The 124,254-nt window shown below is 44.4% G+C and overlaps 2 protein-coding genes across 13 annotated transcripts; one reads left to right on the top strand and one right to left on the bottom strand.

Moving 5' to 3' along the window:
* Window positions 1-17,764: 17,764 nt before the first annotated feature.
* LOC147629781 (C18orf8) lies at window positions 17,765-84,665 on the top strand. Of its 10 annotated transcripts, none has more exons than XM_086811294.1 (16): window positions 17,765-17,910; window positions 48,925-49,021; window positions 49,208-49,309; window positions 68,811-68,884; window positions 69,003-69,169; window positions 69,646-69,905; window positions 69,993-70,146; window positions 70,288-70,397; window positions 70,606-70,693; window positions 71,275-71,661; window positions 71,775-71,849; window positions 82,643-83,023; window positions 83,187-83,380; window positions 83,716-83,824; window positions 83,917-84,096; window positions 84,233-84,665. In XM_086811294.1, exons 5-16 carry the CDS (start codon window positions 69,041-69,043, stop codon window positions 84,407-84,409), a joined length of 2,244 nt encoding a protein of 747 aa, XP_086667420.1. In that variant the 5' UTR covers window positions 17,765-17,910; window positions 48,925-49,021; window positions 49,208-49,309; window positions 68,811-68,884; window positions 69,003-69,040; the 3' UTR covers window positions 84,410-84,665. The 10 variants fall into 10 exon arrangements, with proteins under 10 accessions (XP_086667420.1, XP_086667424.1, XP_086667423.1 ...); XM_086811298.1 differs by having other exon boundaries at window positions 17,769-17,910; window positions 68,811-68,839; window positions 68,978-69,169; XM_086811297.1 differs by having other exon boundaries at window positions 17,774-17,910; window positions 68,978-69,169.
* A 21,746-nt stretch (window positions 84,666-106,411) lies between these two features.
* Window positions 106,412-108,893, bottom strand: LOC147629782 (eukaryotic initiation factor 4A-10-like). Of its 3 annotated transcripts, none has more exons than XM_086811305.1 (5): window positions 108,772-108,893; window positions 108,425-108,507; window positions 108,215-108,321; window positions 107,349-107,779; window positions 106,412-107,247 (listed from the first exon to the last, which is right to left on the bottom strand). In XM_086811305.1, exons 1-5 carry the CDS (start codon window positions 108,775-108,777, stop codon window positions 106,630-106,632), a joined length of 1,245 nt encoding a protein of 414 aa, XP_086667431.1. In that variant the 5' UTR covers window positions 108,778-108,893; the 3' UTR covers window positions 106,412-106,629. The 3 variants fall into 3 exon arrangements, with proteins under 3 accessions (XP_086667431.1, XP_086667430.1, XP_086667432.1); XM_086811304.1 differs by having other exon boundaries at window positions 106,412-107,265; window positions 108,772-108,892; XM_086811306.1 differs by lacking the exon at window positions 108,772-108,893 and adding an exon at window positions 108,608-108,665 and having other exon boundaries at window positions 106,412-107,265.
* Between the last annotated feature and the right edge of the window lie 15,361 nt (window positions 108,894-124,254).

Below are 124,254 nucleotides of genomic sequence, written 5' to 3' on the forward strand. Positions count from 1 at the left end.
TATTTCACGGCATATTGATGCATCAAATTTTGCTACTGGTTGCATACTAGCCCAGCCTGGTGAGTTCAATTTGGACTTCCAGTCTGCTTTGCTAGTCGTCAGCTAAATGATCCAGAGGTGAACTACACCACCACAGAGAGGGAAGGATTGGCCATGGTTTACATTGTCAAGAAATATCGACATTACATCTTGGCCAACAAATTCGTATTCTTCGTGGACCATCAAGCCTTATTATATTTAGTGAATAAGCCTTGCACCACGAGGAGAATCACATGATGGTTGCTATTATTATTGGAATTTGACTTTATAGTCACGGTAAGAAAAGGAACACAAATCATATGTCAAGAATTCCAAATGGGGAACCAGAAACTGGTGTTGATGATGGTCTTCCTGATGCTTGTTTGTTCAAGTTGGACATGGTACCCGAATAGAGTGAGGAAATCTCATATTATCTAGCTTATGGTTTTTCGTAGGAAATACCTTTGAACAAAGATAAAATGTGGTGGCTTATCAAGCTTTACTGCACCTTATCAACTGATTGCGAGAGAACTATATAAGCTAGGAAAAGATAATATGCTAAGAAGATGCATTAGAGAAGATAAGTTCGTCACCATATTGGATGAAGCTCATTCAGGGATAGCAGGCGGGCATTTTGCTGGAGAAATCACAACTCGAAAAGTGCTTCAAGCATGACTATGGTGGCCTACGTTATTCGGAGATGCCATAAAATTTGTCAAAAGATGCAAAGAATGTCAATGTTTTGCTATCCGACAACAAAAGGACAAACCCCTATTATTGTAACACAACCATTCGAGAAATGGAGAATAGATTTTGTTGGACCTATTAGTCCAACGGCACATCCATCCCAAGCCTATATAAGTGATCGTAACCAATGGACTATTTCACAAAATGGGTAGAAGCCAGAGCCTCAAAGAGAGCTGATGCACGAACAACATCAAACTTTTTATACAAGCAAATTATCTCGAGATTCGGCTACCCATTAGAATTAGTTAGTGATTGCGGCTCACATTTTATTAATGAGGTGATTGATCATTTACTTGTGGGATTCTTAGTTGTCCATCGAAAATCATCACCTTATTATCCACAAGCCAATGGTCAAATAGAGAGTACAAACAAAATTTTGTATACTATCTTGACAAAAACCTTGGAAGCAAGTCGAACAGACAAGGAACATAAGCTGACAGTAGCCCTATGGGCGTATCGAACATCTTGACAAAAACCTTGGAAGAAAGTCGAATAGACTAGGAACATAAGCTGACAGTAGCCCTATGGGCGTATCGACGAACATCATATAAGGTAGCGATGGGGTACACTCTCTTCCGTCTAACTTATGGTGTTGAAGCAGTTATGCTCGTGGAATACTTAGTCCCAAGCTTAAGGATTGCCATACAAGAATTTCTGAGAATGCATTAGCTGAAAGGCTAATTGACTTAGAGAAGCTTGATGAGACCAGGCTGATAGCATCACATGGACTCATGGTTGAAAAACTACGCAGGAAACATTGGTTTGACAAAAATCTAAAGCAAAAAGAACTAGAAACAGAGGACCTTGTCGTCATGTATGGTGTTGGAAGCACCAAGAAAAAGAAACTCAAATATCGAGGCCTGGGACCATTCCGAGTATCAGAGATCACACCTCAAGGGTCTATTCGAATTGAGACAATTGACGGCATACAGATGGAGGGTTACGTCAATGGAAGTAAATTAAAAAAAAATTGGACCATTAACCCAAGAGATGCTTCTGCAAGAACATCTCTTAAAACAACAGAAACAACTTGCAAATGAAAAAATCCAGCAGGCTCAAGAAGAAGCTAAGGCTAGGGAGGCCAAAGCCAAACAATTACTGCACAATAGACTGATACATGTCAACATGACTTTTGTGACTCTCTTGATGAAGAGGAACTAATCATTGAGCCAACATGACTCAAGGTGGGACTTACTACAACTAAAGGCTACGCAACAAGAATTGCATTAGTAGATACAGGGTCAAGTCATAACTTGATCGCGTAAGAAACCTGGGTAGCATTAGATAGACCACACCTCGAACCCATTGATGCACAAGTATGTAGTGTTCACTTGATAACTACGAGAGCTGAGGGATTTTTAAATGTTAGCATTTCCATCAGAAATAATTCCTTGGTCGGGAAGGTGTTTGTCATGCTGCCAGTAGGTTCCATGGAAGAGGAAATAATTCTAGGGCGATCCTGGATCTGTGCAAGTAAATGTAATATCCAATGGGACGAAAGGACAACGTTGTTAAGCACGGGTGATAAGGTCATGTCCATACCATTATGGAGCTTGCAAATAGAGGGAAACACATTATAACTGATGAACAAACAACACCGAGTGCAGTGGCAACACCTCATAAAACAGAACAGGCACATTAGGCCCACGAAGCTTGCACACACAATACCCAACATCTAAGGGTACACAGAAGTGGGTGCCCAAGATTCAACTTAAAAGTCAACCGGACAAAAGGACACCATGAATGATATGGGGACCATAAGCAGAATTTGCAAAAAATTCAAAAGTCAGACCTTGGTGACACAAACAGATTAGCAGGACTCCAAGCATCCCAATAAACCTCAAAGGTTCCATAAGCAATGGGTCCGAAGCAATGGGTCCAAAAGGACTTACTGTGTGAACACAAGGATACTACCAAGGCAATACGGCAATATGGGTACCCAAACCCCACTCAGTGGCCAACACCACAAGCATTTCAAGTCATAAAAAAGAGAGTAGTAAGAGCATACAACATCAACTCCCAACTCAAGCAAGAACCTCGCCAACCCTTGTGTGGAGGAAAAAGACAACTCAGCCAAATGGGTTGGGAATTCTCGAAGCAACGAAAGTACCCACTCCGGTTATAGAACTGAAGAAGGAACCTAAGGTAGAAACAAAGAAGCTCAGCAAAGAGACACAGATAGAAGCTCTCCACCACCACAAGGCACGTGTGACAACATTGTTCAGTTGGGTGGAAGGAACAATTAAAAACTCCCACATAAAGCTAAAACGACTGCATCAACAAAATGCCCAAAAGTGCCCAGGTGACCCCTTGATTCTCGTGGCAATAAAAAAAAGGGGTGTCCAATGGTTGCTCAATGGCTACAAGATGTCGGCCCCTTAGAGTCAGAAGCTCTCAAGACCCCAACTACGACTCAAGCCAGCACCACTGGATCCCCAGCAAGTCAGCGAAAGAGGTTAGCGTGGGTGCCCAAGCCTTCCATGGGGCCATCATCAGCAAACAAGATCTCATGGCCCATGGAAAGGTAGCCATCCATTACCACAGCCCATGGAAAGGTAGCCATCCATTACCACAGCCCAGAATGCCTCCAAATTCTAGAGGAGGCCTAAAGCTGGACAAGGTTGGTTTGGGGAAGATGGCACATATACTCCCAAGAAGTATCGACACAGAACACTACGCAGAATACCTCAAAACCTACGACAAGGGCACCAAAAGGGGAACCATCACCAAAGTTGATGGCACAACTCCTCATCACAGAAGATCTCATATGGGATGCTCTGCAACTAATCGAGGCGGACGTCCCAAATTTGGGGACCTCGCCCCAAAATTTGGACCATACACACTTACCAGGGTGCCCGTATGGTCGCACAAGAACCAAAGGATAGCCACCCATTGTGTGGTCCACACGTACAGCTATGTGGACACCCATACTGCCCCAGACCAGATAAGGTACATGCGTACCACTCCTTTCCCTGACAACCGACACCGTACCTTTCCCCTAGACTCATACCCCACAGCTATATAAACCCTCGGGGTGCTCCACAGGCAACATGCATTTTTGCACAGCGTATGCCCTGTTGTATCGCCGTCTGTACCATTGTCTGTCCCTGTCCAGTGTACTTGCTGTAGTACAGTTGCCCCTTGCAGCCACCCCTCATTTGCCGCTTTTCAGATAGGGCAATTTTCCTCCATCCTCTTGCTAGGAGGTAGTGTCCTTAACTCTTCTCCCCTCCCATGTGAAGAGACTTACAGCAGCCCTCAGCCCTTCTCCCCTTTAGCAAAACATTTTTGTCTTAAGGACATCTCACCATCCCCCCCCCCATTTGCGTAGACTTTAATAAGAGGTTTTTGCCTTAACAAAGGGTTTATGCGCTATAGTCTTTTGCTCATACGGTGAGCAAACGATCTCAGAATTGAGATCCGACTGAAGCGTTTCGACCGCGGCAGCGAGCCTTACAAGTCGACGTCCAAGATGGCCCCATCCCGAAAACGTCAGAATATTGCCTCGAGAGGAGCGCGTAACAACGAGATTAGGGAAGATGCTCCCGATGCGGCTCCAACCCTCCCTTTTCAAGCTCCTCAAGGAAATGGTGGCTAGGTTAGCTTGGTTATATTTTAAAGAAGAGTTTTTTTTATATATTAGTGCTAATAAATGTGTATCTTTTCCTTTGAAAAATAATGACATAAAATTGTATGAAGTTACGAATTGTGTGATGCTGTATTCAATAAATTGCATTGAAATTGTTATCTTTAAAGAGTGCAAGTTTTTCCTGGCTTCAATGCTAACTCCATTCCGTGCTTGTGTAGCCGAGCGGCGTCGTTAGCAAAGCCCGGGAATGGCCCAAGGTATCCCTCATACCATTGGGAGAAAAAGGTTCGCCGATTGAGGCGAGAGGTTATGATGCTGCCTAGTTCTGAGGGCCCAGGCTAGTGCGGTAAATAAGCCCACCCTAGTGTGCAGACATCCCTCTGAGGGGCGGGAGGATCGAGCGATGGAGCCTGAGAGGGCGACAGGCCGGCTTGAGTCGTCGCCAATGGCCGACGATAAGGTGTATGGTCCCGTAGGGTTTTGCCCAGCATGTAGAGGCTGGAAGGCCGAATTCTAGATCATCGGCAGAATAAAGGAAAAGAATAAGAGAGCCGGTTTGGCTTGTATGGAATTGATTCATGTATAAACTTTATATATATATATATCTTGTCTTTGGCATGATTGTATTGTGTAAAAAGGCTGTTTTAACAAACCTTGTGAAAAGGACCTTAATTAAGGAACATGTTTATTTATGTCAAACAGTGTGGTAGGATTAATTATAAACAAATTGACGTGTGGAAAGTGGGAGGATGGAATGCCCCAATGGCACCATTCTACGGACGGGTGGACCCGATTAGTCGGGTAGCTTTCCAACACATTAAGTGAAAGCCCTACGCTAGATAATTAGCTTCTTGGGCAACTCTATAAAAGAAGACTAGGTCAGCGGGCTGTGCCTTGCATGGATGAGGAAAAAAGCGTTGCCTCTAGAAATCAAGTCTAGTAGTTGCCCAATTTATGATAAATTATCCTATGGGTGATTCGACTTTTAGAAGATCACGCTTCCCTTGCGGGATAGGACTAGGTCTTACCTATGAATCGTATCCTTGAATCTCTACATGGTCAAGGTGTCGATAAATAGGAAATTTTCTCCAAGTTAAGACTTAGTGGACTATCTTAAGTGTTTCTCCTATTTTAGAAGGGGGGAACCTTACAATTGGTATCAGAGCCGATCTTAGCTCCTAAGAATTGCCATTTAAGGATTGTTTTGCAATGAATGTTTTACCTAACATAATGCTAATTAATAAAAACATCCTACTAAAACAAACAAGTTGAATTGACGTTTGAATGATTGTAGGAAGAGGAAGATGCCTACTCGAAGTTTCTAGTTTTCCAATGCATCTTCGAGACTGCTAGTCACTCCTCAAATTTCGAGTTCCGTGACACCATGGTGCAGATACTAGAGAAATGTCCCTCCCTCATTTCTCTCGTATTGAAAGAGGATGGGGTAGAGATTTCTGGAGTCGTGGGCCGAGATATTTCTTCATCCGAGCAGATCAAATTGGGAACCTTACCACCGACCTAAAGCGGATTTGTTGGATTGAAAAGTTGAAGATGATCCGTTTATTTTGGTTCGTCGGTACCCCCAGGGCCGACATCTCTGTGACTATAGATGGGATTCGCATACCTCAGGATCGCTAAGTGTATGACCAAGTGATGCAGATCTTACTTGCTACTACTGATAGAGTAGCTGTGTTGGGACCTACCCCAATCCAGAGTCTACCACCCTTAGAGTCTTAGAAACTACAGCGGAACCCCCATATTTCACCCCCCCATGTGGACCGCTCTACCCTTATGTCATAGTCAAGCTTAGGAATTTCCCTTGATGGCAAATAAGACTAATTATATTAGTCTCAGATCTTTGTAATAAAACTCGTCCTTGTAAATATTTGGAAATAATACGATTTCAATGTTTTACTCTCCAAAAATAAGCATTGTGCAAATATGAATCTTGTAATCTTAAAATTGTTTTTACAATGATGGCCAGGACGATCACCCTCCACTTCCCAATGCGCTTTACACTGATACCCAGGAGAAGAAGCTCCTGCTCAAGCAAATGCAACCTCCCTCCTTTAAAGGAGAAGGTTCAAAGGTTGAGAAGGATGTTGAAGTCTGGATTGAGGCGATGGACGATTATTTCTCTGCCCGCCGGTACTGAATAGCAAATCAGTCTATGCTTGCACGGTTTCGCCTCATCGGAGATGCTAAACTCTGGTGGAAACAGTGGTGCCGTGACAAGGAAGTCACCGAGCATTCTCAAACGTGGGAAGACATCAAGCAGGTAGTGAAGGAAAGATATCTTCCCCCATCCCATGAATCCATAAAGATGAATGAGTTTTTTAGTCTTAGGCAGTGCAGCTTAACTCTTGAGGACTACTATTCCAAATTTATCACTCTTTGGAAGTATGTCCCAGCTATGACTACTTCCCAGCAAGTGGCTCGTTTCTGCCAAGGGTTAAATGAACCCTTAGATTCCCGCCTTGAAGCAATGAGGCCAAGCACATTACAGAATGCTCTCATACGAGCAAAGCCCCTTGTGAAAGAAATGAAGATTGACAAACCTAAGCATCAAAAGAGATCTTACCTTGAGGCAAATCCTGATCAACCCTACAAGAAACCCCAACAAAATTTTCCCTACTACAATAGAGGGCGACAAGGCAACTCTTTTGTCCCCCGCTCGTATGCTGCTTCTTCCAGAGAAGGCCCTCTGTGTTTTGAGTGCAATGAGCGGGGACACTTTAGAGCCAATTGTCCCAAGATGGTAACATCATTTCCCCAAGGTAGCAGAGGAAATCAAGGCCGTGGAACCCCTATCCACCAAGGTGCAAGAGGCGATGGGCGTGGTAGAGGCCGCAGAGGAGCAGTTGCTAGGACCACCTGTATTATAAGTGAAGAACCGACCTTGGAAATGGCTGAAGAAGAGCGCGCCACCGTCCATGCGGCAGTAGAACACCAAGGTGCGAATAAACAATTTGGTGTAATCCAAACCCTAGCCACTCATCACGGTAAGCCATTTCAGCTTTTGATTGATTGTGGCAGTACCCATTCATTTCTTTCTCCTAGATGTTTGCAAAAATTAAACTTGAGTCAAAAAACAGCTAGAAGAATGACTGTAGAGTTAGCCAGTGGGAAAGAAGTAGTATCTCGCCACTCTATAGGAAACCTTGATTTTGAGCTGGGTAATGAGCAAACTCATGGCCACTTTAGAGTCTTGCCATTAGGAATTTATGATGGAATCCTTGGGATGGATTGGTTAATTGCAAACAAAGCTAGTATTCATTGTAACCAGGGGAGTATCACTTTTGAAAATGAGCATGGCCAAGTAATATCTGTTCAGGGGATAACAGGAAAACCTAAATCTAGGGTAGTCAAGGCAAAACATCTTCTTAAGGGAACACGTAAGGGTCAGCAAGTTTTCTTAGTCAAGCTCAACAAAGCCATTGAACCTAGTATGGAGACAGAACCCTCTTGGCTCCAAGAATTCTCTGACATCTTCCCTGACGAGCTTACAAGGCTACTGCCTGTCGAGAAGTCGATCATGAAATCGAGGTGATCCCTAGAGCTCAACCCGTCTCAAAAACGCCCTATAAAATGTCCCTTCCTGAAGCCATTGAACTTAAAGAGCAACTTTCCCAGCTCATTGAGCAAGGATTCGTATGCCCCAGTAGCTCTCCTTGGGGGGCACCTGTTCTTTTCCAAAAAAAGAAGGACGGAACTCTCCGCCTCTGCATAGATTATCGAGGGCTAAATCAAGTCACTGTCAAGAATAAGTATCCTATCCCTTGCATCGACGAACTTCTTGACAGGCTTCATGGGGCCAAAGTCTTCTCAAAAATAGATTTGAGGTCTGGTTACTATCAGATCAAAGTCAAGGAAGCAAATATACCCAAGATAGCCTTCAATACCCGTTATGGCCACTATGAGTTTACTGTAATGTTATTCGGGTTAACCAATGCTCCTGCAACCTTCAACCGCCTAATGCAAGATATATTCCGTCCTTACTTAGATGAATTTGTGCTTGTTTTCTTTGATGACATCTTAATCTACTCCAAATCAATGGAAGAGCATGAAGAGCATGTGCGTAGAGTTCTGCAATTGTTGTGCAAACACAAACTCTATGCCAAGAAGAGCAAATGTACCTTCTTCACTCATCAAATTGAGTATCTTGGATTCATTGTCTCCAAAGATGGCATTTCAGTAGACCCCGCCAAGGTCAAGGATATTATGGAGTGGCCACCCCCTAAATCAGTTCGTGAAGTTCGTGGGTTTTTGGGAATCACGGGATGGTATAGGATTTTTATCAAAGATTATGCCTTGGTAGCTGCACCTTTGACGGATCTTCTTAAGAAGGATTGCAAAATAGTGTGGCTACCAATCCATCAAAACAGTTTTGATCAGCTCAAGGTCATTATTACTTCTGCCCCAGTCCTGAAACTTCCTGATTTCGCCAAGGAATTTGAAGTGGTTACTAATGCTAGTAGTCTAGCACTTGGTGGTGTCTTAGGCCAAGAAGGAAGACCAGTCGCTTATACTTCCTGCAAGCTGAAGCAATATGAAGCAAATTATGCCACCCATGATTTGGAGCTCTTAGCAGTTGTTCATTGCCTCAAATTATGGAGACATTATCTCTTGGGGGGCAAATTCCAGCTTGTAACTGACCACAAAAGTCTAAAGTGGATCTTCACCCAACCTAACCTCAACATGCGGCAAAGGAGATGGATTGAAATTCTACAAGAATATGACTTCGACATCAAATTCTTCCCTGGGAAAGATAATGTGGTAGCAGATGCACTTAGCCGCAAATCTTTCTTGAGTGCAATTTCAATGCCAAATAATCCCATACTAGTCAAGGTGGAAGAAGTCTCATCTCATGATCCAGATTATAAGAGGATGATGAAGTTAGTAGAAGAAGGGAGAAATTCAGAGAAAGAGAAGAATCTAATCAGGGGATACTCCACTCATGAAGGAAGCCTCTACTTCAATCACAGGCTATGTATCCCTAAGGATCCTGCTTTAAAGAAACTAATCCTCCATGATAGTCCTGCTCTGCAGGACACCCAGGCTATGCAAAAATATTAAATGCCGTAAGAAGGAGCTTTCCTTGGGCAGGCTTGAAAAATGATGTCCTTCATTACTTGAAGCAATGTCTCTCATGCCAAAGGATCAAAGCTGAAAGGGTCAAGATGCCTGGAAAACTTTAACCCTTGGATATTTCCCAAATGAAGTGGGAGTGCATTAGTATGGATTTTGTCACAAGTCTCCCCACTGTTCAAGGAGGATATGACTCCATTCTGGTAGTAGTGGACTTACTTACCAAAATAGCTCACCTTATACCATTGAAGAAGACCTTCAAAGCTTCTGATGTTGCTCGAATATTCATTAAAGGAAGTCCTCAAACTTCATGGTCTCCCAAGAAGGATAGTAAGTGACCGGGATTCTGACTTCACTTCAAAGTTCTGGCATTTCTTATTTCAAGCCCTGGGAACTCAACTTTGCTTTAGCACAGCTTATCATCCAGAGACCGATGGCCAAACTGAGAGAGTCAATCAATTAATTGAAGACATTCTCAGAGCATATTGTGGACGGGAACCAAGAAGGTGGATTCAATACCTTCCTCTGGTAGAATTTGCCTACAATGCATCTTATCATCAGAGCATAGGAATGTCACCATTCAAAGCACTCTATGGGCAAGAATGCTTGTCTCCTCTAAATTTCTCTGATCCGACCATAAGAGTTGAGGCATCCAGGAAAATGCTCGAAGAGATGGAGGAACAAACCAAGATTAAAGCTGCCCAAGATCGACAAAAGCATTATGCTGACACCAAGAGGTCTAAAAGGATCTTCAAGGAAGGAGACAGAGTTCTTCTATGTTGAGTGCGACCCAAACGAAGTTCTCTATCACTTGAGAAATATAAGAAGCTCAGCCCTAGGTATTGTGGTCCTTATACAGCTATCAAATGTGTAGGTAAAAGTGCCTATAAACTCCAACTCCCAGCCCATATCAAAGTCCACAATGTATTTCATGTAAATTTGTTAAAACCATATGTACCCAGCCTCGATCATATTCTTGATGATGAACAAGTTGTAATCCCTACTCAAGGAGTCCTTGAATTACAGCCCAGTAGCATCATAGATTCTAGGGAAAGGCAACTCCGAAATAGAACTCTTGTAGAACATCTAGTATAGTGGAAAGATTACCCTGAAGAGGATGCAACTTGGGAAGATGAAGCTACACTCTTAAAGGATTATCCCCAATTCATGACGAGATGAGGACATCTCGATTTCTTGAAGGGGGGAAGGATGTAACATACCCATCTTCACTAATAAAGAAATGTCCATGTAATAGATAAATTTATGAGTTTTTATGGTATAAAAATCAATGATTTTATTATTTGAGTCATTTCTACTTAGAATCTTCAAATTCTGAGCCCAAATTTGAAATCTGCGTGCGATTTTACCCTGATGTAGGATTTTACAGCATCCAAAACGGACATCGGATCAAGCTTATACGTAAATTTCAGTCATTTTAGTTAAAAAGCGACGACCTTTAAACCTTAATAAATGCACGACTGGGTGTCCGATTGACGAATGGTCTGAAACCCAACGACTAGGAGAACCTCCCGATGAATAAAAAATTTTTTTGCCCCCTGAGGCAGTTCGGCACGCAAATCGAGGCGACGAGCGCCCCAAATTTGGGGACCTTGTCCCAAAATTTGGACCGTACACACTTACTAGGGTGCCCGTACGATGGCCGCACAAGAACCAAAAGGACGGTCGCCCACTGTGTGGTCCACACGTATAACTACGTGGACACCCATGCTGCCCCAGACCAGATAAGGTACATGTGTATCACTCTTTTCCCTGACAACCGACATCGTACCTTTTCCCTAGACCCATGCAGGCCACTGATCCATTGCCTTTGATGGTACACCGTCCTTTCATCCTTCCTTTGCGCAGCGCCCGTACCCATACCCCATAGCTATATAAACCCCGGGGGTGCTCCACAAGCAACACACATTTGCCAAATATGGAAGTCGCTAACTTCTTATACTTGCTTTTAACTATTGCTAGTGGCTTGGGACTACTTTTTAGTTTTGTTTGGCCTCGTGTGAAAGCTAGTCAGTTGTATTGTTGACATTGAGCAATATATATTCATTCCCTTGCAATAGAATACTCTTGATCTCTTCTCTTCTATACTCTTGCTTGCTTGTGCTCTATTGAGTCTTACATACATGCTTAATGGATGCTTGCTAAATAGGTCTGATGGTAGGTTTCTGTTAGAACCTTTGTACCACTTAAGAAAATCACCTCATGCACATATCAACAAACATAAGCATAGACATAGGCCATGAGCAAATCAAACACAGAAACCATAGCATAAATAATTTTAAAAAAATAAACATCACCATCTACTCAAGATTGGGTGGAATCTCCCTCACGTGTGTAGCTCCCTTCACAACATGAGTATTTGGATATGTATTCAAAAATTAGCCCTTGGAGCTAAAAATATTATCTCATACAAAATTGGGCTTACACTTTTCAAAAATAGATTTGTTCACACATAAAGCGTGTAAAACTAATAAACATAGTTCACATGCGCTAATAGAAATAGCGTCACCCAAGTGTAGATAAAATAATATGTACAAATGATGGCACACATGGCTAACAAAATAATCATGGCGATCACACTACATCAAAAGTACCATCAGACATCCAATAATTGTCCCACATATACTGTCGATGAGCGGACATCCAATAAGTGTCCCACACATACTGTTGACGATCACATCATAGTGCACAAGCACACAAGCGCTCAGCATCACCTATGCCTCTCTTCATGTACTCACAAAGATGATTCACGTTAGGGTCACATAAAGCTATGAATAGGTAAAATCAGACAGCAAGATGGTGCCACACAAAGCTGTAAATATAAATCAAACACTAATAATGATTTAGGCCCAATCGTACACCTAAAGATTGTGGTGTTTCACATAGTATCACCTGCAACATTTAGTCCGGGACACTATGCAAGCACAAATTAATAAATATAAGCATAGACATAGGCATTGAGCCAATCAAACACAAAAATCTTAATATAAACAATAATAAAAAAATTAAACATCACCCTATACTCAAGATTGTTGGGTTGAATCTCCGCCTCATGCATGTTTGCTCCCTTCATGACATGAGTATTTAGATATGTATTTAAAAATTAGTCCTTGGGGCTAAAAATATTATCTCATACAAAATTGGCCTTGCACTTTTCAAAAATAGAATTGTTCACATGTAAGATGTGCACAAAGCGTGAAATTAATAAACCTAGGCCACATGTGCTAATACACATAGTACACATAACATTGCTTAAGTGCACATATGGATAAAATACTATGTACAAATAATGGCGCATGGCAAACAAAATAATCATGGCGGTCACACCACCATTAAAAATACCTCGGCGGACATCTTATAAGTGTCCCACGTATACTATCAACCATGATCACAATGCACATGCGCTCAGCATCACCTATGCCTTTCTTTCACGTATGCACATGCATTAGCATCACCTTTGCCTTTCTTTTGCCTACTCACAAAGATAATCATGTCAGGGCCACATAAAGCTGCGAATAAGTCAAATTACACACTAAGATAGTGCTGCACAAAGCTATCGACCATCATCACAATGCACATGCACTCAGCATCGCCTATGCCTCTCTTTCACCTACTTACAAAAGATAATCACGTTCGGGCACACTAAGATAGTGTCGCACAAACCACACACTAACAATGATTTACACTCAAATGTACACTTGACAATTGTGGTGTTTCACATGGTATCACTTGCAATGCTTACTACACCTGTGCTTTTGCGTATGCCATGCATTCAAAAAATAACAAAATCACCCATGAGCAATACATGATACAATGACTTCTCGGATGTCCCCAATGGTCATGAAGGGTAGTGTGCTAATAGCTTCTCTCTTTCATTAGCCTCTTCCCCATTCCACCTTCTAAACCACTACGAATGACATTCTCTTCTTGCCTCCATCTAGGCATAGAGAGTTCTACTTCCACCCTCATAGCCACAAAGCATTCTAGTGTATGGAGCGAGGATGCGACAGTGGACGCACTAATGCATCCACATTAGTGGGGGGAGTTGCATTATAGTCAAAGGCAAAGACCCAATGACACATGATTCGACGAGAGGCTATTTGAGAGGCTAAGGTAAGCTGTTGACTTTAACAAACTTCCACATGCACCCTTCAAGAAGTCATAGGGGTAATTTTGTAGAATTGTACTAGTCAGATCAAGAAGCAGGAAGGACATTCATGAAAAAAAAGCCACGACGATGATGTAAAGCTTGATGCAGTTTACTGGTAGGAAGCAATGTAGCTAAAGTCAAATCCAACATATGAGGTAGAATAATTGGATATTTCCAATCAAAAGTAGCGATCGAATCTAGCATATGAGGTAGAGTGACTGTGGATATTTCTAGTCATAATTAGTGGGGGAAGCAATCATAGGGTCGACTAATTCTTCATTGGGATAGATATGATTCAATAGATTATAGTGAAGTTGAGTCAAATTGTTTGTTATAATAATTCCAGGTAAATATAATGGACAAGTGTTAGTTGTAGGTGGGAAGATTCTAGGATCTGAAGTTCTTGATAACTGTAAATAGGGGTCATTTCTCAATAGTTGTAAATAGGGGTCATTTCTCAAATGTGTGTGCACAAAAGAGTAAGAAATAATCTTGTAATATCCTCCACACTTCAGATAAAAAACTTGTGATACTCTTAATGAATGAAATGTGAGTAATTTAAGTTACCTTTCATATCCTTATCATTTCGTACAATATTATCATTGTCTAGTGTGGTGTATGTTTTCCTATAAGAAGCTACAATTACTAGTACTTCATGAGTATGACTAGGTAGGCATTGCTCTGTTAGATATTTAATCCATTCATAATCAACAGTTTCCCTTTTTTTTTAGTAGCCACTCCCTAGTGAAATGTTGACTGATGATCTCACAACCGACATCATGATGATTACTAGTACGCCATGATTATGACTAGGCAGGCACTACTCTGTTAGATATTTGATTTAGTCTTATTCCCTTTTTTTACAGTAGTCACTCCATAGTGAAATGACGTCAAGTGATCTTGCACTTGACATGTTGCCCTTTTCACTTAGTCTGAAAGGATGAGAGTGATAGGAAGGTCAAAGTATAGTCACCACTTCACATGTTGGCTAAAGGCCTCTTCACATGACACAATATTATTATTATTTTTCTACCTTGCAGTGAAATTGTCATCTTGACATTTTGGTCAAGTTTTGGGAGAAATTCATAAATGTATCCAAATCGGACCTATTAATTAATTTTTTTGGAGGTGTATATTCACTCGAACCTATTAATTAATTTTTTTAAAGGTTTATATTCACTCGAACCTTACACTTCCTAAGGTTACAAACGTTAGAGAGTCTAAGGTTAAAAAGGTTACAAAGGGTTTTTCGAAAAGCTTATAAAGTGTAAGGTTTGAAACTTGATATTTTATAATGTTCTTTAAAAAAATTACAAATGATAGGAAAATGACGTAGACAAATTCGAAAAAAGAGAATTGTATATAAAGTGAGAAACGTGATTTTTCTTAAGGTTACAACCACTAGCGAAGTAATTACATGTGGAAATGAAAACGTAGCACATAACACTACACAAAACAAGCTTCTTTCCTTAGTGAGGCCAACAAACCTACAAAATTCAGGGGAGAGCGGCATAAATTCATCTCCATCCACGATGGCTTTTTGAGCTTATATGCCCTCTCCCATACAGATAAATAAGATGTGCTATAGTCATGCGGCGATTGGGCTTCTTGATCATCATTAATGACTATGGGATTTGCTTGAGTTCTCGGTTTTGTACTGTCGTTGCCATGCACATTTTGCTGTCCATTACCATCCTCACTTCATTCTCTTCATCTTCTCTATTTGCTCTTGCATTCACGGGGTTGAAATATCTAGCACGAGGAGGATCAACGAAGAAAATATCTAATATGTTTATGCAGCAGGTGAGGTGAGGGAGCTTCATAACTTTCCACACAGTAGCAGATCTTTTCGTGTTCATACCTGAACCAGCCTTTGGAATTATCCATGAGGCTTCCAGTGTGTACCATTTTTAGGAGAGTGCTTTGCAAAGAAGCACCAAGCTTATTTGCTATGTAATTATCCATGTATACATACGCTCTCTCAAAAAGATTGACATGTGACAAGCACACTTTATTCTTTAAGACTGCCTGGCCATATAAAGTGTATAGCTGATGTCCTCTTGTTATCTCATCACCATATATATTGTGCGAGAAGATAAAGTGTGGTTTGTGCAAGTCTTTCATACGTTAACCTACCGTGCCTTCAAAGGTGTGCATTTTAATCAGTCTAAGATCTCTACACATAACCAAACCTTCTCAGGCTTAAAAAAATCCCATCCTTAATATCTTTTTATAGGTTTAATTATACTTATGAGGGATGGGGCCATCAAACTGACAACCATTTGAAAATGCAAGTGGTTCAAGGTGCCACCTTTTTCTAGTGCAAAGAGACCTTTAAAGCACTCCATTATGACAAATTCTTCTAGGAGTTCCCAACATGATAGTTTTATATCCTCATTTCCGATAGCAACTGTCATCGACACTTCGAAAAGCTTCATTTTTTTCTATGCCCACAAACCCCAACACCGAGGTTGAAGCAAATAATAAATTAATTCCCAATGAACTGGTTTTTTTTAAAATGGGAACTACAAAAAAAATGCATGTTCTTCATCTTTTCATGCTTTAAAAAAAAAAACGAACTACAGGGAAAAAAAAACAGTATGCACGATCTTAAACTTTTCTACAAACATTATGGGTGCATATATTCCATATTAACATTGTGGACCTGCTTTTTTTATTATCAAGAAGCCAATGCTAGCTAGTAGACTTTTGGTGAAACTCTCTATATGACATGCGATGAGTTACTAGATGTCAGCTTATATCAAATTTCTGTGCTGAATTAGCCTGAATCATGTTATATTTCAATAGTTTGCGGATACTAGACTACTAGTGATGCAGACATGCAACTACCATATTTTGGTGTATCTCAATTACTCAATGCTGCGGGACAATACAAAAAATAGGAGTCCGGGCATTACTGCAAGCATGTGATCTTATTTGAAAAAAAAGCACGTACTTGGACATTATACACGTAGTATGCACCCAAATAATAACGTTGCTGGATACAAATAAAAGAAAATACATTTCCTTATTATGAAGAAAATACATTTATATATTATCAGAAATCGCGCTTACACAGACCAGAAGATCAAGCTTTTTGCTTGATAACATGTAAGTTACAAATAGCATAAGAGCCTTCAGGAGGAGTGATAATACGATTTTGCACAGAAGGAGCATGTTGGACGGGCAAGTGTAGATGTTCTGGAAGACTAGGAAACTGTTGCAGGTCGTTGAAGATTATAGGTAGATGGAGTACCTTCAGCATAAGGGAAAGATGAAGGGCACCGATCAACTTGCATAATATTGCTAATATCATGCATGGGTTTTCTTCTGGGAGGCATGACGATGAACAAGGAGGAAGCAATGAAAAAAAAACGAGACGAAAAAGAAAACGCACACTATCATTAAATAGGACATCAGACTATAACTTGCCATGAAATAGAAATACTACAGAAAATCTGAGTGTGTACCATATGGCTCTAGAAGCCCAAGTCTCAGCTAGATATTCTAACCAAAAAAGGCTCGAAGCATCGCGATGAAGAGAAGCCGAGCCAACCAACAAAGAACAAACAAGGCAACAACACGAGATTGTGGTTCGTGCGCTTCCAGAAGCCAAGCAATCGACAAGGCTCGAAGCATCGTGAGACGAAGAGAAGCCGAGCCAACCACCAGCAATGAACAAACCGGCAACAGCACAAGACTGCGCTTTTGGTTTGTGCGCTTCCAGAAGCCAAGCAACCGACCATCCAGCAGCACAATCCAACTGAAGAAGCAGCAAGCCGAGCCAACCACCAGCAATGAACAAACCGGCAACAGCACAAGACTGCGCTTTTGGTTTGTGCGCTTCCAGAAGCCAAGCAACCGACCATCCAGCAGCACAATCCAACTGAAGAAGCAGCAAGCCATGGCACTATAACCATGGCCAAAGTGCGCTTCATGCGCTTCCAGAAAAAGACGACAACACCATGCAAACACACGCGAGCAATGATCGTTGTAGAAGCAGATAAAACCACCAACGCGACATGTGTTTAAAATAACCTTAATGCATGTGCCCACCGTGGGGTGAAAAATAAATTAATATCCCACCAAAAAATGTTGTGGGTGCATATTTCGGCACAATTGACCAAGTACTAGTCCCTCTTGGTGACAGGACCTTTTAATTTCTACAACACGGGCGCCCCAAATTCAACTCCACTGACCGTCGTATCTGAAAGGGCCCCCGGAGCAAACACGAAGCGTACCTGCAGAAAAACGGAGCTCAGGTCTTCATGGCGAATCACCATCAGCTATCAACCATAAGGTGGGGATTCATCTCTCTTGCAAAATTTTCCGTTTCTGGGAACTTGAAGGTCTTTTATTTCGTGTACATGTACAGTAACAGATCTAGCTCATAATTCTAAGACACCTTAATCTTCGATTTTCATATGTTTGTTATTAGGGAATTAATTATGTCTGCAGTGCCTGCTCCATCCCCTAATCTCTTCACCCATTGCATCTCAATAACTAATGACTTAGTATGAAGTAAAATCTTGCTTTCCAAGGTATTTTCATAAGGTTAACTTTAAGCGTAAATATGGCAATTATGGTCTCTCATCGGAGTGGTTATCATACCACATAGATTGTGACTTCGAATCGCTCACCTCCTGAACAAACTATAAAAACATTAAGGAAATTCATGCGTATGGCACTGCTTATGTATGTGAACTTTTCTGTTCTGCAATAAGAGAAACAAAGAAAGAAAGAGGATTGTCACATGCACATGAGCAATATATGAAGGATAGAAAAAAAGCAAGAAATGTCACGTGAACATGTAGCCGAGGATGGGATGCCAGCGGGATTTGAAGCGAGGTTATTTTATGACTTGTCACTGTTTAGGGCACCACCAGGCGATGTGTGTGGGGAAGTCATGTAGATCAATGCAAGCCGATGAGCTGAATGCAAAACGGCCATTATTTAGCTGCAACTCAAAACTCAATAAGAGGGGATTGTTCATATAGCAGGAGGATTTCTCAACGAAGGGGACCGGACATCTTTTGGTTACATAAATGGGCACAAGGTGATTGTGCTTATGGATTGAGGCAATCTAAAAGACTTGATATTGCCCAGAGGTTGGTCTTCTAACTTATTATTAAGATGGGATTACAGGGTTTTATCTAGAATGAACTGATCGTGTTTTGGAGCTCATACATTGCCGTCCTATCTCATCTCTAGATCTAGTTTCAAGGAGTTGAACCATTTCACTGGCTTGCCTCCCTTGGGAGTGTTGATGTCATTACTAGGGACACTACGTGACATTGCCTTTACCAATAGGAGACACTGTGCTCACTGCTGATAAATGTCTACTCCGGGGAGTTCAGATTGGATTTAATGCTTCTCATCTTGCAAGTCCAGATAAAGATGTCTAGAAGGGGCAAATAATTACAATGCTTTGCAAGATGGGAAATTTGTGTTTGTGCATGTGTGCACCGTGGTTGGGTCATGCATGATAATGGTCCAAGTGTGAGCACGTAAATTTGTGTGGGTACTTTTCGTGGCAATACTTCCTTTCTCTTACGAGAATATCAGCCCCTCCCTCACGCCATACACACATGTTTTTTCTAGCCATCATGCCTACCAACAACAAAAGAACAAACTCAAGACTTAAAAGCTAGTACGGGCAAGGTTATGGCTGTTACGCACCAGGGACAATATAGCCTGCACTTGTAGTGCTTTTCTTCCTTCCCTCACTAAGCTTTCATGGCTTTCTTGCCAAAACCAACCGGCAAAGGCACTTTCTTGTGCACTTCTCACATCAACCCTTCAATCCCCACATCGTTTTTGAAGAACTTCGTAAGCATAAACTCTTCATAAATGCAAAGAAGAGTGAGTTCTTCTTATCAGAGATACACTATCTTCGGCATATTGTATCCAAAGATGGAGTTCGGATGGATCTTGTAAAGATTGATGTAATTTGGAATTGGCGTGAATTGAGATTGGTGCATGAGATTCGTAGTTTTCTTGGATTATGCTCTTACTACCGTAGATTCATTCGGCACTTAGCATGGATTGCTTCTCCTTTGCATGGCTTGACAAAGAAGAAGGCTATATTCAAATGGATTGATGTGGAGAGAGATGCATTCCTTAAATTGAAAGATGCAACTACACATGGTCCAATGTTTATTATTACGGATTTGCAAAAGCCATTCAGTGTGGAATGTGATGCATCCGGAAATTGCATAGGACCTGTCCTAAATCAAGAGGGATCTACTGTGGCTTATGAGAGCCGTAGATTGCATGATGCAAAGCTCTCTCTTGGCATTTATGAGAAAGAGCTCTTGGTTGTAATTCTTGTACTAACCATGTGGAAACATTACCTTCTTGGGGCTGATTTCACTGTGAAGACAAATCACCAAAGTTGAGGTATTTTCTTACCCAAACTAAATTGTCAGAGAAGCATATGAGGATGGCCAATTTCCTCTCTATGTTTTATCTTCAGATCTTGTATACCCGAGGAAAGAAGAATGTAGTGGCAGATGCATTGTTATGAAAGCCGTATGTAGCAGCTATCTCGGTTGCCTCTTATGGAGACTTGTCTGCCATGTGTGATTTGTATCATATGGATGCTGATTTTGCCACTATTTGGGTTGATTTGATGGCTGGTCAAGCACATGCCTCATATATGATCAAAGAGGGCTATCTTATGAAAGATAATTGCTTATGTGTAGTGTTTGACATGAAGTAAAAGATTTTGGATGATTGCTATGCTCCTCCGTATGTTGGTCATAGAGGCGTAATGCCTACTACGCACATGACTAAGCGGTATTTCTTTTGGGGAGGTATGTAGAAGGACATAGACACATGTACATGCATGTATCACCTGTCAAAAGGTGAAATTTGATAGGCAAAAGTCACCAAGGTTGCTTCAGCCATTGCCTATGTCCATGCATGTCACCACTTCTCTGGCAGACGTTTGGAATGATGTCATGATTGAATACATGTGGAAGGGCTCCATAGAAGGATTGGTATCCTAGTGTGAGTTCCTGGCATGATTTATGAACTCATGGAAGGGTGGTAACCTTGGTGAGTGACTCTGGATGCATGGAAGGGTGGTTACCCTGGTGAGTACTTTTTGGTCCTGTGTGGACGGCGCCTGTGAACGGGCTAGTTAGATGTACAAGATGTAAGTTGGGAGATTTCATCCACCACTGACACAGGACGGGGTTACACTTCAGCGCGCTACGGACCTCTGAGCCAGACGGAGACCGAGAGCACCAGGCTACCAGACTCCCAGACTACATCAGAGGGAGATCACAGAGATACGGGCTCAACATCAGCACCATATCCAGGAGCGGCTAGCTCACTTACACTCACACCCGGAGATCATGCTCCGAGGTATTTTTGCCTCGTCATCGCCTATGTATCACATATTACACCCTCATTATGGTACTGGTTGGAGCTAGACAGATTTGCATTGCATTTTTGTATACCCTACGCATATAGGTTGCATACTGAGCCTCTAGCAGTAGTGCTCCATCCATCACACCCCCCCACTAGCTCAGTACTTTCATAGTTTATTTCATGTTCATTTTGTCCTTTTTTTTTTCTGGACATCCAGAAGACATTGAGAGTTGTACATTGATTTGTCTCATAGGTCGAGTTTGGCCTCTAGTAGACGTTAATACAGCTTTCTTTCTTTCTTTCTCTCTCTCTACAAGGCTAGCCGACTGCATCTACAGGGCTGCAGGCTGTTAAATTTGTTTCCAGAAGCTAGGAGCTAGCACATGGCTGTTGGGACTGTTTTTGTGCTACTCTGTTGAGAACAGGGCTTGGACGGAGTGAACAGAGCCTCAACAGGAGCTGGCCGACTGTTATAAGGGCCATTATTGGCTGTTTCTACAGGTTTGCAGGAGGTTTCTCGTGACGAAACTTGAGCAAACATGTCCCTAGACAAGTACCAAGCTTGGGGATGTGATCTGGTGGAACCTGTGGGTGGCTAGTGAGCCAAAACCATGGCTGGTTACTGCTTTGCAGGTTTGGGCGCAGCACTTTGTTAGAGGGTTGGTGACCGCTCTATCAAAGTATAGGAGTGGTTGGTGATCGCTCATTTTTGGTTGGTGACCGAGGGTATTTCTACAAGACCTGTTGGTGATCGCTCAACCTTGGTTGGTGACCGAGGGTGTTGCAACAGGAGTGGTTGGTCATCACTCAACCTTGGTTGGTGATCGAGGAGTTGCAGGTAGTGTGTTTACCTATGTTTTTCATAGTTGGATAAATTTGGTGTCGGCTGGATGAGTGTGTACTCTCCGGGCACCCGCATCTTGTACATATAAATACTTCTGTTGGTAATAAAGATACCTCAGGGGGGGCCGGGCCCAACTTCCGCCCCTAGTGCTGTGCAAGTTGGTTAATGTTTGCAGGATGTATATGGTCATGTAATGTTTCACAATGATGGTAATTATGTATATGCCAGGAATGGTTGATGTATGTATGTTGTTTTGGTAGTGAATTGGTTCCGTATACACGTGCCCGACTGTGACAATGCAGCCATGGGATAGAGATCCTAGGACTATGACTCTCTTTTGGTGGGCCTTATTTGATAATATGGGCACCAAATTGGAGTTCTCATTAGCTTATCACCCTCAAACGGATGGGCAAAGTGAGGCTGCAAATTCAGCCGTTTTGGACCTCTTGAAATGTTATGTGGCAGACCAAAGTCTTCTTGGGAGAAGTACTTACTGCATGTGGAATTCGCATACAACACGGTGCATGCATCTATGGGAAAGGCCTCGTTTGAGATTGTTTATGGTAAGGTGGTTTTGCCACCCATGCTTCATGAAATATTTGCAGTTGATGACTATGTAAGAGACCTGGATATTGCCTTTGCTCAGGCGCGGACAGCCATTGCAAGGTCAGACATAAAAAGGTTGCTGATAAGCATAGAAGACAATTTGATGTTAAAGAGAATGATTGGGTATTGTTGAAATTCGAGAAAGCAAGACTTAGCAAGAGGCCTAGCAAAGAGGGTGCAACCAGATACTATGGGCCTTTTTGAGTGATCAAGAAGATCAATGACGTGGCTTTCAGGGTGGCATTGCCTAGTCATTGGTATATACACAATGCTCTTCATGTGAGTCTCCTTCGCAAGTATATAGGGCCGGAGTCCAATGAACCGATCATTGAGGATCCATGAGAAGTGGATGAGCTTGAGAAGATTTTGCAACTAGAACAGATTGTGCATCACAAGGAATGCAAGCTTGTTGCATGCAAAGTTCTTAGGCGTTATCTTGTGAAGTTCAAGAGCTATCTTTCCATTCATGCTAAATGGGTTGATGAAGAGTTCTTTAGAGATTGCTAGCACTTGCCTCAGACGTACTTGGATGCTTTTCAGTTGTGGACAATTGTGTAGAAGTCGGGGAGGATGTCGCCATTTGGCCACCCAACCGGTTCACTTGTGCTCTCATTATGTATATACATTGGACTGGATGCCGGGGATTGATGCCACTCATGTGATATTGTGGACTTGGCTTTCCATTGGGACTTGCGCCTGTGTGTACATGCCTGGAAATGCTTGGAGGATTGGTGTCCCATTGGGTCTGGTACCTCGTGTACTTGCTTGGAGCATGTCGACTTTGGTGTACTCTCATGAACGAGGATTTCCCATACCAATGTTGCATTGCATAGCATCTTTATGTGCTTGCCTGCAAATTGAATTTGCATGCTGTTTTCATGCTTGCTTGACCAATGTGTAGTTCTGGATAAGAGGACACCCACCCGTGAACTGTGCGTGTGAAATTGTTTGCTGACATGGTTATGTGGCAAGTGACATGTGGTAAGTATTGGTCAAAACCGAGTCTTGAAAACTAGCATTAATTTATAAGTGAGTGTGTACAGTCTTTAGTAAGTTTTGGGTGACCAAAACTCACTTATAAATTATGACCAGCCTTGTGTTCGCACACATTGATATCCCGAGGTGGACAAAGCTCAATGTTCACTGCTGAGACCTTATCCCCTTTGTTCAAAGAGAGTAACCAGCAATGTGTCCATCCTAGCTTGCACCCCAACTCACTTCTCTCTCTGCTTGACACCCAGGGTGGACATCTCATCATCTCTTTCTTCCTTCTCTCTCTAGAAGTTGGCGTCCTCCCTCGTGAGGCCTCTTGGCTGTATTTTCTGCACTTTCTCCTTACCAACACCATATCCAAGCTTGCTAGTGTGTTTTCCAAGCTTCCAAGAGTGTTTCTAGGTCGTATTCACTCTCCTACACACTCCCAATGACTGAAATTCAGCAACACAACCCTTTTATTTGCTGTAATTTCTGGTTTTTTGGCTGAAAACCCTAATTTCAGCCTTTCTTTCTCATGCTGAACCATTTCCCAAGGTTTCATGTGTAACATGCGGAAGCTTCGTGGTCGAATCGGTAACTTCAATGCCCAGAATTCAGCGATGAATATAACGCACAAAATTGAAGTAGATGTGCAGAAAAGAGAGAGAGAGAGAGAGAGAGAGAGAGGGAGAAGAGGACACAGTATTGGGAGAAGAGGACACAGTATTGGGTCCCAAATACCCTCTATAGGGCCCCCCACGAATGGTGTATTTGCTTTATTAGAATGATGTAAATTAGAAAATAAAGACGGAATCTTGACCTGCACTTTGACCTTGGTTGGAGCTTTCCCCTTGGCTGTCCTCGCCCTTGGAATGCAGCAACCCGTTGTGAATAATGAGATCCTGAACATGAATTATGGCTGGGCTTTAAATACCCCTTCATGCTTCAGGTCGGCCAGCTTACAGAAGTCAGCCTGCTGAATAAAACCTCACGACTTGCTAAAATAGCATTAAATGCTAGTTAAACCAATCGTTTCACACCTATGCAAGGGCTGGCCAATATGCACACCATCTGGACTACTGGACAGCCCCTGTGCATGCTGTGTGGGCTTCCCCACACCTAGCCGACAGGCTGTCTTGGGCGTGGGGCCCTGTCGACTGCCTGGGCAGAGCCCCTAGGGCTGGCCGACAGCCCTCCCAGCCCAAGCCAAGGCTGGTGGGCACAGCCTGGGGCCCTCCTGGCCCCTTGGGAGTGGTTCTACACCTCCCCCATGCCATAGCAAGAGCCTCCTCAGGCTCCGCTCTGGGGTAGCCCTATGGGCTGGCCCCTTCTCTACATGCAAACCTACATGCATCTGCCGATGTCCGGCACCCGCCGGTCGCAGACCAGATACTCAGATCACCTAACATTATTCTAGAGGGAGAATCACATTACGGATTGGCACTCCATGTGCAGGACAATGCATACATGACCTCGGATGTAGAACCCCGGCTGACTCGTCTTGGATAGGGCTCACATGGGACCAGTTCCACTCCAGGTCTTGCACCTTCTTGTTCAGATATGTCTACATGGCATCCAAGTGCGGGATGCACGAGACACCATGCATCCACTTGAAGACTTTTGTCGCGAAGGATCGTGGCAGATTGAAGATTTCAACACTCCAGACACTTCCATCGTGAAGACTAACGTTGTCATCAACTCTACTTGGCATGTTCTTGGATTCATCTAGGTATAGCTTTAATGCTCAATTATGGAAGCAGGTAGCAAGATGGAGGAGTAGGACTCCATGTTCACATACCCTATGTAGTGTTCTCTTGTCCTATATGCTCTCTTTCAGATTGTTTCTACCATGTGTTGGTGAAACAATATAGAGCAGATGGTAGGGAATATGGGCACTTGAGAGAGTAGTGTGAGTGAAGCAAAAGATCATGAGGATCTATGTGCGAAACATTTTGCCCACGGGCACCACGTATTGGCTCCCATTCTTGCCAGTCTTTTTAACAGAGCACTCTATGAAGGCTTCCCACCCTCCTGGACTACCAACACTATTGTCCCCATCCACAAAGCAGGAGATGCAGGGAGAGAGACCTTACGATCAATTTGGGCAAAACCAAGGTTATGGTCTTCAACACATCTTATGCAGTCGCCTCACGATTTTCTTTCATATACAAAGATGCCCCAATGGAGATTGTGCAGAAGTATGTGTATCTAGGAGTCACTTTTATAGGCCCTTTGTTTTGCATGACCACAACTGCCACTGACCAACTTGCGAGGGGCACGCCTCCCTAGCCCGTTGTCATGTGCATCACAGATGCCATGGACATTTGCAGGGCTAGATCCAGAAGAGGCAAACAGATAAAGACCATGAACCAGTAGAAGATGGACATGGAGCAGGACTTGGAGCAAAGCATGGATAAGAGGGCTGTCGGCTGCAAGAAAGAGGATGCTGGCTGCCAGAAGAGCTGTCGGCTGACGTCAGCAAAGTGTGGGCAGCAGGCGCATCAAGAACATCTAGTCGGCTGCATTAAATGGATTTTTATGAGCTTGTAACTGGCCGACCAGCAGTCGGCCAGTTCCCCATGTAGTCCAAGGGGCTATAAATAGCCCCCCTTGCTCTATGTTTTATTCATTCAGCCCACTAGGGGTTTGAGTCATTAGGAGTCCTAGTCTAGGGCAGAATTTTGGGTGTTTTACCACCTTTTCAAGAAGGCAGCCAAGGGCTGCAGATATGTACCCTTTTTGTACCATAGATTATACTGAATTTCCAGCACTTCTCTCTCTCTCTCTCTCTCTCTCTCTCTCTCTCTCTACTCTCTCTCTACCTGCGTTTTTGCAGCAGATGGTGCGTTTTTGCATCAGAAGGTTTCCAAGAGTGTTTAGGGCTGAAAGAAGACTCCCCACAGCTTCCGCATGTTACATTGGTATCAGAGCATCAAGCTCAGCAAAGCTAAACACTGATTCAGTCCCAGATGATGGTGTACAGGTCCAAGGTACAGGAAAGTACACGGATTCGAAGCCCAAGTCGGGAACACAGATCGGGAAGAACTCCCAGGAGGTTTGTTGGTGGTGTTCCACAGTGCCAGATGGGGATGGCAGTTCTGTGAGCCAGATAGGTTCTTAGGTAACGGTCCCAAGGGAGGTTGGTCCTCCAAGGGTGATGTGAGAGTGCCAGACTCAGTTCCAGGAATGAAGACCAAGACGGTGTTCAGAGTCAGGGCAGGAATGGATTGTGGACTAGAGGAAGACCAGATGCATAGATCTTCATCAGAGACAGAGTGGTTTGGAGAACAGACCGGATTTTCAGAGAAAAAGGTTTGCCAGGGATGGATGATGACAGAGGGACTTCGGGACAGGATTGGGATGATGACAGTCATCCAAGAGCAGGTTGGATTCCCGTCATCAAGTTTAGCAGAGGGGGATGTCATGTGCATCACAGATGCCATGGACATTTGCAGGGCTAGATCCAGAAGAGGCAAACAGATAAAGACCATGAACCAGTAGAAGATGGACATGGAGCAGGACTTGGAGCAAAGCATGGATCAGAGGGCTGTCGGCTGCAAGAAAGAGGATGTTGGCTGCCAGAAGAGCTGTCGGCTGACGTCAGCAAAGTGTGGGCAGCAGGCGCATCAAGAACATCTAGTCGGCTGCATTAAATGGATTTTTATGAGCTTGTAACTGGCCGACCAGCAGTTGGCCAGTTCCCCATGTAGTCCAAGGGGCTATAAATAGCCCCCTTGCTCTATGTTTTATTCATTCAGCCCACTAGGGGTTTGAGTCATTAGGAGTCCTAGTCTAGGGCAGAATTTTGGGTGTTTTACCACCTTTTCAAGAAGGCAGCCAAGGGCTGCAGATATGTACCCTTTTTGTACCATAGATTATACTGAATTTCCAGCACTTCTCTCTCTCTCTCTCTCTCTCTCTACTCTCTCTCTACCTGCGTTTTTGCATCAGATGGTGCGTTTTTGCATCAGAAGGTTTCCAAGAGTGTTTAGGGCTGAAAGAAGACTCCCCACAGCTTTCGCATGTTACACCCGTATGGAGAGACTGTGTTTCCAGGCACATTTCCAAGAACCCCGCACTAAGTGCTGGCTCTCTGATACTCTAGTACAACTAGCGGCTATGTATGGTGTGATGGCACTATATGAGGCAGTACTCGGCCGAGTACGTGCACCCAGTGGGACCTCGGGAGATATATGTAGCACTGTTGGGGTTAAGCAGGGCTGCCCACTCTGACCCACACTCTTTGCCCTACACATTGATGAGATCGCAGTATTTGTGGATAGTTTCGGAGGTAGAGGTTCACCATTGGCTCAGACAGCAGTGCCCATATTGCTATATGCTGACGACATTGTCTTGATCTCAGATTCAGCCGACGGTTACAGTTATATGCATTGGACATATTTTGCAGGGAGAGAGACCTTACGATCAATTTGGGCAAAACCAAGGTTATGGTCTTCAACACATCTTATGCAGTCGCCTCACGATTTTCTTTCATATACAGAGATGCCCCAGTGGAGATTGTGCAGAAGTATGTGTATCTAGGAGTCACTTTTATAGGCCCTTTGTTTTGCATGACCACAGCTGCCACTGACTGACTTGCGAGGGGCATGCCTCTCTAGCCCGTATGGAGAGACTGTGTTTCCAGGCACATTTCCAAGAACCCCGCACTAAGTGCTGGCTCTCTGATACTCTAGTACGACCAGCGGCTATGTATGGTGTGATGGCACTATATGAGGCAGTACTTGGCCGAGTACGTGCACCCAGTGGGACCTCGGGGGAGATATATGTAGCACTATTGGGGTTAAGCAGGGCTGCCCACTCTCACCTACACTCTTTGGCCTATACATTGATGAGATCGCAGTATTTGTGGATCGTTTTGGAGGTAGAGGTTCACCATTAGCTGAGACAGCAGTGCCCATATTGTTGTATGGTGATGACATTGTCTTGATCTCAGATTCAACCAACGGTTTACAGAAACACTTATATGCATTGGACAGATTTTGCATGGAGAGAGACCTTACGATCAATTTCGGCAAAACCAAGGTTATGGTCTTCAACATATATTATGCAGTCGCCTCACGATTTTCTTTCATATACAAAGATGCCCCAGTGGAGATTGTGCAGAAGTATGTGTATCTAGGAGTCACTTTTACAAGCCCTTTGTTTTGCATGACCATAGCTGCCACTAACCGACTTGCGAGGGGCACGCCTCCCTAGCCTGTATGGAGAGACTGTTTCCAGGCACATTTCCAAGAACCCCGCACTAAGTGCTGGTTCTTTGATACTCTAGTACGACCAGCGGCTATGTATGGTGCAGCCCTTTGGGGGCCAAGCCTAGGGGAAGGATCACTGGAGGAGCATAGAGAGGCTACAGGTGACGATTTTGCCACGCATGATTAGGAGTAAGCCATCTTTACCACATGACATTCTACATGCAGAGGTTGGGGTGGCCCCATTGGTTACAGATGCCCTTTTTCAGACTGTCACTTATATTCAGCATGTATACACGCTTGACAGAGATCGCCTCCCACGACTAGCACTAGAGTCCCCCCTCATCCCCCAGGCTATATAGTGTGTGGCCTGCTGTCCACACTAGCCTGGCCGCCCATGACTCCGCATGGGCGTCCTCTCCCACTGAACCCCGGATGGCCACGTCCTTGGCCATCCGGTCTGCCGTCGATCACAAGCGTTACAGCCTACGTGACATTACCCCCCCTTAAGAAGAGTTTTCGTCCTCGAAAACAAACTGGGGAAACCTTTTGGAAATTGCACTACGGCGTTCCTAGGTAGCTACCTCCTCATCCCTTACTAACATAAGAACGCAACATATCCTCTAGAATTTGGTTAACTCTTTCAGTTTGACCATCAGACTCCGGATGATCTGCCGTACTCATACTCAGAGTAGTATCCAACTTTTTGAAGACTTCCCTCCAAAAATGACTGTTGAACTTTCTATCTCTATCCGACACTATATCTGCAGGCAGGCCATATAGCTTGTAGAGATGTTCAATAAAGAGTTTTGCCAACTCTGGCATTTTAACAGTTTTCTTCGTGGCGATAAACTTTGCCATTTTAGTTAACGTGTCTACTACCACCCACACCGAGTCATTCCCTCGACTCGTCTTGGGTAAACCGGTAATGAAATCCATGGAAATGCTTTCCCATTTCCCTTGAGGAATCTCTAGCGGATGGAGTAGTCCTCCAACCTTAAGACGTTCGTGTTTATTGACCTGGCACTTACTGCATTTTAGCACATAAGTTTGGACGTCCTTAAACAAACTAGGCCAATAAAACTGTCTTTTTACTAGTGCATAGGTCTTTTGAATCCCGGGATGACCCGCACTTGGACTATCATGACTTTCTTTAAGAATTTGGGCCCGAAAGTCACCAATAGTTGGTACACATACTCTACCCTTGTAGAGTAAGTACCCGTCGTCAATGGAGTAATTAGCATATTTCTCCCCCCGACGAAGTTTATCACTCCCCTTTGAAGCCGTGGCAGTCAAAGGTGATGAAGGGCCTACGTCAGAGCTCTTCGGCTCCAAACTATACCCAGAAGACACGGCTAATCTCTCCGGACTAACTCTCGCTTCCCTTCTCGTTGCACCTTCGGCCAGTCTCTCCGAACTAGCAATCCGTGCCAACGACGGAGGTGGTCGCGTCTGTGAAGAAGTGCGTACGCGTACAGCGCGCCAGACCTCTGTAAAAGATGGATCATGCTCACATAAACCACGTAGTGACTCCAAGAAATCATTCTTGAAGACTGTGAAACTAAGTTCATTAATCTGTGGCATGCGACTAAGTGCATCTGCCACCACGTTATACTTACCTTTCTGGTAACGTATCTGAAGGTCAAACTCCTGTAGAATCTCCGCCCACTGAGCTTTTCTACCCTTCAGTTCATTTTGACTTGAAAGCCATTTCAGACTTTCATGGTCCGTCCGGACCTCAAAAGTAGCACCATATAAATAGTGTCTCCACTTTTTCAGAGCATGAACTATCGCTAGTAACTCTCGCTCGTAAGCCGAGTAGTTACGCTGCGCACGATCTAACTTCTTACTCTCAAATGCAATTGGGCGTCCCCTTTGTATAAGTACGGTCCCAATGGCCTCATTACTAGCGTTTGTTTCCAAGACAAACGGCTCATTTGGATCGACAATAGTCAAAACAGGTGCAGCTGCTACGGTCACCTTGAGCTTATCAAAGCTCGTTTGTTGGGCTTCCCCCCAACTAATGTTTTTAGTTTTTGACCGTAACTGGTCAGTCAACGGGGCTGCGATCGTCGCGTAGTCCTTCACATACTGTCGGTAGAACCCCGACATGCCAAGAAAAATCTGCAGTTCCTCAAGATTCTTCGGCGCTGGCCATTTAAGAATAGCCTTTACTTTTTCTGGCTCCATCCGCGTACCATCGGCGGATATAATATGGCCAAGGTAGTGAATTTCTGTTTCAAAAAATTCACATTTGCTCTTCTTTGCAAATAGTTTGTGCTCTCGCAACAACTCGAACACTAGACGCAAATGCTCTATGTGTTCTTTCTGTGTCTTACTGTACACAAGAATATTATCTAGGAAAACTACTACGAATTTTCCCAGATATGGACGTAAAATGCTGTCCATCAGCGTCATAAACGTCGCTGGAGCATTGGTTAGCCCAAATGGCATAACCAAAAACTCAAAATGCCCGAAACGGGTCCTAAATGCTGTCTTCGCAACATCTTCTTGTTTAATTCTAACCTGATGATATCTTGATCTCAGGTCTATTTTTGTGAAGTATCTTGATCCATAGAGTTGATCAAACAACTCATCCATGCGTGGCATCGGATACTTGTTCTTAATCGTTATCTGATTAAGAGCCCTATAGTCTATGCACATCCGCATAGATCCGTCTTTCTTCTTTACCAGAAGAATAGGCGATGCCCACGGACTTGAACTAGGCCGAATGAAGCCTTTGTTCAAATATTCCATCAATTGATTTTCCACCTCCTGTGCCTCGGAGTGGCTTAATCTATAAGCAGGTTTGCTTATAGGTTTTGATCCTGGCATAACTTCGATACCATGGTCTACTTCTCTAGATGGTGGTAAGCCATCTGGCAAATCATCAGGAAAAACATCCTGAAATTCCTCTAATAAATTCATTAAAGTATCTATGTACTTTTTCTTTAATGTCTCTTTCACCTTGGATTTTTTCTTGTTTGAATCGCATGCATGCCAAATAGGGTTTTCAAATAGTGGGTCTCGTCCAAGGCTATTTTGTTTTCCTTGTTTGTCTACGCAAACATCATTTACAGTTTTATCTACGGAAACAGAATTTAAAAGAGGGTAACAAGCATATACCTCTGCTATCTAGTCTCTGCGGACCGCTGTGCACAGCTCCATGGAGGAAATAAGTGGTGTGGCGGGGACAGTACGGTCGCCCTGCAGGGTAATGACTCTACCTCCATGCTCAAAACATAGCGTATTATATGTAAGTAATTCCGAGCTAGACTAGGGCCCAAGCCATACAGCCACTCCCTGCCTAGATATACGTCTGCTTTGGCTAAGTGCATGACCTGAAAGTCAAGCGGAGCCTCGTAGTCTTGCATAGATAATGGGACCCCCAATACTACGGTATTCCATACCGTTTTGTCATATCCGTTGGCTAGGCCAACAGTATACTCATGATCACTCCAAGTCTCAGTCAACCCCAACTTCTTGACTAACGAGTAGTTCAAGAAGTTGTGGCTAGCTCCATCATCAATAAAAATTGTGACTCTACGGCCACCTATGGTGCCATACATGCGCACCATGTCATGCGGACCTACAGTAGGCTGCCACATCGCTGGTGTCACTGAACAAGCATGATGCTCATCATAATGACACACTGTCACCTCTCTGAACTCTGCGGAACTGAGAGGGAGTCTCTGCACTGTATGCAACTGCCTAGAGGATTTACCATCTTTTTTGGGCTCGTTGCCACTCGTGCTGGCTTTAGGCTTTGGACACTCAGCCTTCGTGTGCCCTACATCGTTGCAATTAAAGCAGCGATTTTCCTTTCGTGCTTTAATATATTGCTCTTTCTTTTGGATTTCGGTGTCTCTTTTCTTTTTGGATGGTCGCGGTTTTTTAGACCAATGACCACCCTGTCCTTCTTGGTCCGTCCTATCCCCTTGTTTATCACTGCGGAACCCTTTTCTTTTAAGGCCTGACCTCCTCTTTTCACTACCCTCGGCCCTGCTCGAACCACCACGCGCACTACGGCGCTTGATGTCATCGAATATCTGCGCATACTTAATTGCCTTTGCTAAGTCTTTAGGCTGTAAGGGCTCTACGTACTCAAGGTAATCATCTTTGAGGCCTCTTTTAAAGCCTCGCAATGTCTGGAATGCATCGATCCCCTTTAGCTTGAGTACTATCTTCCTATAGTCTGAGATGTATTGAGTTAGGGATTTGTTCTCTATCGAGCACTTGTCCCATAACTCCCAGCTTCTCTCCGCCTCATTAACAGGCAAAAACTCTTTTCGAAACATCGTTTCAAACTCCATCCAAGTGGCAGGACGAGTTGTCAAACTCATCCACCACTTGTACGCTTTGCCGGTTAATGAGAGGCTAGCCTTTACGGGCTGTAACCGGCTAGGCTGCTGTCGCAGCGCATGCAAGTCTGACCATTTCGCTAGAAACATATTGACCGAGTCCTTGTTTCTCTCCTTCTCCTCGCCACCAAAACTAGGCGGCTTTAAGTCTTTTAATAACGACGAAGCTGTCTCTACGGACGGCCCCACAGGCGCATCGACCTGTACTCTTGCAACCACTGGCGAGACTACGCTCACCCGTGCCGCAGGAGTTCGTCTATCACGAGGAGTCGGAGTACTAGCCGAGGCGGCTGTCAGTGCATCTAACGGTGTGGAGATGCTTTGTAGCATCGTGACTAAGTCAGCCTGGACTTTACCCATATTGTTCAGTTTGGCATTAAGATATTTAAAAAGTCCACTAGAGAACTCCGTCTCTGTCAGGACATCAGCAGGGTCCAATAGGTTATAATCGTCGTCGTCATATTCCAAGAGGTCCTCCTCAGTCCCCTCGGCGACGTCGGTGTTCATGTCATCTGGCTCATCGGCCAAAAAGGGGTCATCTGCTACTGCGGCCGCTGCGGGCTCGCTGGGTCCTAAGGCGGGGTCAACAGACGAGGAGGGCGCTGGCAGATCACGAGTGATCGACGAGCACACTCCGGACCGGACAACGGTCGGGCGTATACGGCCTGACAATTCGGTCGGGGTCCTTTACTTTTCCCTTGTTGAGGCACATTATTATCTCTGGGTTGCAGTGGGGAATGTCATGGAGTGTTCTTACCTGCCACTCCAGATCCCTAATCTTGGGGAAACTCTTGCTCTCTTTTTCTTCGCAAAGATTCTTCCCCTCGAGTTGGAGCCACATGCACAAGAGATGTGTCGGACGGGTCTCGGTGCTCTTTTGAAAAGATGCAGGGAAGAAGAGAGCTTGAGCTCTTGTAAGCACACACACACTCACACAAACCCTAGAAGAGAACACACAAGGTGAGAGGTTGAAAATTCTTCTTCTTCTTCACACAACAAAAGAGGTCTACAAAAAGGATAAAGTGACTAACACACATAATAGAGTATATACAAGCGGTGCCTGAAACACCGTGGATTATCCCTCATCACCGCCGGGATTATCCCTCCACTGCCGGGAGAAAGGTGTTCATTTGATTTTTATTTTTTTTAATAAAATAAAAATGAAAAATATAAAAAAAATGGCTGGCCGCCTGTGGTTGGCCGCCGGCTGCTGGCTTTGGTGGCCGCCTGTGGGTTGGCCGCCGCCTATGGGCTGGCCGCCGCCTATGGGGCAGGCCGGCCGCCTGCTGTGGCCAGGCCGGCCGCCTGTCAGGGCTGGCCGCCGACTGTGCCGGTCGTGGCTGCGCCTGGCCGCTTGGTCTTCGCCCCCTTCACAAGTGGACAGCAGCTCTTTACACGTCCTGGGGCTGGTCTTCGCACCCCCCACACAGAAGACATCAAAGACAACAATTCAGCTCTTCTTTTCGTGGCTGGTCTTCGCCCCCTTCACAAGTGGACAGCAGCTCTTTACACGTCCTGGGGTTGGTCTTCGCCCCCTTCACAAGTGGACAGCAGCTCTTTACACGTCCTGGGGCTGGTCTTCGCACCCCCCACACAGAAGACATCAAAGACAGCAATTCAGCTCTTCTTTTCGTGGCTGGCCGTCTGGTCGTGTGGCTGGCTGGCCACTTGTGTTCGCCCCGTTAAGAGGTCGTGGGGCTGGTCTTCGCCCCCCCCCCCCCCCCCCCACACAGTGGACAGCCGCTTCTTCACAGCCAGCCGTTCTGTCTTTCATGGCTGGCCGCCGGCAGCACAAGGTGCCCGCTTCAATCGACTGTGTGTGGGGGCATAGTTGACACTGCTCTCTTCTTTCGACACTGCTCTCTTCGCAGTCGACACCCTCTAATTTAGGCGAAAAGCTTCTCTTTCGCATACAAGCTCCAAAGTAAAAAACAAGGACATTGCTTACCTGCAACGGAGCGATTTGGTGTGTGCGACGGAGAGAGAGAGAGAGAGAGAGAGAGAGAGAGAGAGAGAGAGAGAATTCTTCCTTTCAATTCTGGCCGCCTCCCTCCACACAGTCCATTGTGGAGATAAGGATAAAATTTTGAATGGTTGAAAACCATTGAGTGGGCTCCGGTCCCCCGGTCACGCACGGACCCTGACCCAATCGAAACTCACGCTCTGATACCAGTGTTAGATACCCGTAACATTAGATACCCGTAATACCACTACGGGCGTTACCACAGGAGGGGACGGCCTCTTGCTCACCACCCAGCCATAGAGGAAGAATGAGGATTGCCCCTCATCCCCCAGGCTATATAGTGTGTGGCCTGCCGTCCACACTAGCCTGGCTGCCCATGACTCTGCATGGGCGTCCTCTCCCACTGAACCCCGGATGGCCACGTCCTTGGCCATCCGGTCTGCCGTCGGTCACAAGCGTTACAGCCTACGTGACAATATGTATGCCATTGTGGACACTTTGACAGATTTGCATCATCGTGCAGTACACTTGCAGATTTGGGACATGCATATGTATTTCTCATGGTGAAGGAGTTCCCTTTCAGTCCATTGATTATCTTGCTATTTATCTCCCGCATTCTTACGGTTTTGTTGGGCATTGCCTACTCGTGGTGACTTGTGACAGATTTGTTGTGCTATCATGGCCAACAGTAACAATGACCTCTTTGGAATGCTATCTCAAGAGGACAAGCTCAATGGGGATAACTACCCTATGTGGGCTTATATGATGCGTCATGTATTGGTTGCCAAGAATGTATGGCTATATGTGGATGGCACCGAGGAGCGTCCTCTTGCACCTGCTCCAGCGGAAGGTGAAGTGATTCCCGCTCATCCTCCTGTAGGTCCACCTCCTACTCAGCAGCAGCAGCAGCAGCAGCAGCAGCATACTTGGGATGCTAGGGATGCTCAAGCCCATGCATGGATTGCTCTCTCGTGCCACAGGCATATCATTCCGCACATTCATTCTTGCACCACTGCAAAGGGTGCTTGGGATACCTTGGCGGCGTTGTATTCAAGTCGCAATGAGGCTCGTGTAGCTTACCTTTGGGGCAAGCTTGAGACTAACCGCATGCTTGTAGGTGACTCTATCGATCAGTGCCTTACGCATGTGAAAGACCTACGAGAGCAACTAATTAACATTGATGAGGTCTTGACTGATAGCTATCTTATTCAGACAGTTTTGCGTAATTTGCCCGACTCTTATCAAACATTTGGCACCACTTTGCGGTTGTTGGCTGGCAATGCACCTAATACGGTCACTTTTGACAACCTTGTGACTCTCTTGCTCAGTGAAGAGCAATCTCGTTCCAACAGGAACAACATGATGTCTGCTGAGTCAGCAATGGTTGCTCCCTTTCGTGGGAATAGATCTGGGCCCAAACCTAGCCCATCGGATCCTCCCAAGATAGAGGACAAACCTGAAAAGAAAAAGCGCTGTAATTATTGCAGGAAAACATGGCACACCATAGAGAAATGCAGGAAGCGTATTGAGAGTGAAAAAAAAGAAGAAGCTGGCATCTTCTTCCACAGGTGTAGATCAGGCCAATTTGGCTACATGTGGCAGCCTTGACCCTTACATCTTCATTGCCTGCACAAATGTCTTCTGATGCCGTTACTTTTGATGACTATGCTCTATAGTCTATACTTCATGGTATGCATTGTTTGGCAGATGCATTTCAGGGGGGGATTTTACTTGCCCACATGCAGTTGGTGATGCCTCATGGTCACTAATGCTTGTTGACCCTTATGCTGGTCTATGCTAGACACTTTCTCTGATGTGAACTCTAGCATTGGCTGATGCCCGCCTCGACCCCCCACTTTTTCTCCACATTTTCAGCTTTTCCCATTGCTGAATTTTTACTTTTATCAGCCCTACCATTGCTGATTTTTTCCTCATCGGATCCTCCATTGATGAGTTTCACTTTTGCAGCTTACATTGCATGTCTTATAGGCACGACTTCTGGATCCTGTTGCCTTTACACATGCGTATATCTGCTACCTCTTCTTATGCTTATCATGGGTGCAGTTACAGAGCATTGATGTGGATTACATGCAGTTCAGCTTGGCATTTGGATGCTTGCCTTCAGGGGGTATTATGCGATGCCTCTTGATTTGATGCAGTTGATGAAAACATGATCTTTGCCATGCATTTCTAGTGATGCATTTATGTACTACTGTGCTCTAGCATTAGCACTATGACATTGGGGATTCTCCTTTTCCCCGTCATATAGTGCTTGCTTTTTCCATTAGCACTGTAGTTCACTCTTACTGTGGAGCATAGTGTAGGGCAGCATTCACAACTTTATCACCCTGCTGGTACCCGTTCACACCATTCACTTGAGGGGGGTTTGTTGGTCATGTTCACTCCCGGCTAGTTCAGATGTGAACCCAGCTTACTCACGGTCACTTTTTCCCTGTGACTGGACAGATTTTTTCCCTGTGTGAACACACTTATGTGTGTTGGGCACTTAGCCCTAGGCCTTTTAGTACTCACTTGTACTTTCATTTCATATCATTATTGAGTACATCTTTTCTAGCACTCACGTTTCTCTGTGCTTGAGGTTGTGTGTGTGTGTGTGTGTGTGTGCAGGCTAGCTTCCCTCCTACCCAACAGAGAGGACATGCACAATATGCATCACAGGAGCAGTAGAGGATGAGGCCCATTATATGCTCAGTTGCCCGGCTTACTATGAGATAGGTGGGAGGTTCCATTGCCTCTTCTGAAAGGGATTTGGACCACTCACACGGGTGATACAGTTTGAGGATCAGAGGTGCTTGGGCATGTACTTGATGGAGCTCAGAGGACACAGGGATGTAGTGTTGAGGCAGCATGCTGAGAGACAGCCCCGGCTCCAACAGGACACCTCACATAGAGCCATCACAGATTTCTTTGTGGTACATACATCCATATCGGAATCTACTGCCCACAACAATTCCTCTACTATGACATCAGAGCCCACCACCCGTACCCACGCTCCAGCTTGTCATGTGCATGTTGGCCCATGGACATATCCTGATGCTAGTCCAGAAGGGGCAGCCAGAAAAAGATGATAAGAACCAGAAGTTGGAGCATAAAGTGCTGTTTTGGCTAGTGTGGACTAGGAGAAGGGGACAGGGATGATCTATCGGCTGCAAGGAGGGTACTGTCGGCTGCAAGAAGGTCTGTCAGCTGAACTAGATGAGAGGCAGCTGCAGGCGCATCAACATTTATGGAGAAAACTGCCAGTCGGCCAGCTTTCCTATTGTCGAAGAGCCTATATAAAGGCATAGATGCTCATTATGTTGGTCAATTCACTCCCCCTTTGGGTGTGGGTCTAGACTAGGATTAGAGTAGGGTATTTCACTACCTTTTCAAGGCAGCCTATGGCTGTAGAACTGGGTACCTTTTTGTACCATATTAATATACTGAATTTCCATCTCTCTCTCTCTCTCTCTCTCTCTCTAGACGCCCGAGGGTTCGCGGATCCTCACATCGGAGATGGTGCCTACACCGGAGGATTCAGAGCATCATTGCGAGGCATCGGGCTCGTCCGACCAGGCATCTCACTATGGCAGATATCCAGGCCATCCGGCAGAGACCCATGCTAGAGCTCCTAGGATGATTACCACTCCAGCCATATACTGTTGTACTCACTGTCACTTTTGTACTCCCCCATATTCATGTATTCATGTATCCATGTACTCATGTACCCCATTTTGACTAGTAGCATTAGCTTCCTAGTTGCTGCTTCCGAATGCCCCCTACTGATGTATTGTGGGGCTAGATACTTACCTTTAGTTCTTTCTTTTCTTTTCCAGAGAGTGTATCAGATGTCACATGGTTGTAACTTTGGTCTCATAGGTCACTTTGGCCTTTTGAAGACGTTAATATAACATTTCATTTCATTTCTCTCTCTCTCTCTCTCTTTACTGTTCGCCCTTGTGGCCCGTCGCTTCACTGTTCGCCCCTGCTCGCTGCCGCTTCACTGTTCGCGCCTCTCCCGCCCGTCGCTTCCCTGTTCGCCCTTGCTCGCCGCCGCTTCACTGTTCGCCCTTGTCGCTCGTCGCTTCACTGTTCGCCTCTCTCCCGCCCGTCGCTATGCTGGCCCGTCTGCATTTCCAGTAGGCCGTCCGGCTCCCTTTTTCCACCCACCCTTCCTCAGGCCCCCAAGGCAGCAATATAACTCTCTCTCTCTCCTCCCTGCCTGTGGGAAGTGCTGCAGAGTAAGCTCGAGGAATGGCTCCGAGCCTCCAAGAGAGGCTCGAGGCCCTCGAGACGGCAATGAAGGCACTAATCAAGGAGAACAAGAAGACGTCCGATTCCAACCTCAATGAGGTGGAGAACAAACTACACCGGCACATCATGGCCCTTGAAGCACGGGTCTCGGACCTTGAACAAGAGAACACTGCACTCAAGGAGGAGGTGAGTGCATTGAAAGTGGAACTGGTAGCCGTCAAGAACATCGAGAAGGAAGAAGGGGAGATCAATGACAACACTCTCACGGCCATCAAAGAAGAGATCTCCAAGGAGATCACAAAGGACATGGAGGGAAAACTCGAAGCCAAGCAGTCAGGATGGGTTGAGGTGGTGAAGAAGAACATCCGTAAGTGAGGGAGGAGACTCAAAGGGAAGAACACCAAATCATTCACACCACCATTGAGGAGGAGAAGATGAGGCATGCCCGCCGCCTCAACATTCGAGTCACAGGTATAGCCGAGACACCCGATTCCACTCCCGAGAAAGATGGACAGCTTCTATGCATGAAGCTTGGCTATAGGGAAGAGGACCCTCTCCCCTTCACCAAAGCATGGAGAGTCGGGAAAGACTCAACACGCAAGCAAGCCCTCATCCTACAGATTGCAGGAGAGACGGAGAGCGTCACCTTCATGAGAAAGAGGGTGATTCTAAGAGGATTACAGGGAGATCCCATCTATTTGGATGACGACCTTACAAGGATGCAGATAGAACACAGGAAAACATGCATGCTGAGAGTCCTACAGGCCCGGAAAGAGGGCAAGAGGGCATTCTATCGCGATGGCCGTGTCATCATCGATGGCAAGGCCACCGATTAGCGCCAGGCGGCCTATGGGACATCGGCTATGGAGGATCCAGATTCACAGATACACATAGCAGTTTGGAATTGCAATGGAGCACTTTGGACACATCCTGGGAGGATGGAGGAGGTCATGGAGGGATGGGACATCATACTACTTACAGAGACGCACCAGAGCCCAGAGAGGGGGCTACCCAAAGTAGAGGGCTATCAGTGGGAGTTTACATACAGGGGGACCACACGGCAGAGCACATTGAGAGGATCTGGAGGTATAGCGGTACTCTTCAAGCGAGAGCTAAAGGAGCGCCTACAGGTGGTAGCACGTGACCAGGAGGCTAGATACATGTGGATTAGACTGCAGCTCTCAGCAAACAGGGTGTTATACATTGCTCTATGCTACTTCTCTCCCAGAGGATCGAGATATGCCATGACATGCAGAGGATGAGAGTAGAGGCGAGGAGGAGGACACAGGGCCATTGGGAGAGTCACCATATGCAGCCTTTTCAGATGAGATCATACACTACTCCAACCTGGGGGAAGTCCTCCTTATGGGGGACTTCAATGCACGGACACAGAGCCGACAGTGTGACATTCATGATTTCGAGCACCTCGAGGTGATCCACACACTAGAGGTGGAGGACACGGGAGCCTGCAGGGTGTCAGAGGACATGGGGCCGGATAACACCAGATATGGTCATCACTTACTTGAGCTGGGAACGCGACACCATCTCGTTATTTATAACGGGATGAGACAGTGGCAGGATTCAGGAGCACTGACATGCTTTCCACGATCGGGGGGGGTAGCACAGTGGACTACATCATGGGGTCCATGGAGACCACACAGGCAGTGACATCTTTCACCATCCCCCCCTGTCCTACTGGTGCGGATCACACGTACCTCTTACTGTCACTGGCGAGCTCCACACCAGCACCCACACAGCCCACACAGGCATCACATACAACCTTCTACTTCACCCATGACTTGGCAGACATATATGAGCATCATGTATATGACGGGCTATTCCAGATGGATCCCGTGTCACCTCTAGACACACTCACCACCCAGCTGTCATCTCTACTACATACGGCTGCCACCCACAGCTTCCCCCATCATACACACATTGCACATACAGATAGATCTGGGAGCATGCCCCAGAATCGGTGGTATGATGATGAGTGCAGAGAGCTATATAAACACCTCCGTGCCGAGAGAGCACTGGGGACCATTACACAGAGACAGGCGAGCCGACAGATGAGGATCCTCACACGCCGTAAGAGGCGTGCATATGAGGAGGTACAGTACTGGCATATATACCACCTTCTCATGAGCAGAGATGCAGCCACTGCATGGCGCAGGATGAGAGAGCCTCACCCTCGTACCCCGATTGAGGATCCACACACATGGCGCACATATGCAAAGAGCCTCTACCATATCCCTCAGCAGCCGCCCATACCATAGCCACAGGAATCCCGCCCTACCACCTCTACTCTCTTTACCGCCTCGATGGTAGAGAGAGCTATCCACCGGTTACAGCATGGGAGATCGGCTGACCACACAGGTATACAGAGTGAGCATCTTATTTATGCAGCTGACACACTCGGACCCTTTGTTGCTCACCTCTTTAATAGGGCACTAGTGGAGGGCCTACCAGCTGAGTGGACTTTGCACACCATCGTGCCTCTCCACAAAGCGGGAGACATGCTAGACCCCAGCAACTACAGGACTATCATGATTGGTCATACATTGGCCAAACTTTATGGCGCAGTGCTCGAGGTAGAGTTGAGCTCATATGCAGAGAAGGAGGGACTGCGAGCACCAGGGCAGGCTGGATTGTGACGAGCTTTCTCCACTATTGACCATATATTCACTCTGAGATGTCTGATTGACCAGGCTAGGGCGCGGGAGAAGAGATTATACTGCTGCTTTGTGGATTTCCGCAAAGCATTTGACACGGTGCCACGAGAGAGACTCTTCCAGCACCTACAGTCATTGGGGATCTCATCAGAGATGGTTTGGGGCATCTATGCTTTATATGAGCAGGTCTTCGGGCGCATACGATGCCCCGGGGGGCTATCTGATGTTATTGCTAGCACCATAGGTGTGAACCAAGGATGCCCACTCTCTCCTACACTATTTGGGCTATACATCGATGAGGTGGCTTACTTCATTGGTCACGGTGGTGGGGACGGGGTAGACATCTCAGGTACCACAGTCCACATTATGCTATATGCAGATGATATTATCCTGGTCTTTGAGTCGCAGGTGGGACTACAGCACCATCTCCATGCACTCGATGACTTCTGCACACAGAGGGGGCTTACAGTGAACCTTGGGAAAACCAAGGCCATGATTTTCCGCACCTTAGGGCCAGTTCGACGACAGGCCATCTTCACACTAGCAGGAGGATAGGTAGAGGTGGTAGACTCAGAAGTGTACCTGGGGATTACATTTACGACTCCGACAAGAAGATTTACTATGGCACAAGCAGCTAGGGATAGACTCACATGAGGGTATGCAGCTCTGGCCATGCTAGAGAGACAGTGTCACCAGGCACACTTCCAGGAGCCCCGCACGAAGGGGTGGTTGTTTGACACACTAGTCACCCCTACTTTGATGTATGTTGCAGCAGTATGGGCACATGGGCTCGCCACCTCCACATGGTCTTAGATAGAGAGGCCTCAGATTCTCATGTTCTCACGGATGATCCGCAGCAAACCCTCCGTCCCACATGACATTGTCCGGACGGAGTTTGCTGCACCTCCTATGCTAGTAGAGGCCCTCTTCCAGACGATCTGCTTCATACAGAGGATCAAAGATATGCCATCAGATCGACTCTCACATAGAGCTTTTGAGGCGTCCAGGCAGCTTGCAGAGAGTGGAGATAGGAGATCATGGTATTCACAGATGATACAGTGGCTCACTCAGCATGGTCTTGACATAGATCACCTGCCACCTTTCCAGTATGATATACATGCACCACACATCCAGCTCTTTCACAGTGAGAGGAACAGAGTCCTTCGGCAGGATTTATGGCAGCGATACACTCAAGAGACTTGGATTACACCCAGTCAGGTGCTACCGCCGAAGATGCTATGCTACAGAGATCAGTTTATGCGTATCTCAGTGGATGGGTTCATACAGAGACCTGGATACATGGATGTGTACATGGCTCACGGTGCCTGAGTGGTGATTGGCCAGCTCAGAGTGTCATCACACCAGCTTGAGATTGAGGCAGGTAGGGCAGCACGGATCCCCAGAGCAAAGAGGATATGCAGACTATGCTAGGAGGAGGTTGAGAGTGAGGAACATGATGTATGCAGATGCAGAGCATATAGTGTCATTAGAGAGAGATACACCATCTTCAGTAGACATCCCTCACTCCGCCAGATCATGGAGTCTGCGGACCAGCGCAGATTTGGCCTGGAGATTGCCCCTGGGGTGCTGCATAATGAGATGTGCTGGGTAGAAAGTAACATATAGCAATGTATAGCTAGATGCCTCAAAATCTCTGTATGACAATCTGTCCTGTGGCATCTCTCTGAATCTGTCTAGCAGGCATATAGTCTGGAGTGTGGCCTCTACCATCATAGGAGGGCAAACTCTGCTCGGATAATGTCATGAGGTACTGACGGTTCGTTGCGTATCATGTGTGCCATCATGAGGGCCTGTGGTCTCTCTATCTGTGTCCACCAATGGGTAGCAAGGCCTGGTGCGCATATCGCTGCTCCATACATCAGTGCCGGTGTGACTAATGTGTCAAATAGCCACCCCTTCGTCCGGGGCTCCTGAAAATGCGCTTGGTGGCACTGTGTCTCTAGCATAGCCAATGCTGCATATCCCCGTGTCAATCTAGCTCTGGCTGCTGAACCCATGGTGAAGCGCGTGGCTGCTGCAGAGAAGGTAACCCCTAGGTACACGTATGATGTCACCACCTCCACTTGGTGTCCTGCGAGAGTGAATGTCAGCTGACTCCTGCCCTGTCTCGATGTATGAAAGACCATAACCTTGGTTTTCCCAAGGTTCACAGTAAGACCCCTCTGTGTGCAGAAATCATCGAGTGCATGTAGATGCTACTGTAGACCTCGTGGAGACTCAGACACTAATACAATATCATTAGCATAAAGCATAATATGTACTGAGGTACATGCTAGATCAACTCCATTTCCGCCTCCCCGTGTAATGAAGTCACCCACCTCATCAATGTATAACCCAAATAGCGTGGGGGAAAGTGGGCATCCTTGCTTCACACCAATGGTGCTAGCAATAGTCTCGGACATACCCCCTGGGCATCTGACTCGCCCAAAAACCTGCTCATATAATGTATAGATGCCCCATGTCATGTCTGCTGGTATGCCAAGAGACTGCAAGCGTTGAAAGAGCCTCTTTCGTGGTACTGTGTCAAATGCCTTGCGGAAATCCACAAAGCAGCAATAGAGCTTTCTCTTCCTCACTCTGGCCTGATCAATCATACGTCTCAAAGTGAATACATGGTCAGTGGTATAGATGCCCCATGTCATGTCTGCTGGTATGCCAATAGATTGCAGGCGCTGAAAGAGCCTCTTTCGTGGTACTGTGTCAAATGCCTTGCGGAAATCCACAAAGCAGCAATAGAGCTTTCTCTTCCTCACTCTGGCCTGATCAATCATACATCTCAAAGTGAATACATGGTCAGTGGTAGAGAAAGCTCTCCTGAAGCCTGCCTGCCCTGATGAGCGTAAACCTGCTCGCTCAGCATATAAGCTAAGCTCTTGCTCCAACACTGCACCATAGAGTTTGGCCAACACGTGGCCAACCATAACCGTCCTGTAGTTGCTTGGATCGAGCATATCCCCTGTCTTGTGGATCGGCACAATGGTGTGCATCGTCCACTCCACTCCGCAGGCAAACCCTCTGCTAGTGCCCTGTTAAACAGGTGTGCAAGAAAAGGAGCCAAAGAATCTACTGCATATATGAGATGCTCACCCTGTAGGTCCATATGGTCGGCGGCCCGTCCATGCTATAGGCGGTGGATAGCTTCCTGTACCATCGAGTGGGTAAAGAAGCTAGCTGTGGTAGGTCGAGGCTCCTGTGGCTGAGGTATAGGTGGCTGCTGTGGGGCGTGGTATAGGCCCTCTGCATATGTGTGCCATGCTGTGGGTCTGCAATGGGTGTCAGAGAGAGAGCATTAGCAGGCGGGGCAGTAGGCAGGAGAGGGAGGCGACACAGGTTCGGAGAGAGAGAGAGAGGGCAGCAGGCGGGAGAGGGAGGCGACACAGGTTCGAAGAGAGAGAGACGGCAGCAGGCGGGAGAGGGAGGTGACATAGGTTCGAAGAGAGAAAATGATGAAATGAAATGATATATTAACATCCTCAAAAGGCCAAAATGACCTATGAGACCAAAAAGGTTACAACAATTGGTGGATCTGATACAATGTCTATGTAAGAAAAGCTAAAACAACTAACTGAAACTGAAACAACAACTATGAGGAAAAGTAAGGTACTAGGAGCTCCTAATGGATAGCATGTGGAAAGGAAAACTCCAGCAACAAAGGTAAGCATCATATACATCACTATCCAAAGATGTCTCTCATCGGTCGATGGCGGATATCCTCAATGTCCTCCATGGTGAGTACTCTGACTGGACGTCTCCCATGCCGTGCTAGTATGGTCCTGATCCTCTGTTGTAGTCTCCGCCGGTGTCGAAGAGAGACTAGAGTGTGTATGTAGCAGGTTCGAAGAGAGAGGGCAGTAGGCGGGAGAGGGAGGCGACATAGGTTCGAAGAGAGAGAGACTAGAGTGTGTATGTAGCAGGTTTGAAGAGAGAGGACAGCAGGCGGGGCAGCAGGCGGGAGAGGGAGGCGACACAGGTTCAAAGAGAGAGAGGGCAGCAGGCGGGGCAGCAGGCGGGAGAGGGAGGCGACAGGTTCGAAGAGAGAAAGAAAGAAAGAAAGAAAGATTTTATTAACGTCTTCCAAAAGACCGAACTCGGCCTATGAGACAAATCGGAGTACCTGTATGGGGTATCCTCTGTCATCCCAACAAAATGAAAAAGTACTGAATAAAAAAGCTGAATCTGGGTGTGCAGGGGATGGAGCTCTATTACTAGGAGAATGCAAAGCTATATGCATGGAGTATACAATCATGATATGCAACCTAGCTAGCTCTATCCTGTACCATATTGGGGGTATAAAATGGTATACATCAGTGAAGGGGGTGTCCACAGCTCCCTGAAGAACATGCCTGGGTGTGCTCTGAAGCGAGCCAGTCGCTCCGCACCCTCTCTCTGAAACTGAGCTCTGATCTCTGTCATCTCTCTCTGGTATAGGCGTGGTGTCCGAAAGCCAGGTGTCCTCTGTGTCCTGCGGGCTCTAAGTGTCTCTGCTCTCTGGAGAGTAATTCCCTGCCGTGTAGGGGCTGGGAGGGGTATGGATCTCTGAAAAAATGTAGTAATCTGTGTCTGTCGCCCCCCCTCTGGAGCTGTCTGAGCCTGTAATAATGTCTCTCTGTGGCGCTGTATGTCTAGAATGTATCTCCCCAGTATGCGCTGGTCTGCTGTCTCAAAGATCTGGCGTAGGGAATGTGGCTCTCTGAATAAAATGGGATATCTCTCTCTGATGGCTGAATATGCTCTGCATCTGCATACATAATGCTCCTCACTCTCCACCTCCTCTTTGCACAATCTGCATACCCTCTCCTCTCAGGGGATCCGTGCTGCTCTGCCAGTCTCGATCTCCAATCAATGTGATGAGACTCTAAGCTGACCAATAGCTACTTGGGAGCCGTGTGGTAAAAAGCCCTCCTTGTATCTAGGCCTCTCTATAAATCCATCATCAGTGATACTCATGAAGTGATCTCTGTAGTACAGCATCTTCGGTGGAAGAGGCTGTGTAGGCGATATCCATGTCTCTCGTGTATAGAGCTGCCATAGGTCCTGTCTCAATACTCTGTTCCTCTCACTATGAGAGACAGATATGTGGTGCATCCCTGTCATACTGGAATGGTGGTAGATGATCCATGTCTAGGCCATGCTGTGAGAACCAATGTGTGACCTGTGCATACCATGATCCTCTGTCTCCTGCCTCAGCCAACTGTCTAGATGCCTGAAAAGCTCTGTATGATAATCTGTCCTGTGGCATCTCTCTGAATCTGTCTAGCAGGCATATAGTCTGAAATATGGCCTCTACCATCATAGGAGGCGCAGCAAACTCTGCTCGGATAATGTCATGAGGTACTGACGGTTTGTTGCGTATCATGCGTGCCATCATGAGGGCCTGTGGTCTCTCTATCTGTGTCCACCAATGGGTAGCAAGGCCTGGCGCCCATACTGCTGCTCCATACATCAATGCCGGTGTGACTAATGTGTCAAATAGCCACCCCTTCGTCCGGGGCTCCTGAAAATGCGCCTGGTGGCACTGTCTCTCTAGCAAAGCCAATGCTGCATATCCTCGTGTCAATCTAGCTCTGGCTGCTGAACCCATGGTAAAGCGTGTGGCTGCTGCAGAGAAGGTAACCCCTAGGTACACGTATGATGTCACCACCTCCACCTGGCATCCGGTGAGAGTGAATGTCAGCTGACTCCTGCCCTGTCTCGATGTATGAAAGACCATAACCTTGGTTTTCCCAAGGTTCACAGTAAGACCCCTCTGTGTGCAGAAATCATGGAGTGCATGTAGATGCTGCTGTAGACCACCTGGGGACTCAGACACTAATACAATATCATCAGCATAGAGCATAATATGTACTGAGGTACCTGCTAAATCAACTCCATCTCCGCCTCCCCGTGTAATGAAGTCAGCCACCTCATCAATGTATAACCCAAATAGCGTGGGGGAAAGTGGGCATCCTTGCTTCACACCAATGGTGCTAGCAATAGTCTCGGACATACCTCCTGGACATCTGACTCGCCCAAAAACCTGCTCATATAATGCATAGATGCCCCATGTCATATCTGCTGGTATGCCAAGAGAGAGAGAGAGAGAGAAAGATATATCAAGCATCCACTAAAGACCCAATGGGCCTATGAGACCAAAGTGGTACAATAATGTCCATGGCATATCTCATCATGGAATGGAAAATAAAACAGAATGAAAACATAAATATAGCTATCTCACTGGGGTGATACAAAACTGTCCATGGAAACTTGTCATGGAAAACTAAGAACATAAAAACATGGGAGCAACATCAGCTCCGAATAGATGGTATACCACTCTCCAAAATGTCAAGCATTGGGGTTGACGAGTATGGCTGAGAGGTCTCCCTCAGCTATGTCACGTGGAAAGGTAGCTCGATGGCGGTGGAGCATGTCCTGGATCTAGAGCTGATGAGGTGATCGTGGCTGACGGGGGGGTCAAGGGCATCGGGCATGTTGGAGTGCAGAGGCTCGTCGGTCCGAGGTAACTCCTCTCAGGCGAGGTAGGTCCATAGCAGCTCATGGAGGGTCCACAAGATCCACTATGTCGGTTTCCTCCACCTCCTGGGTCCGGAAGAAACTGGTGATATATTAAGCGTCTACTAAAGACCCAATGGGCATATGAGACCAAAGTGATACAATAATGTCCATGGCATATCTCATCATGGAATGGAAAATAAAAGAGAGAGAGAGAGAGAGAGAGAGAGAGAGAGAGAGAGAGAAGATGAGCGTTTTCCATTTGTAAGCCCTATAGGAAGAAGGGACAGAGGCCAAAGTGACTGTGAGGTTCAGGTTTGCACAACGGTAGTTTAGATGCACATCTATGAAGGGTTTCCATGTCGAGGCTCTACTGGCCTGTGAGAGTGACAGGCTGGTACTGATGGAGAAGTGATTGGTGGGGTAGATTTCAGATGTTTTCTGCCATCTCTCGTACAGGTCTTCATTTTAGCATATCTGCCTTATTTAAAATATCTAGTAGTCGATGTGAAGACGTATAACTGACTTTTTGGTGGGTGCAGATTCGGGCTTTGACAGGCAGGTATGGGGAAGCCCAGGCCAGACCGACCCAACATTCCTTCCAATTTCAGGCAGGTCTTTGTCAATTGTTCCTGCCAGGTGAGTGTTGGTGCCCTTGCTTTTGCTCTAAAAACTTTTGATTCACTTATTTTACTCATTTGTTTATTTGCAAGTGGGGTACTAAGTGATTTTCTAAATTGTTTGGCCATAGCAAAGTAAACGTTGATAAGCATTGATATGTTTGTTCTTCCGTGTAAATAAAGAAGTATTGACTTATTTATGCAGCTGAAAGCATATGGTCAGTGTGTAGCTAGCAAGGTTCCGGCTGTAGAGCATGGTGTGTGCTCGGAAGAGTTTGTGGCTCTTAACAATTGCATTTTGGAAGTGGTAAGCTATGGAGTGTTTTTTTCTTGTGGAAAGTAATTTTGTATTATATTAACCCCTTGACCCTTAGCAGGAAGTTACAACCATTTGAATAATATATACAAGGGTTATATGATGAATCTGAGCCACCCTTCAACCTTAAACAACTTACATATATAAAAAGACTTTATCAAAAAGATCTGGACCCAACCCCCCCTTTATGTGCAAGCATGTGAAGCTATGGAGTTGTTATGATTCCCCCTTCTCTTCTCTCTCTCTATGTATGTGTGTATGATTGTGCAGCTTCGCGGACATGAGAGAGAGAGAAAGAAATAAAGTTATATTAAACATCTTCAAAAGACCCAATGGGTCTATGAGATCAAAAGTGATACAATAGTGTCCATGTAATCTCATCATGGTACAAAAGAAAACAATGACTAGAGCTATCAGCCCGGAATGTCAAATCCAGGCCATATGATACAAAATGGGACCATCATCATCATACAGCCTATATGGAGTTAACCCCCCGGTAAGAGGAGGGGGCTATCAAGGATATCAAGCATGGGGGTAGCCTGTAGAAGGCTCTGCAGATCCATTTGGTGTGGGGGAGGGTGGCTTTGTGCCTCTCCAAGATCTCCTCAAGCTGGGGCTGGCGAGGTCCAGGGAGTCTGGGATGTTGGGCTCGTTGTAGTGCCGTGGCCTGATCTAGAGTCACAAGAGAGAGAGAGAGAGAGAGAGAGTTATATCAAACGGGTCTATGAGACCAAAAGTGATACAATAGTGTCCATGTAATCTCATCATGGTACAAAAGAAAACAAAAACTAAAGCTATGAGCTGGGAATGTCAAATCCGAGCCATATGATACAACGTGGGACCATCATCATCATACACCCTATGGAGCTAACCCCGGGGACCATCAAGGATATCGAGCATGGGGTTAGCCTATAGAAGGCTCTACAGATCCGTCGGGCGTGGGAAGGTGGCTCTGTGCTTTCCAAGATCTCCTCAAGTTGGGGCTGATGTTTGTCTTGGCGGCGGTGACGTCCAGGGAATCTGGGACGTCGGGCTCGCTGTAGTGCCATGGTTTGGTCTAGAGTCACACCATAATGGGGTTTGGTGGGCCATAATGTGTGGCTGGATGAGGCTGTGGGTATGTCATCTATGGCTGGTGGGGCGTCCTCTCGTGGTAGAAAGAACTGGCCGGGGTGGATGTTTCCCATGGGATCTTGACTCCCTAATTAGGGAGTCTCTTTGGCGACGAAGCTATAGTAGGAAGAGGCCCAGGCACCGTTGATCTGATAATCCATGATCCTGGATAAGGGTCCAAACCCCTCTCTAAAGAGACAGTGGAACCTCCCTTGAATCTCATAATATACGATGCACTTGCATATGAAGTGCTCCTTTGACTCCACCTCCTGTTGGCACATAGTGCATATCCTCTCCTCACGAGGTATCTACATGGCTCTCCTTGTCTCTATCCTTAGGTGGTGCGATGGCACCCGCAACTGGCCCACTACAATCTTGCAATCTGCATGGCATGTGACATGTATATGTCAAGATATCTGGCCCGTAGTATGAAACCATCCTTTATAAGCCTCATGTAAGTATCCATGTAGTACTGCCATTTTTGTGAGAGTGGCTCATGTGTTGTGATCCAGGTATCCTCTATGTCTAGTCCCAATAAATCATATGTCATTACGCACAAAAAGAAATTCATCATAAGAACATCTATAATTTGAAATCCTTAGCGTCCCGAGTTACATCCATCTCAAATTCCTCAGCTCACTAAGTCACAAAACAGTCTAAAGCTTACAACAATCGTGGCAAAAAGTCACTCGCATAGTAGAACGAAAAGTGTTCCCTTCACCCTCTTCTTGCTATGGAAGACCTTTCCAGTTCAGGCTTGTATGCATGAGACATTTCCTCCTGCTTAGCTTGGGTGGCAGGTTCATGGCTTCCAAGTAGTCCACCAATAACTGGGGGTACTCTTGAAAGAACTCCTCGTCTAGCCAAACGGCTTCGTGGGTACCTCGATCTCGGAACTTCGTGTAGAACTGACATATTTTGCGACCGGAACCATGCTTGCAACGATGAAGAAGGATCTGCTCAAGCTCAATGACTTTTGCTTCGTCTACCACGTCTGGCTGCTGTTCATTTGAAACATCAAACACTTCTAGTCCAACATATGGTTTTAGCGAAGAAACATGGAAAACATCATGCATTGTCTAATTGTTAGGCAACTTTAACTTCATGGAGACATCACTTATCTTTTTAACTATAGGAAAGGGTTCAAAACTACAAAACGAAAGCTTGGACAACATTTGCCCACTTGTTTCAATCTTTGTTTCATGATATGCAAATAGACCCTATCCCCTTTCTTGAAGTGGACATCTCGTCTAGACTTATATGCCTGTCTATGAACTGAATAATGGCCAAGCTCATAATTGAGGGCCAAATGGGAGTGAGTACCAAACTCTGCGGAATCGACATATTGATCTTTTATGCTATCCAAGTCTTTTCTGGAGATGTTGAGAATGGTAGACTCCTGAATGGTTTGGATGTTGGTCTTTCTGCTAAGACCATCTGCTTCTACTGAGTTATGCTGACCAGGGATGTACTTGAGCATTTCTCCAAACTGGTGGAAGAGCTGACCTTGTCTAGTGTGCTGATCACTCCACTGGGAACTTGGCATCGTTGGGAGTCACTTAAGTGCTTGGTGGTCTGTGTTGACTGTGAAAACTCGTCCATAGGGAACATGCTTCAAATGTTTGAATACTGAGTGCTGTTCTAGCTTGCCATTGAAAGTCTTGGAAAGACTATAGGGAAACTTGCTAGAAGGTGTTGTCCTAGGGACCAAATCGATGTGATGATCCTCAGGACAAGAGGGTGGGAGATCATCCTTGGGCAAAGTGTTTGAATGATAAAGGAGATCTGCCAACTGAGAGACTGAAGAGGAAGATGAGACAGCTGTTATCGATGAGATAGAAGTTGTCTGAGCATAAATCAATGCTCCTTCCGTTCCCTTGCAGATAGCTCGTCGGACCTGGAGATGAGAAATCATAGGAATGCCTAGAATGCTCCTATCCCCACGAATCATGACAGGCTCAGAAAAACCTTTAGAGATAATAAAGGTGTCCTGCCTCCAATTGGGAATAGGTTCATAGTGACGAAACCACTGGATTCCTAAGATCATGTCACACCCCAAAAGAGGAGAGACAATGAAATCTCGTTGGAATGAGGCCTTGTGAAATTGAAAAGAAAGCTACTGTGCCCATTGAGATATATGGGTGCGGACACCAAGTGTAAACCCGTCTACCTCCAAATGATAGGGCACTAAGGTATAGCTCATGTTGGTAGCCAACTGGGGGGAGATGGCATCCTCAGAACTGCCCATGTGAAAAAGGATTATAAACTGGCGGCCCTTGGCAGAGCCATAAGCTCGGATCAGGCTTTTCTGTGTGGTTGTAGCCTCACCCTCCTGCTTAGCATCAAGCACCACGGATGGCATGGGATGCATAGAAGGTAAGATCTGAACCGCATTGGTGGTAGTAGGCGGGTCTAGAGGAGCGGGAGATATTGCGGCAACTGTGGGGCAGAAGGCTCTTTGGAGGCTTGCTCCGCTTGCTATTTTTGACAATCCTTCTTACCATACCCAATGGTATGACAGAAAAAACATCTGTTCTTTGATTGGTACTTCCTTTGCTTCTTTGGAGGAAGATAGCCTCCAGTGATGCTTGCTTTAGCCTTTTCCTCAGGGGTTTTCTTAGGCTTGGATTCCTTACCCCCTGAACTAGAGCTAGGACTGTTGTCTGTCTTAGTGTCTTTAGAAGACGAATTACCCTTCTCTGATTGGGGTTTCGTACTAGACTGTGTTTGTTTGGGCTTGCCTTCGTTCATTCTTATTTCTTCATTTTGAGCGAGAGTCAAAGCCCGGTCATATGTGCTGGGTTCAAAGTTACGAATTGTGAACCGGATATTAGGATCTAATCCACGAATGAATTGATCCACCTCGGCCTGCCCAGATAACACTAATTGTTGTGCCAAAGTTATAACCTTTCCGGAAAACGGAAGCATGGGCGACCCATTCTGTTTGAGTGCATAGAACTCATTTGCCAGGCTGGCCACATACTCAGGAGGGAGAAATCTGGTCTTTAGGTCATGGACAAACGTATCCCAGTGAAAAGATGGGACACCTGTGGTCTGGTCTGTATGAAGACTAGACCAATGCTGCCACCAAGTGACTGTGAAACTCGCGGCGGGTACCCGGGGGACTAGGGCCTTTGACACTCTTGTTGATACCATCAATGCATATTAAAACATTTAAACATGGCCACAACCTTAACACATATCCATCATCACTTTGCATAAAACATAAAGCTGGACAAAACATCCACAAATGCTGAAAATGGAGCTTGCACGTGTGACACCGCATAGAGGTCGGAATGGCCCGACCCCCCCCTTGGAGTATTTTATTACCCAAGGAGAATAATATCATGTACAAGCTTTGAGGGCCTTACTCTCCCCACGGGAGATGCCGGATTATCCATATACAAATGCCATAACACAGCCCAACACGAGGCAACCAAGCCGGAACATAGGCCGTAGAAATGCTGAGCCAACAATATAATCCATATACCTCCGTGTGGGTACTGATTCTTCCCCAAAAACCACGGGTCTTCATGCAATAGAGAGGGTACAGCAAGTACAACTCTCCATTCAGCCAGTACAGCCGGTACAGTGGCTTGTACAGCCGGTACGGTGGCTAGTACAGCAGGTACAGCAAGTACAAAAGCTGGTACAGCCGGTACAATGGGTGGTACAGCAAGTACAGAAGCTGGTACAGCCAATACAAGGGCTGGTACAGCAGGTACAATGGCTGGTACAGCCGGTACGGTGGTTGGTACAGCAGGTACAGCAAGTACAAATGCTGGTACAACACATACAATGGCTAGAAATCATAATAAATGATTGAATACCCTTGCCTTCAGTATTTCTTCGCGATGGAAGCCTCCAAAACAGTCCCCAACAGCCGGTATTCTTCATGGGCAGCCTGTAACGGTGGTAGAGGCTAGTGTGCAGCAAGAGAGCCTTTTTTAATGAAGAGAGAGGGCTCCAATTTATAGATTTGGGCCTCCCATGAGCTAAAATGGCAAGAGAAGGCTACAATGACAAGTGGAGAGCCACACAATAGCTGAAGTGACAAGTGTGAGGCCACTTGTCTCACTTTGATCCATTTTCTAACAAGTGTCAGGCCACTTGTCTCACTTTGGTCCACCTCCTTGCCACATGTCCCAATCTAAGAGATGGGTCCTTCCATAAACTTTATCTCTAAAAATATCCCAATTGGTAGACATTCTGTCATAGGCACTTTGCCAACTCTTGATATCTGCTCAATTCCAGATGTAATGACGCGAACAGAATTTCCATCAGAGTCGGGCCAAACATAGCAACTCTCCTAAATTTTAGGAGTGTGGTCCTTTGTATTCTAGGATAATCCCCCATTCCCAAAGCTTGTACTTTCCAAATATTTAGACATCCTGGAGTCCACAGACCCTTTTCATACTGGGAAATGTCCAGGCTGGTGACATCCTCCCCAGCTTCTTAAAAGTTGTCCGCAACTTTAAGCTTCAAGCCATATATTCAAGATATAATCATGTCCCATCGATTGGGCGAGACGAGACAGTCTCAAAAATCCAATATAACTAAAGAATCCATGTCCCAAAGAAATGGGCGAGACTAAATAAGTCTCCATAATACCAATATCAAAATCATGTCCCAAGATAAATGGGCGAGACAAAAACAGTCCCATAAGTCCAGATATCATAATCATGTCCCAAGTAAATGGGCGAGACAAATCAGTCCCATAAGTCCAGATATCGTAATCGATGTCCCAAGATAATTGGGCGAGACAAATCAGTCCCATAAGTCCAGATATCATAATCCATGTCCCAAGTAAATGGGCGAGACAAAACAGTCCCATAAGTCCAGATATCATAATCCATGTCCCAAGTAAATGGGCGAGACAAATCAGTCCCATAAGTCCAGATATCATAATCCATGTCCCAAGTAAATGGGCGAGACAAATCAGTCCCATAAGTCCAGATATCATAATCCATGTCCCAAGTAAATGGGCGAGACAAAATAAGTCTCCTGCCAACAAGACATCGGTCCACATGACCCTTGGCATAGACATAAGTCCCGTCATGTCCACTTTACCACTTGCACTCCATGTTGGTACTCTGACCACACACCTTGGATGAGAGGTGGGCTCAAGTAACAAGATAAAAGAATCACTCGCAGGCAGGGTATGTGAACAATGAGTTTCATAAGTCCAATGCATCCCAAATAAAGGGAGCCATACAGAATAATCCATAAACCTGAGGATAGATCCAAATCCCTAGAAAAGAAGTCCAGGAATCCATAGACCTGTATACCATAATCCTTGTATACCATAACTCTTACCACATACTATGTGCTAACCACACACCTTGGAGTAGAGGTGAACTTTATCCATAAGAGCATCATATCCATGAGATATCCAAAGATTTCTTCTCTATAAACTTGGACAGATTCGTCCATAGAAGTTGCTTGTGAAGCCCAATATCTTTATAAATCTCGTCCAAGAAAGAAATCTCCATGGATATAATCCATCCCAATAAAGGGAGCCATGAAAAGAATTCATCCCATTAAAGGGAGCCATAAACAATGTTTCCTTGAAACCATCTCAAGGCAAACAACAACACCTTTCTCCTTGCATAGCATATCCTTAAGATATCCCGAAATATATCTCCATATAGCTTGCCTGTAAGCTTGATAATATAATCCACAATATCCATATGGAAAGAGTGCTAAACGTGTGCACATAAAGCCAACTTCACACTTCCACGATAAAATTCTGTGAATTCATAAATCCTTAGATCAACAAGCTGTCTACTGCTCATGCTCTTGCTTCATAAGCTATGAAGCGGCTGGCCATGCTTAACAGCAATGATGGTAAGTGTGGTCCCCACTTGAGATCTTTTCTCTTCCTTGATAGAAGGAAGCCTCCGCTTCCAAGAAAGCCTATGCTCTGATACCAATGAAACTCGCGGAGGGTACCCGGGGGACTAGAGCCTTTGACACACTTGTTGATACCATCAATGCATATTAAAACATTTAAACATGGCCACAGCCTTAACACATATCCATCATCACTTTGCATAAAACATAAAGCTGGACAAAACATCCACAAATGCTGAAAATGGAGCTTGCACGTGTGACACCGCATAGAGGTCGGAATGGCCCGACCCTCCCCTTGGAGTATTTTATTACCCAAGGAGAATAATATCATGTACAAGCTTTGAGGGCCTTACTCTCCCCACGGGAGATGCCGGATTATCCATATACAAATGCCATAACACAGCCCAACACGAGGCAACCAAGCCGGAACATAGGCTGTAGAAATGCTGAGCCAACAATATAATCCATATACCTCCGTGTGGGTACTGATTCTTCCCCAAAAACCACGGGTCTTCATGCAATAGAGAGGGTACAGCAAGTACAACTCTCCATTCAGCCGGTACAGCAAGTACAGTGGCTTGTACAGCCGGTACGGTGGCTAGTACAGCAGGTACAGCAAGTACAAAAGCTGGTACAGCCGGTACAATGGGTGGTACAACAAGTACAGAAGCTGGTACAGCCAATACAAGGGCTGGTACAGCAGGTACAATGGCTGGTACAGCCGGTACGGTGGCTGGTACAGCAGGTACAGCAAGTACAAATGCTGGTACAACACATACAATGGCTAGAAATCATAATAAATGATTGAATACCCTTGCCTTCAGTATTTCTTCGCGATGGAAGCCTCCAAAACAGTCCCCAACAGCCGGTATTCTTCATGGGCAGCCTGTAACGGTGGTAGAGGCTAGTGTGCAGCAAGAGAGCCTTTTTTAATGAAGAGAGAGGGCTCCAATTTATAGATTTGGGCCTCCCATGAGCTAAAATGGCAAGAGAAGGCTACAATGACAAGTGGAGAGCCACACAATAGCTGAAGTGACAAGTGTGAGGCCACTTGTCTCACTTTGGTCCACCTCCTTGCCACATGTCCCAATCTAAGAGATGGGTCCTTCCATAAACTTTATCTCTAAAAATATCCCAACTGGTAGACATTCTGTCATAGGCACTTTGCCAACTCTTGATATCTGCTCAATTCCAGATGTAATGACGCGAACAGAATTTCTATCAGAGTCGGGCCAAAAATAGCAACTCTCCTAAATTTTAGGAGTGTGGTCCTTTGTATTCTAGGATAATCCCCCATTCCCAAAGCTTGTACTTTCCAAATATTTAGACATCCCGGAGTCCACCAGACCCTTTTCATACTGGGAAATGTCCAGGCTGGTGACAGACTGCCTCACCCATAAGGGGGGGAGCCGCTACATGGACTCTATCCTGAGGATCTGTAATCCTAGCTAAACGAAAATGAGCAGTATATTGATGAATGAATTGATGAAGTGCTAAATGATCACACCTACCATCATACTTACTAAAATTTGGTTGAGTTCGAATGATGGTAGTCGATGTCGCGGGCTGCTGGCTGGTGGCACCTATGGCTGGGGAAATTGAAGAGGTGCTGATATCTCAGATGCATGGCCTCCTTTTCCCTTTCGTGCTCGAGTAACATACGTTCTTGATCGAGCTCTCGTAGGTGCTCCCGAGCGGCGAGTTTAGCCTGACACTGGTCTTCTTTGATCTTGCGTTGGGCTTCCTCATAGTCCCGTCTATCTGCTTTTTCTTGTTGCTTTCTTGCTTCAGCTTTAGCTTTTTCTTCTCAAGACCAAACCCAAAAGTCACATGGTCAGATCAAGGAAGAGACTTGCACTTGATCCATAGAATCATCGCTTTTTTTCCCTTTTAGCGAGGCACAGCCGCCGCTGATTTCCTCCCACAGAACAAGGGTCTTCCTAGGACTTAATCTAACTAACGTAACACCCAAAAGGCTGCTCCATACATCAATGCCGGAGTGACCAAGGTGTCAAATAGCCACATCTTGGTCCTCGTCTCCTGGAAATGGGCCTGGAAGCATTGTCCCTCCATGAGAGCAAGAGAAGCAGACCCTCACATCAGTCTAGCCTCTGCAGCATGGCTCATCGAGAAGACCAGTCTTGTAAAAGTGACTCCCAAGTACACATATGAGTGTGAAATCTCCATTAGGCTGCCCATGTAGATGAAACTCAATCGAGATGTGAAAAGAGGGGATGTGTTGAAGACCATAGGCTTGGTTTTCCCAAGGTTTACGGTGAGATCCCGCTATGCACAAAAGTCCTGTAATGTGTCAAGATGCCTTTGGAGAGCTGCCCGAGAATCTGCAATAAGCACAATGTCATCAGCATGAAGTAGTATAGAAACAAGGATACTTGCTAGTGGTACGCTTCCTCCCCTTGCTATATCAATGAAGGCTGAAATCTCGTCGATGTAGAGGCCAAAGAGAGCGGGGGACAGTGGGCATCCTTGCTTCACACCAATGGTACTGGAGATCTCCTCTGGTAATCCTCATGGGCATCTCATCTGCCCTATGAGAGAGAGAGAAAGAAGAAAGAAAGAAAGTTGTATTAATGTCTACAAAAGGCCAAAATGACCTATGAAACCAAAAGGTTACATCATGTCCATGAAATACATCATCATGGGTACTAAAAATAAAAATCAAAGAAAGTAATAAGAGTTGAAATGTCAGTTCTGATCCCAAAACAAAAACTGTCCAGCTCTCATATCACCCTAAAATATAGGACGCTGCAACATGGCACCCAATGTAGTAAAGCTGGGCCGGCGGGAGAAAGTCTTGTGGTTGTGGGAGATGATGGCTCTAATCCTCCTGTAGTGACGTGGGTGTGGGCGTGGACCACGAGATCGAGGGCGCCGGGCTCTGCATAGCTCAATGGCTATGTCTACTCCTGCGTTAGCCTGAAGGTTGGGTGTAGCGGGTGAATTTGCCCTCGTTACTCTCGTTTGGAAGAAGTTGGTGAGAGCTCTTTGTACTGGTCCTCTGACAGGTACCGCTGGCCTAGGCCGCAAAAGGGACTCCCTGTTTTTTTCAAAGGTCCAGGAGGAAAAGTCCCAAGCATCTCTGGTCGAAAATCCATGATCTTGGAAAGAGGGCCAAATCCATCTCGGAAGAGGCAGTGGACTGTGGAACTTCCCCCTAATCTCTAAGTATATTGGGTAGTTGCATACATAGTGGGCCTTTGTTTCAGCCTCTGTGTGACAAAGCTGACATATCCTGTCCTTTTGGTGCAGCTGCCCTCGGCCCATACTAGCTGTCTCCACTCTCAACTGATGGGATGAGGTGCAGATCTGTCCAATCGCACATCGCACCCCAAATGACGTGTGTGTCCATGTAGTGCGGGTGTGTGATGAAGGCGCCCTCTGTCAGGCGAAGAAAGTGATCCATGTGAAAGGCCATCTTCGTCCCAAGGGGCTGGACGGATGGGTTTCAAGTCTTCTGAGTATCCAGTCTCACGAAGGTCCTTCCTAATGACCCTATTCAGCTTAGGAGGGTGCCTCTATGCTATACTGGAATGGAGGGAGTGCCTCTGTCTGCATGCCATGCGTACCAAACCTAGTGCTCACGTGGGCATACCAACATTGCATGTCTCCGTCTAGTGCCAATTGTCTCGAGGGCTCTAAGGTGAGCTTGGGGTATCGGTCTAGTGGGAGCTCCCATAATCTGTGCCAGTATGTCACTGTGTGGAAAATAGCCTCTGTCACAATTGGTGCAGCCCCTATCTCTGCCCGCACAATCTCGTGTGGCATTGATGGCTCACTTCTAATCATGCGTGAGATCATCCTCACTAGTGGCCTCTCCATTCCGCTGCCACCCATCATATACATCCTCTGTGTCTGTCTCAGCTGGCTCCTCCCTCCGTCTCTTCCTGTGGTATAAACTAGGACCCCAGATGGGAGCTCCATATAGTAGTGCGGGTGTGACTAGTGTGTCAAATAGCCAAAGCTTCGTCCTCGGCTCCTGAAATTGTATCCGCCGTGAGCATTGCCTCTCAAGTGATCCCAAGGCTGCATAGCCGTGCATCAATCTGGTTTCGGTTGCCTTCCGCATAGAGAAACATGGTCCGGTAAAAGTGATCCCAAGGTATACATAAGAAGTCACATGCTCCATTGGCTCCCCACTATATGTAAACTGTTGTGCAGATTTGCGTATCCACTGCGAGGAGGTGTTAAAGATCATAACCTTGGTCTTCCGAAGGTTTATGGTGAGGTCCCGATCCTGGCAAAAGGCCTGTAATGCATCCAAGTGTCTCTGCAGCCCCTCTGGTGAGTCAGAAATATGGACAATGTCATCTGCATACGATAGAATGGGTATCAAAACTCCTACCAAAAGTTCTCTTGGACCTCCGTGTCTGTATATGTAGTTAGACACCTCATCAATGTAGAGCCCAAATAGAGTGGGAGATAAGGGACAGCCCTGTTTTTCCCCAATAGTGCTATGTATGTCCTCTGATCCCCCCCCCCCCCCCCCCCCCCCCCCCCCGGGGGGCCCGCACTCTGCCAATGACAGACTCATAGAGTGTGAGGATCCCCCAAAGCATCTCTATCGGTACTCCCATGTCCTGCAGTCTCCTCATCAATCTGCCCGTGGGATTCTGTCAAAAGCCTTGCGGAAATCCACAAAGCAGGGGTATATCCGGAACCTATGTGCTCTCCCTCCCCTCAATGATACCCCGTAGTGTGAAGATGTGGTCCAGTGTGGAGTGCCCTCTCCAGAAACCTGCTTGCCCTGGTGCTCTAAGTCTCTGCTCCTCCGCCCATCTGCTAAGCTCATGCTCCAAGATCGATCCATAAATCTTGGCCAATGTGTGACCAATCATAATAGTCCCGTAGTTACCAGGATCAAGTTGCCAATTTTTGGTTGTGATGCCAAAATCATGTTTCTATCATTTTCTTTAAAGGTAACCGAGGCTCAGGAGGGTGGGGGAGAGGTGGTTGTCTGTACAGTGTAGACGTGGTAAGGGAGGTGGGATATGCATGCCATATGTCGGCGGGTGAGGTGATTGGGGTCGGTGGGCGATGATCTTGGAAGAGCCCTGCCTCCTTACAGTCCCCCAGAAACAAATGGTACAGCTCGTGCTCCAGGTGAGCTAGGTAGGCTCTCTTATTCCTCTGTATGCGAGAGAGAGAGAGAGAGAGAGAGAGAGAGAGAATGTATCATGTACTAGAAGTCAATATGCGGTATGCACTTTTAATATCATGTAAATAAATACAATGGGATACTATGAATCTCAGGAAATGATCTATGTAGTACTGCATCTTGGTAAGCAATGGGCCTCTCGGTGTGATCCATGTATTACGTGTTTATAGCCCAGTAAATCATATCGGATCACCCAGTTCCTGTCCTCATGTGTAAGCCTAATGTATGGGAATCTGGACTATACAATAATGGAGGGAGCTGGTCCATCTGTAGTCAATGTGCCTGAAACCAATTGAGTACTATGCCATACAGGATGAATGCTCTCTTCTGCCTGCTATCTGCTGTGATGACTGTAGTGCAAGTCAGGGGAGTCGAAGTGGATCCATCTCCCTCACCATTTGTATATAAGTGAATGTCTCGAGCAGGGCCTCCATCAACACAGGAGCCACAATAAAATCTGCCTGGATGATCTGGTGGGGGACAGATAGTTTGCTGCATATCATCTGTGATAACATCATGATCTGAGGATGCTCTATGCGCCGCCAATCTGCCGGGGATAAATCTGGTGCCCAGAAGGGAGCTGCATACATAAGTGCCGGAGTGACTAGGGTGTCAAAAAGCCAACCCTTCGTCCTCGGTTCCTGAAAATGTGCCTAGAAGCAATGCCTCTCCAATAGGGCTAGAGCTGCATATCACTCTAGTGAGTCTATCTATCTGAGGGAAGCGTAGACTAGTGAAGGTAGCTCCGAGATAGATATACGAGTGTACCACCTCAACCGTGCTACCCAAATCTGTAGGGCCTGCAATTGGGTAGAAGGTGTGGAATACCATAGCGTTGGTTTTCCAAGGTTGACCGAGAGCTCCCTCTGTGTGCAAAAGTTCTGTAAAGCATCCATGTGCTTCTGTAGCCCCTCCTCAGTGAAGGCTGCACAAAGCTAGGGTTAGCACATGTATGCAGCTATGGTGGGTGATAGGTGAAGGCCATGATGTCGAGGTGTGTGCAGATAGATAGAAAAGAAAGAAAGAAACTTTTATTAACGTCCTCAAAAGACCACTAGGGTCTATGAGACAAAAAAGGTGTTACAAAGTATCCAAGTGTTACACTGATCTTGGTAAAACAAAAATAAAACACTGGAAAAAGACTACTAGCTACAAATACAAGTAGCATCCTCAGGAATACAATAGCACGATGACCCAAGGTCCAAGGAACATCAAGCTAGGGTGGTTGGTGGAGAGGTCTCATCATCATCCTCAGGAACTGTGTAAAGGGCGTCAATATCCGCGTGGGTAGATCTGTATCGCCGGAGCATCTCCTGGACTTGGAGCTGATGGGTGGATTGCCTATGCGGCCCAGTACGTCTTGGGCGCCTAGCTCGCTGCATTGGAACCGCCTGGTCTACGGTAACCCCGGGGAAATGGAGAGGCTCTTGTGTGCACTGTCTGACTCGTTTGAGAGGTGGGGGGTCTTGGGTGGGTTCCTCTCTCAGGCGGCGGCAAGAGGCTTCTTCCTGGATGTGGGAGAAAAAGCTCGTGATCCGAGGTTGCGAGGTATCTGTGCCCTGACACTGTCAGCATGATCCAAGCAGTTGGCCCCTGAGTCTACGCAACTCCAGAAGGTAGAGCCCAAGACAATGCTGAACCAGATAGTCAATGACTCTGGATAGTGGTCCAAAACCCTCTTTGAATAGATAGTGGAATCTCCCACATATCTCATAATACACCGGGCATCTTCAAACATAGTGCTCCTGAGTCTCCCTCTCCAAGGAACAAAGTGTGCATATACGGTCCACTCTGCCAATACCCTCAGCTCTCCCTGAATCCACTCTAAACCTGTGTGAAGAGAACCGTATCTGCCCAATAGCTATCCTCATGGCATGTGACATATGTCGGAATAGGTACCCAAGCTTCTTAATGAAGTCGTCAATTGTGACCTGTAGGAAAACCTCTCTGTAGAGTTGCATCTTGGTCCCAAGATGCTCGGGTGCCTACTGTGTGATATGGGTCTCCAGTCGTGAGAGGTCAGCTTGTATGAGGCAGTTAATCTCTTGATGTGTGAGGCAAGAGGAGCGCATCCAAGCTATTATAGTTGAAGGGGGTGAAAGGCGGTCAATCTAGAAACCATATATCTGGAACCATCTCGACACCCTAGCATACTATGAAGTGGGCTGACCATCTGTTGCGAGTCTCCATGATGGCTCAAGTGCTAAGCGTGGGATGTTGGAGAATGCACAGGCGGAAGCAGAAAATGAACAAGAGAGAGAGTAGGAGAGTTTGTGGACAAGATCACCTTTTATATTAGCATGAAGGCTTTACAATGGCAATTAGCCAGCAAGAGGCAAAGGAATGGATGATAGAGGGAGAAAAGGGAGGCCTCCTTATATAGTGCATATGTGAACTGGCCGATTGCCTCTAGGGACAGGCCGACTGCCCACGACTCATAAATCAAGGAGAAAATACAGAAAATGCCCAATAAAAAGGCACATCCCAAATACATTGAGATGCACTAATTCTAACATGGGAGTCTATCATGGCCTATGGTGTAGATTTCCTCTAGCGACAGGCCGACTACCCACGACTCATAATTCAAGGAGAAAATACATAAAATGCCCAATAGAAAGGCACGACCCAAATACACCGAGATGCACTAATTCTAACACCCCCTCTGTAGCTCATAGTGTGCAAGAGTGTGAAGAAAATAAGTTGATGAAGATGCAACCATGGACCCTCCAGCATCGCGAATATTGGAGTCACCTCGGAGAGAGCACCCGCCAACCTATTTCCTCGAAACAAAATGCCACCACGAACAGCAAGGAACTTTGCTTGGCTACGAATTCCCACACAAGTGTGCAGTGAACTCCAAGAATAGATGATGAGCCGTTGGACACGCCGTGCCCATAATCCCCAACAGTGGACGGAAAACACATCACCTCCCAAAAGCCTTGAACAATGAATTCGGAATAGATCCAGTTCATAATCTTCGCTACACAAAAGATAACCATGTCCTGCCAGATGTCTAATGCTTGGAACTCCGAATCATGGTCCCCATGCACCAGTAAGTGGAGCTGTAAGCAGCCCCCTCTCCCGCCCACAAGCCTCCTTTGGTTGGAAGCACATGGGGGAAACTGCATGTATACTAGAGAAGTACACCATCTGGGTCCTCCTGAGCTGGAAGCGCCCTGGGAACCCTAGAAGTGGTACTAGAATCTGTATCACTGTCGTGTGTCGTGTCTCAGTATAGATTGGCCCTGTAGTCAGGACCGGGTCACTATACCATCCATGATGGCTGGTTATTCTACAAGAACCGGCTATGCATTCTCAGGGAAAAGTGACAGGCACTTCTCCATGATGCCCATGACTCTCGTTGGAGGTCATTGTGGTATCAAAAGTACATTGGAGAAACTTGAGCGATCATTCTATTGGCCAAAGATGAGACGGGATGCCAGATATGCCAAAAAGTGAAGGTTCCTCATACGAAACAGGCGGGGTTGCTTCAACCTTTGCTAGTTCTCGAAGGTGGACCTTTCTGCTACATTTGGATCTCGGAACACGATGTATGAAAACTGTGGACCGATTCAATAAATTTTGCATGTTGATCCCATGCAAGCAAACAACCACAACTGAAGACATCACTCCTCTATTCATCTAACATTGGTACCCCATCAGAGATTTGCCAAAGACAATAGCATCAAACAAGAATCCCAAGTTTCCTTCGAATTTTTTAAGAGCACAATTTGACGACTTTGGGACCAAGTTGCATCAGTCCAGTGCATTCCATCCGCCGCAGACAGATGGCCAGACAGAAATCTAAAATCAGCTAGCTTTTGATGTTCTTAAGTCATATTGCCATGACAGGCAATGTAGGCAATACACAAGCACCCCTCCTAGCCCATATGTTTAATAGGTCCCTCTGAGGGATTTCCCCCCACACTATTGCACCTATCCATAAGGCGGGAGACCCCATGGACACTAATAACTACAGAATCATCATGATCGGCCATATCTTGGCCAAGCTCTATGGATCTATACTTGAGTCCAAGTTCAACACACTGGCAAAGAAAGGGATAGAGGGCACCAAGTGGCTGGGTCTTCTACTTTAGCATCAGTTGTGGTGAGCTTCTTGCATGAGGTGTTGCCAAACAAGTGGCACTACATCTTCTTCCTCCACAAGTCCCTACCCTTCCGGTAGGAGGTTCCCGATGGTTTCTTGGATTGTTTTGCTGTTGTTCAGCCTCTATCTCTCTCAGGTTCTGGAGCCTCGCTTCATTGGAAAGCACTTGAGAGGAGTCTTGGAGAGCTGAGATTCGTGCTCTTTGTTGATGTGGATATGGCTCCCCCCTATACGAACAAGGATGACAAGTTGAAAGGACCCAACTATGCCCATTGGAAGCTTCAAATGTGGATCTGGAGGTGGACTTAGGATCAAGAGGATGAATTCGTTGCGGAATTACAAGACTAGGTGAATCGGGATTCGAAGGCGCATTCAGTGCTTGTGCGGACCATCACAGAGGAGGTCTCACCAGCCGTGCAAACTCTCACCAATGCTCATCAGGTATGGTCTAAATTGGAGGATCTCTTTGCTCAAGATTCGTTGATGAGGGAAATTACCTTGCAAGGGAAGCTCTACAGTTTGTTATTTCCTGCAAGTAGTTCCATGCCATTGTTCCTCATGAAGGCCAAGGTTATGGGTGCTACTTTGTCCTCTGCTCAACTGGCTGCACTGATCCTCACCAAGCTTCCCCCGGACTATGATGTGATTTCTCGATCTTTGCGGTGCCAAGTCACATCCACTCAGGTGGATTTTGATGATCTTAGCTCCCTACTATTGGAGGAAGAGTCAGTCCTCGTTTCACAAGGTAAGCTGAGGTGTCTCAACAGTTCTGATCCGACGCTTTCTACAGTTCAGAAAGGTTGTAGTCGTTGCTTCTCTTGTGGAAAGAGGGGACATTTGTCCAAGGGTTGTTTGTCCAAGAAGAAGGACAAGACCAAGGGCAAGTCTTCATCTTAGTTGAATTCCAAACAATCCTCGTATTGTGCCTTCATACTATCGAGATCATTTCCCTATATTTCAAGCACAGTGGACTCCTGCAAATTTTGAATTGTGCCTTTGCGAATGAGAGCATTGACAACGGGGTTATTTAAGCCACAGATGTATTCAATCATACCTCTAAACTGTTGGAAGATCTGACTCCATCTGGCTTGTTTGTCACTCCATTGGGCACTGGATATGGTTTGCAACCATTTAAGTACCCGATGATCTATCTTAACTGTGAAATCTCTCCCGTAAAGGAAATGTTTCCAATGCTTAAGCGTTGTCATCACCCCCCGTAGCTCTGTCATACACACAATTCTTTTTTGCATCATTTAATTTCAAGTTGTAATAAGCCATTTAGCGCCCTTCTTGCTGGAGGACAACTATGGCTAGATCGGTGATTACCTCGAAATGATCGTCCCATGAATCTCCCTTCGTTTATTCTCCTCAATCGTGTCATGAATAATAGTGGGTGTGTGTGGTGCCCTCTGTCCACTCCTCAACTTCTCCTCAATCATGTCATGAATAATAGTGGGCTGTCCTCTGTCTCTTGGTGACCTCTGCAACTTCAGAGAGGATTGAGGGACTGATTTCTCCTTCTTCCTTCTTGCAATCCTGTATTTCTCAATTCAGCCTGGCAATCTCTTTCTCCATTCCATCTACTTGTCGAGCATGTTTTTCTTTCAATCATCTTGGCCATCTCCTCTCGTATTTTTGCCATCTCCCGTTCGCAGTGATCTTCGTGGATAGTTGAAATTTCTTTCAACAGCCATATGCAGTCTCTGTTAAGCACACCGCGTCCATTTGGTACTGTACTTCCATTGACTTGGGCATCAATCTTGTCGAGCATTTTTTTTTCAATTCCCGTTGCAATCCATCCCACCTGCTTGATTTGGTGATTTTTGGCTTGGGCTACTTCTTGCCTTTCTCAAGTTAGGGTCGAGGACCTGGGTAAAGATGGGAGCCAGACCGATGCGCTAAAGACCCTACGAGAAAGAAAGAAAGATATATTAAGCATCTACTAAAGACCCAATGGGCCTATGAGACTAAAGTGATACAATAATTTCCTTAGCATATCTCATCATGGAATGGAAAATAAAATAGAAACAAAACATAAACATAGCTACATCACTGAGGTGATACAAAACTGTCCATGGAAACTCATCATGGAATACTAGGAACATAGAAACATGAGAGGAGCATCAACCCCCAGTAGATGGTATACCTCTCTCCAAAATATCAAGCATTGGGCTGATGAGTATGGCGGAGAGGTCTCACTCAGCTACGTCACATGGAAAGGTAGCTCAATGGCGGTGGAGCATGTCTTGGATCTGGAGCTGATGAGGGGATCGTGGCGGATCCGGGGGGCTAGGGGCGTTGGGCACGCTGGAATGCGGAGGCCTGGTCCGAGGTAACTCCTCTTGGGCAAGGTGGGTCTGGAGCATGGGCCCACAAGATCCGCTATATCGGTGTCCTCCACCTCCTGGGTCCGAAAGAAATTGGTGATGGTTGGCTGGCGAGGGAGGGGGCGTGGTGGCTAGGGCCGAAGCTCTCTCAAGAAAAGGGGCCTATTTATAGGACATCCTTGTCCAACTAATACAAGTCGGCCAGCCCTCTCATTCCTTTAAAAAGTGTCATAAAAATCATTTAACGCTCCCATATTGGGCTAAAAGGGTGCACAACCCTTGGTTCCTTGGCCCAATTGGTCGCACATTCTTAGGCTGCCCAAAACTGGTCCACAACTGCCCTATGGGCTGCCCACACTGCTGTCCACTCCTTCCTGGGCAAGAGATCTGCTGCCTGACTTTTCTGCCTTGATGTCCCACACACGTCACTAAGCCTAATAAATGTGTACACACCGCAACTTCAGGCGGTTTATAAAATTGTGCAAGGTTCACGCATGTAAGATTGCCTACCTTGATGGTGATTGACCTGACATGTCCGTGGACTAAGGCTCACAATGGGCACAGTGCACAACACATAATGGTGATTAGCTTGTCCACATGGCACGCGAGTGTGTGTGTGTGACAAAATCAGTTGGAGGACGTTTCTTGGGGCATCACAACAAGTCCACATGAGCTGTTCTCCCCTCGTGTGCCCTGCCACAGACAGAGGCATATGTGCATGCAGTGAGTGCTCAAACTGGGTTCTTGTCTATGTGCACCACCAATATATGCCTATCCCTAGCTTGATTGGTCAAGCCATGTCCTTTTTTTCCAAACATCTGTATGCACACCTATTGTGTCTCTTCTGTTCTCATTTCTTGGCCATTAGAACAACTGGCTAATGCTTGGGCTGATGGAGAACTTCTGTTGTTGCAGTTAAAGACTAAGAAGTTGCCGAACTGAAGGTAGGTGCACGGATCGATTTAGAGTTAAGATTTGCCACTGCACAGGTAATTTTGATCACAGCTGCCTTTTTTCTATACTTAAAGCTAAATAATACCATTAACTGCTTTTCTGCTTTTCTGGCGTATTGATGGTTGTAGCTTTGCATTGTGAGGGTTTTTACAGCACATTCTGCTGCATCATTGTATCAGAGGGTGGCAAGCATGGCAGGATCAGGAGCTTTGTCTCATGCTTATATTCAGTATCCACCCTTCAGATGCAACATACCCGGATCCTTAGGAATGATGTATGATGATGGAAATCGCTTACTACTTGTTCCTTCTCCAAATAAGGTAGGCTATTTCTCATCTTCTTATGTTCACATACCAAGACTGTGCCTGGTTAATTATTGTTTTTTAGTTGAGGATTAGTTGCACACAGTCCTCCTACTTATTCCCATATTTTGTACCTGTAATTAAAATGTTGACTCCTCTTAGATCATTGGATTCCCAATTTGGTCGATTAATGAATGGTATATGACATAAAACGGGCACCTAAAAGCTTAGATTTTGTGTTTCTCGAAACTCAAGATTACCTCAGTTTAGTGTGTGTGTGTGCGCGCGTGCGTGCCCCAAAAAAAAAAGTGTGTGTGTGTGTGACGCGCACAGATACATACAATTACGTACTGATATATATTTATAAATCTGGACTTCTGGACTCATACCATTTGCATTCCTTATGCAGTGTACTTAACTTCCTTTATAAGTTTGGTTATTTTTGTGAAGCTAATAATGCATTGCTTATGTTGCCATTTTCTATGCTTGTTCAGGTATTTTCATGGCCTGTCAGCCGGCATGCACACTCAGACAGTCCAAGTATCACTGCTGTGGATGATGGTCCCATTTTGGCAGTTCGTTTCTCTTTGGATGGAAAAATCTTGGCCATTCAAAGGTCGGACAATGAAATCTCTTATTTCAATAGAGAGAACGGCTTGAAGTTCAGTCAGCCGTGTCGTTCTCGCACAGAAAGAATTTTGGGCTTTTTCTGGACAGATTGCCCAACTTGTGATATTGTCTATGTGACCAGCAGGTCAGCTCATGCTTCTCCATATTTATTACTCAGAAGAGGAGTGAGGGTATGTGGCTAAATTATGTTTTTTTTTCTTAACTTGATCAGTGGTCTCGAACTTTATTCCCTGGCCTCCGGATTGGATGCTTTGAAGCTAGTTGATGTAAAACTTTCCAATGTGAGCTGGTATTTGTACACACATGAAAGCAGGCTAGTGCTTCTGGCATCTGGGATGCAGTGTAAGACCTTTCTTGGCTATCAGGTAAATTACACTTTCCCCAGGAGTAAGGCTTTGTTATAAATTTTGACTCGTTGTTGTTGCTGTCTGCTACTTCTGGGGTGTGCTTTTGTAATGGATTTTTTCTTGCTGTTGTATACTTTAAGAAGTTGTCGGTTTGTGCAGTTCTCAGCAGGTGGGATTATCCGATTACCAAAGTTTGATGTCAGTATGAAAAAGGCAGACACAAATCGAAAGCCTGTACTTGGACCTGAAGATGTTCACATAGCAACAATGTATAAGATGGTTAAGAGAAATTTTACACGCGCTTGCATGCCCATCCATGCACACATGCACGCCCCTCACACGAACACGCGCACGCACGCACGAGCTTGCAGGTGCACTTGTTCACATATACCGATGGACATGCAGGCACACACACACACACCCACTCATGCCACATGGTTTGCTATTGTTGATCTCTAATTGCTATCGATATTGTAGGTATGGGAGACTTTATTGTCTTCAGGTGGACAGAGTGGCAATGGAACTCAATATATATAGGTTTTACCGTGATGCTGTTGTCCCTCAGGTGAATAATCAATGATATTGCTACATGCTTGTGCTTAGATTCTGCATTTCAGATTCTACTTAGTTTTTAGATCATTGAGTAGACTCTCCTGGAGTCAAGATTTCACTTTGATATTTGTTAAGTTTGGGAAGCAACTTGAACTTTCCATTGGCATACCTTTTTTGGATATGCAGATTTTTTAATTTTTATTTTTTGTCCAAGTTGCGGCCAGCTGGTTTATATTGATTCTTTCTATCCAAAGCGGTGAAATTTTCCCAGCTACCCTCTGTGTGCTCTCTTTAATGCTAGCCTAAATCATTGTTGAGTCTGCCCTTCACCTTTGGAGAAGTGGTGATAGAAACTCAGTTTGATGGTTATTTGTCCACTAAAGTGACACATATGCATGTATGAATCTGCATGTATTCTTCGGCACTGAATACGGTGAGTGGGAATGTCATAGCACATAGTCTATGCTATGCACGGTGGAGTTGATGAATTGTAAGTTTTATGAGTGGACTCTCATGGGAGTCTACTTTGGTATTTTGCTAAGTTTGCCAGATAACCTGAACTTTTTGTTGGTATTTGTATACATTGTTGAACAGGGAACGCTGCCGATATATTCAGAAAATGTGGCGTTTAGCGTGGTGGATGGCGTTCTTTTAGTCCATCAATTAGCTTCAAAGGTGGTCTTGCTTTATGACATTTTTTCTGATATGAAGGCTCCGATATCTGCACCCCTCCCATTGTTGCTTAGAGGAAATTTGGGGTACACTGTTTGTGCATCCTCAAGTTGTGAAAATCCATCTGGAGCATCGGTTTCTGAATCCACAAGTTATGAAAATCCATCTGGAACATTGGTTTCTGGTAATTTGAAAAGCTTGACACCACCTGAAAGCAATATTTATGGAGATGGTTGGGTTTTTGCAAACCCTGACATCATATTGGATCATAACCATGGGATCCTTTGGAGAATTCATCTAGATTTGGAGGTCAGTATTGTTTGGGGAAACACTCTTGGCTTATTGGTAGTGAAACATGTGATGGTTCATTTGAGATTTTGATTGCAGCACACAGTAAAATCACTCCCTTCATCCCATTGCAGGCCATTGCAGCTAGCTCTTCTGATGTTCCTTCTTTGTTGGCGTTTCTTCAACGAAGAAGGCTAGATGCTGCCAAGGTAACACCATATCCACTTTGTGTGCCTTTTAATATATGCATTATACAACTAGGGAGTAGGTCTGCTACTTCCTGGCATCCCATACGTGTCTGCCCTTCCAAAAAGCTTATTTCAACCTATATAAAGGAGAAAGAAACAAAAGAAAGATATATTGACATCTACCAAAGATCCAAAGGATCTATGAGACAAAAAGTACATGTAATCCCTGAGAGACTGAAAGTTGGACTGTGGAAAAGAAAAGCTCCCAACTAAACAAGACAATCAAGCAGAACAAAATATGCTGTGTACTAGTACAAAAGGCTTCAAACACGTCCTGATGAAGCAGTTGTTTGTCACCATTTTATACATAATACATATTTTCTTTGTCTGCATCATGTGGTAGAGTACTCTTGTGCTGCCAGGAGATTTCCATGATTTGGAGTTGTTTTAATGATGGCATCTGAGGTTCCTGTGGATGGGGCTGCCTGGCTCTATATGAAGGTGTTCTGATCTGTCTATTGTGATTCATTGGGTGCGCTGGGGGGCTGTCTCCGATGCTGAGGATACTGCCATCTGACATGGTCCAGTGCGTCATTCTGGCTTCTCATGATCCCTCTGATGCTGTCGCGAATGGGTGCTCCTTGTGGCGACGTAGCTGTAGAATGTAGAGGCCTAAACATCTCTGGTCTCGTTAATCCATGACTTGGGCGAGTGGACCAAAACCCTATTGGATGGCAATTAGATGGGCTTCGTAACTCATAATATCCTGAACATTAAACATATAGTGCTCTTTTGTTTTTGTCTCTCCTGTGGTACTTTGCATATTTGTTCTTCCCCAGGGATGCCTCTACCATTCATTTTTATATCCAGAGCCAATGTGAAGCCACTCTCAATTGGCCGATCGCTAGATACATGGGGTCTCTCAATGAATCCTTTATCGAAAACCTTGTGGAAGTGCTCCTTGTAGAAGTGAAGCTTTGTGGGAAGCTTTGGGGGGAGTAGCCAGGTCCTACTAGCATGTAGCTAAAGGAGATATGTGCGAATGATAGGGTCGAATTCATTCTTGGGGAGGTCTAGAAGGGAGGCATCCAAGCAGTACTGAAAAGGGGGAGATGATCTATCTGGAGGCCCTGTGAGGAGAATCAAGGGGAAACACAAGCCTGAATCTGCCCCTGCTAGTCTTGAAAACTGACGCCAGCGGTAGAAGATGGTCTCTATCCAAAGTGTATAGATGACGCATGTAGGTATCCATCCTGAAGAGAGCGGGGCTGCACCAAACTCTACAAGTACAATCTTGTGGGGATCCAACATCTATATCCTCTCCTTGCCCAAGTCAAGTCCCCAAAATGAAGCTCCATAATGGTTGTGGGTATCACTAAAGTGTCCAAAAGCCAACTCTTGGTTCCTAATTCATGGAAATGTGGCTAAAAACGTTCTCCCTCACGGTGTGCAAAAGCGGCATACCTCCTTGCAAGCCAACAACATATCTTGTAGATTTACACAAAACTTACACACTTCTTGTAACTCCGTGTTGGGGAAGAAGGGGTTTCACAAAACACTTGACCATTAATGCAATTAAACACTTAAATTGGCCACAGCCTTAAACATATGCCACTTAATTCCACAAAACTATAAAAGAGAGATGTGCACATCTGACACCACATAGAGGCCAGAATGGGCCGACCTCCTCCCTCGGAATATTTTATTACCCAAGGAGAAAAATATCATGTACAAGCTTTGGGGAAGCACACGCTCTAGATTTATCCACATACAACCATGAATAATTCATATACACGGGCTGTCCCATGAAAATGCCAAGAATATGTATATTTCAAGCCAACATAGCTTATTCAATAGCCCACATAGCTGTCCATAAACCCATATGGCTGAATCATAAGCCAATAGCTGTCCATAAACCCATATGACTGAATCATAAGCCCATAAAGCTGTCCATAAGCCCATACGGCTGAACCATAGGTCCATAAAGCTATCCATAAGACAATATGGCTGAGATACAATACCCCATGGCAATAGCAAGTGCCCAATTGCTTAATTTCATACCCAATGGCAATAGCAAGTGTCCAATGGCTGTCCATATATAACCAATTAAGAAAACAAATGCCCAAGCTGAAAATCATAATACAATGATTAAATACCTTTGCCTTCAATATTTTTTCTCGATGAAAGCCTTCAAAACAGTCACCAACAGCCGATATACTTCATGGGCATCCTGAGAGAGAGAGAGAGAGAGAGAGAGAGAGAGAGAGAACGAGAACAACCAACATTATGGCAGCCTGTAGTGGTGGTAGAGAGCCATAACCTTGGAGTAGAGAACCACCAAGAATAGAGAAGAGTTGCCAACATGATAGAGGCTAGTTTGCAACAATAGAGCCTGCTCAAATGAAGAGAGAGGGCTCCAATTTATAGATTTGGGGCTCTCATGAGCTAGAATGGCAAGTAAAAGCTATAATGACAAGTGGAGAGCTGAGGTGACAAGTGTGAAGCCACTTGTCTCATTTTGATCCATCATCGTGCCATAGGTCCCAATTTAAGAGATAGTTCCCACCCATAAACTTCATCTCTAAAAATATCTCAACTCGTAGACCTTTTTGTCAAAGGTGCTTAAGCAAGTCCCCCCATTTGCTTAGCTTATGGATGTAATGATGCAAATGGAATTTCCATTGGGAGTTGTCCAAAAATAGTAATCCTCCTAGATTTTAGGAGTGTGATCCTTTGTATTCCACCTTGTTAGAAATGTATGTGAGCACTGTGTAGAACCATGTTTCAATACTAGATCTCTACCAAATCCTTGGGAAAGCATTACGATGCATTTTACCAAGAATACATCCCTCACATACATGTCTTGAAAGTAGCTCAACATGTGGCATATCCTGCACTATTTTATGCCTGTGCAAAGCATCAGACTACCATAATTTACATGCCCAAATCTGGCATGCGATAACTCTACCTCTTGCATGGTAGAAGTGGTGGTAGAAACCATACATACATCCTGTGCTCTCGTTTCAAATGAGTGCAGCTGATACAAGCCCTAGTATAATGTCCCAGAAGTGACTATCTCATAGTCCTTTTCTCTTATCTCTTACTGTGCACTTGTCATCCTCAAATCATCCTCAAAGTGGACTGCATAGCCTCTTTTAGCAAAAGAGGAGACTAACAACGAATTCTTCTTTATGCCTGGTACACCAAAAGTTCCATGAAGTAACTATATCATGGGGATAAAAATAAAACAATCTAGCTTAGAAAAAATTAGAACATCCATGGGTATGACAATGTTACAATGCGTCCATGAAGCATGTAGTGAGAAAATTTGCCCTGCTAAAAGGAAAGGGAGGACTCAACATCTTAAGTACATGCCCTTTATTTGGCTAATAGGAATCGAAGTGTCTCCTCTGCATCCTTGACGTCATAGAGACGCTCTACCTACGTGTATGGTGGAGCATTCCAGTGTCTTTGAAGGGTATCTCGGATCTTGAGCTGTTGTGTCGAGGGTCATCTTAGTCTAGTAGGCCTCGGATGTCTAGCAAGCTATATTTGGAGTACTCTGTCCAATGTAACCATGGGTGGCCTGGTGATCAAGGTATCTTTGGCGCTGCCAGTAGTTGTGCCTAGTTTGTTTGGTGAGGTTGTTTGACTTTGAGGACCCTTGTGGTTTCTGTCTTCGACATTGCTGGTTTTGAAAGGCAATGACTTGAAGGTTTCGTTTCGTTTCGTTTCATCTGTTTAACGCAGAGGTTTCGAAATGACACTAATTATATACACATGCCAAATTTATAACATAGTCAACAGAAAGATGAAGATACATTTGTTGGGACTAGTGGGTATGAAATTCATGATTTTGGGAGTAGGTTTTTTGGTATTTTCAAAATTTGGGCAAGAAAAGGAGAGGAAGAGAGGAGGAAAGAAACAAGTTGGAAGGGAAGAGGGAGGTGAGAAGAAAAGGGAAGGAGGTGAGAAGAAAAGGAGAAACTTGGAAGACAAGAAAAGGAGAGAAGAGGAGGAGAAAAGAGAAGGGAAGAGGAGGGGTGGACGGTGTGTCATGTGCACAGTGTGTATCTACACGCACGCAAGACTAGTTTCGAGGCTTGGGGAAGCTTGGAGCTTGGCAGGCTGATTGACGAGCTGAGTTAGGGATAGACTAACGGGCGGGCACCCAACTATGGACGGGCGGGCGTCCAAGTGTGGACGCCCGATGACCGGCCAAGAGCCTATAAAAGGGTGGCCAAGGTTAGTTATTTGGATATAGAGAGTCTCGCGAGTTTGTGAGAGCTCTATGGTCTTGGAGCCTGGATCTAGTGCAGACGTGCACCTGCTTTATGCAGCCGAGGCCGGCAGCAATCTCGAGGCCCGCGAGGGCAGCTTCGTGGCGGTATGGGACGTCGCGAGGAGGAGATTGGTCGGTACGTAAACCTAGTTAGCTCAGCTCGTGGCTCGGTGGGGACAGCCAAGACTGTGGGCTTGCCCACGGTTGTCATGGTTGGATGGTGAGTCAGGCCTGCACCCCCTTGTTGTTTGTTTGTTCGTTTGTTTGCAGGATTCGAGTCTGGTACCAGGAACGATCACGAGGAGATCCAGTGGGGATTTGACAGTGGTATCAGAGCATGCCTCGTGAACAAGCAAGTCGGTAGGTAGAGAAGATGAGGTCGAAGAAAGGTATGTGTTAAAAAAGCTTGCTGTTTTTTCTATGCATACTGCTGTTTTCAGATTCAGTATGTGTTTTTCTTCGTCAAAGAAACCCATGTTGATGGGGAAGGTAGATGGTAGGGTCGTTTGCTTTGCAAAGAAGAGGCATGATTCGTTTGTGCAGTCACATGAACGTAGAGAGAAAACAGAAAAAAAGGCATATTCGTTGCTTTTGGTTGAACGCGAACGAGTGAGAGAGAGAGCACGCGTGTGTGTCGTTTGTATTGCTGGCCGGGTACTGATGTACTGGTTGCAGGCGATGGGCTACCGGCAGCTAGGCGGCCAGGCACCTAGGGCTATCTAGCCAGGCGGCCAGCAGGCTGGTGGGCACCTAGGCCTACGCAGCCAGGCAGCCAAGCTTACACAGCGCCTAGGCCAGGCGGGCTGGTGCCCAGGCCAGGCCTACGTAGGCGCCTAGGCCAGGCGGGCAGGCGAGGCTGGCAAAGGCCACCTCTGCGCACACAGGTGCCGGCAGGAAAGCAAGCGCCAGCAACTCTTGACGTCAGTAGACAGCACACCGGCGGCTAATCTAGGAGGGATGAGAAAAAAAAAACACGAAAAGCACTCGTTTTTTGGGCTTTCGTTTTTTTTTTTAGTTTAAATTTTTTTTTAAAAAGTTTTAAAACCCCCCCTCCAAGGTTTAAAGGTGTTAATTTTTTTTTAAGAGTAGAGAATATATATATCCATATATATATATATATATATATATAATATTTAAAAAAAACACAAAAGCAAAAGCTAACGATAGCTTTTGGGGAAACCTTTATAAACCCCTTAAGTGGGCTTCTTGCCACACATCTCTCAAGTTTTCAAGCTCTCAAGTTCCCTTGTACTTTCATTGTGCAAAGATCAAATTTTCTCTCCACTTGTCCTCTTCACGATGTCGACCCAAGAATCAGAGTTGGAGCCCCTTGTGGAACGCGAAGGCTTGCCGGCTACGGAAGATACCGATGCCGATCTTTTTGACGATTATGTGTCAAAATCAGATTTCCAAGAGTTCAAAGTATCTCTTGAAGCTTCTTCGTTGGAACGTCAGGCACAAATCGCAGCCCAGATGCAAGCTTTGCAAAACTCCATCGCTCTTTTGACCACTACCCTCTCTACTCTATCGGGTATGGATACCTTGGCTTCTGCTTTGGACCCCAACATTACTCCGGAACCGTTCGGGGGCGAGCAAAAGCAGCGCACCAAGGAGATCATGGACACTTGGCTACATAAGTGGCAAGTTCACTTTCAGTTTCATCCATATGATGACGGAAAAAAGATCCAGTTAGCAGCAGGTTTCTTGTCCGGCAAAGCTTTGCTTTGGTGGAAGGAACTCAACCCTAAGCCAACAACTTGGGCACAATTCGAAGACGTCTTCAAAAAAGAATTCCTCAAGAAAGAGGATGATTATGATGTTGTTGCTCGGTTTTCAGCTTTGACCATGACCTCGCAGCACCTCACTTATGAGGTCTACCTCCAGAAGTTTCGGGACTTGCAGATGAAAGCTACAAAGATGGATCCCACTACTCTTTTGGGGTTCTTCGTAGCTGGTTTACCAGACTCATATGCTGTGATTCATGCTCTCAAGGTTTGGAGACATTATTTATATGGCTCCAAGTTTGTGGTATTGACTGATCATCAGTCAATTGGTATTGACTGATCATCAGTCAATCAAGTATGTGTGTGATGCGGATGATTTGAGAGGAAGGAAAGCTTGTTGGGCGGAGTTAATGCAAGATTTTGATTTTGAGATCCGTTATCGGAAAGGGTCCATGAATAGTGTTGCAGATGCACTTAGTCGAATTAGAGAGGTGAATTCTTTGTCGTTCACCGAGATTTCTACTGACTTATTTCAGTCATTGAGAGGGCTTTGTAGGACTGATAGTTATTTTGGTCCATTTTGGCAGAAGATCCAGGACGGGAGCTCATTGATTGACCAAGACTCAATGACTGAGCAGTCTACCATTCAGGCTGCAAGAGGCCAGTGGATGATTCGGAATGGTTTACTATTCCGTAATGACAAAATTTGTGTACCACAAATCCCGGACATTAGGTCCAAGATTCTTAAGGAGTGTCATGACGCCCTTTCTGCTAGACACCCTGGGGTACACAAGACACTATCGTTAGTGAAACACACTTTTTATTGGCCAAAGATGAAAGGGTATGTAGAAGATTATGTTCTCAAGTGTCAAATTTGTCAGGTAAATAAAGCTGAACGCTTTAGACAGGGTGGGTTGTTGCATCCTTTGCAAATCCCAGGTAATAAATGGGAAAGTATTTCCATGGATTTTATTACCGGATTGCCAAGAATACATCAAGGCCACGATTCTATTTGGGTTGTGGTAGATCGCTTGACAAAACTGGCTAGATTTTTACCGACCCGGAAGACTATTATAGCTACGCAATTAGCACGGCAGTTTATCGAGCAATTGTTTAGACTATACGGGTTACCGCAGGACATAGTCAGTGATAGGGACTCTAAGTTTACGAGTGATTTTTGGAAACTTGTTTTTGAGAAGTTGGAAACAACTTTGAATTTGAGTTCCTCTGATCATCCTCAATCTGATGGCCAGACTGAAAGAGTGAATCAGATTTTGGAGGATATGCTTCGAGCATATGTATCCAAAAGACAGAGTTCATGGGAGGATTATCTGCGCGCGATGACCGGCCAAGAGCCTATAAAAGGGTGGCCAAGGTTAGTTATTTGGATATAGAGAGTCTCGCGAGTTTGTGAGAGCTCTATGGTCTTGGAGCCTGGATCTAGTGCAGACGTGCACCTGCTTTATGCAGCCGAGGCCGGCAGCAATCTCGAGGCCCGCAAGGGCAGCTTCATGGCGGTATGGGACGTCGCGAGGAGGAGATTGGTCGGTACGTAAACCTAGTTAGCTCAGCTCGTGGCTCGGTGGGGACAGCCAAGACTGTGGGCTTGCCCACGGCTGTCATGGTTGGGTGGTGAGTCAGGCCTGCACCCCCTTGTTGTTTGTTTGTTCGTTTGTTTGCAGGATTCGAGTCTCGTACTAGGAACGATCGCGAGGAGATCCGGTGGGGATTTGACACGGTGGAGGAGAAGAGAGAAAGAGGAAAAGGGAAGAGGAAGAGGAGGCGTGGAGGAGAAGAAGTGAAGGAGCGAAAAGGAGGAGTGGACGAGGAGAAGAGGCAGAGCAACAGGTTGTGGCCGAGAAGAAGCGTCGGATGCGTGAAGTGGCAAATGTGAAACAAACAAGGATGGAAACGACGGCAAAAATCGCATTCGCAAAAAAAAAAAACTTCTGTCCTTTTTTTGACTTCACTTTACATTTGGGCGAAACACCGTTTCGATGGGCAGGTTTCGTTTTGTTTCGAAACGTTTCATGCCGTTTCAAGAGGGCAAAACGGGTTTTTATGTTACTATGGAACAGACCATGGAACCTCCCTTGTCTCTCATAGTACATTGGGCATGTGAAAATGTATTGTTCCTCTATCTAGAACTCACAGTCCTCCCTTGTAATGTCCTCTGCTCTCCTAGTCTCCATTTTTTACGTGCATCATGCATGTGAGTGCTACATGGACATGCTTCCTACTTGCAACCACCTCAAGGGAAAGATTCGGGCACAATATGAACATGTTGTATGGCCTTTTTGATGGTGTTTTATGGGCAAGTATGTGGAAAGATCAGAAGTCCGCAAAGTCGAGTTGGACCACTTGTCAGCATGTGAGAGAGAGATCCAAGCATGAGGTGCAAAGTTGACAACCGCAAGCCCATGGACAAAGGCACAAAGGTGGAGAGTTCTCCATGGGTTGAAACTCAACAAGGAGTTTCCAAGGATGTCAAATGGTTGGGACATTTATTGGGCACAATATGAACATGTTGTATGGCCTTTTTGATGGTGTTTTATGGCCAAGTATGTGGAAAGGTTCCAAGTCTGCAAAGTCGAGTTGGACCACTCGTGAGCATGTCAGAGGGAGATCCAGGCATGAGGTGCAAAGTTGACAACTGCGGAGCCCATGGACAAAGGCACAAAGGTGGAGAGTTTTCCATGGGTTGAAACTCAACAAGGAGGAGTTTCCAAGGATGTCCACCTGACTGATGCACCACTATGCTCTGATAAAGCACCGCCTGCAGCTGGAAATGCGCCGCCTGCTACTGTTCAGGACTGAACAGAACTGTACATGTCCGTACAGGTCAGCAGTATCCCCTGTACCAGTCCGGAAGTGGTGAAGGAGTTTGTTCCCGCAAGTAAGGAGTGTAGACCGGTCGAGGATCCCAAAGATGTGGTGTTGCTGTTAATAGCAAGTACCAGAGTGGAGTCGCCTAGGGTTGAGGAGCAACCCAAGACCGAGAGCATTGATCCAAGTCAGGGAGAGCGTCCAAGGCAAGAGGAGCTCTTGTGTGGCACTATCGCAAATGGGGAGATTCCAGCAGAGGGATCATTGTTTGGGTTGTTGAACCCGAATAAGAACCAGAAGATTCAACAGATAGATTTCTCTAAATCCAGAGGGGAGGAGGATTAGGTCAGCTTGTCAATTTACAATATTTTTTCGTGAGGAGCTTCAGACAAGTCTCTCCAAGTCTGATGAGGCTACATGGATTGCTCTTCCAAAGAGGAAAGATTTGTAATGTTTAACTTGGTCAAGAGAAATTTCTATTGTGCCTATGGATCCAAATAGAAGTGGAGCAGAGGTGCATGATTAGCCCCAATGCTCCAAGTTTAGCTGCCCATGCATCATAAATGTTACATCTCCTCCTGCTAAACTTGGATCATGGGGGCAAGTCATTCCACTTATTTTCCGGTCCATCTGTAGGTCCCGCTTTATATCCATGATGCCTCACCCATGCTTTCTCATATTAAGATCATGTGTTTGCTCTGATGGGAGCAGGGGAGCATTTTGACATTGGAGCATTGGGGGAGACAGTTGGAGCGCTATGAGAAATAGGTTGAAGGCTGAAAAGCAGAACTAGCAAGAGCTGAAGAAGCATGGCAACAACGAGCAATGAGTCAAGGCTTCGGGAAGAGCAATGGAGAGCCTTAATCATCAAGATGGTGACCGACAGTGTGATGAAGTATATATGCATGGTGGTGGGGTCACCTAGGGTTGAGAGCGTTGATCCAATTGAGGGAGAGCTTCCAAGGCAAGAGGAGCTCCCTGGTGATGCTATCACAGATATGGACATTCTAGCATATGTTGCATTTCCTGGGTTGCCAATGCTCCAACCCAAACATGAACCTGAACCAAAGAACCAGAGAGCCAAGATGTAGATCTCTTTGAACCCCAAGAGGAGGATGAGGTTAGTCTATCAGTTTCTGTGGAACTTTTGAAGGGTTTTTCCTAGTCAAGATGGAGGAGAATGAGGCTACATCTCTTGTAGAAGATCCAGTAATCGAGCCAAAGAGCTTGGAGGTCCAGAGAGACTGAAACAGAAGTAAACATTAATAGATTGAGGTTGCAGAGCCAAGACCAAGGGCTTGCAGCCAAGGCTTTTGGACCAACAGAAGAAGCTGTGACTTGGCAAGAACAGGCAACCCTCATGTGCAATAGAACATACACAAGTAGAGTACAGCCAAGAACCTTTGGTATGCATCAGTAGATGGGCATGCATGAGATCTAAGTTTAGATGGGCCTGCATGAGGATCCAAGTTTAGGTCAGAATTATTGTATATATGATCATCGTTTGCAATATACAAAATATTAAGGCTGCATTTCTTGTCTCTCAGACTCTCTCTTCTCGTGCATGTTTTCTAGATCATTTGGATTAGAGTTAATCTAGTATGCTTAGTGTTAATCCTGTGTTTAAGTCTTTGGCTGCATCATCATCTGACAACGAGACCAAAAAGTAGAACATATTATCCATATGTAGACCAGAAGTCATAGGAAATGAAAAGAAGGAAAGCCTATCTACCAAAAGAAATAGGACCTGCATACACAGGCCCTGCATGCACAATGAAACAGGCAGAACCAATCATGTATCACCTTCCCGTGCAACAGGATACATGGTGTTGATATTCACCTCCTATGTCAAGTGCCTCTCTACAGCAGCAGAGTATGTCCTGAATCTGAAGAGAGGGCCCAGACAAATATCAACTATCAAGCTTTTAATTTTCATAATTTAGTGCTCATGAACAAACCTGACTTACATGTTGTGTTCACAGGCAAAGCAGCTGTCTATCACAGTTTTACGTTCTACCATCGTTGAGAAACGGCCATTGTCACTGATATCTGAGGCCATGGATGTCATAAATTTGGCGTATTCACAATTGGCCAAAACACTCTCATCATCATCATCGGCACCTAAGCAAAATGCTGCAAGGTCTCCAAAGCCTGTTATTAGTGAGCGCTTAAACAGTATTGAGACATCTCAGGGAGATAATTCGTCCGCGTCAACGCCAGGTACAAGTTCTGCCCCCGAGGTCGTTGCTGAAGCTGATATTAAGTCCAGAAATGAAGGCCAGGATTTAAGCCCAGACGAAGTGGCATCAAGTAATGCAGACAATATTTCTCAGGAAGCTCAAGGCGATGGCAGCATCATAGAGGTGAATTTCAACCATCTTGTTCAATTTGGCATCTTCTTCATAATCCTCATTTCCTTCCGTAAAACTCAATCCTTTCATGCTTTGTTTTAAGAGCTTGAAATTCAATCCTTTTACCATTCGTAGTTTGTTACTCTTGTTTACCTTTTCCATGTGTCCATGGCAGGATGCAGGGAAATCCTCAATGGATAGTGATGCGCAGTCGTCAAGCTCTGGTTCTGCCACTGCTCAGAATTCTGTAACTACTGTTACTGCGGTATCACCAGATGAGATGCACCGCCACGTTTTTGTGGTTATTGAGGATGAGACTGCAGTTGAGTCATTCTTTTTGGGAGCAGTCATTATTCAGTACATGCGGAGGTACATGTAATATATAGATTGACTGTTAATTTTGTGTTCTGAAATTGGAATGTGGCTAGCTTTAATCCAGTTCACGTGACTGCAAGGAGATGGTTTTTCAATTAGGTTTAGTTGTAGTCTTCACATTAACACAGGTGTATATGACTTACAGTAAGGGTGATGCAACTACACTACACCCCCTTCTTCCCCGTCCCCGTCCCTTCCCTGGCCCACACACTTCCACATGCGGCTTTTATTACCCACTGCACTCAGGTGGTATGGGGTGTTCCTAGAAGTGAGACTCAGGACTGAAGTATATGTGACTTCATTTACTTCCTTGTTTGTGTCCATTACAGTGCAGCGGCAGAGAATTTGAAGGTTCCTCCTGGACTGCAAGCATTAGTGGTTCAACTGCTCACAAGGGATGAACGCTATGCAGAACTCACACATTTTATCCACACCAAAGTGAGTGTAGCTGTTTTGGAATTTATGGACCCTCTTTATCTTGTGACCTTTTCAGTTTGCATGGCTTATGTTTATGTGATTTTGGACTTCAGATTTTAGAACCATCAAGGGAAGTTGCTTTGCAGCTATTGCAAGCAGGGAAGTCTTACCCGCCTATATCTACGCTTGGTTTGAAGATGTTGAAGCAGCTGTCCTCCCATGCGGATTACTTGTCCATGTTCTTGCAGCAAGGCCGTCTATTGGAGGCTCTTCGATATGCAAGACAGAACAGAGTAAGTGACCACCCTAATAAAATTTCGTTGAATGGCTTGATGACAAGTGTTAACTGCATGTTGTAGGTCGTCGCACCATCCACCATTTTAGGTATGTAGAGTGATTTTTGGCTGTTATTTTTTGTCTACTCGGTAGGTTGAGGCTGTTCCACCCTCTACATTTCTGGAATTGGCTGCAGCCACTCAAGATGCCCAAAAGCTGGCCAGTGTCCTGCGCTTCTGTTTGGATTTTGTTCCGAATTTTGAGCAGACGTCCGAGTACGACATGTACTTCACCATTTTGAAACAACAGAGTATAACGGTAGCAGGATAGGGCCTCGAGACCATAAAAGTGGCTGCTTAGCATCTTCCTTTCTGGCTTAATTCCGACTTGAAGCTTCACTAGAGGTTTCTTATATGCAAAGGAGATTGATCTGTATGCTAAGTCTTGAAAATTTATGTATGATGTGTTTTAGGTGTGTTGGAAAGTTTCTGTGTCGCATGAGAACCATGAAAGCAGGACACCTGCGAGGAAGACTTGTTAATATTATTATTTTATGTTTTCCTCCAAGGGCAAGATCATTCTATTAGTTGAAATATTTCGAGGCAAAGCATAGAAAACACAACCCTCCATGGCTGGACCCTGATAACCCTCTTGGTAGTCTCTCGGCGATGTATCCTCCTCTAAACGTTCCAAGCCGTGAGACTGCTGATCATCTCTCATCTAGAAGCTGTTTAAAAAATAAAAAATAAAAAATATGGGGGGTGGGGAAAGGGGTGCTGTGCTTGCTGTGCCTCAGTGCTGTAATTACTTGTGGATCCAGGTGTTGGGGAGTCTGAGATGGCCACACACGTTTTCCTGTGTCAAGCCGATTATGATGTTCATTCGCTTAAAATAGTGGGGCTGAGTGATGGTGTGTAACACGTATAGTGATTGCCATGCCACCAAATTTTGCCATTAGGAGGATAACCAACAAGCGGTGATGGGCTACGTTGTGGCATTCCATTGCACAGGCAACTAAGGCGAGAGGGGCTGTGCTCCAATGCAAGGTAGTCTGCTGTTCCAGCCATAGGTCCATGCAGAATTTTCACCAAATTGTACGAGTCAAAATGACAGATCCATGTTTTTCTCAATGGTGTTAATGTTCTAAATATGTCTTCCTGATTGCCCATAGCTCTCATATTTGTTTAAGCTTGCAAACAAAAATTTCTTGTGTGAGACATGGAGACATAAGCCATTCTAAGTGAGTGCGAGGTAGGTGTTTTATTGGCATAGAAGCGGAATTGCCAACATGATGGTTTCATATTATTACTATTATTATAATTTTTAGAGAAGAGGGAGAGGGAGCGAGGGGGAAAGACTGGCAATATGTGGGATGCATGCATTATCAGCCGCATGAATTTGTGCAATGGCTTAATGCGTGTTAACGTCCATAATCTTGTGCACCAGTGAGACACGAAAATATCTTCAGATCAAATTGTGCACCCTTGAAGTGGTCGAGAAACTGATCTGCATGGAACTCTGGAGTTTGAGGATGTGTAAGGTTTCTTGGCAATGTGTCAAATAACAAACAAACATTACTAGACTGGCTACTATACTCGATGGATGTGGTTAATGCATCACACATGGCATATATGGTTTAACATTCGTGTGTGACTTGCTAAATGACATTGCAAGGTTGTGTTGATTAGATTTCATTGAGAATTGTGGCTGTTTGCTGTGAATATCTTGTGACTAAAATGATATAATCTTTTCACACACACTGAATTGTAAAGCAAGAAGTAGGTTATAATTCATTGTGTACCATATGACTTATGATTTGTACATGGTGATTGATTGTTAGATTTTATAATTCTTTGAAAGGAAGTATGCCTTGTCTTACACAATTGTGAGGTATGATATGTGAGACCTCCTACCCCCCCCCCCCTCTCCCCCCCATTCCAGACTATTGGATGATAGGACTATTTTATAGGGGCAGAGTGACTCACTTGGGGCTTTCCCTACAATCTCCGCAATGAGTAGCTATTAGTGGCTCCTCGAGGCTCAAGCTCAGTTGGAAAAGTCCCTCATTGCTGAATGTAGGTGGTAATCAAATAACTATTTCTAACACTATTTATCTCTACGATCAACTTTTTTACTCACAAATTTGTTTTCTTTTATGCAACCCCCCCCCTCCCCGCCCCCCAATAAAATAAAATGAACTAAATAAAAATTGTGGATTGAGCCTAATCCCAGTTGACTCGTGGGGTAGCCGATTGCTCAACCACTCAATTTGTTGAGTGGTCAAGCAATAGGCTAACCCACGAGTCAAATGGGATTGAGCCTAATCCCATTTGACTCACGGGTTAGCCTATTGCTCGACCACTCAATTTGTGGATTCGGTGTTCAAGTACACACCCACCTACCACTTTAGCTTACACTCACATACAACTCAGAAAATAGGTATGCACACACTCCTTTGAAGACAATTTATCAAACATCTTAATATATTTACGAATTCAAATGTATTTTCAAACATTAATCATAAACCTTCATAGCTTGGAAATTACACATTTATGTCACCTCTAGATTGCACATCTGAGTTTTTGGGAATCACATTTGAGTACAATATCCCTTGATTAGTCGCGTTTGGGATCCTTGAATTTGAGAGCTAGAATTGTTTCGTGTAGCTAGGCTCTAGGGAGCCTATCCACTCGTGTGTCCACATGGAATTGTTTTGTCTAGTCAAGTTGTGGCCTCCACTAGAGAGCGTGTGCATTCCTACGTCACTTTGGAGCTGCTTTGTCTAGTTTGGGCTAGTGCTAAGGGAGCTTGTCCACTCCAAGTCCGCTTTGAAGTTCCTTGCAGGCCTCTAGGGAGCTCACCCATGTGCAATTGAGATGGATGAAGGTCTTGGGGGTTGTGTCTTCACAAAACCCACTAACACATCTAATCTCTATATCATTTCCCAATAGTCTACTATGCCCCTTTTGTGCCTCTATTACTAAAGGCCTTGCATTTTGTTTTTGGTTACTAGTCTCACCATGACCTTCATTTTCAGTACCTTTTGGAGGCACAATAGTTATCTTCACTAGCCTCAACAGTAACTTTTGTTGTTTGCGAGAAAGCCTCTTCACTTGTGGCACCAATTGTAGCTCTTGTACCCAATTGGTGAACTCATGAACTTGTTAGATCATCCATGGTTACAATTATAAGACATGTCTCAAATCCACAAGCATGGTTATATTACCGCCTCGTTTCATCTGGTGCTTCCCTTTTGGCATCTTGTACTTTAAGAGGAAACAATTGCTACAAGCTAACTTCGTGCTATGCATCCAAAAAAAAATGCATTACCCATTCTTTTGAATAATGCATTCATGTATGTCCATACGTACACATAATCAATCCATTAAACCTTAACAAACTAGGTGCCACCAAAGCAAAAATGTAAGATGTTATCATCACCATATTACATATTTCAACAATATGGTAGTTATAAGATCAAGCAAATTATCTCATCAAAGATGCTGGTAGTCAAAATTATCAATATAGCACTTCTGGAGAGTATATATCAATATAACAGTCCTGTTAGAAAATAACAAAAAACAAGTAAGACATAAGACCTTAAGATTGATTCATCGACTGTTGCATACAAATATGTGGTCCCTCTCTATTTTTCGGTTTCTTGTGCTGTCTATGTATGTGTATAATGTCATTTTTTTGGGTGTTAATACTCTTACATTGGAATACAAGTCTAGTGTTTAGTTTAATTTAACTTGTGTTTTTTGCTATTTTTTTTTCTTAGGAGCTATGGAGCATACTCTTTACTATCACAACTTAGGCTTAATGGTGTAAAAGGTTGAGAGGGGAAAATGTTTGTCCTCTTAGCTTGAGAGGAGGGGGGTAATGATCCCTCTTGTGGGGAAAGGGAATGACCCTCCTCTCACCTTGAGAGGGGAGACAATTATTCCTCTTAAGGGAGGAGGGGAGATTTCCCCCGCTAAAGGGGATACTATCCCAACCTAGCGATTTAATAAAAGCTTGGACTTCAAAGGTGGTAAAGCACCAACAAGCAGTCGAGGAAGAGCACAAGCACTAGAAAACTTGAAGCAATTACTGACCAGAGCCCCTAAATCATGCAGACTCGTAGATTTGATTAGGCAAGATTACCAAGAGGGTGAAGTAGAAGCATGCCAAGAGTAAGACAAACAGTTGATGCTCCATCTAGGGCAAGGCAACAACACAACCAAAGAACACAAAAGATAGCCAAGGTAGAACTGAACAACAACAAGCTATACAAAACAAGCTAGCCTAGATAGAAGAATTAAACACAAAAATAAAGGAGCCAAAGGGAAAAAAATCTCAATGGGATACACAGTCCTCATAATAAAAAGGAATACGGAAACTAATGAACCAATCAAGCAAGAAAAATGGGATGAGGAGGAAAAGTTAAGGAAGGAAAAAGGCCTAGTGCTAGGAGAAGCCGGCATGCTATCTTCACTGAGTAGATGGAGATGACATACTAAACACAAGAAGAGAACAAGCCAAGGAAAATGAGGACCCAAAAAACAAAGTGCCATCACTCAAACTATCACTCTAGGAGCATGTGGGTGGCTATCAAAGCAAAAAAAGGAGGGGGGGCACATGGTCTGTGCTAACATAGACCATGGGGGGGCTCATGGCCCCCCTTTTTTTTTCCTTTATAAACACCCACATGTGAGCATGCTCTTGGATAGTTGTTCAATATCTTGTGTCAATGCCATCAAGGTCACGTGGGTGGCTATCAAGACAAAAAAAAAGAGGGGGGCCGTGAGCCCCCCATAGTCTGTGCTAGAGCATAGACCATGGGGGGTCCTATGGCCCTCCTCTTTTTTGGCCTTGATAGCCACCCATAATACAAAGTCAAGTTCACAAAACAAACCCCCCAAAGTGAAAGCTCATAGGAAGAAGAGATTGATTTGGAATGAGAGCTAGATCTGGACAGCTACAAAATGACAAAAAAAGCCCAAGAATAAGGAATAGATCAAGAAGCCACTCCCATGCTCGTGTCTGCTCGCTTGTTGACACGGACGATGATGACATGTGCTCTGTTGTTGAGACAGATGACGACCTGCTCGCGTCTTCTCTATTATTTCTGATGACCTTTCACTGGCAAAACAGACCCTCTTACATACGTACACTAAATGTACTTTGAGTATACATATCCTTCGAATAAGAAGAGGCATTTTTCATTTTTCAATAAACCACCTTTCGTATATACATGGCATCAAATTAACAAGGAAGCCACATACCATAGACACACTCTAAAAGATTTATAAGAAGAAGATTATATTGTATATTGTTGAAAAGAACAAGGAAAAAAGAAAATTAAAGTTGCACACACACACATTACACATGCATCTTTATGCACACACAATCTCACTCATTACATTTATACCTTTAAAAATCAAAGCATACATAATGAGAAACCTTTTCTTCGGTTTGAAGGAAAAGATTATTGTTGGTCTTAATCAATGAATTAAAGATACAAAATGATGATCTTTATAGTAGTAACCATAACATGAAAGATTAAGCATTCCATATGGAGTGCTTAATCAAAATTTGATCTTTATAGTAGAAATCATAACATGAAAGAATAAGCATTCCATCTTTAATGCTATGTGGTTTATTATACACATATATAGATTGAGTTGCATTGAAAATCCTCAAGAGAATAGAATTAAAAAACTTTTCCCGAATTGAACATCTTACAATATAATGCCCAAATTAAATAAGAGCTACCCAAATAAGAGTAAGAGGTGCCCAAATCTTATTGAGCTTATGCACCATCAATTGGAGATGTGCACGACTTGGTCCGCCATCCTTGGACCTTCAAAAAATAAATGATGAAATGGAGTGACAAAGTTGAGGGAAAATCTCTTCATGATAACATATTTAGTGTTGAAATTTATCCCCATCCACCTAGGGGGTTGTTAGCTAAAAGCCACTAGAAATTGAATATTAAGTTTCATGATGAAAGGGAGTGACAGAGCTGAGGGAAAATCTCAACATGATAGCATATTTAATGTTGTAATTGCTCCACATCCACCTTAGGTCATCAACTAAAAGCCACCACAAACTTCTTCTACAATCTCAACCTCCATATGCACACTTGTTCTATGGTCTCAACCTCTGCATCCACATTACTCATTCTACTTGTGGATAATGAAGCTACAATTGAATGGGAGTTGTATGCTAATAAGCTGCATCAAGTTGTCCCATTTAGGGACGAGAAGGTTATTGTTAATATGGCATTTCTACAAAAGTTTCTTCCTAGTACCCACAAGATAATGTCATTGATTGCTCACATTGAAGGTAGCAATATGTGCATAGAGCATTCCTCATATTGGGATATTGATGTAATGAAGCATTTTGTACTAGAGTCTTCATTGACCAATGAGGTATGTAATGGTGCATGAGAAAATACAAGGCTACAATATTCCACTTGAAGACAAAGCAGGGCCATCTCTCGTGTTGTTCATGATGTTTCGTTCAGAGGAGTGTCATAGGAGCTAGAGATAGAACTCCCTGGTGGTGTCAATGTTGACACACCAAGTGTTCTTGAAATGCCTTTCAAAGAGCCAGAGATAGAACTCCCCAGTGTCAATGTTGACACGCAATCAACCCATAGACCTCATTCAACTTTTATTAAACTTGAAGAGCCAGAGATAGAAATCCCTCATGTCAATGTGGACACACAATCAGCCCAAGAATAAAATCCCTCGTATCAATGTGGACACACAATCAGCCCAAGAACATCATTCAACTCTCATTGATCTTGACGAATAGGCAAGGCTATGAGAATTCTCCCTTGGATCACAAAGGAGTACCAAGGCCAATGTATTAAAGTTAAGAATTGCAGCCATACAAAAGGTAATACAGGTTGCAAAGATTTCAAGGGAACGTAATGGGAATGTAATATTTGAATTCCCTCCTACATTTGGCAAAGTCAAGGGCATGGACAACATGGAGCATAAATATGATGGCCACCTTTGGACAACGCCTATGATCACTAATATGTCTATCCAATGCACTACTAGTAGGTTAAGCTATTGTATAGGTACTTTACAATGCCATACAAAAACTTGGCCATTCTATCTCAATCACAAGAAATTCAATAGGAATTTCTTCAAAGGCTATCTCCAAAGAAAGGTTACTCTTGGTCTACTGGTAGAGGAGAAAACCAATAAAGTCACATGCCATTTTTGCCATAATGTTGCATATTGCATTGATACTTGGCGACTGTGTGGTGTATTATGTAATGCCCTCTGATAACTCTATGACCAGGCTCATGGTCCATTATGGTGATCATGAGCATGCAGTACAACCAGGAACCTCCAAGGCAATGATTGAGAAAACAAAGAAATTCGTGGCATATATCATTAAGGTAGAGAGGAATGCAAAACCTCTAGGAAGGCTCAAATGTCTATTGCAAAGGAGCTAATGTCCACATGCCTTGAAGATGATAATACAAATGGATCACATACTATAGGGGATGGTGATCTCACCAACTTTTTAGAAGAATTGGTTTCACCGCCCGTCAGGCCGGTTTCAAGGTTCCGTTGTCGGGACATCGTCAACTTTCTCAAGGAGGCGAGCCCGTGGTTGTCACATCAAAAGCTTCAACATGAGGAAAGTGAAAAGGAAGTGCAGGAGACAGTGCAGGGTTGTGTGTCTTTGCCTATATGAGGTGAAGAGCAAGAGCTGAAGATGAAGCTCAGGAGAAAAGACACCAAGGACAAGCAGTAGTCGACTAGGAGAACAAGAAGCAGTTGAAGTGTTATGGTGCAAAACATTCGACAGTTTATCACCGGTTGTATCTTCATAGAGGCTTCATGGGTTCGGAAGACAGTTTCTTTCTACGTTTAGCAGTGGTAATCTACTATGCTTCATCGAGGACTTGTGCTTACCACTTGGGTGGAGTGCAAGCAGGTTTTGGGTGCTTGAGGATGTATCAGATGAGGCTCAGAGGGAAGCGGAGGAACTTGACGAGGTTCTTATTCCCGAGCAGATACTGGCACATAAGGAAAGAAAGGTACAAGGTAAAGTTTCCCGTTGCTATCCTGTGAAGTTCAAGAGCTGTTCACTGATGGATGCGAAGTGGATGGAGGAGGTTCACTGATGGATGCGAAGTAGATGGAGGAGGGTGACTTAGCAGATTCACCTCTTAGGATTTGCAGCTTTATCTTGATGCCTTTGAGTTGGAGTCGACTCTTGTTACGGCTCATTCAGGTTCAGCAGAGCATAGGTCTGGAGCATTGTCTGAAGCTCAAGAGGGGGGTAGCACCTCCGCTCCCTTGTTACAAATAGGCTCGTTTGTTATCTAGGAGTCGCTTGGTGACATCTTTGAATTCACCCGAAGGTACTGAGGCTGACAGTACATCTGCTTATGGGACTTCTATGATCTTGTGTTCTAGACACATGAGATGGTAAAGTTGGGTATGATTCACAGTCGGCCGCACCTTGAACTATAACTGCAACTATGGATAACTCTATGGAGGGCATAAGACTTGCGAGTAGTCCTAGAGTTGGTTTGGTTCATATATGGATTGAACTCTATTTGTGCATGTATGCATACAGTTTTTGTGGTATTATTGTATTCTGGTGCCATTGGATCCTGGTACCATTGAGAATACATTGGGTAATACTCTGGATTGTGTCGTGTGCTGCATGTATATTGGTATGATACATCAAGTGCTTTATTATGTTCATGGATGCACCATTGGGTGTGACTCCTGCGGGATGGCCATGAGACATATGTGGGAAGTACTTAGTGGATGTAGTGTTTGGATGCATTGAATGCTTTCATATGCTCATGTTGTACCATCAGTCGTGGGTCCTGCGGGATGCCCATGGGCATAAGGCTTGCGAGCAGCCCTTAGACTGTTACTTTAGAGTAGGTAGAGCAACTTGAGGAGCATATTGTTTGCGAATGCATATGTGTGCCATATATAGAATGATGCATGGTTTTGTTTTTGGCTAACACAGTTAACGTGTTTCCACTTGGTTTTAGACTTTTGCTCTACAGGTTCTGAAGGAACAAGCAAGAGTTGTTTGTCACTTTGGCGTGACAATGTGGCCTATTGTGCAGGATGATTGTCTTATTACCCAGATGCATTGGAGGGCCATTGTTTTTGCCATATGGGGCGTCTTTGCTAATAAGATGCCTTATTGTGCCATTGAGTGCAATCGAGGACGCTTGCTATTTTTTCAAGAGGGGGGTATGTCACGACCCTGTGTTTTTCTTTGGACAGTATGCAGGTGTGCACGGGGACATGGTGGACAGTGTGAATGGCATCAGATTGGAGTTAAAAAGGAAGCCCATGTGTGGACAACCCCAAGTGTGAAGGAGGCAAAGAGACTTTAACTCAAAAGGTTTTAAAAACCTTTAAAAAAAATATTATAATGCCCTTCATGAAAGAAAACGTGGCCCTTATGCTATTATTGGGGCCACGTGTCTTTTTTGGAAAAAGAGGGGGTGGCGGGCAGAAAAAAAAAAGGGAGGCACCTATCTCTTGAGAAAGGGGTGTTTTCCGCTTAGGACTGCCCTTACACGCCTCTTTTCTCTCTCTTGCTTTTGTGTGAGAAGACAGTCAGGGCCTGAACAATGTGTGGGGATTTTTCTCCTGTGAGAGTCGGCTGCCTGCAACTGGATGTGTGGAAAGGCTGACAGGCTAGTCGGGTAGCAACAGATACATGCTTCTCTCTCTGGTGGAAAAATAGGCGAGCAAGTATGGCTGCAGGTAGCACACGTGCTCTCTCTCTCTCTCTGTCTGGCGACTGTTGGGCTACAGGACAGGAGGTGGGCTGGATTGGCAGCAACACGTGCTCTCTCTGTCTGGCGCACAAGAGTTAGGCTGCAGCTTACAGGCTGGCTTCTCTGGACACACAGGCGGCCAGGTGTGTGCTTTTTGGAGGAGGGCGGCATGTTTTTGCAGAAGGGAGGGGCTGGTTTCCATGGATTCTCTAGCGGCTAGGGCTGCAGAGGTACACGCAGCAGGGATTGCTTGCGCAGGTCATAGGGCTGGTCCGCAGGAGGATAACACTGCAAAAGACCATGCAAGCCTTTGGCATCACATAGGAGACTCCAGTGGACTGTAGTGTACAGGTCCTTTCACCTATAGGTGGCTGTTGGACAGAGGTGCACAAGTGTGCTAGTCCTCCTTGCAATAGGGTTGTTTTGAGACCCGTTGTTTTGAGACTGTTTATGGACTGTTTTTGTTTGGTTGCAAATTCAGCTATGTACTTGGGTTTTTGGCTGCAAGTACAGGTCACTTGAATGTGTTTCTTGGCATGGGAGTGAAGCAAGCTCGCATGGCTGCGTGCTCATGGAGAAGATTGTTTTCTTCCTGCTAGAAAGGAACAGAGGGACCTATAGTTATGGGCATATCTATGTTGCCAGATGTTTCATCAGGGAACAGGTAGCTAGATCTATGCTGTTGTTGGCACTGTTGTTGAATGGTGCCATGAATGGTTCTGTATGGAAACAGGACAGACGTTTCAAAGGGAAACAGGCCTAAGGGTTTCATGTGGAAACAGGTCGTAGGTTTCTCAAGGAAACATGTTTTTTGGGTTTCTCCAGGAGATAGGTCACAGGAATGGACACATGTATGGTACAGCCTTGCTACTGATTGGACAGGGAACAGGGAATTCCATGACAGAGATGGATAGTACCCTTGGAAGGTAGAGAAGGTTGGTACAGGTGTGTCGACTGTATGGTATGTTGTGCTATGATACGAGTTCTCTTTTGAGAGACAGTTTGGGAGTCTGTGTTGTGATGCAGGAGCACTGGATATGTCAGGGTGTGAGGCTGTTCATAGTGTGAGAGGCTATGGAAGGTTGTGGCAATCCTGATCATCATCGGAGAAAGCTTCTATATGCAGACTCAATGTGAGAGAGTCTTTCGATGTGAACAATGGCTGGATTTGTTTGTGGATGCCGAGTGGACAAGAAGCCATGATGCAGGTTCTTTGCAGGCTTCAAGAGTTCTATAATACTATTGACATTCATTCATTGTCATAGCATAGTTTTGATTTTCCATGAGTGGAACCAATTCTTCTAAAAAGTTGGTGAGATCACCATCCCCTATAGTATGTGATCCATATGTATTATCATCTTCAAGGAATGTGGACATTAGCTCCTTTTTTTTGCAATAGACATTTGAGCCTTCCTAGAGGTTTTGCATTCCTCTCTACCTTAATGATATATGCCACCAATTTCTTTGTTTTGTCAATCATTCCCTTGAAGGTTCCTGGTTCTACTGCATGCTCATGATCACCATAATGGACCATGAGCCTGGTCATAGAGGTATCAGAGGGCATTACATAATACACCACACAGTCACCAAGTATCAATGCAATATGCAACATTATGGCAAAAATGGCATGTGACTTTATTGGTTTTCTCCTCTACCAGTAGACCAAGAGTAACCTTTCTTTGGAGATAGCCTTTGAAGAAATTCCTATTGAATTTCTTGTGATTGAGATAGAATGGCCAAGTTTTTGTATGGCATTGTAAAGTACCTATACAATAGCTTAACCTACTAGTAGTGCATTGGATAGACATATTAGTGATCATAGGCGTTGTCCAAAGGTGGCCATCATATTTATGCTCCATGTTGTCCATGCCCTTGACTTTGCCAAATGTAGGATTACATTCCCATTACGTTCCCTTGAAATCTTTGCAACCTGTATTACCTTTTGTATGGTTGCAATTCTTAACTTTAATACATTGGCCTTGGTACTCCTTTGTGATCCAAGGGAGAATTCTCATAGCCTTGCCTATTCGTCAAGATCAATGAGTTGAATGAGGTTCTTGGGCTGATTGTGTGTACACATTGATACGAGGGATTTTATTCTTGGGCTGATTGTGTGTCCACATTGACATGAGGGATTTCTATCTCTGGCTCTTCAAGTTTAATAAAAGTTGAATGAGGTCTATGGGTTGATTGCGTGTCAACATTGACACTGGGGAGTTCTATCTCTGGCTCTTTGAAAGGCATTTCAAGAACACTTGGTGTGTCAACATTGACACCACCAGGGAGTTCTATCTCTAGCTCCTATGACGCTCCTCTGAACGAAACATCATGAACAACACGAGAGATGGCCCTGCTTTGTCTTCAAGTGGAAAATGTAACAATAATGTCTTTATGCAATGGTTATGATAAAGAGAATGAAATGAAAGCTAATAAAGAAATATTGGATTCAAATCTGGCAGATAAGGTGGACGAGAGAGTTCACACTCATCTGGAGGGAGTGGCAAGTCTAGGGCTTGAACACCCCTGACTCGAGTCCTTTGGATGAGGTCTGATTAGAGACCTTGGGATGTCCAGGTACGTTGTGAGAGGCCCTTAGGCCAAAGAACCCCTATTGATGATGCTCCCTGGCTCCATCGATCCCATAGTCCAAGCATCGTGAAGTAAAAGAGAGTAGAAAAGGGGAGTGTAGTGCCAATGTACTGGCCTATAGATAGGTGGGCTGGATGAGTCCGATGCTTTCCTTTTTGCAAGTTATATAATGATGAAGCTCTTAGAAGAACCTTGTAGAAGAACCTTGTATGAGCAAATTGTAGAAAATATAACACACGTGTATCATTGTTTGAATTTTCCTACTTGTTATATCCTCTTGTATGATGTGAATGAATGAAATCGGTGCTATTTAAGTCTTAAATTTTATGCCTTGTGGATTCTTATGCTATGTGATTATCCCCTTGGGCTTGGTAATAAAATTTAGGGACCTAAGTGGAGGAAACTTATGCATGCCAAGTGGTCATGAATCCAAGGGAAGGCAAGTTGGGGCCTCACTGGTGGTATCAAAGTGAACCTATAGACATAATGATATTTTAGAAAAATAATGACGAAGCTAAGAATATTGATTTTTATCTTTCATAAATCATGGCTAAAAGGCCAAGTGATGTCTTTCTAGAGAGTCTTTATAAAAATGAATGGGCAAATGATTTACAAGAAGTAAGGAAGTGCATCATGGAGATACTTGATACTCAACTCGATCTTTATATCTTATGTCTTACTTGTTTTTTGTTTTTCTGCTATATTGATATGTGCTCTCTAGAAGTAATGCAAGGAAATCTTATAACTACAGTATTGTTGAAATGCTTAATAAGGTTATAACATCTTCTATTTTTGCTTTAGTGGCACCTAGTTTCTTAAGGTTAAATGGATTGATTATGTGTACTTATGGACTTAAGGTTAAATGGGTTGTACTTACATATACTTTAGTGGACCTATTAACATCTCTAGGGAGAGTACATTGAGGGGTAGGGAAATTGCCCCTCTTTTTTTGACTTCTTGTGCTATGTGTGTGTGTGTGTGTGTGTAATGTCATGGGGTTATAGACAGGATGCATAGAGAGGCTGGGTGTGCTAATGAGGCAATCGTGTGTGTGTGTGTGTGTGTGTGTGTGTGTGTGAGAGAGAGAGAGAGAGAGAGAGAGAGAGAGAGTATATGGGAGAGTATGTATGCGAGAGAGAGAGAATGTAGAGAGTGTGTGTGTGTGTATGTGTGAGTATATGGCAAAGTGAGAGTATAGCAAACAAGAAATCAAAAAAAAAAAGAGGGGGGGCCGTGAGCCCCCCCATGGTCTGCATTAACACAGACCATGGAGGGGCTCATGGCCCCCCTCTTTTTTTATATATCTTATGTTGTTTATGCATCAATAATTATATGTGGCAGCCAGAACTGATGACTACCAGCATCTTCTATGTGATTTTGTCCAATTCTTGTGAAGATAGATTCAATTCACTTGAGATGAATATAGCAACAAAAACATTTAAGCACTTTGATGTCCTCTTGTTGCTTCAAGTACTTACATTGTGTCGTGCTGGGACACATGGAACCATTCCCACATGTAAAAGTTGTATAAAGAAGTTCTGCTTATTAGGTCTACTTTCAGGGATACTTATCTAGCACTTCTTTAAGTAAAGTGAGCAAGAGAGATGTGTTGCTACTACATGGGCACATTGTATAGATGAACTTATTACATTCAAAAACGTCTATTGGAATCAATGTATTGTCCAAGTGCAAGACAACATGAGAGAAAGTCACTATCACAAACTTGCTTGCACATAGTATGCCAAACTACTTGTGAAGTTACTGGTGGGAAAGCACAAGCTACAGCAATTGGGACTATTAAAGGCAATGGCATTTCCCTCAACAAAGCATTGAGAGAGAGAGAGAGAGAGAGAGAGAGAGAGAGAGAGAGAGAGAGAGAGAGAAAGAGAGAGAGAGAGAAATACAAAGACATGATGAGAGAGAAGGAGAGAATTCAAATGTTGCTCTTACTATTGCATTCAAGATACAACATATTACATGAGGATATGTTCATTTTATAAGGTGTTCACACCCTTTGGAATCACCACACGACCATACTCTTGCAACCCTTGGTATCCCCTTGCCTTTAACGCTTCTAAACCCTTTGTATTCCAATCCCCAAGGCTAAATGTTCCGAGCATGAACACACCATTAACACATGGCACACCCAGTGGATTCGAACCGAAGTTTGCCCAAATGTGGACCCATCTTGGAATTAAACAATAAAACCGAATCACTAACATCAAAAATTTGGAATTTTGTATTGCAATCAATCCACACCTTCCTCCGGCACTGGATGACATTAGATGTCCAAACACTGCAACTGCTTTTCTTCCACAGCCAATAACTATTCTAATTGGTGTGCTTTGAATTTTTTGGAAGATATTCGGGCAGACACTGCCCCACTCTTAAGCTGGGTACCACAAATTCCATTGGAACCACCACCTCCAATCGATAGACCATCATGGAAAATGGTGTTTGTCCTAGTGTACACTGCTTTTGTCATACATGCATCTACCACATGTCACAGTCATACATGCATCTACCACATGTCCTAGTGTACAACACTGTTTCTATCATACATGCATCTACCACATGTCCTAGTGTACAACACTGTTTCTATCATACATGCATCTACCACATGTCACAGTCTATGTTGCACTCATGCATTACCAAATTGGGCCATTATTACCATAAAATGGGTGGTCTTTCTGTAATCATTCTTAACTCACGTCGCCGCCCTGTTCTTTTGAATAGAGTGCAACTTCATTATTGTCATTATCATATAATCGTGGGTAAATCTTTTTTTATTTTAGATTATCATTACCGTGGTTTAACATTCTTATTATCTACTTTTCATCCTTCGCTTACAATCTTTTACCAGAGCTCACTTTGCACTTTTCGCTTTCCTGGCTTTCTTCGTGTTCATTGTTCTCTTTGCTTTCTTGCTTCTTGTCGCCTTCATAGTTTACTCTATCCTCCAAACTCAGAAGCAACAGCCATGGTGGAACTTGAAAGGCTTACAGCAACCTTGGATGTCAATCTTAACCAAAATAGAGCATGGCTGGAAAAAGTGGGCTTGTTATAGTTTGCGTTCATGCCAAGGAATCAGATGCCACCTATTCCTAAAGTTTTAAAATAGTTGCTGAAAATGGAGAAGAATTCAGTCATCATTAAAATTACAAATGGCAAATTTTCCTTCACTCTTGAATATGTTTCCCAAGTTTTCAATCTTCCATTAGAAGGCACAGTGGACGTACCAGTTACTACTAAGGAGAACATGGATTCCTATTTCGGCTCCAAAGGATCAGCTAAAGAATAGAAGCTTAACAACCATCAAGATGCGCACAACAAATTGCATTATCGATTCATCTTCAAATGATAATCTTAACACATAAGGTAGCTTACGTGTCAAAAAAGGCTATGGGGTTATATCTATATGCATCTGCAGAGCAGCAAGGAAGCCAATTGCATGGGCTTGAATTCTGTACCAACAAAACTGAAGGAAGAATTGAAGAACATTGGGCCTAATCCCAAGACCAAGATTGGTCTATTTATTCAATTCATGCACCAAGTTTTGCAGAGCACACCAGGTTCGCAAATGGCTACTCTTGGAGGTGCATTTGGCTTCATGCACAAGGATATGTGCAATAAAAAGAATCAAGTGCAAGGAAGTGCCGCTGCAAAAGGAACACAAGAGGAGCAGCAATGTATAGCAACCCATGAAGGAACAACCCTTCCCGATCCAGCTGGTCAACAACAATGCTTTGCAGAAATCTCTTTTCGAGATACAATTGATGATATCAATCCGGAAAAGATACATGCTACTTGCAAATATCTCTCCCTATGTGCAGACAAAGCTATATCTCTTCAACAGGGAGTAGATGAAATCATAGAAGAGCTCCGTAAAACAAAGGAAGAGCTATAAACACTTTCAGTAGAGTACAACTCCTTGAAGGAGAACAAACACATTTTTAGAGTATCATTGATATGCAAGCCGGGGAGCTTTCTCAACTTAAACAAGAAAAAGTGCAAATGCAGCTGCAAGCAGGAGATCAAGACCCTATAGAAAAAATGTACAGATGTTGAGCTCCAAAGTGAATATCTATTAAGCCAGCATATGTTTGTCATCATGGAGCAACATGAAGCTCAAGCAAATGCAGACAGAGCAACTTTATAGGTGCTGCAAAACTAGAATTAGTGCTCTTGATGCAGCAGATGATGCAAAAGTATACGAGTTGTCTGTGGAGTCGATACCTATGAAGCTTGTATCCATGCGCTCATGGACAGCCTCTACGCTAGATACATTCAAGAATTTAAGAACATTATTCAATTGACATGCCGCCCGAATGTACTCCGACAACAAAATGATGATGAATCTGGAGCATGAGGATCGGGTGGAGGAGTTGAAGGAGCCGAAGGAGCGAGACCTTCCGGAAAAACTGGAGAGAATCAGTACAACCGGAGAGACCACTCAAACAACTCAAGAGCAGTCTATAGGAAAAGACAAAGGAGACCAAGCTGGTCCATCAGAAGATCCAGCACTAACTCGGCTTAGAATGCAATATGTTTTGATTCAAGAGCAAGCAAGAGCCTTCCATCATAATGCAAAGTAATTCAAGAATGAAGCGGAAGCATTAAAATTAGCAAATCAACAACTAGAGGAGCATAATGCCCAACTGGAAGATTTGGCAATTCAGGATTTGGCCAAAATTAATAAATTGAAGGAAAAGGCTGCAAGCACTAAAGATACAATGAAAAGACTGGTGGAAGAATGCAAGTTAAATCTTCAGCACAAAGAATATGCCAAAGAAAGTGAAGATGAGATAAAAGAACTTTAGGGAATAATACAAGTGGTGGAGAGGGAGTTATAAAAGTGCTCAATTTGCATATTGGAAGTAGTGGTTGGAAGCAGTGGAAACATTGCAATCCAGTGATTTACCTCTTCCCTCGAATTGGTGGTTGGGTACAGAAAATAGTTGCACACTTTGCTTTAACACACACTTGGGATCCGTTATCTTGTTGTATTCGTGTGTCATAAAGGAAGTTGCCGATGGATTCTATCTCATAGCAGATGGCAGTAAAATCAACGACGATGGGTGCTTGTGGGGATGTTCTACACCAAGATTGCAAAGGTGCTGGTGGCGTCACTAGATGTTCCTGTCGAGATGTTGGAGTTTTTGGACCTAATCTGACTTATTGCCATTCCACAGTCTGTCGAGCCTAGCTAAGTCACCTTTCTTACAGAGTCTACCAATATGATCAGTGCTTGCTTATCTACTTGACCCCGTAAAGCTACAACCACCAGAGCAAAAGTCTTAAGCAACACAATCAAGCCCAAAAAAAAAAGGCTCCTTTGCCAAAGCTAACAGAAGAAAGGCTGAGGATAATGTCCAGTAAGAAGTCCGAGCATCCAAGATCAGAAGTCCTATAGACAGAGATCTGACTTCCAAGCTAGAGTTCCAAACATCCTTTTATGTGATGATGATTCAAAAGTTGTTGATATTCATGATAATTCTATGCATGATGGGATCCATGTTGATGGATTTTTCCATGTGATGGAGGGTTTATGCCATTATTTTATGAGGCATGATGGCTCACATTTTCCTATCAATGCAGAATTAAAAGAAGGTGGTCCTAGCATAAGTTCTTGCACATGGAAGAAAAAGGACTGTCTACAACTGCCCATAAATTGACAACCCCTCACCACCACGGAGATGTGGCTCTTAATGAAGAATTTAGTGGCCTATACTACCAACCTAGTTATAGTGGTGTGGCCACACGTTGGATCTCCCAGCTAATGATCCTTCTCCTTGAGAACTAATGGACAAGCAAAGAGCATTGATCTTTGACCTCAATGAAGACCCCAACTTTCACCAGTAGATAAATCTCTACAGCATGGGGTGCTCACTTTCAAAGACATGGTCAAATACTTCCACATCCATAGAGTGCTCACTTTCAAAGACGTTCCAGATACTAGGTTTTTGAAACCCTTTAAGATCCTGTGAGGGTCCAATTGTTGGCTTTTTTCCCATAAGAGAGCTTCATCACATTCTTCTGTGAGATTGGTGGCATCTTTCGAACCAATGTGGGTTAGTAAGTCTCACCCCTATGTCAGGCTATGTCTACTAGTTTCCAATGGTTTATGGGCCTGAAGTTGGTACAAAACCCTCGTCCACGTGTGCCACAAAAACAAGCTGCACATGGTAAGACTCAAAGAAGCAGTGTCTAGGTATTTTCACTAGAAGGAGCTTTCATGCAGGCAAACCTTTAGCCCCATGACATGCACAACGACACTTGTAATATATACACGTAAGACCTATGTTTAACATACACATCTAGAAGGAATAGGCACCACTATCTCAAGCACATGCATTAAGCCTCATCATCGATAGTCATCTAGGTGTAATTTTTGATGGGGTGACCATGGTAGGCAAAAGCATGGCCCATGGTGCGGCCCATGGTACGACCCAATGCTTGACCACACCAATCATTGATCCAAATAGCCTATATCCCCAGTGATCAATAACAACAAATCCCCATGCAAGAGAGGCCGCCTAGCTCCATTGTTGCTTTGGGCAAAGTCCACTACCATGCATCAACATCTCACAATCTTGACCCCCCATGAAAAGGGATGCCAAGTAAATGTCAAGGAAAGTAGTAAAAAGAGTCAAAAAAAGGAGTTGAGTTGGAGAAATCTTTAATATTGGAGGAGTACACACACGAGGCACAACTTTTTCCCATTGCCCATGCACGTCACCTACATATTTTCACTATGGGCAGCATCATCTTTTTGTTTTCACATCTTACACCTTAAGCCACTTCCACACAACAAAAGGAGGCCACCTTGCACGAAGAAAAAACTGTAATATCACATATACCTTTCATGTTGCCTTAACAAGATGCCTACCACTAAGGTCTTATCATAATATGTCCTACATCCAACATTGAATTGGTCCCGAATCTATAACTCAGCCTCGCACACCAACTTTACGATGTATCTTGGACTATCCACACCTCTTCAACTCGGTATCAGCTTCACCATCAACCTGGGTGATGTAAGGATATAGTCACCATTTTAAGAAGAGAGGTATGTTAAGTTAATATGGTTTCACCTCCCTGACCTACTGCAATGCCCTTTGCCATCTTACCTACTTGAAAGGGCACCAATATTTTGTAAAGTAGATCTAGAACATATAAAGCAAGCTCAATGTTAAATGGGGAAAGTCCAAGGACTTCATATACATTCTTGCTTAAGACTAGTATTAGTGACAATACCATTTTTAAGTTATTGCAAGCCTAGTGTGAACATTAGTCACTTGTATATAAGTCAATTTTAGTAACATGCATTCCCTTGCAACAACAATAGAATATTTGTGAGCTCTTCTCTCCTCTACTCTTACTTGCATGTATGCTACTGAACCTTGCTTGTTTGATGGATGCATAATAGGTAGGTTTGATCCTAGGTTTCCCTCTTCCATTAGCTTCTTCCTTATCCACTTTTGTGAGGGAGAAGCACCGCGAAGGCTATCCCCTTCTTGCCTCCAACTAGGCACAGGAGGCTCTACCTTTACCCCCTAGCAAAAGAAGCATTTCGATGAGGATGTGAAGGATGGGCTAGCGCACCCACATCAGGGAGTTGCGTTGCATCCCGAAGGCAAGACCTAATGACATATGATTCCACAAGGCTAAGGTAAGAAGCACCGCGAAGGCTATCCCCTTCTTGCCTCCAACTAGGCGCACCCACATCAGGGAGTTGCGTTGCATCCCGAAGGCAAGACCTAACGACACATGATTCCACAAGGCTAAGGTAAGAAGCACCACGAAGGCTATCCCCTTCTTGCCTCTTCCATTAGCTTCTTCCTTATCCACCTTTTGTGCCTTTTGTGAGGGAGAAGCACCGCGAAGGCTATCCCCTACTTGCCTCCAACTAGGCACAGGAGGCTCTACCTTTACCCCCTATGCAAAAGAAGCATTTCGATGAGGATGTGAAGGACGGGCTAGCGCACCCACATCAGGGAGTTGCGTTGCATCCCAAAGGCAAGACCTAACGACACATGATTCCACAAGGCTAAGGTAAGAAATTGACTTGAACAACTTGGTATGATCTCTATATGTACCATGTTATATTAACTCTATTCAAATAATGCATCATATTATTGAGTTTGTATGCTGATGAAGCGAGAGTTGCTATCTGAAGAGGCAACTAAATATGTTGGATATGAATGAGGGTGACTCCATGATGAGTACCTAATAAAAGTCAAAGATTTGAGAGAACAATTCATCATTAATATTGATGATGAGATGAATGAGGGTGACTCCATGAATAAGCAGGACTCCATGAATGTAGTACCTGACAAAACTCAAGGATTTGAGAGAACTCATCATTGATATTAATGAGGTAATTCCAGCCAACCAGTTTGTCACTACTACTCTTCACTCTCTACCGAACTCTTATGGTACTTTTCACACCACTCAATCCCAACTCCATCACATTTGTAGAGCTTCATCACATTTGTAGAGTTGGTGCCATTAGCACATCAATTCATGGAAAGTGTGTTGCATGGGATGCCGCAGCATATTGTGAGTGATATAGATCTTACAAGAAGAGTAGACTAGGACCAATAGGTCCGCATGGTGCGGGATCAAGCATTTAAGGGCAAAGGGAAGGCATTTCACATGGTGGGTTTTTAGCCAAAACCTGATTTTGGACAGCCATTGACAAACATGATGCTTGGAAAGCCACAAAGAAAGGAAAATGTAATTAATGCCAAAATTAATGAGTGTAGGAAGAGATTGATGGGCAAAGGAAAAGAAGAAAGATGATGGTATGTATGTTGATGATAAATATTGCCAAGAGGGAAGACCAATTCACAAATGTTGAGAATGAAAATTGGGCCTTTGTTGTTACATACAGTTATGATCCCTCCAAGGGCAATATGCATGTGTTTCTTCATAAGAGAATGATGTGTGGTACTTTGATAGTAGTGCCTCATGGTATATTATGTTGAGGAAACACTTGTTTACTTCTCTTGGGTATGCATCCCAAGGCAAAAGTGTTTCGTGTGCTATAACAACTCTTCATATCCTATTAAGACCTTTGCTCCCACTTCAAGTGCGTTATTGACATCAAACCTACTTTTCTTAATGGGGATTTACATGAGGAAGTATATATCTCGCAACCCATTGGTTTTGTAACACACAAGAGCCACCTATGGATGTAAGAGGTTTGTATCAACTACAACCTTTACTTCATTGAAAGCTTGGTCTATACGTCTGTCCACCACAGGCCATGAAGCCTGTATCAGGGGCCTGAGGACAGGCTCAACTACCTTTCCATGATCAGCTAGTCCCAATCCACTACAATCAAATCCTCAGACACAATGGATGGGAGAGAGGTTGTGCAAAGGACTTCCTTTGAGAGGCTGAAAAGGTTAATGGGGATAAAAACCTGCTAAGGCACCTTGACCCTCTTTCACTTGGACAATCAATACTTGCATGAATGGGAGATAGGTTGTGCAAAGGACTTACTATTAGAGGCTGAAAAGGTTAACGGGGATAAAAACCTGTTAAGGCACTTTGACCCTCTTTCACTAGGACAATCAAAACTTGCATGCAAAATCAGTACATTTCTCAAAGTTAAAGGCATCTCTGAAGTCCAAACATACTCCACAACATCCATGCCAAGGCTCAAATTAGAAAAAACCGGCTAGATATTTGAAGAAAACCGACAAAATATGCAAATCAGTCTAAAACCTGTTAGATGGTAAGCACATCCTTATTTTGACTAGTTTTAAAAAAAGCTTTTATTGAGAACTGATCCATGCACACCTGCATAATCCCAAAAAATTGTTCTTACAAACTAAGACACATTTCAGGAGCTGCCTGATCAGACACATACAGCACATGGTACAAAGGACAGCCGGCAATGACGGCCATCCTCAGTATGGCAGTCCTCGTCATAGGACTCATTGAGACCATGCCTACTGCCATTGATCTAGAACATTTGCCTCAATTAACTTGAAGTACATTGGATATCATAAGTTTGCCTCTTATCAAGATGATGGGTGGTACCCCAAGTACTACTCTCATACAAACAAAATAGTAGGGAACTTCGGGCACAAGAGCGACAAAATATACTTGAAAAGTTCAGCTTACAAATAACATGAACAAGTCTAAAAAAGAACAACCCCGGCCTAGGACGTGGGACTCAGATAAGATCGGCCACAATGGAGGGCAACTCTTCAACCACCACATTGTAAAACCTCTGGATATCCTGAAGCATTCTTTCATCATCCCGGGTGATGAAGTTTATGGCAACACCCTTCCTTCCAAACCGACCACTTCGCCCAATGCGGTGAAGGTAGTTCTCAGGTTGAGTAGGGAGGTCATAGTTGATAACCACCGACACCTGCTGCACATCAATGCCCCTAGCTAGTAAATCGGTTGTGATGAGGACACGGGATGACCCAGACCGAAATTCCCTCATAATGATATCCCTGGTGTTCTGATCCATGTCACGATGAGTGGCAGACACTGTATGATCACGAGCCCGCATCTTGTCTGGCAACCAGTCGACCTTGCGCCGAGTGTTGACAAAAATAACACTCTGCGTGATGGCAAGTGTCTCGTACAGATCACATAAAGTGTCCAGTTTCCAGTCTTCCTTTTCAACATTCACATAGAACTGTTTGATACCCTCAAGAGTCAACTCGTCTCTCTTAACTAAGATCCGGACAGGCCTGTTCATAAACTTCCGGGTTATCTCTAAGGCCTCAGGCGGCATTGTGGCTGAGAACACACCCACCTGGATCTTCTCAGGAAGCAGCTGGAAAATATCATAGATCTGTGAAACAGCATCACGTGGGAGGGCTGCAAACAGGAAAACACCACAATAAAGAGCATACACTGCAGCTGAAAACCATATACCTGATCTTTGAAACCGCGAGAAAGCATCTCATCAGCTTCATCAAGAACAAACATCTTGATGTAGTCTGATCTAAGAGAGTGCCTTCGGAGCATGTCGAACACCCGGCCAGGAGTTCCAACGATGACATGCACTCCACTCTGCAGTATACGCTGATCTTCCCTCACACTAGTCCCTCCCACGCATGCATGCACCCTCACCTGAAGATAGTCACCCAGTGCCCGCATGACTTTCTCAATCTGCTGTGCCAGCTCTCGAGTAGGGGCTAGTACAAGGGCCTGGCATTCGAAGAGGCTGTAATCCAGCTGCTGCAATATTCCTGAGCAGAAAGTTGCAGTCTTTCCCGTTCCTGACTGAGCCTGCTGGATCACATCAAGGCCCTTACAGAAAGGGACAATGCCCCTCTGCTGTATTGCAGAAGGCTTCTCAAACCCTGATTGAAAACACACAGCTAACTAAGTACCCAGGCAGTACATGCATGGTAAACTGTACAGAAACTTGCATTTCGAACCCTAATCATGCATGCAACCACTAAGCTTGCAGAACAAATTCAGCTAAGACCCATTCACAGGTAAAGAAAAAAGCCTTTCAGGATTACCGTGGCATAATAACTAAGGTACAGTAGCATTGTGGGTAGAATTGCTAAGTACCCAGTACTGAAGTATATTAGCATTGTGGTTTAACCACGATCATAATGAACCAAATCACTAATACAACTCCAATACAGCTAGCATTAACGCCCGTGTTACTTGTTTCTGCATTAGATTTATGCTTGTGATCGTGAGGTAGGCTTTGCCAGGCCCGGTGTTTCGTAGAAAGTTTTTGATAATTAAAGAACTGGTGTTTTCTTGGGTTTGCACTGTCTTACCGTATGCATAGATCCCTCTAAGGAGATTCTCGTGCAAGTTCATGGCATCAAAGCTCTCATGGACCTCATCCCAGGATGATATGAGCTCTTCCCCTTCCGCAGAAAGCCTGGTGACAGGTAGAATGTACGCTTTGGATGTATCAAATGGAACACCAAGCAAAAGGAACGCAGAAGGCGAGAAGAAAAAATAAAGAAAACGCGAGAGCTTACACTGCGTCCATTTTAGAATCATACTGGCGAGCATCGAACTGGGATCCCTCGGTAGCTAGTCCTGCCATCAAAACTGAAGACTTCTGTAGGCAGAGCGCAGAGGAGCCGTTAGCAGAAGCTTACAGATATTGCGTGGAAAGAGGAAACAACGCAAAGTATAAGAAGAGAGAAGGAAGCGCTTACCCTGCTGTTGAGTGAAGGTAGAGAGAAAGGAGCAGTAGCTCCTTCGCTATCGCACTTGCTCGCTCGAATTGAAAAAGGGTTATTGCCAGCGTTTAGGGTTTGGACAAACCGGCCCTCTCCAAACATGGGCGGCCAAAAATTTGATAGAGGCCGCCCACCTTAGCCTTCATTCAAGGAATCCTAAGGAGGGATTATGTGCGCTTTCATTTAAGGAATCATATTGCTCTTAAGGAGAAATTAAGTGCAATATATTCCTTTCGTCTCTTCAGCATTAGGTCATATGATCCATCTTTAGGTGGTGTTGAACTTTAGGCAAGGCGTTGAGGATACAATGTCAAGCCCATCTCCTTATCCTATGCATGAATGTTAAATAGCTTTTAATCCCTAATCTTTGATGTAATGCATGCTTGATATAGTAAAAAAATTTCTCCCTACAACTTGATCATTGTCATCATCTTACATGGCTAGTAAATTCTTAGCATAATTTAGAGCAAATAATACAGCATTGAGACCCATTGGATTTAGTGTAGAGCAAATAATACAGCATTGAGACCCATTGGATTTAGTGTAGAGCAAATAATATAGCATTGAGACCCATTTGATTCGGATGATTTAAACTAAAAGAATCTAGACTATAATATGTTCTACCTTTTCACCTTTGGGATTTTCTAGATCTACTTCAGATTTTTGGATATCTATATCTCTATTCAATACCACAAAAATAAGTTTTCCACAACAATTGAGAAATTATCTCACTTTGTTAACCACATTGGCTAACATTGCTCCAAACGCATGGAGACATCTTTGAGCCATATTCTTTGTACCAGCTCAGCCCAGTCCCCTCCACCACTAACCTTGCTCTCCTCTCTCCCCTCTCTCTCTTTTTCTCTCTCTCTATTATGTTTCTTTGCTCACTCACTACCTTGCTCCTCCCTTTCTCTCTCTATCTATTACCATCTTCCCTTCCTCTCCTTTGCTCTCTCTAACCATCTCACATCTTTCCGTTGCTATTCTCTCTTTTCCTTGTCTGACTCTCCCCTCTCTCTCTCTCTATAGATGTCTTTATCCTCCCTCTCTATCTATCCTTCTCTTTTCACTTATCCTCCTCTCTCTCTCTCTCTCTATTCATCTCTTTGCTCTCTCTCTCTCTCCCTCTCTCTCTCTCTCTCTCTCTCTCTCTCTCTCTCTCTCTCTATATATATATATATATATATATGTATATATGTATATATGTATATATATATATATGTATATATGTATATATGTATATATATATATATGTATATATGTATATATGTATATATATACATATATACATATATATACATATATATATATATGTATACATATATACATATATACATATATATATATATATACATATATACATATATACATATATATATATATATATACATATATACATATATACATATATATATACATATATATATCCTTCTCTTTGCTCGCTCTCTTTATCCTCCCTCTCTCCCCATCTCTTCTCTCACTCTCTTTATCCTCCCTCTCTCTATATCCATCTCTTTGCTCACTCTCTCTGGTCTCCTCTCTCTCTTTATGTCCTTCTCTTTGCTCACTCTATCCTTCTCTTTGCACACTCACTTTATCATCCCTATCTCTCTCTCTCTCTATCCTTCTCTTTACACACTCTCTCTATCCTCCCTCTCTCTCTCTATCCTTCTCTTTACTCTCTCTCTATCTATCTCTTCACTCTCTCTCTATAGCAGTCTCTCTCTCTCTCTCTCTCTCTCTCTCTCTCTCTCTCTCTCTCTCTCTCTCTCTCTCTTCGCACCGCTCACTCTCTATAGATATCTTTCTCTTTGTGCACTTTCTCTATCCCCCTCTCTCTCTATTTTCTTCTCATTTATCAACATAGTACACTTAACTCATGTTTTACGTATAGATCCTTCGAGTCTACAAACTTAATACTGCCTTATTAATCCACACAATACAGAAAATGTCAATTCTTTATTGCTTTATACAACATGTTTGCACAAACATCATTGAAACTATCAATGATATCTTATTGCAAATCCCCAACATGCATTGCTCTCACCCTCTTTCTTTCCTTTTTCATATGAAAAATAAGAACATGACATAACCATAAACAATTATTTAACCTAATCACTTGAATATTCACAAACAAATATGTTCATTGCACTATAGTGAAATCTTCTTCAAGCCACCCTCAACAACATCTTCTTCGGGATCAATACAAATAATGTTCATGCCTAATTTGCATGCTACCATAGCACAATCTCCACATCCTGCATAAAGCTCTATTATCACTTGCCCTTCTTTTACATGATGCTTCAACATGCTATTCCAAAAGTCATATCCACGTTGACATCCACCTGCAAAGAAAACATTTCTCTTAATTTCACCAAAAAAAAAAAATGTAACACTGTTAATCCCATTTTAGATTTACAAACATGACCCTTCAATTGAGGACATTAATAAGTGTCATGAAATGACACTATAAAAGTTGTACATTATGAGATATTGGCCACCCAAGGCCTAATAAGTAAGTTTTGGGTGCCCAAGTGTGAATAAGGGCCAAATGTATATAAGGCATTTTCTCATAATGAAAAGATACAATCCCCTTTGTGCTATAGAGAGCTCTTCCTTGTGTCTTGAGAGAAAGAGAGAGCATTCTAGCATTTTTCCTCTTCTATGCTTGTGTGATTCATGCTTGTGTGGAAGAGTGAGAGAGAGAGTGATTGCCTTATACAACGGTGCGAGCGACTCTATGGTGACAGCGTGGAGGTGGAGCTTAGAGGTTGGAGCTTAGCAAGCGAGCTTGGAGGCCTCAAGGGACTCAAGTTCAAAGCATTGGTAAGTGTCCTACGACAGTTGTGGTCTATTGCTCATTCTTTAGGTGAATGTGCGTCGCTGCCGGGGAAACACCTTTGTTTCTATCCCATTGCATAAGATTCATGATTGCCCTTGCATTCTGGTAGTGCATATGTTGTGTATGTGTGTGGTGGAGTGGTCTTAGGATAGAGCTTCGCTATTATTTTGATATTTGCATCATTAGAAGCACCAACGTGAATGAACAGGTTGGTGTTCTATTTTTCTTTTTTTGTAAAAATTCACAAAAATAAAAAACATAAGGAGTCATTGACTGTGCTAAGAACTTGCATTCCATTCCTTAGGCGTGGCACAATCAATTTGGGATCAATTGGATAAGTATTTTGCACCCAAAAACATAACTTTCGATGCGGGAAGTACCATGTGAAACTGCAAAAAAACGTTCACGCCGTGAACTTTTTCTGCAACTTCATGCCCTGCGAATCGCTCGCGACATCAGCGCCGCAAATCATGGAATTGCCTTGCCAAAAATAGGTAACCTTATCCTGACACCTCTAACGTCGCGAAGTCTGACAAAATTGTTGATCACATGAGTTCAGAAAAACATTCACGCCGTGAACTTTTTCACAAAATCTTCACGACGTGAACCCCTTTGAAAATCTTCACGGCGTGAACCCTTTTGTGTTCACAACGTGAACTTTTTCTGCGGACTCACAGTTTGGTCCACTCCAACGAATAGTCAAGCCAAGGCCACGAAGGTCGGTAAGGGAGGGCAGCCTATAGCAAAGAGAGGGGGTCTAACCCTAAGCAAAAACCTTTAAGCACGTGAAAGTGCAGAATAACATTCACGCCGTGAACCTTTTTCTGACACTTCACGCCGTGAACCATTCTCTGCAGTTTCACGGCTTCAGAAATAGAGTGATAGAACCAGAAGTAAAATCAAAATTGGGTTAGATTCTTGTATGCATGGTTCCCCTGTCTCCAAGGGTAATTGTTTGGTGAAGCTACCAATGGATTCTAAGGCTAGTATCCCTCCTTCTGTCATTCCAATCCCCATGCTATCTGTGGCATCTCTAGTTGTTTCTATTTCCTTGCCACGTGGTTGTAACAGATTCAAATTATCAATTTCCCTCTGTTTTGCCATCATTCTTTGCGTATCGAGCTCATCTCGGCGAAGAAGAGAATAAACCTTCGATAATAACCAACGTGGCCCATAAAGCGTTGGACTCCCTTGTAGTTGGTGGGTGGTGGCAATTCCAGAATGACCTTGATTTTACTCTCGTCCGTGGAAATCCCATTTTTGGACACTATATGCCCTAAGATAACTCCGTGTTTAACCTGGCATTTGAAAGGATTCAAGGAGATGCGATATAATCTACACCTTTCAAATATTTTTCGTAAACACATCAAGTGCTCATCCCAAGAGGAATGAACACAAAGATCATCTAAGAAAGCTTCACAGAAGTCCCTTAGATATTCCTTAAAGGCCGTGTTTATCAATCGTTGGAATGTTGCAGTTGCATTGGTCAAGCCAAAGGCCATGACGCGAAAGGCAAACACTCCAAACTCCGTGATAAAAATGCTGTTTTAGCTTGGTCCTCGACTGCAATTGTAATCTGATTGTAACCCGAGCACCCATCTAAAAAGCTATATGCCTCCTTGCCTGCCACTCTTTCAAGCACATGTTCAGAATATGGCAAGGGATAATGATCCCTTCTGGTGGCTGCATTAACCTTTTTGAGATCAACGCACACTCTGAGTTTCCCATTCTTCTTTGGTACGAGCTTTTCAATTTCCTCTTGTACAATCTTTGCGTACTTAGAATTCATTGGGTAGGGACGTTGCTGGACTGGTTTAGCAGTACTAATCATTGGAATCGTGTGTTGCACCACCGAGGGTGGAACACTCTTCATATCATGATATGTCCAAGCAAATATGTCCTTGAATTCTTTGAGAAGCTTCGTAAGTGCAGCTTCTTCCGCCTTGGTGAGGTCTTGAGCAATAAAAACTAGTTTAGACTCCTCACCCGGATCTGCTAAGTCTATCTCCTTAACTACCGCAGGGCCATCGTAGACACCGCTACTCCCATTAGTAGGCGTTCGTTGGGCTTTTGTGTAGACCACTTTACGTTCCCCTGTGGTAAATGATTTGAAATGCTCGGGTGCGGGGTGTAAGTCTACTAGTTCTTGTTGTGCCAGGCTTTTTTCTTTCAATTCCGCTTCCTTTTGTTGCTGAGCCAACTCTTGGTTTTGCCGCCTTCTTGCAGTACAACTTAGTTTCGGCTTCTCTTCGATTTCTAATTGGGCGCCGTCATGAGGTTGCGGAATACACCACATGACACTTTGGAGGTATTGTCCCCAATTATCTGCTAACTTCCAATGGCTCCTACATAACTAAGCCATTCTGCAGTGGATCTTTCCTTGTTTATTGCAGTGCGTACATTAGCTCGATAGCGTTAGCGCTTATGTCTCGTTTTCTTCTTACCAAGTTTTTGATTTTTGTTTCTATCAGATTCGGACTCACTGGGTCGATCTTCACTTGTGTCCCCCTCACTTTCGGATGAACTGCAGGAGGTCACTGTTCTAGGCCTTGAGCACCTTGCTTCCACATTTGGGTGAATATTTGATTCATCCCCCCATCAGGCTCAGAGTTAGTTTCTTCTTGAGATTCATACTCAGAGTTGCATTGGTCAGAGTCTTCGCTACTTTCAGTGTCAGTGGAGTTTGCCACTTTCTCGCCATCAGGAGTCAAGTGCATAACACCTATCATGTTTATTGGCACTAACGGTGGCATATCTTGCCCCTTAGGTGTTACCCAACTTGTGCCTCTATTTCCCCATGTGTCTATGGTTGCCGCTAGGTGTACCCAATCCACGTTATCCGACTCAGTCATACCCGGTAGGACATCCATATAAGGAGAATCTTTTCCATCATCAGTCTCTTTTTTGCATGTATAGCAATACCTTAATGGGGCGGAGTGAATAGTGGTATCCGATCGATTATCAATGATAACCTTGCTTCCTAAAGGATGTGCACGACCATTCTCAAGATCAACTCGAATGATAGAGTCCTGGAATTGTAGATAGACATGGTTTTTCGACCAGTCATGCACCATTTGTGCTTCCCTCATGAAAGGACGTCCTAAGATCATTTGATATGACATAGGATGCTTGGAGAAATCCATTACAATGAAGGTATGTTTTACCTTGTATCCCATGACCTTGATCTTAAGGTCCCTTAACATTCCAATAGGTTCAGCAATGATTCCGTTTGCCATCTTAACCACTATGTTTGTGACTTCGAGGTGAGGTCTTCCCATAGATTTCCAACAGTTTTTAGTCACAATGCTCACTCCAGCACCACCATCAAGGATTCCCTTTAGAGTTAATCCCTTGGTAGTAATGGGGAGGGTTGCATTAGATTCGTCACCTTCAAAGTACTGTCCCAACTTGTTAACAGGTATTTCAACGATCGAATCTTCATCTAGGTTGGGTTGTAGATCCCAATGTTCCCCCTCATCTTGACGCGTGTCGGGTCTATCCATATTTGCAAATTGTGGCAACCCCGCCTTTAGTTCTCCATTGAGAAATGCCCGAAGAGCTAAGAATAGCTCAGGATCTCCGTATAATTTGGATATGATCGTGGTTCTGATTTCAGAGGACATGAAATCCATTAGCTTGGACACATTCAATGGTACTTTTCGAGATATCGCTCCTTGACTAGGAACTGGTGAAGATGGAATCACTTCCTCTTCAATGGGGTCAGGCATTCCCTCACTAAACATTCTTTCAAGCAAAAAGGGTGTTTGCCCACTTCCTGATGTCCTATCCTCACTTTCTTCCCGAATGATACTAGGTATAGCTAACGGTTTATGGTTCCTATGAGGCTGAACTTGCGTAGGAAACACTGTGTCTGGAATTTTGATTTTTCTCGGGTTTGTTGGCTCCAGTTCTCTTTGTGTTTCTTCCACCAAACCCCTTAAGTGTTGCACTTGTTCAATCTCCTCAACTGGGTTTGGGTAAGTTCCAATCTTTTTCTTGAGGGTTTTTGGCCCACGTGGCTTGTCTTGGGGAGTCTCAGTCAGTTTGGGTGGTCGAGAGGGCATTAACTGACTTGGTTGTGGGGCCGAGGAAGTTTCCTTCTGTTTCCCCTTATTTATGTAATCGCTTGATTCTCCTTCATTGAGCTCCCGAGTGGGTTCCTCCCTTAAGGTAGTGGCTTTGGTCCCCATGGTTTCTATTGAATCGGAATCATCTTCAGGATCATTCATATACACGGGGTTGTCTCCTGTCCCTATGTTAGTCTTTGAACTAGGCTTGGAGCTCGTGGCATTAAGCGATCTCTTCCGCCGCGTTTTCTTTTTCTTTGCTCGAGCAATTGATGCAGTATCCCTCTCTTCGAGAATGTAGTTTTGATTTTGAAGCATTGACCGTGTAACTACATTCGCGGGTACGACAGGTATGGTTCCTCGTGCCTGGTTGGTGACCTCAACCAAATTCAATGGCGTAATCTTGGGTGCATTAGGATTATGTGGACATTGAGCAATCAAATGATCTATGCCACAACGATTACATGTAAGTACCGGCATTCCCGATGTGCTCCCTTGATTTGGTTGCATCTGAGTAGCGATCTTCTGTAGCCTATTAGGGCACTCCGCTACACGATGCGGTCCACCACACTCATAGCATTGAAGAGGTGGTCTCCTTGCCAAGGTATTAAGGTTTTGCCCTCTTGTGGCGAGAGCAGCCGCTTGATATACAGGCTTGACTTGCCCGAAATGATCCTCCATGTAGTACTGGGGAGTCATTTCAAACGTATCAATCCCGTATGGAGCGGTGGGGTCTATGTCCTCTTCATAATCCCCACACGCACTATGTGACTCACAACCCATCTGGTTTATTCGGGTAATCCTTGGATGTGGAGGTTGTGGTCCTAGCACTGGCGGTGGTAACGGCACAGACTGGACTACATTCGGATTCCTTGGAACTATGTGCTGTGACGGTTGCTCGACAGGTTGTGCAGGCATTAGCGCGGGTACTTGAGGTGTGTTTGACCAGGCTAGTGGTGCCTGATTTGCCAACATTCGCTTAAGTACTAGGCAATCTTTAGATTGATGGCCATACTTACCACATGCATTGCAATTCCCATTGAATTTGACTCTGAATGTGGGACATTCACTCGTGCTATGTGGTCCTAAGCAAACCGAACACCATTGTTGCTCTCTTCTTGGGTACATATGGCTATTCTGAGGAGCTCGATTACCCCTAAATTATTCTTAGAGAGCCTTAGTAAGGTCGGTCTCACAGACATTTCAGATATCTTGGGCTCCTTGGCAATAGGTTTCACCGTCATTGGCTCGTGCCCAGATACTTGCGAACTAACGAATTTTGTCTCCGAAGACACCTTTTTACCTGCAATCATCAAGTTGTCTTCTAACTGGATTGCATTGGTAGTGACTGCTTCCCACGTTGTAAGACCTCTAATGACTAGGCCATTGTATATGTCCTCGTGGCGCAATCCTCGGATGAATCTATCGAGTAGTTGGTTATTATTGAAGCGCTCATCCAGAGTGCAGCGAGAATTTAGATGCTTCAATCGACTTATAAAGTCTCTCACTGACTCCCCTTCCTCGCGTTCAGCTTTTTGGAGTTGAGATGCTACTCCCCAAAGCACACCCTCACGTATGTATTCTTTCAAGAACAATCTCTTGAGAGTGGGGTAGTGAGTACGCTCTTCAACCCTTAAGGTTCGATACCAATCTCCGGCCTTCCCACTCAAGGTTAAGCCTAAGGCTTTACACTTATGCAGCTCATTGTGCTCTTCCAAGGAATCACACACGTGTTCAAAGACTTCAATGTGCTTCCTAACATCCTCGTTACCACTGAAGTTTTGAGTGAGCTTAGCCACTTGTACTGCCTTGCTTCTAGGTTCTCTCTCAGGCATGCCCCGCATGTTTTCCGCAATAGATCGTCCGCCGATCATCGATTAGTGGCGCTAGATGTAGATCGTAGGACTTCTAACAAACCTACATGGTATGTGTAACCCGTGTATAGGTCAGTTAGAGTCTCTGTGTGTAGATCATATCCCCAATTTTCATTGAGAAATATCCCATCTAGACTTGGTGTGCCAAACGGTTCTCTTGAAGTGGACGCAATGTCACTTCTTATGGATTGGCTTCTAGGGACCTCTACTTTAGGAAGAGCATCGGAAGGTGGCAGCTCAGTAGGGCCCTCATTAAACGAAGTGGGTAGAATATCCACATGGACACTCTTTGGGAGGATAGGGTCCACATGAGATGTGAATGGCGAATCCACTACCCCTCCTTCTTCATTTACTTCGCTTGTCGCATGTTCCGAGTGTGTAGCTCCACTAAAGGTCTCTATTAGACGACTAAACATGCTAGATCCAGGTTGTGGGACCCAAACTGGCATGTTTTGGCTTGTCTCCTCAAGGTTCTTGGTAGGGTGCCCTTCCATGGCTTCTGAGTCAGAGGACGAGTCACTATCCACTATTCGTGGATCTTGGGTTGCACTCCCTTGGGTTCCAGCCAGGTTCCAGCCGAAGACCAAGATGCTAACGTGGAGGGATGGTGTGAGCCTGCGTAGACTGAAACGCTTTCTAGTGGCTCAGGCTCTAGCACCCAACCAGAGCGTAGATGCATATGACGTGGGTACCCTACGGGCGTTGGTGACTACCCTTGAAGTCCACACAAGTGGTTTCTTAGGTGTTTCACACCTCGTTTTTACTTGTTTTTGTATTGTTTTTAACCCGTTTCTAACCCCCTTACTTATGGTCGAACCTGAACTAGGGCGTGTGATAGCTCAAAACGAGCGTATGATTTAAAGGGTCCTAGCGTGCTTTACAGCACCGTGTTCGCCTATCCAGAGCTCCTGTGGTCCTCAAAACAGTCCGTTTTCCTGTGGGGGAAGAGGCGAAAGCCCATTTGCTTGTGGAGGAAAGGGTGAAGGCTTTATCCCACATGCTCACTTCACTCCTTGGGGAGTGGGCTACATATAGGGCTTAACTCCCCATAAGCTCTCACTTGAAAGAAAGCTATGGAGGCTCACTCTCCTATATATATATATCAAGAGACCGAGGCCGGGGTCGGGTCAATTGGGGGTTTTTCTTTTCAAAATTTTTTTCTCTGATTAAAAAATCTTTCCTCTTCACACGTTTGGTTTTTTTCTTTTAAAAAAATTAATTTTATATTTTATATTTTTGTTTTTATATTTTTTTAAAAAAAATAATTTTTTTTTCTTGTTTGGGATAAGTTTTCTAGGGTTTCTTCCTAGGGTTCAGACTTTGCTGCGGCGCAGTTCGCACACAGCGCAGGCCTGGGGATTCAGAAATCCCTCCCTCGCACACAGAAAACCAGAGAACAGAACGCACGCGGAACAAAAAAATAACAAAAGAAGCAGAGTTACAGAAGACAAATTGCAGAAACAGATTGCAAAACACGGAAACACCTCAACAACAAACACACAGTCGCCTTTCCTACAGTGCAAATTTCACTTCACGCAGCAGCCCAAGCTGCAAACTGGAGCTTGGTGCAGGGCAACTCCCCGGCAGCAACGCCAAAAATGTGCGCTTTTGTCGCACAGGTCGTAGCTGGGGACTTGCCAAACACCGTATGCGAGCCACGAATGGCTACAAGCATATAACCAGGAAACCAAGCTCAAACAGAATGCAAAGGTGTGTCACTCACCGCTCTAACCGCCGCCGTGAAGGATTCCCGTGTCGCAGCAATGAAGGAGGAGCTGCCGTCGCCGCTCTACCGCCTCGCCGCCGCCGCCGTGCCGCTACATAGTGCTCGATCGCTCTCTCACTCTCTCTCTCTCTCTCTCACACACACACGCAGGAGAAGGAAACCAAGAAGACAAGGCAAGAGCACTCTTGTATTCACAACACATGAGAATGAGGGTTTTAGGGTTACATTTGCCTCTTATAGGTGACTTGGCCGTTCACACATGGGCGCCCATACATGGCCGACCGATCCTAACCCTTACCCTGCTGATATTCAAGGTGCGCCTCTCATCGGCGATCACCCAATCCCTTTATCCTTAACATATGGTGCCGACAAGCCCGGCCCATGACTCAGAATATTTAAATTAATGACGTAAAACATAGTACATCTCAATGTCCGCCGTCATAGGTTAACAGAGAAGTAGATGGATATGGAGAGACACCGAAGGGGGAGGAAGAGATAAATAAGAGGGGGAGAGATGACAATGTGTGTGTGTGTGTGTGTGTGTGTGTGTGTGTGTGTGTGTGTGAGAGAGAGAGAGAGAGAGAGAGAGAGAGAGAGATAGGAACGAAGGAGGTGTGGTGTGGTGGGGAGGAGGAGGGGAGGAGGCAGTCTAGGCTAGACTCGATTGGGTTGGGTAGAGGGAGAAGGAGAAGGAGGGGAAAAGAGAGAGAAGAAAAGGGTAACAGAGGGTATAAAGAGATATCGATTGTCAAAAAAAGCTCACTATGTGCCCATCCCCACTTGATGTTTCTCCACACTTCAGGAGGTGTCGTCCTCAACTTCTACCTCTCTTGTAGATATAGGATGAAGGTTGCTTCCCTAACCCCCACATCCTTAATCCCTTTGGCCCTCTAAGAACTGGCTTTTCATCTCACAATGGCTGTGTGAGTCAAAATTCTTTATAAAATACCTCAAGTACTTTCCAAAGGTTTGCAAAGGTGGATTTTACCATAAAGATGAACTAGGAAGTGAAAAAAACCCATTTCTTCCTAGATCATTAAGATGAACTAGGAAGTGAAATAAAACCCGTTTCTTCTCAGAACCATCAAAATGAACAACATGTGGGCTAACATATGTGTTCATGTATTCAAGTAGGTCAACTAGCTCATCACTATTTCTCTCAGCTGCTGTAAAATAAGCATATCAATCTTTTGTGTGAAGATCTGGAGTAGCTCATGAGATTTGTGGTTATAATTGGTCCTAGCACAATGAACTCATCAAATGCATGGGGGACTGTGTCCATTGTGGAATCACTCATTAGATTCGTGTGGTTATAATTGGTCCTAGGAATGAACTCGTCAAATGCATGGGGGGCATGTGTCATCATGACCGTGATTTCGTTTCCTACAGAATCACACTCGTAATCATGATTGTGATTCCTTATACTCACACGGGTGTTAGAATTGACCAAGGATTAACCCCAAATTTTTTGACATGATCAGCCAACCAGTTGCCACCATTATCCTATCTTATCTAAAGCATGTTGTGATCAGGCATGATCACATTCTGTGATCACAGAAAGACAAAAGGCTTGGATTTAAATGAATTATTCAAAATTGCAAACCAAATTGGAACCATTCTCGATAACTCAAAGCATCTTGTTAAGAAGATTGAAACATTTGTGGAGGATATTGAGCCTTTGATGAGAAGGAGCTACAAGATGGTAGGCTTTTAAAGGATCTAATTGAGCTTCTTAAGTTGGCAGCCTATACAACCAACAACTTGAGGATGTCTAGTTTGACAATAGAAAACAATAGGCTTCTTTCAAATTTGGTGGCTTCCTTTGCAAGGATATTGAAAAAGCTCTTACTTCCCGTGTGCATGTCTACGGCCATCCGAGAGGATACGAGCGAGCAAGGGTGTGTCCCGGTGCAATTTAGGAACAATTTGGCGTCGATGCAGCTCGTCTGTGGGAGTTACCATTGCTCTTTGGGGATCGAAAAAATTATTTCGAAAGCAAACCTTGAGCGATCAAGTTGGTAATTTTAAAGCTTTCATATTTTGTTTTTATAAGTCATGGGAGTTGTAACACCCCACCGACTTTTTATGTTGGCAAACAAGGGTGTTAATATCCGCTACCCGAGTTCATGGATATCAACCCACTTGTTTGTTAGCTTTAATTTGTTGGGCCGAAGGAATATGCCTATGTGGTCTAGTTTATGGATTTTTTAAACCATATTTGTTTGGAGAGGGTTCTCCAACTAGTATATCTATCTTAACTAGTTTGTCAAGATAGTGTTTGACCGAATGTTACAAGACACCAAGCAAACATAATCGAGCAAGCCCCAAACTCGAGCGACTATAAAAACCAGGATGCGTCTTGAATGTGAGAGAGAGGCATTAAAAACCTCTGTGAATGAGCCATGTGGCAGTGGAGAAGGGGACATCACCATGATTCGTGGTGAGGACATCATAAAGAGGACAAAGATTATGAGCTCTACAGTCTGCCCACCTATCCCTTTATGTCGCTTGATTCCGCATGCCAAAGTCTGTGGACTTCAAGGTGATGTTTCTTCTCTTAAGGCAGCCTTTCAATATGAGGGTTACATGGAGGAGAAGGGGGTTTTTATAGTGTAATTGTGTACATCACATGGGGAGGAGAGGATGGTCACTAAAGACATTGAGAAGAATTGGGATGAGCATTGGAGGGTTGTCATCAATATGGAGTTTGAAAATGACATCATGCATAGCAATGAGCTAAAAACCTTATTTGGACATATGTTTTATGTTTGGGAGGGGAACCACAAGACAATGGCAGCTTGGGCATCATAACAAGCTTTATACATGTGTTTTTATACTTTATACACATCTGCCAATGCACTGATCTCTCGGAGGGTTCAAGTTGAGTTGTCACCATTGTTTTGACTTGCTACGTTGAGCGTCAGAGAGGCTTTGCAATTCCTGCTTTGCTTATGTACCTTGTTCCAAAGTTGCTCTTGTAGGTCAAAAACCTGAACTAAAGTGATCAATTGGAATAGTTGTACTCCCATTTAACCCAAATGCTTTGAGATAGTGAAATAGCAATGAGTGAAGACGATTTATATTTTTGATCACTAGGATGATGATCATCCACATCATGATCGTCCAATTGCAATTATCTCATTACATCATAATCGTCGATCTAACTGGATTCCACAGAGTGGAAAAAATAAGAAATAACAAAAAGATCTCATAGTTACATACATTTATGTATGTTTTTCCCTTTCGTTTGTTATTGTTTTCTTGTTTAGGATCTCAAAAAATATAAAAACATTACAAAAGAGACCATAAAAAATCCATAAAAGCTCAAAAACCATAAAATCATAAAAAGACCTTTTGCAAACTATTATGGCATTGGATCAAGTGCTTATGCATCAGTTATAAGATAAATCATTGCCCAATCTTGTTCAAATCCAACCTTTGAATATGAGACTTCATCTCATGCACTGACGTTAGGGAGTGGAACTAGACCTTGAGTAGAATTTGCCTCCTTTATAGTGCCAAACACTAGTTCAAAATAGAAGAGACTAGATCAGTATTGTGGGGAATATACCCTTCCGTAAGTGGGAATGGAGCCTAATGAGCATCATATATTCATGGGTGAATCATCAAGAAGGGCTAAAGAAGCTCATCTATCTCAAGAAAGAAGAACCAAAATATTGGGAAATAGACTGTAAGTGAAACCTATGTGCTACAATCTATGGGTATCATGAAATTATGAAGGTTCCCGTCTATATTTACCATAATGGGATGCTCTTGGAGAATTAGTCACTTTCGGCTATCTCAGGATGTGAACCACAAACTTTAGATAACCCAAATCTTGTTGTTGCTTTGCATGATGGACATGTATATTCCCATGCCAGAATCCTCTCACAGTGTCCAATTATTTGATGTAGTAATTAAGAAGTCAAGAGCTCAGAGAGAGAGAGAGAGAGAGAGAGAGAGAGAGAGAGAGAGAGAGAGAGAGAGAGAGAGAGAGAGAGAGAGAGAGAGAGAGAGAGAGAGAGAGGTGGGCGAGGGGGGAAATCACTCTAAGACCCCTTAACTATAGACACTTCCAAGAGAGTCAATTAAATGTTCAACCCCCAATTAACACAAAAAAAAAATCATGCAATTGTGTGAAACACGAGCCTTTACCACATATCCCAAAACATTTAAATGAACTCCACAATCATGCCATCCCAGGTTGGAGACTTCCATTTGCATAGACCTTTTATAGCATCATCTAATTCTCCATTTGTGAAGGGCTCATCCATGTCATCCATGTTGCTAGCGTCTTGTTATGTGATGACAGGCATAACTTGCTGTAACAAAAGTTCTTGTGCGTCAAGAGCCTCCCTCGATACCATTTGTTCTTTTTACCCTTGCGATGAATTGTTTTTCGAAAGTATGCAAGCCTTTGAAAAAAGATTTTAACAATGAGTAGCCTTTATCAGTAGTGTCTCTATCTCGTCCTAGTTTGCGATTTATTAAGCTTACGATTATCATTATGGTAGAGGTAATTTTCAACTTGTGTTAACAGCTGTTGTTCATCATTATTTAGCTCTTTAAGCTAGCTAATTTTAGTGTACTCTTCACTGTTATTTTGGCTTGTTCTACTTATCTTCTCTTCTCTTCCATATACCATCTTCCATAGTCTAGAATCACAACCTACATTCATTGTTGTACAAAACTAAACCAAGAAATATATATATCCTATTTTATATGCGGGATGTGCAATTGTATCTACCAAATCATCGAAATGAGCATGTGTGACAAGTAACTGTTGTTAATCATAAAAGTAGCCTTCTGTTAGGTAATGTACAACCATTGTTAGCCATGCCAAAGTACAAGACAAGCTGTACCAGCAGAGAGGTGCAATGTTTGATCAATCCACATTTTACATGTGTATACATCATATTGAGCAACATTATGAAGATACCATTTGTCTAAGCATGCCCAGTAATGCGTACCAACATTATGATGGAAAGATAACATAACCCTTTTGATGTGGCATGAGCTGTCTAGGCATGCCCAGTAATGCATAACAACATTATCTATCTCCACAAATCACATGCATCTAAATCAGTCATTATCTGAGCCAAATGTTGCTT

Source organism: Cibotium barometz, chromosome 17 (genome assembly GCF_041138505.1).
Source record: "Cibotium barometz isolate CiBa-2024 chromosome 17, ASM4113850v1, whole genome shotgun sequence".
Lineage (NCBI taxonomy): Eukaryota > Viridiplantae > Streptophyta > Polypodiopsida > Cyatheales > Cibotiaceae > Cibotium > Cibotium barometz.

What these genes read in the sequence shown, in the direction of transcription:
- LOC147629781 (XM_086811294.1), top strand. Translation starts at nt 69,041, where the DNA reads ATGGCAGGATCAGGAGCTTTGTCTCATGCTTATATTCAGTATCCACCC. An exon ending in GAAGGCTAGATGCTGCCAAG is followed by an intron (nt 71,850 to 82,642) that starts GTAACACCATAT and finishes TTGTGTTCACAG; the next exon opens with GCAAAGCAGCTGTCTATCAC. An exon ending in GCGATGGCAGCATCATAGAG is followed by an intron (nt 83,024 to 83,186) that starts GTGAATTTCAAC and finishes TGTCCATGGCAG; the next exon opens with GATGCAGGGAAATCCTCAAT.
- LOC147629782 (XM_086811304.1), bottom strand. An exon ending in TAGAGGGATCTATGCATACG is followed by an intron (nt 107,780 to 108,214) that starts GTAAGACAGTGC and finishes GTTTTCAATCAG; the next exon opens with GGTTTGAGAAGCCTTCTGCA. An exon ending in CTCGCGGTTTCAAAGATCAG is followed by an intron (nt 107,266 to 107,348) that starts GTATATGGTTTT and finishes GCTGTTTCACAG; the next exon opens with ATCTATGATATTTTCCAGCT.